Consider the following 144,179-nt stretch of genomic DNA (forward strand, 5'->3'; position numbering starts at 1 on the left):
TAACATCTCCGTTTTCCCCATCTCCGGTAACATCTCCATTTACCCCATCTCCGGTAACATCTCCGTTTACCCCATATCCGGTAACAATAACATCTCCGTTTTCCCCATCTCCGGTAACAATAACATCTCCGTTTTCCCCATCTCCGGTAACATCTCCGTTTACCCCATCTCCGGTAACATCTCCGTTTACCCCATCTCCGGTAACATCTCCGTTTTCCCCATCTCCGGTAACAATAACATCTCCGTTTACCCCATCTCCGGTAACATCTCCGTTTACCCCATCTCCGGTAACATCTCCGTTTACCCCATCTCCGGTAACATCTCCGTTTACCCCATATCCGGTAACATCTCCGTTTTCCCCATCTCCGGTAACATCTCCGTTTACCCCATCTCCGGTAACATCTCCGTTTACCCCATCTCCGGTAACATCTCCGTTTACCCCATCTCCGGTAACAATAACATCTCCGTTTATCCCATCTCCGGTAACATCTCCGTTTTCCCCATCTCCGGTAATATCTCCGTTTACCCCATCTCCGGTAACAATAACATCTCCGTTTATCCCATCTCCGGTAACAATAACATCTCCGTTTATCCCATCTCCGGTAACATCTCCGTTTACCCCATCTCCGGTAACATCTCCGTTTACCCCATCTCCGGTAACAATAACATCTCCGTTTATCCCATCTCCGGTAACATCTCCGTTTTCCCCATCTCCGGTAACATCTCCGTTTTCCCCATCTCCGGTAACAATAACATCTCAGTTTACCCCATCTCCGGTAACATCTCCGTTTTCCCCATCTCCGGTAACAATAACATCTCCGTTTATCCCATCTCCGGTAACAATAACATCTCAGCTTACCCCATCTCCGGTAACATCTCCGTTTTCCCCATCTCCGGTAACATCTCCGTTTTCCCCATCTCCGGTAACAATAACATCTCCGTTTATCCCATCTCCGGTAACATCTCCGTTTACCCCATCTCCGGTAACATCTCCGTTTACCCCATCTCCGGTAACATCTCCGTTTACCCCATCTCCGGTAACATCTCCGTTTACCCCATCTCCGGTAACATCTCCGTTTACCCCATCTCCGGTAACATCTCCGTTTACCCCATCTCCGGTAACATCTCCGTTTACCCCATATCCGGTAACATCTCCGTTTTCCCCATCTCCGGTAACATCTCAGTTTACCCCATCTCCGGGAACATCTCAGTTTACCCCATCTCCGGTAACATCTCCGTTTTCCCCATCTCCGGTAACAATAACATCTCCGTTTTCCCCATCTCCGGTAACATCTCCGTTTACCCCATCTCCGGTAACATCTCCGTTTACCCCATATCCGGTAACAATAACATCTCCGTTTTCCCCATCTCCGGTAACAATAACATCTCCGTTTTCCCCATCTCCAGTAACATCTCCGTTTACCCCATCTCAGGTAACATCTCCGTTTACCCCATCTCTGGTAACATCTCCGTTTTCCCCATCTCCGGTAACAATAACATCTCCGTTTACCCCATCTCCGGTAACATCTCCGTTTACCCCATCTCCGGTAACATCTCCGTTTACCCCATCTCCGGTAACATCTCCGTTTACCCCATATCCGGTAACATCTCCGTTTTCCCCATCTCCGGTAACATCTCAGTTTACCCCATCTCCGGGAACATCTCAGTTTACCCCATCTCCGGTAACATCTCCGTTTACCCCATCTCCGGTAACATCTCCGTTTACCCCATCTCCGGTAACATCTCCGTTTACCCCATCTCCGGTAACATCTCCGTTTACCCCATCTCCGGTAACATCTCCGTTTACCCCATCTCCGGTAACATCTCCGGTTACCCCATCTCCGGTAACATCTCCGTTTACCCCATCTCCGGGAACATCTCAGTTTACCCCATCTCCGGGAACATCTCAGTTTACCCCATCTCCGGTAACATCTCCGTTTACCCCATCTCCGGTAACATCTCCGTTTACCCCATCTCCGGTAACATCTCCGTTTACCCCATCTCCGGTAACATCTCCGTTTTCCCTATCGACGGTAACATATCCGTTTACCCCATCTCTGGTAACATCTCCGTTTACCCCATCTCTGGTAACATCTCCGTTTACCATCTGCGGTAACATCTCCGTTTACCCCATCTCCGGGAACATCTCAGTTTTCCCCATCTCCGGTAACATCTCCGTTTTCCCCATCTCCGGTAACATCTCCGTTTTCCCCATCTCCGGTAACATCTCCGTTTTCCCCATCTCCGGTAATATCTCCGTTTACCCCATCTCCGGTAACATCTCCCTTTAGCCCATCTCCGGTAACATCTCCGTTTACCCCATCTCCGGTAACATCTCCGTTTACCCCATCTCCAGTAACATCTCCGTTTACCCCATCTCCGGTAACATCTCCGTTTACCCCATCTCCAGTAACATCTCCGTTTACCCCATCTCTGGTAACATCTCCGTTTACCCCATCTCCAGTAACATCTCCGTTTACCCCATCTCCGGTAACATCTCAGTTTACCCCATCTCCAGTAACATCTCCGTTTACCCCATCTCCGTTTACCCCATCTCCGGTAACATCTCCGTTTTCCCTATCGACGGTAACAATAACATCTCCGTTTACCCCATCTCCGGTAACATCTCCGTTTACCCCATCTCCGGTAACATCTCCGTTTACCCCATCTCCGGTAACATCTCCGTTTACCCCAGCTGCGGTAACATCTCCGTTTACCCCATCTCCGGGAACATCTCAGTTTTCCCCATCTCCGGTAACATCTCCGTTTTCCCCATCTCCGGTAACAATAACATCTCAGTTTACCCCATCTCCGGTAACATCTCCGTTTACCCCATCTCCGGTAACATCTCCGTTTTCCCCATCTCCGGTAACATCTCCGTTTACCCCATCTCCGGGAACATCTCTGTTTTCCCCATCTCCGGTAACATCTCTGTTTTCCCCATCTCCGGTAACATCTCCGTTTTCCCCATCTCCAGTAACATCTCAGTTTTCCCCATCTCCAGTAACATCTCTGTTTTCCCCATCTCCGGTAACATCTCTGTTTTCCCCATCTCCGGTAACATCTCCGTTTTCCCCATCTCCAGTAACATCTCCGTTTACCCCATCTCCGGTAACATCTCCGTTTTCCCCATCTCCGGTAACATCTCCGTTTACCCATCTCCGGGAACATCTCTGTTTACCCCATCTCCGGGAACATCTCTGTTTTCCCCATCTCGGGTAACATCTCCGTTTTCCCCCATCTCCAGTAACATCTCCGTTTTCCCCATCTCCGGCAACATCTCCGTTTTCCCCATCTCCAGTAACATCTCTGTTTACCCCATCTCCGGTAACATCTCCGTTTTCCCCATCTCCGGTAACATCTCCGTTTACCCCATCTCCAGGAACATCTCCGTTTTCCCCATCTCCGGTAACATCTCCGTTTTCCCCATCTCCAGTAACATCTCTGTTTACCCCATCTCCGGTAACATCTCCGTTTTCCCCATCTCCGGTAACATCTCCGTTTTCCCCATCTCCGGTAACATCTCCGTTTACCCCATCTCCGAGAACATCTCTGTTTTCCCCATCTCCGGTAACATCTCCGTTTTCCCCATCTCCGGTAACATCTCTGTTTTCCCCATCTCCGGTAACATCTCCGTTTTCCCCATCTCCAGTAACATCTCTGTTTTCCCCATCTCCGGTAACATCTCCGTTTACCCCATCTCCGGGAACATCTCAGTTTTCCCCATCTCCGGTAACATCTCCGTTTTCCCCATCTCCGGAAACATCTCAGTTTACCCCATCTCCGGTAACATCTCCGTTTTCCCCATCTCCGGTAACAATAACATCTCCGTTTACCCCATCTCCGGTAACATCTCCGTTTTCCCCATCTCCGGTAACATCTCCGTTTTCCCCATCTCCGGTAACAATAACATCTCCGTTTACCCCATCTCCGGTAACATCTCCGTTTACCCCATCTCCAGTAACATCTCAGTTTTCCCCATCTCCGGTAACATCTCCGTTTTCCTCATCTCCGGTAACATCTCCGTTTACCCCATCTCCGGTAACATCTCCGTTTTCCCCATCTCCGGTAACATCTCCGTTTTCCCCATCTCCGGTAACATCTCCGTTTTCCCCATTTCCGGTAACATCTCCGTTTTCGTCATCTCCGGTAACATCTCCGTTTACCCCATCTCCGGTAACATCTCCGTTTTCCCCATCTCCGGTAACATCTCCGTTTTCCCCATCTCCGGTAACATCTCCGTTGTCCTCATCTCCGGTAACATCTCCGTTTTCCCCATCTCCGGTAACATCTCCGTTTTCCTCATCTCCGGTAACATCTCCGTTTTCCCCATCTCCAGTAACATCTCCGTTTTCCCCATCTCCGGTAACAATAACATCTCCGTTTACCCCATCTCCGGTAATATCTCCGTTTTCCCCATCTCCGGTAACATCTCCGTTTACCCCATCTCCGGTAACATATCCGTTTTCCCCATCTCCGGTAACATCTCCGTTTACCCCATCTCCGGTAACATCTCCGTTTACCCCATCTCCGGTAACATCTCCGTTTTCCCCATCTCCGGTAACATCTCCGGTTTCCTCATCTCCGGTAACATCTCCGTTTTCCCCATCTCCGGTAACATCTCCGTTTTCCCCATCTCCGGTAACAATAACATCTCCGTTTTCCCCATCTCCGGTAACATCTCCGTTTACCCCATCTCCGGTAACATCTCCGTTTACCCCATATCCGGTAACAATAACATCTCCGTTTTCCCCATCTCCGGTAACAATAACATCTCCGTTTTCCCCATCTCCGGTAACATCTCCGTTTACCCCATCTCCGGTAACATCTCCGTTTACCCCATCTCCGGTAACATCTCCGTTTTCCCCATGTCCGGTAACAATAACATCTCCGTTTACCCCATCTCCGGTAACATCTCCGTTTACCCCATCTCCGGTAACATCTCCGTTTACCCCATCTCCGGTAACATCTCCGTTTACCCCATATCCGGTAACATCTCCGTTTTCCCCATCTCCGGTAACATCTCCGTTTACCCCATCTCCGGTAACATCTCCGTTTACCCCATCTCCGGTAACATCTCCGTTTACCCCATCTCCGGTAACAATAACATCTCCGTTTATCCCATCTCCGGTAACATCTCCGTTTTCCCCATCTCCGGTAATATCTCCGTTTACCCCATCTCCGGTAACAATAACATCTCCGTTTATCCCATCTCCGGTAACAATAACATCTCCGTTTATCCCATCTCCGGTAACATCTCCGTTTACCCCATCTCCGGTAACATCTCCGTTTACCCCATCTCCGGTAACAATAACATCTCCGTTTATCCCATCTCCGGTAACATCTCCGTTTTCCCCATCTCCGGTAACATCTCCGTTTTCCCCATCTCCGGTAACAATAACATCTCAGTTTACCCCATCTCCGGTAACATCTCCGTTTTCCCCATCTCCGGTAACAATAACATCTCCGTTTATCCCATCTCCGGTAACAATAACATCTCAGCTTACCCCATCTCCGGTAACATCTCCGTTTTCCCCATCTCCGGTAACATCTCCGTTTTCCCCATCTCCGGTAACAATAACATCTCCGTTTATCCCATCTCCGGTAACATCTCCGTTTACCCCATCTCCGGTAACATCTCCGTTTACCCCATCTCCGGTAACATCTCCGTTTACCCCATCTCCGGTAACATCTCCGTTTACCCCATCTCCGGTAACATCTCCGTTTACCCCATCTCCGGTAACATCTCCGTTTACCCCATCTCCGGTAACATCTCCGTTTACCCCATCTCCGGTAACATCTGCGTTTACCCCATCTCCGGTAACATCTCCGTTTACCCCATCTCCGGTAACATCTCCGTTTACCCCATCTCCGGTAACATCTCCGTTTACCCCATCTCCGGTAACATCTCCGTTTACCCCATCTCCGGTAACATCTCCGTTTACCCCATCTCCGGTAACATCTCCGTTTACCCCATCTCCGGTAACATCTGCGTTTATCCCATCTCCGGTAACATCTCCGTTTACCCCATCTCCGGTAACATCTCCGTTTACCCCATCTCCGGTAACATCTGCGTTTATCCCATCTCCGGTAACATCTGCGTTTATCCCATCTCCGGTAACATCTCCGTTTATCCCATCTCCGGTAACATCTCCGTTTATCCCATCTCCGGTAACATCTCCGTTTATCCCATCTCCGGTAACATCTCCGTTTACCCCATCTCCGGTAACATCTCCGTTTACCCCATCTCCGTTTACCCCATCTCCGGTAACATCTCCGTTTATCCCATCTCCGGTAACATATCCGTTTATCCCATCTCCGGTAATATCTCCGTTTACCCCATCTCCGGTAACATCTCCGTTTACCCCATCTCCGGTAACATCTCCGTTTACCCCATCTCCGGTAACATCTGCGTTTACCCCATCTCCGGTAACATCTGCGTTTATCCCATCTCCGGTAACATCTCCGTTTATCCCATCTCCGGTAACATCTCCGTTTATCCCATCTCCGGTAACATCTCCGTTTACCCCATCTCTGGTAACATCTCCGTTTACCCCATCTCCGGTAACATCTCCGTTTACCCCATCTCCGGTAACATCTCCGTTTACCCCATCTCCGGTAACATCTCCGTTTATCCCATCTCCGGTAACATCTCCGTTTATCCCATCTCCGGTAACATCTCCGTTTATCCCATCTCCGGTAACATCTCCGTTTATCCCATCTCCGGTAACATCTCCGTTTATCCCATCTCCGGTAACATCTCCGTTTATCCCATCTCCGGTAACATCTCCGTTTATCCCATCTCCGGTAACATCTCCGTTTACTCCAAAACCGGTGAAATCTTTATTTCTATTTTGGGACAATCGGTGCGTGATTAACTGGCCATGTTGCAGTAGTTGGTTGTAGACTCGTCATGTCCTCCGCATTTCCTCGAGCTCATGTGCGCGATTTGATGGCCATGTTGGAGTAACTGGTGGTAGCGCCTTCATAATTTCCTTAACTCATTATCGATGTTTTTCCCATGTAGTTTTACCGTTCGTGGGAAAGTCACTCGGCCTTTGTTTAGGGTTAGTAACACTTTGATTTCTTACAACCTTAATATTTCATTTTTGAGGTTTAAGGTGAGGTTAAACGTGTCTGGAAGTAGCACGTATTTGAAATCTGTAGAAAAGGAAGGAAGGAAGGAAGGAAGGAAGGAAGGAAGGAAGGAAGGAAGGAAGGAAGGAAGGAAGGAAGGAAGGAAGGAAGGAAGGAAGGAAGGAAGGAAGGAAGGAAGGAAGGAAGGAAAGAAAGAAAGAAAGAAAGAGAGAAGGAAAGAAGGAAAGAAGGAAAGAAAGATAGACCGTTCACCATGAGCACAACTTTAATCTGAGCTCCGAGTTCCCGCACGGCGGTTTAGAAACTGAGTTTTGCTCCCTGCTTACTTGTGTAGGCCGCGGGGATGTCCCCATGGCGGAGGCTTTAAGGCCCGAGATTCGGACGCCAACGACGTTGGCCGGTCAAACGAGCCAAGGCGGACAGCAGCCAGGACCGGCGGGCCAAGCCTGTCCGCAGACGGGTCAGGCTGGACAGCCGCCGGGACAGAGTCAGAGTGGCCAAGAGGCCTCACCCGGACTCCCCTTCTATCTCGTAAGAGAGCCAGGTTGGTTACACTTACAGATCCTTATTCTGATTATGCTGTTTTAAAAGGAAACCCAAAGGGAACTTTAACTTGTATGAGCAGCAATCTCAATCTGGCAGCATGTTATCGGACAACATGGTATCGGACAGCATGGTATCGGACAGCATGGTATCGGACAGCATGGTATCGGGCAGCATGGCATCTGGCAGCATGGTATCGGGCAGCATGGTATCTGGTAGCATGGTATCGGGCAGCATGGTATCTGGCAGCATGGTATCTGGCAGCATGGTATCTGGCAGCATGGTATCGGGCAGCATGGTATCGGGCAGCATGGTATCGGGCAGCATGGTATCTGGCAGCATGGTATCTGGCAGCATGGTATCGGACAGCATGGTATCGGGCAGCATGGTATCTGGTAGCATGGTATCGGGCAGCATGGTATCTGGCAGCATGGTATCTGGCAGCATGGTATCTGGCAGCATGGTATCGGGCAGCATGGTATCGGGCAGCATGGTATCGGGCAGCATGGTATCTGGCAGCATGGTATCTGGCAGCATGGTATCGGACAGCATGGTATCTGGCAGCATGGTATCGGGCAGCATGGTATCTGGCAGCATGGTATCTGGCAGCATGGTATCTGGCAGCATGGTATCTGGCAGCATGGTATCGGGCAGCATGGTATCGGGCAGCGTGGTATCTGGCAGCGTGGTATCGGGCAGCGTGGTATCGGGCAGCGTGGTATCTGGCAGCGTGGTATCGGGCAGCGTGGTATCGGGCAGCGTGGTATCGGGCAGCATGGTATCGGGCAGCATGGTATCGGGCAGCGTGGTATCTGGCAGCGTGGTATCGGGCAGCGTGGTATCTGGCAGCGTGGTATCGGGCAGCGTGGTATCGGGCAGCGTGGTATCGGGCAGCGTGGTATCTGGCAGCGTGGTATCTGGCAGCGTGGTATCTGGCAGCGTGGTATCGGGCAGCGTGGTATCGGGCAGCGTGGTATCGGGCAGCGTGGTATCTGGCAGCGTGGTATCGGGCAGCATGGTATCGGGCAGCATGGTATCGGGCAGCATGGTATCGGGCAGCATGGTATCTGGCAGCATGGTATCTGGCAGCATGGTATCGGGCAGCATGGTATCTGGCAGCGTGGTATCGGGCAGCGTGGTATCGGGCAGCGTGGTATCGGGCAGCGTGGTATCTGGCAGCGTGGTATCTGGCAGCGTGGTATCGGGCAGCGTGGTATCGGGCAGCATGGTACTGGGCAGCTGGAATGAAGTTTACACACTCCCATTTGATTTGAGCTGTTTAGCTTGTGTTAGAATCCCAACCCAGCTATAAACTGCCGTCCTGGTGTTTTGCAGGCATCGATGGTGTAGTGTACCGGTCATCAGATGGACGTTAAACCTGGCATCCCATCTGCTGGCATTAGTTGGTGGACGATAAAGATCCCACGGTGTCTTTACCGAAGGGTAGGCGAGCTATCGCCGGCATCCTGAACAAATTGCAAATTCGATGCAAAACGACATTTACTGCCTTCCACAAAAGCACCATGGTGTTCAAAAGCACCATGGTGTACAAAAGCTATTTGAATATGGCTAAAGGGGTCTGAATCCCCAAATGACAAATTCTTGCCCTGGTTGAATTCTGGGAAGGCAATGGCAAACCCCCCAGCTCCAACAGACCCGCCCAGCATAACTTTTGCCATGGAACTGCTTTGGTAGTGCCAGCTCTCTATGAAGATTATCATACATTATTATTGTTGATGATGACAGTATGATTCCAGTTATTACCCTCGCCAGAGGAGAGGGTATTGCATTTGAGTCAGTTTGTTTGTCTGTTTGTTTGTCCCAACAGAATAAATATGATTTTCTCTGCAACTGTTGGTCCGATTGAATGAACTAGGGCATGCCCGTACTATATATAAGCTAGGACGTGCCCGTACGTGGGTGCCCGTTCCTTGCCAAAAAAAAAAAAAAAAAAAAATTTGTGTAGGGGTGTGTGTGTGTAAACATCCTAGGGCGTGCCTGTACGTGGGTGCAAAAAAACATGCGTGCAAACAACAACAACAAAAAAAAACTTTGAAACCACGTGGCAGTAACGACCACAGAACCCCCCCCTCTATTTACATGAATGGTTTGGTCCATTCGCAACGACCACAGAACCCCCCCCTCTATTTACATGAAATGGTTTGGTCCATTCGCAACGCCAAAGCGAACGGCGAACGGCTAAATCGCCATAGCTCGGTAACTACTTGTCCGATTAATTTCAAACCTTGAAAAGGCACATCCTCGGGTCCCCAGCAATATACCTGGCAAGTTTCAAGTATATCGGACCGGTAGTTGTCGAGAAACAGCGGTCACAGACAAACATACACACATACACACATACACACATACACACATACACACATACACACATACACACAGAGATTAATGGAATTATAGATAGATGAATGATCGTTTTAAGGCCATTTCCCCCCGCTCGAGCGAGGGTTCGCCTTGCGGGCCCCATGACAATCATGGTTCCCTGTTTGAGGCAATGTTTTTATGGCCGGATGCCCTTCCTGACGCCAACCCTTTGTCGCCTCTTAGGACGATAAGATGCGCAGGGATTTGTTATGGTCTCCGGACAAAAGATGGGTCTCCGGGGAAAACGGACCAAAGTACCTATTCTAAATCGGGGAACACACCGGAAGCAGTCGTTGGTCCGATTGACAGGAAATTTTCACCAGAGGTGCAACTCCACTGTGGAATTTTTGATGATAATTATGACGTCATAGGTCACGTGGTACGGGCGCCATATTGGAAAAACCGAAAAACTTTGCACCTCTATCGACGAAAGTGCTGCAAACAAAACAACAACATGCATTTTAAGGCCATTTTCCCTGCAAGAGCGGGGGTTAGCCTTGCAGTCCCCATGACGATCTTCTCCATTTTGCCCTATTTTCTGCATCTCCCCTTGTTAACCCCCTTGCCCGCATTTCTTCTTCGACCATCTTTAGCCAAGTCTTTCTCGGTCTTCCCCGTCCTCTACTTCCTTCTACATTCATTTCCATCACTCTTCTCAACCAGTCACTTTCATCCTTCCTCAACACATGACCAAACCATCTCAACCTGTTCCTCTTCACAGCATCCATCACAGGCTCTATTCCCACCATTTTTCGCAATTCATCATTTGTCTTCCTCTCTCTCAACGATACTCCACACATCCACCGAACCATTCGCAATTCCACCCTTTCCAGCCTTCGTTGCTGCTCTACGTTCATTACCCATGTCTCGCTCCCATAAATCACAACACTTCTCACACATGCAGCATACACCTTTCCCTTCAGCTTCAACAACACTCCCCTTCTCGTCAGCACGCCACTCAGTTCCTGAAACTTCTTCCGTGCACATCTCACTCCAGCAACTGTTGCCGAGTCTGATCCACCTTCTCCATTCAGCATGTCTCCTAGGTAACAAAATGTTTTCACACCTTCCAGTTTCATGCCGTCTCCAAGATCCAACTCAACATTTCCTCCATCTGCAGCTCCCTCGGTGCACACCTTACACTTGAATGTAGCTGTCACACTGGTTAAAGACCCTCTCAAACCACTACATTTTTGATGAACCCACTCAGCGCACATTGTACATTGAATGGAATTCACTCCGACACCCTTCCTGCACACAGCACATGGCCACTTCCCAGTTCTTTCCACCTCACCACATGCTTTATTTACCACTTGCTCGTTTTTCCGATATTCACCTTCAGACCTTTTGTCTCCATACATTCCTTCCACTTGTTCATCTTCTCCTTCAGTCCATCCATACTTTCTGCAATCAACACCAGATCATCTGCATACAACAACTCCCACGGTAAACCCTCCTTTACGTTCCGAGCCAGCACCTCCATCACAGCTACAAATAGTAGTGGACTTAGTACCGACCCCTGATACACTCCCACCTTCACCTCAAACTCACCACTGTTCCCGTCCTTCGTCCTTACAGCTGTGCGCGCTCTTTTGTACATTGCCATTACTACTCTGATCAACCATTCCTCCACTCCTAACTTCCTCAATGCCCATGTCACTACTTCATGTGGAACCCTATCGAATGCTTTCTCCAGATCAACAAACCCAAGAAACAACTTCTTCCTCTTCTCCATGTACTTCTCCTGCAACTGCTTCACAATAAAAAGTGCGTCTGTTGTTCCTCTTCCTGGCATAAATCCAAACTGCATTTCGTCAATCTTCACTTTCTTCCTTATCCTCCTCTTCAACACCCTTTCCAATACCTTCATTCCATGCTCCAATAACTTTATCGCTCGATACGAGCCACAGTCCAGAGGGTCACCTTTCCCCTTGTATAGAGGGACAAGGGTACTCAGTTCCCAATCCACTGGAATGTGGCCCTTTCACCACCAGATTGCAGATCTCTGTCATTCTCTTCACACCCCAATTTCCCACTGCCTACAGCATATCTCCCACAACTCCCGTCGACCCTCCCACTTTTCTACTCTTCATTGCTTTTATCGCTTCCTCAACTTCCTTCTCGGTTATCTTCTCTGCCGGTCCTAAAACTGGGTTACTCTTGTTACGGGGTCCCCCCCCTTACCTCTGGTCTCGGTGGACCTCCGGACCCTGAGAGGGTCCCCGGCAGAAAGATGTTTTATCCTTGGTTGAAACCCAGCAAGTAATGTCCCTCAATGGCACCAGCAAATGAAACCGTCGAATCAATGATGCAACCACACCAGGTTATAAACAAACCATAATATTGTTACGGGTCGCGGACAAGATGTTATTTTGAGCGAGCGGTGGTGTATTACCGCGACCTAACAGTTCCCCCGATTCTTCCCCAACTCACCCGATTCACCCCAAACTTTGGCCGTATCGCACCGCAGCTGCCCAATCTGGAAAACTCTAAAACGACCGAATGCAAAGAGGAAAAGGAATAAGACGAGAAGACGGACAGAAGAGTAATTGGATTTATTATTTACACATATAAGTAGGAAGCAAGCAGTCACGTTTATTTACAACACATAAGACGCAGGTGACACAGTGCAATCTTTAGCTTATACAGACTTAATTACCTACCCAGGACAGAACAAACGAAGACGACTCACACGGGGAATGATGACAGGAATTGGCTGGAAGGAGAGGAAAGTCCACTGGGTCCGGCAGCACGACCCACACGTTGGGCAGCCGCCGTTTCTTCGCGGCCCTGCTCCGAACTGCCGTCCAGGTCCCTAAGCGGTTGGCGAGCGTTGTTGCTGCTGCTGCTGTAGACGCTGCCGCTCGCGAGCAAGGTGACGAATAGCAGGCTTGGTGCTTCCTTGAATGATCTCTGCTTGTTGGACCTCACAACTCTGCTCTTTCTTGGACCCTCTCTCTTCTCAGCTCATCTGCCTTGGACCTCCTCTCGTCTCAACGGCTTGGACTCCCTCTCGTCTGCCTGTAAAAGCTCATCTGCCTTGGACCTCCTCTCGTCTCAACGGCTTGGACTCCCTCTCGTCTGCCTGTAAAAGCTCATCTGCCTTGGACCTCCTCTCGTCTCAACGGCTTGGACTCCCTCTCGTCTGCCTGTAAAAGCTCATCTGCCTTGGACACGCCCTGCCGTGGGTTATATAGGCCCCGCCCCTCAACCTTTGCGAACCTCCCCGATAGCTCTTCCTCCGCCCTCCCTAGCCAAACCCCTGGCTCATGGTTGGTCGAGTGGGGCTGGCTCACTCCTCCCCTCTATGACGAGGTGGAGACACGCCTTTCTTCTCCGACCCTGCCTCGTGGTCAATGGCGGTTATTGGAGGGGAGGTAATTGGCAATCGACGAAAAGGGGGAATGGAGGTTTTGGGAATGGGAATGAAGGGAATCTATCTCTTTCACTGGTGCAATGGAGTATTTCAATTAATGGGAGACACAGCCTTACCCTAAAACACAGAATAAGATATAACTATTGAACAGGGGTATTCTATGATTGGCTGTGGTGTGAATGCTTTATGGACTAATTATGGGATGCCCTTTGACCTTTACACAGCTCCGGAGGCAGGAGGCGCAGAATAAACAATAATAATAATTCACACAATCAAAAAAATATACAGTCCTCATATCCGCAACACTGCACCCTCCTCCTCTTAGGCACGTCCCGGGCCTACAACTTTTATTTAGTGTGACACGTAGGTGTAGTTCCCTCTACTTTTAACCTGACCCTGAGTGCGACAGTTTTAAAACATAAATAAATGTGTCCCGCTGCTCCATTGCACCCTGCCTAACAGACTTACGCCCACAGTTAACCGAATTGCGGAATGGTCTTCAAACTATACACTGACGGTGGGGAGCATTATTTACAATGACGCTATTTTTATTTACAAAACGAACCCAGGACCTGTAATTGTTCTTTCTGGGGGGGAGACAGTCTGCTCTGCATCAATGCACCATGAAAGCACCCAAAAACGCACCAATACACCCCCAAGCACCAATCGGTGCAGTCACCACAGTTCATCAGTGTTCAATAATAAAAATAACCAAACAACCCCTAACCCTGCAGGTGATCTCTTGCTCTTCGGCTCCCTCTGCTGGCTATTATCATTTCTTCCAGTTGTTGTCATTCCTTTGCTTTGCTTACTGGCGGCCTATTTGTATTAAAACTTGCACCCAATGTGTCCATTTTTATTTTCTTTATTTATGGCCCACAGGGCCGACTACGTGTGGTTCACCTGTGGGGCATCGGTGCCCTGTGGCCAAGGTCCGCCAGCAAGATTTCGGGCCCTCATGGCCGGTTCCAGCAGAGGGGCCATGCCCCAACCCATGGGGTCCATAAGTGGTGCTCGGCCACAGACATGTGGTCCATAATGTGGTGCATCGATGCAGACAGCTGGTTCTGAGAGTTCCGGGCGCACAATGGCCGACTCACGCACGCTCCCCTCGGCGCCCAATGGCGCACAGGTCATGTGGGAGACAAAAGGGGGACAAGAGAAATGAGCGAGGGGTAAGGTCACAAGGGTACACGTCAATAAGGCAATGCAAGGCGAAATGCGTACGGAGAGCGAAGTGAGAAAGCTCGTCCCTACCGTACGTCACCCCCCTGTCACCTACACTACCCTTGCCCTTACCCCATATGTACAAAATCTACACATTTACAAATTCGTCGCTAATGTCTCGTCTCCCCATATTTCTCCAATACCAAATTCGTCACCACAATCCCTCTAACCAAAATTTGCCATCACCCAATTCATCATCAATCCTCATAAGGAGGAAGAGATGGAACAACAAAGCACAATGTCACACCCACGTCATGATGCGTCTCACAATCCAAACATTTGCACAGTAAAAAAATAATCAAAACATGGCATGGTGTGGAGTACCTGTCACCTCAGGTGAGTGGATGCAGATGGTGCGAGGAGATCCTTCTTCCTAACTATCCTCTAAATGACTTTAACACACTTTACACTACCCGGGGTCTTTCCCTGCCAATCCATTGGCCAACTTACACTATGGGTTCTAAAAACCAATTCCCATTGACCAAACTGTGGTGCTTCTCAATTTGGGGTCTCACTCCCCCGATTCATCTCCCGGTGCCCTTGCACCATTTCTGGGCTGTGATGTGTAGCTCTCCCAGCAGGTCTACCCACCTGCACACCTCCACCACTGCAGTTGCCTCCCGAGCTTACCTGCTCCTCACCCTAACCTATCTAACTGGGGAAGCCCCCGCCTGGCTCTGTCACCCCTTGGTGCCCTCTGGGACTGGGCTACCCGGGTCCGTCCTCCGGATCCTCGGGCCCCATCCACAACAACTACCGGCTCCCAGAGCCCACCTGCGGCCTCACCTGGCCGACATCCTCACAGTGGTGGAGTGCCCAAACCAACTACACACACTAACAGGCTACACGCCCAGCCATTTCCACTACACTAATGCACCCATCCAATCACCATTCTTCCACCCGCACCACAGATGCCAATATCCAACCACAATTTACCTATACCCTCTACCTAACACTTACACTACCCGCCCCGGGTATTCGTGATGGGGGTCCACTCTTCCCCCATTCACACCTTCGCACCATCCACTCCACTCCATTGTTTCCACCATGCTCACTCCACGACCATCCATTCCAATACTCCATTTATTCCACACTACCATTCTCCATACCTGTTGTTGCACACCTGTGCACTCACACCTGGTGCCACCTGCACCCTCCTCCTCTTCCTGGACCATTGGGTCAGCACAATACACAATCACCTTCACTCACTCATACACTGCTCCACACACCTGTTCAGTTGCACACCTGTGCAATCACACCTGTTCAATCCTCAACCACACGGCATCATCTGAACTACCTGTTACCCTCTAGAACTTGCGCTTCCCCGTCGCCCCTTTAAACTACTGCGCTCCCTCGTCATTATCATCCAACTACCCTCTCTACGTCCCCAGCTACCTGTTCACTGTAGCTACCTAACCTTAACGTTACCTAATGTCATCTTCTAGGTCCCTACACACAATATCCTAACCCACCCGGGCTAGTTTTCACTGCCATCAACCCCATAATCTAGTGCTCCTTTGCCCCCCCGCTGTGAGGGATGGCAAGGTTGCCATCCCACCACATCGGGGAGGTCCCACTATAAATTTTGCACACCTAATCCAACAAATCAAAAATTTGCCAATCATCTGCCAATCACTGTACCATTACCAATCATCACTCTGCCAAGCCTTTGCCAATCATTAAATTATGCCTTTTTCTAATTTTGGGTCCAAAACACTAACCTCATCACCCGTCTACTTATTAGATCCTCTCGGTGCGCCAATTCACTTCTAAAGCTCGGCTTCATACAGCCGAGCAATGAATGCGGGTTCTTTGGTGCCGGCGGCTGGATGCGTCCGACACTCGGTGCAGGGAAGGAGCTTTACCCGTGCCGAGATCCCACGCACCACCTCGGCGCGGAGCCATCCAATTGCCCGATCTCGACCTGCCGGAACGTCTCAATAAAAAGTGGTCGCCATGACGACCCTTCCTATCGGGCTGCCCGCTTCGTCTAGTGGAGCACGGACGCGGCCGTTCCAAGCGAGGCCCAGCGTGGATCGCGTACGGCGGTCCTTTCGAACCCGCCGTGGCTCGGATCCCCGCTGGTTCTCGCGGCACGCGAAGCCCGGCACGCACCGAGGGCCCGATTCGGCTATAAGTCGCTCTAACCGCTAACCCGGTTACCGTCGATGCCTCACCTGCATGCTTACACGCATACGCTACCCCTTTCTTGCTCATACCTCCAGCTGTTCCCATGCTCCTCGTACCTTTCCTTACACACCTCGGTACACTCATTCCGCTCACAGACTTGGTCACACACCTGACCACCGAACACCTTGGCACACATTCGTCGCTCGCACACCTCACCAACACACCTCTTCGTGCCCCCTTCTCGGTCACCTCCTCTGTGACTATCACAGGTGTGCTCTCACTCGCACACCCAACCACGTGCCTCACGACCAACTCAAGTGTGCATTCCCACACACGCTCTACCATTCCAGGTGTGCATCCTTCCATTCCAGGTGTACATCCTCGCTCACCTGTCACAACCAACTCACGCTCCGTGTCACTCTCACTACTTTCACCTCCACTCTCGGTCGCGCACTCACCCTTACTCTCGACAGCGCACTCTTTCCTCATGCACCTGTCCGTTACACACCTTTCTCGCGCACACTTGCGCACACTCTCCCGTTACACCCTCTGTAACACTCACCACAGGCGTGCATTCCCCCTTACTCTTGACAGCGCACTCTTTCCCCATGCACCTGTCCGTTACACACCTTTCTCGCGCATCCTCTTGCGCACACTCTTTCGTTACTTCCTCCGTAACACTTACCACACCGCGCTTCCATGTACCCCCTCGCACACGCGCTTCGACCAACTCACTCTTGACGGCACACTCACTCCTCGGCGTGCACTTTTTCCTCACACACCCCATGGTCGGACATTCTCGCACCCCTCTTTTTTCGCACACCAGACCTGTCGCACACTTCACCAACGGCCTTTCACGAACACCCGGATCCAAACCAATCCCCAAGCCGACTGAAGCTTTCCTCACATCATATACATTGCCGAATATTTCGCCACTCACCTTGGCACCTCGTCTCCGCACCTCTTTTGCCACCTGCAAACTCTTTATTTGGTTAGTGAGCAGCACATCATGAGTTGAGCACCGACCTTGTACATATTCCATCACCTCCTCCCGTATTTCTCTCTTAGTTTCTGTCCGTCTCTTCTTAATTTCACTCACCTCTTCTTCCACTTCCTCTAATTTTTGCTTCACCTCTTTTATTTCCCGGTGCGTCTCCTCAAGTTCGTCCTCTAAGGCTACCGTGACCGTCTCTATGTGCATCCTCACCTGCCGGTCCTTCGTCTCCATTACCTCATTGTCAGTCCCTCACGTACCATCTGACATTGCCTCTGTGTCGCTATTAAGTCATTTTAAATTTTTTTTGTGTCGCCTTTAACCCTCCTAGTACCGCAGTGTTCTTTTGTACCTGCTCCACTAGTTCTTTTTGTCCCTCCGTCAGCTGTTCTACTCCCTTCGTCAGACCCTCTATTCCCCCCTGTAACCTAGCCGTATTATTCCTCACCTCTTTCTCGATACGCTTTTCACCTCGCTTTACCTCCTCGCGTACCCCCGAGACCTCCTCACTTACACCTCGTCGTATCTCCTCTTTAATCTCCTCCATCTGGTTCCCCATCTGTTCGATTTCCCGGGCAGATTGTTCCCCTATTTCCCGCAATTTGTCCTCCATCCTATTTTCTAACCCCATTAACCCATTTTTCACCTCTTTTATCCCGTTGTCTAACCCCTCAAAATTATTGTCTAACTTCTCACCGGTACCCCTCGCTTCGTCCCTCATTACCCCCATTTGGCCCTCTAATCGCTCTCCCATTTCTCTTCGCTCTCGGGTGGACTTATCATTTTGGGCATCCATTTTTGCCATCATTTGAATCATAAAGACTCGCATGTACTCTGGCATTTCTGGCTCGGCTGCCGCGACCACATGCGCAGCGCAACTTGGTGCTGCTACGGTCACGGGCGCGGCAAAATTTGGTGCCGCTACAACCACGTGCGTGAGGACGCTATTTTGTGCGTCTGATACACCCTCAACCACATCGCCAATGTTCTCCTCCTCTCCTTCCTCCACATACATTTCCCCGAGGTCCTGGGTCGATTCCACCCCGTCTATCTCTAGCTCACCCACCGGCATCCGATCGCCTTGACCAGCCATGGCGCGATTTCAAAATTCGGGTTTTATTTCTTTAAAACACAATTTTTCAGCAGCTCGTAATTTTGAGCGCGTTAAGCGCGCTTCGGGCCTCGTATCCCACTCCTCGACACCAATTGTTACGGGTCGCGGACAAGATGTTATTTTGACCGAGCGGTGGTGTATTACCGCGACCAAACAGTTCCCCCGATTCTTCCCCAACTCACCCGATTCACCCCAAACTTTGGCCGTATCGCACCGCAGCTGCCCAATCTGGAAAACTCTAAAACGACCGAATGCAAAGAGGAAAAGGAATAAGACGAGAAGACGGACAGAAGAGTAATTGGATTTATTATTTACACATATAAGTAGGAAGCAAGCAGTCACGTTTATTTACAACACATAAGACGCAGGTGACACAGTGCAATCTTTAGCTTATACAGACTTAATTACCTACCCAGGACAGAACAAACGAAGACGACTCACACGGGGAATGATGACAGGAATTGGCTGGAAGGAGAGGAAAGTCCACTGGGTCCGGCAGCACGACCCGCACGTTGGGCAGCCGCCGTTCCTTCGCGGCCCTGCTCCGAACTGCCGTCCAGGTCCCTAAGCGGTTGGCGAGCGTTGTTGCTGCTGCTGCCGTAGACGCTGCCGCTCGCGAGCAAGGTGACGAATAGCAGGCTTGGTGCTTCCTTGAATGATCTCTGCTTGTTGGACCTCACAACTCTGCTCTTTCTTGGACCCTCTCTCTTCTCAGCTCATCTGCCTTGGACCTCCTCTCGTCTCAACGGCTTGGACTCCCTCTCGTCTGCCTGTAAAAGCTCATCTGCCTTGGACCTCCTCTCGTCTCAACGGCTTGGACTCCCTCTCGTCTGCCTGTAAAAGCTCATCTGCCTTGGACCTCCTCTCGTCTCAACGGCTTGGACTCCCTCTCGTCTGCCTGTAAAAGCTCATCTGCCTTGGACCTCCTCTCGTCTCAACGGCTTGGACTCCCTCTCGTCTGCCTGTAAAAGCTCATCTGCCTTGGACACGCCCTGCCGTGGGTTATGTAGGCCCCGCCCCTCAACCTTTGCGAACCTCCCCGATAGCTCTTCCTCCGCCCTCCCTAGACAAACCCCTGGCTCATGGTTGGTCGAGTGGGGCTGGCTCACTCCTCCCCTCTATGACGAGGTGGAGACACGCCTTTCTTCTCCGACCCTGCCTCGTGGTCAATGGCGGTTATTGGAGGGGAGGTAATTGCCAATCGACGAAAAGGGGGAATGGAGGTTTTGGGAATGGGAATGAAGGGAATCTATCTCTTTCACTGGTGCAATGGAGTATTTCAATTAATGGGAGACACAGCCTTACCCTAAAACACAGAATAAGATATAACTATTGAACAGGGGTATTCTATGATTGGCTGTGGTGTGGATGCTTTATGGACTAATTATGGGATGCCCTTTGACCTTTACACAGCTCCGGAGGCAGGAGGCGCAGAATAAACAATAATAATAATCCGCACAATCAAAAAAATATACAGTCCTCATATCCGCAACAATCTATCTATAATTCCAGTAATCTCTGTCTGTACGTTTGTCTGTGACCGCTGTTTCTCGACAACCACGGGTCCGATATACTTTTAACTTGCCAGGTATATTGCTGGGGACCCGAGGATGTGCCTTTTCAAGGTTTCATATTAATCGGACAATTACTTACCGAGCTATGTCCAAAAAACGATTCAACCAATCAGAGAGCAGCGAACGATCGCGTGTGCCGAACGTGGCGGGCACACTCTGCCTCGGATGGCACATTTGAGAGCGTATTCATTTATTTCACGTTTGCAAACTATGTTGGTGTTAAACTATGTTTTACAACTAATAAAAACGAATTTGCGATTCATTCGCTTTCCTGCGCGTTTGTGCACGCGATGGCGATTTCTTTACCAAACTCCGGAAGCCGTTCGCTTTGGACCAAACCATTGCATGTAAATAGAGGGGGGGATTGTCACCACTCGCAAGCCGTTCGCTTTGGACCAAACCATTTCATGTAAATAGAGGGGGGGGGGATATAATTTTAGATATAGATATAGTACGGGCATGCCCTAGTATATTATAAATCACACACCAAGAATCACCGCCCAATTAGTACAGCACTTCACAATATAGTTCCTATCTACAGGTGGCGCCACCTTACCGAGCCCCTTATCCCCCAAACTCACGGCCCGTGCGCCAATGTCTCTGGACTCCTCCAAGGCGACGTCGATTCGCTCCAGCGAGCGTGGAATCAATTTCTGATTCCAATCTGGGGAAGCGGAGTCGATCGAACCAACCCGCAGGCCACGTGGTCCAATCTCCAGCACGATGGCGGTAGAATGGGAAACCTCCCCCAAAGACGATTTCGGGTACGTCCCCGGTTGCGGTTCAATCCGCGAGTCTCCTCAATAACCCTCCCACAGCCACTGGCTTGTACAGCCGTACCCGGCAGCCCGCCGGAGGGTAACGCCTGGTCGATTCGCCGCAAAAACCCGGTGACTGCCGGTGATGCGCGTGGCGAAGATGGCGGTCGGCTTTCTCTTGCACCTGGGTTGGGAGGTGAGGTTACTCGGCAACCTCAACGGGGATACCTGACTACGCAGGCGCCGCAGCAATTGGGCGATCTCCTATCGCGCGGACTTCTTTTCAAAGAGGCAAAGTTCCCTTGTCCTGCACGTTCGACTCTCGGTCTGGAGCTGCAATCAGAACACGTCTCCTCACGATCCCCCCCGCTTGTCCTCCTCCTCTCCCTATCTCTTCCGGGTCACGATCCGATTTCCGGCCACCTTTTAACCACAATAAGCATGATCAACCTCCGCATCATCAATAAGCAAGAAGCATCAACCCTGATAACAAGAACCACCATTATTAGGGCCGGTATCCGTAACACTCTATGTTGCCATCCCATTCATTCTCTGCATTCAACAGTATTTCCATATATCTTTTCCATCTTCCTTTAGTTCCATCTGGGTCGACAACGATTTGTCCCACTTCATCCTTCAAGCAACTCACCCCCATCAGTCATCACATCACACCTCTCTTTCGCTATCTGCTTTGCAATCCTGAATACCGCTCTCTGACCCTCTTCCAAATCCAAGCGTTCTCCGAACATTTTCCTCCATGCCTCCTGCGTCTTTGGTACCTCTTTCTTTGCAGCCTTCTTGGCTGCCTTATAACTTTCATGCTCTGCCTTTTCTGCCCCCATACCCTTCGCCTTCTGCCACTCCTTGAACTTCTTCCTCTTCTTGTCAATCTTCTTTCCAACTTCATCATCCCACCACCATGTTTCCGAGTGCCTCGGTGGTCCTTTTGTCCATCCACATACCTCACCAACGGCTCCCAACAGACTATCTTTCATTGACATCCAACCACTTTCAAGCTTAACCACATCATCCTCTACCATACTCAGCCTCTCTTTTAATGCCTCCTTCACTGTCACCTCTTTCAACCTCCACACCTTCATTCTCGGTTGGTACTTCACCCGCCGAGCTCTCCTCGCACCTTTCACCCTTATGTCGCAGACAACCAAGTGGTGCTGTGAAACAGCCTCCTCCCCCGGGATCACCTTTGTGTCCCGGAGGTGCCCCCTATCTCGCCTACGCACCAGCAGGTCGTCAACGGTTGTCGTCGACCCACCTGACGTGTATGTAACAAGCTTATTATCCTCTTTCTGGAACTGAGTATTACAAATCAACAAATCAGCTCCATCAGCAAACTCCAAAATCCTTTCACCTTCTCCATTTCTCACACCATATCCGTAACCCCCATGAACTTCCTCAAAACCATCCATACTCCTTCCCACATGTCCATTTAGGTCTACTCCTACCACAACAACTTCCTCATCTTTCACGTTTTCCATCAGCTTCTCGATTGCACACCAGAACTTGTCCTTCTCTTCATCGCTCCGACCAAACTGCGGAGCATATCCCGAGATGACGTTCACCAAGAGCTTTCCAATCATCATTTTCACCATCAACCTTTCACTCACACTAGTCACACTCACCGCACTGTCTACAAACTCCTCAGAAAACAGGACACCACACCATTCATGCCTTCTGGGCACCCTTGCCACACAAACTTGTATTTCTGTCCCTGCCTACTCTTCACCATTCTCACACCACTTCCCTTCCATCTCGTCTCCTGCACACAACATATGTCCACTCTTCTTCTGACCAATACTTCCACCACTTCTGCTGATCTCCCTGCCATTGTCCTTGCATTCTATGTCCCAAACCTCAGAAACCGATCTTCACGGGAAAGAGTGAAGGTGAGCAGAGAGCCGAGATTTCGGCAGTTTAACCATCAGAGGGATGCTGGCAGATCTTGTGCGACCTGTAGGAATATTTGGGGGACAGAGCACAGAGAGAGCTGGGGGTGCAAGGCCGGAGAGGAGTCGGTAGAAGACAGAAAGACCACCTACCTGCCTGCGGTGAGTGAGTGAAAGGCCCTCAGAGATAGCTTCATCGCGGGAGATTCCAATAATTCTGAAAGCTTTGGTTTCAACAGCGTGAAGCCGAGCTAGGTGTGAGGCAGGAGCACCGGCCCATAGGGGAGAACAGTATTCCATTAAGCTGCGGATGAAAGCCTTGTATGTGGTGAGGAGCTCAGGTGTGCCGAGGAAGGACTTCGCACGACGGAGGATGCCCAGTCGGCGACTGGCTTTGGAGGCCAGCTTGGAAATGTGGTTTTCCCAAGAAAGATCATGGCAGATAGTGAGACCCAAAAGCTTGAGCGACAGAACTTCTTGGAGAGGATTGTTGAGAAAGTAGATGGGAGGGTTGTCCAGTCGATCTTTTCGGAGAGACATAGTAAGAGTGTGAGATTTGTCAGGATTGAAAGACATGTTCCACTTGTTTGACCAGTCTGTGATTTTGTCCAAGTCTTCAGAGAGTGAGGAGGCTGCAGACTGCCGATCTGAGGGAAGAGGAATGGAGTGGCAGAGAGTGGAGTCATCAGCAAAGAGATAGAGAGGATTTTCAAGAGAGTCAGAGAGATCATTGATGAAGACCAGAAAAAGCACGGGGCCCAGAACACTGCCTTGGGGAACTCCAGCCTGAACAGGAAGAGGAGATGAGAGAAACCCATTCAGGGCCACACGTTGACGACGACTAGAGAGGAAGTCCACCAGCCATGCGTGGAGATTTCCATGGATACCAAAGGAGGAGAGTTTGGTGAGCAGAGCGGGGTGCCAGACCGTGTCAACCGTGCCAGACCTCTGCACAACCGCAGAGCGGGGTGCCGGATTAGCTGTTAATGTCTTTCAATCCTGACATGGTGTTTATGTCTTTCAATCCTGACAAATCTCACACTCTTACTATGTCTCTCCGAAAAGATCGACTGGACAACCCTCCCATCTACTTTCTCAACAATCCTCTCCAAGAAGTTCTGTCGCTCAAGATTTTGGGTCTCACTATCTGCCATGATCTTTCTTGGGAAAACCACATTTCCAAGCTGGCCTCCAAAGCCAGTCGCCGACTGGGCATCCTCCGTCGTGCGAAGTCCTTCCTCGGCACACCTGAGCTCCTCACCACATACAAGGCTTTCATCCGCAGCTCAATGGAATACTGTTCTCCCCTATGGGCCGGTGCTCCTGCCTCACACCTAGCTCGGCTTCACGCTGTTGAAACCAAAGCTTTCAGAATTATTGGAATCTCCCGCGATGAAGCTATCTCTGAGGGCCTTTCACTCACTCACCGCAGGCAGGTAGGTGGTCTTTCTGTCTTCTACCGACTCCTCTCCGGCCTTGCACCCCCAGCTCTCTCTGTGCTCTGTCCCCCAAATATTCCTACAGGTCGCACAAGATCTGCCAGCAACCCTCTGATGGTTAAACTGCCGAAATCTCGGCTCTCTGCTCACCTTCACTCTTTCATTCCTCTTTTCTCCCGCCTCTGGAACAAACTCCCTCACTCCCTTCAATCCCACTCCTCCCTCCAGGTCTTTAAAACAGCTGTTCACCACCATCTCTTATCTTCCCCCATCCAAAACCTTGATCTTTTCTACCCCCGCTAATTCACCCCAGATCCACCTTGTTTGAAATTCCAACTTCTTTCCTGGAAGTCCTGGCAGTGTCCATATGTTTTATACCTCTCCCACCGCCCCCTTCCCACGCCCCCCCCCCCAAGCCCTCGCCCTCTCTCAGATCTCTCGATGTCTCCATGTCTCTCGGTCACTGCTCTCAAATGTTGTGTTTGTGTCCTTCCCCCTCTCTCCCCATCTTGTCTACCGCTCCCTATGTTATATGTTTTATGTGTCGGTTTGTCTTTCTGTGTGATTAATGTTCGCTCTTTCACGAGCCTCGACCTTGTATACAAAAAAAAAAAAAAAAAAAAAAAAAAAAAAAAAAAAAAAAAAAAAAAAAAATGGGTTTTTTCAAACCTGGGGTACATTGTCCAGGATCAGGTGAAGACAAATGTGTACGATTAGACTCGTACCTGTAAGGATTAGACAGTAATTGCATGAAATATGACTCAAACAAACAATTTTCTGTGGTCTCTTTTGATCCTCTTTATATTTCATATCGATATTTAAGTTCACTGGAAACGATGCCTTGCCAATTTTTGGGTTCCGAGACCATATAGGTGCAAAGATATGACCTTACCAAGCTGTGCCAATTGTCAGGTTCCTTGGTCATATTGGTCCCAAGATGTGACCTTGCCAAGTCATGCCAGTTGTCTGGTTTCTAGGCTGCATGGATCCTGAGATGACCTTGCCAAGTTTGACTTCGCTGATGTCGACATCATCAAAGATCCATAACTCTTCTCCGCCTTTAGAAGTTTCTAACGTGATGTCACAAGGTCACCTACCTTTGTTTATCCACCATCTTGTAGATCAAACTTGGCCAGCACACACAATTTATTACTGGTCAGTATGTATAGCAATAACAGGCCTTGTATGATAGTGTTTATGTGTATAAAAACCAACCCTGAGAGCATGCTTGCAAAGCCTCGGTAGTGTAATGGCTAGTGTGCCAGCTCTGCCTCTGGGAGGTTGGCAGTTCGAACTCCGGCCGAGTCATACCAAACACTAAAATGTTTCATGCTGCTGGCTCTAAGCATTTAAAATGATTGAACACAGACAAACAACCATAGTTTGGCAAAACGATCAGAGTGTTTGATGGGCCTGAAGTCCTCTCCCTGCATTGAAGTTCTTGTACTAAGGGAACATGTATTATTAGGTTTACTCTCCATGAAATGGAGAGAAACCTATTATTACTGCTAGAGTTTTTCTTATTATTAGGTTTACTCTCCATAAATGGAGAGTAACCTATTATTACTGCTAGAGTTTTTCTTATTATTAGGTTTACTCTCCATGAAATGGAGAGTAACCTATTATTACTGCTAGAGTTTTTCTTATTATTATTATTATTCTTCCACCCTATTTTGCACCTCCGAAAACTTCATAATTAAGTTTCTCAGCAACCGCTGGTCGGATTGACAGGAAATTTTCATCAAATGATCGGCTAGGCTCGTAGAATTTTTTAATGCTAATGATGACGTCATAGGTCACGTGGTATGGGCGCCATCTTGTAAAACACCTTCAACTTTGCCCCTCTGTATCTCCGAAACGGCTCAATGGAAAAATTTGAGGAATGGCTCATTCTAAAGAACTCTGCAATGGGAACAAAAAACATGTGTATTGAGTATATCAAAAATGCTAACGTTAAGAGGTTAGAATTCGTCAAACACAGTTTTTCTCCCCCGAAAAAGAGATTTTTCCCCCAGATGCTTTGTTAAAAAAAACTCAGAATGCGAAAATTTTCGAAGTCATACGTCACATGGTTCGGCCGCCATCTTGTTTTCCGTGAAAAAACACAAAAAAACCCTTTTTCTCCGCAACGGCTGAACGGATCAAGCCCAAACTTGGCATGCGTATTCGGATACCCATGACAAACAAAAAAGTCAGCGAGCACGACGTCATCCGACACGTGGTTTCAGAGTTATGACGTTTTCAAATCTCAAACTATAAATGGAATCGCCTCCATAATTTGTGGAGGTATCGAGTGGAAACTTTACACAAATGTTCCCCATGGGGGGATGTTTAATCGTTACTTGAGACGTTTTTTTAAGTCACATGGTTTGGCCGCAATAAATAATGGAAGTTAAATTTTAAAAAGCTTGTAACTCTTGAACCACTGCATGGATCGACTTGAATTTTTAATACAATGTAGCTCTCATCGGGTGGAACAAGTGTGCAAAATTTCAAGAGGATTGGATGTACGGTCGCGAAGCTAAAGTCTTTATTGTTGAAAGAAGAACAAACACACATTTTGTCCTCCCAGGCCACATCTCCCAGTGCTTTTGCCATTTTCAGTTTTAATTTCCTTTAAAAAACATTTTCTCTGCAATAATAGGGCCGATTGAGATAAAAATTTTCACCATAGGAGGTACTCGGTCTGTAGAATATTTTAATGGTAATTATGACGTCGCAGGTCACGTGGTTCGGCCGCCATCTTGTTTTTCGTGAAAACACGAAAACCCCTTTTTCTCTGCAACGGCTGAACAGATCGAGGCCAAACTTTGCAAGCAGAATCGCATGCCCCTGACGAACAAAAAAGTCAGCGAGAGCCACATCATCCGACACATGGTTTCAGAGTTATGACGTTTTTAAGCATGAACCTTTAAAACCTAGCTCCTCCCTCATTTTTTATCCAATCGAGGAGAAAATTCACAGGTCTGTTCAGCATGTCAGTCTACTAAAATGTCATTTTAGAATTTGCGATAGGTCACGTGGTTTGGCAGATATCGTTAATTAAACGATTTTTTTTATTTAAATGGATATCTCTTGAATCGCTTTCTTGATCGACGTGAAACTTCATACTCTAGTAGAAGTCATGAATAGTAACAAGTGTGCAAAATTTCAAGATGATTGGATGTACCGTCTCGAAGCTATAAGTCTTTATTGTTGAAAGAAGAAGAAACACACCATTTTGTCCTTCCAGGCCACGTTTCCCAGTGCTATTGCCATTTTCAGTTTTAATTTCCTTTAAAAAACATTTTCTCTGCAATAATAGGGCCGATTGAGATAAAAATTTTCACCATAGGAGGGACTCGGTCTGTAGAATATTTTAATGGTAATTATGACGTCGCAGGTCACGTGCTTCGGCCGCCATCTTGTTTTTCGTGAAAACACGAAAACCCCTTTTTCTCTGCAACGGCTGAACAGATCGAGGCCAATCTTTGCAGGCAGAATCGCATGCCCATGACGAACAAAAAAGTAAGCGAGGGCGACGTCATCCGACACATGGTTTCAGAGTTATGACGGTTTAAAGCATGAACCTTTAAAACGTAGCTCCTCCCTCATTTTTGATCCAATCGAGGAGAAACTTCACAGGTCTGTTCAGCATGTCAGTCTACTAAAATGTCATTTTAGAATTTGCGATAGGTCACGTGGTTTGGCAGATATCGTTAATTAAACGATTTTTTTAAAAAAAATGGATATCTCTTGAATCGCTTTATTGATCGACGTGAAACTTCATACTGTAGTAGAAGTCATGAAGAGTAACAAGTGTGCAAAATTTCAAGATGATTGGATGTACGGTCGCGAAGCTATGTCTTTATTGTTGAAAGAAGAAGAAACACACCCTTTTGTCTTTCCAGAACGTGCTCACGATAACGCGATCTCCTGCGGTCATTTGAACCGCAAAAAAAATTATAATTGCAGATTTGTCAATAGATGAGGCATATTAACAAACAAATGAAACAGATTTGCTCAAATTCTGACTATTTTTAACTCGATCGTATTTCACCGAAAGTAAGCCCATCAAGGCGCGTACGTAATACACGAAAATACAGTGGCCCATTTGCGCATATGCAAACATCCATCCACATATTACGTAAGGTGCTGTGCGAGAAGGAAATGGCTGTCATGGTCGTAATTGGTCTTGAAATTTGCGCAAATAAATGCCCTACACGATGCCGTTTATTTCGTCACAATCCATCCAGCCGATCTAAAGTTATATGAAGAAATGCATTTACGTCGTGACGTCATCACGCGATTTTCGAATTCAGACGTCTTTTCGGAAATTAAATAAAGATATAAATCGAAATGAATCATGTCCGCGATCTGCGCATGCGCGGTTTTCTCAGTCGCTTTTCAGTGGCATCGCAGTGCAACCCATCTGCGCATGCGCCAGCTATTGCAAAATTGGGTCGCCACGGCAAAATCCAAGATGGCCGCCACCATGTATGTCTGAACCTTGCAACCTGCATATCTTGAAAAATAAGCGAAGTAGCAACTTCTAATTTGGTGTGTGGGTGTATCTAGGCACAAGGAAGAACGCTATCGAAAATTGGGTCGCCACGTCAAAATCCAAGATGGCCGCCACCATATATATGTCTGACCTTGCAACCTGCTTATCTTGAAAAATAAGCGTGTGTGTGTGTAGGGGGGATGTGTGTGTGTGGGGGGGTGGAGGGATGTGTGTGTGTGTTTGTGTGTAGGTGGGGGGGGGGGGGGGGTTGGTTGTGTGTGTGTGTTTGGGGGTAGGGGTGTGGGTGGGGTTAGGGGGGATGTGTGCGTGTGTGTGTGTGTGTGTGTGTGTGCATGTGTGTGTGTGTAGGGGGGATGTGTGTGTGTGTGTGGGGGGGGGAGGGATGTGTGTGTGTGGGGGGGGGGAGGGATGTGTGTGTGTGTGTGTGTGTAGGTGGGGGGGGGGGGGTTGGTGTGTGTGTGTGTTTAGAGGGGTGTGCGTATGGGGGGAGGGGTGTGGTGGGGGTAGGGGGGATGTGTGCGTGTGTTAGGGGTGGGGGGATTTGTGTGTGCATGTGTGTGTGCGTGTGTGTGTGTTGGGGTGGGGGACGGTGTAGAGATGTGTGCGTGTGTTTGTGTGTGTGTGTGTGTGTGTGTATGTGGGGGAGGGGGTGGGGTGGAAGGGGATGTGCGTTTGTGTGGATATGTGTGGGTGTGTGGAGGGAGGGGTGTGGGGGTGTTTGTGTGTGGGTGTGTGTGTGGATATGTGTGTTTGTGTTTGTGTGTGGATGTGTGTGTGTGTGTGTGTGTGTGTGTGTGTGTGTGTGTGTGTGTGTGTGTGTGTGTGTGTGTGTGTGTGTGTGTGTGTGTGTGTGTGTTGGGGGTGGGGTGTGTGTGCACGTGGGGGGAGGGGTGTGCGCATGTTTGTGTGCGTGTGTGTGTGTGTGTGGATATGTGTGTGTGTGTGTGTGTGTGTTTGGAGGGGGTGTGGGTGTGTGTGTGGGAGGGGGTAGGGGGGATGTGTGTGTGTGTGTGTGTGTGTGTGTGTGTGTGTGTGTGTGTGTGTGTGTGTGTGTGTGTGTGTGTGTGTGTGTGTGTGTGTGTGTGTGTGTGTGTGTCGGGGTTGTATCCAAGGGGGTTGTGTCAAAGCATGTCCAATGAAAGTGGGGTTGTATCACAAGTGGGGTTGTATCAAAAGTGGGGTTGTATCAACAGTGGGGTTGCATCAAAAGTGGGTGCGAGTAAACCGGTCATCACTGCCAGCAGTTTTAAAGTGGCAGTTCTAGTTATTATTATTCTTCCACCCTATTTTGCACCTCCGAAAACTTCATAATTAAGTTTCTCAGCAACCGCTGGTCGGATTGACAGGTAATTTTCATCAAATGATCGGCTAGGCTCGTAGAATTTTTTAATGCTAATGATGACGTCATAGGTCACGTGGTATGGGCGCCATCTTGTAAAACACCTTCAACTTTGCCCCTCTGTATCTCCGAAACGGCTCAATGGAAAAATTAGAGGAATGGCTCATTCTAAAGAACTCTGCAATGGGAACAAAAAACATGTGTATTGAGTATATCAAAAATGCTAACGTTAAGAGGTTAGAATTCGTCAAACACAGTTTTTCTCCCCCGAAAAAGAGATTTTTCCCCCAGATGCTTAGTTAAAAAAAACTCAGAATGCGAAAATTTTCGAAGTCATACGTCACATGGTTCGGCCGCCATCTTGTTTTCCGTGAAAAAACACAAAAAACCCTTTTTCTCCGCAACGGCTGAACGGATCGAGCCCAAACTTGGCATGCGTATTCGCATACCCATGGCGAACAAAAAAGTCAGCGAGCACGATGTCATCCGACACGTGGTTTCAGAGTTATGACGTTTTAAAATCTCAAACTAGAAATGGAATCACCTCCATAATTTGTGGAGGTATCGAGTGGAAACTTTACACAAATGTTCCTCATGGGGGGATGTTTAATCGTTACTTGAGACGTTTTTTTAAGTCACATGGTTTGGCCGCAATAAATAATGGAAGTTAAATTTTATAAAAGCTTGTAACTCTTGAACCACTGCATGGATCGACTTGAATTTTTAATGCCATGTAGCTCTCATCAGGTGGAACAAGTGTACAAAATTTCAAGATGATTGGATGTACGGTCGCGAAGCTAAAGTCTTTATTGTTGAAAGAAGAAGAAACACACCATTTTGTCCTCCCAGGCCACGACATCATCTGACATCAGTGCGTTTGCCATTTTCAGTTTTAATTTCCTTTAAAAAACATTTTCTCTGCAATAATAGGGCCGATTGAGATAAGATTTTCACCATAGGAGGGACTCGGTCTGTAGAATGTTTTTAATGGTAATTATGACGTCGCAGGTCACGTGCTTCGGCCGCCATCTTGTTTTTCGTGAAAACACGAAAACCCCTTTTTCTCTGCAACGGCTGAACAGATCGAGGCCAATCTTTGCACGCAGAATCGCATGCCCATGACGAACAAAAAAGTCAGCGAGGGCGACGTCATCCGACACATGGTTTCAGAGTTATGACGGTTTAAAGCATGAACATTTAAAACGTAGCTCCTCCCTCATTTTTGGTCCAATCGAGGAGAAACTTCACAGGTCTGTTCAGCATGTCAGTCTACTAAAATGTCATTTTAGAATTTGCGATAGGTCACGTGTTTGGCAGATATCGTTAATTAAACGATTTTTAAAAAAAAAATGGATATCTCTTGAATCGCTTTATTGATCGACGTGAAACTTCATACTGTAGTAGAAGTCATGACGAGTAACAAGTGTGCAAAATCTCAAGATGATTGGATATACGGTCTGGAAACTAGAAGTTGTTATTGCCTGAAGAAGCAGAACCACAACACTTTTTTTTGACCAGGCCATGTGACATAACCACCTCACGAGCTAAGGGTAGCTCGAAATTAAATTGTCTTCGGATTTGGCAGTCGCTAGAGGGTGTTAACATTCGAATGCAACAAATCTGGGCAAATTCTGATGAATTTTCGTAAAACTACACGATATTGTCATTTACATTGGAAAATAACATTGTAAAACTCTCCGCCGCCTCAGCTTATTTCTCGCTCTGAAGTTCATCCTGTCTTCAATTTTAAGGAGAAAGAGAGGTATCTGCAAGCAATGGTGACCTTTATTTTGTGGAAATCCGATTTAAAATGACGAAGTTATCCAAAATCTAACATTTTAAAATGGGTAGCATTTCCAAAGTGAATCTTCCACAGGTAAAATATCCACACGTGCAGGCAGACCTTGCCGCGTCAATTTGGCTCCGATTTCAATCGGATTTCGATTGTCGTATTGCCTCGGATGAGTTAACAAAATACCACAACAAATTTGGTGACAATCATGAAAAATTTGACCAAGTACGATCGACGGGATACTTCGTTCTACGCTGACATACGGCACGGGCCACGGATGACGTCATGCAACGGCAGGACGTTCTTCCACGGGTGGCAGATATAGTTAATTAAACGAAAATATTTTTTAAAATGGATGGGGTGGGGGGGATGTGTGTGTGTTTGTGTGTATGGATGGTGCGTGTGTGTGGATGTCTGTGTGTGTGTGTGTGGGTTGGGGGGGGGGTATGTGTGTATGTGGGGGGGGGGAGGGGTTGGAGTGTGCGTGTGGAGGAGGGGGGTTGGATATGTGTGTGTGTGTGTGTTTGTGGGTTGGGGGGGGGGGGGGATATGTGTGTGTGGAGGGGTTGGGGTGTGCATGTGGAGGAGGGGGGGATGGATATGTGTGTGTGTGTGTGTGTGTATGTGTGGAGGGGTGTGTGTGTGTGTGTGTGTTGGGAGTGGGGTGGGGAGATGTGTGCGTGTGTTTGTGTGTGTGTGTGTGGATGTGTGGATGTGCGTGTGTGTATGTGTGTGTGGGTGTGAGGGGGCGGGTGGATATGTGTGTGTGTGGAGGGGTGTATTGTGTGGAGGGGTGTTCGTGTGGGGGGAGGGGTGGGGGGATGTGTGCATGTGTTTGTGTGTGTGTTAGGGGTGGGGGATATGTGTGTGTGTGTGTTGGGGTGGGGGGGATGTGTGCATGTGTGTGTGTTAGGGGGTGGGGGGATATATGTGTGTGTGTGTGTGTGTGTGTGTGTGTGTGTGTGTGTGTGTGTGTGTGTGTGTGTGTGTGTGTGTGTGTGTGTGTGTGTGTGTGTGTGTTGGGGGTTGGGAGGACGTGTGCATGTGTTTATGTGTGTGTATGTGTGTGTATGTGGGGTGGGGGGTAGGGGGAATGTGTGTGTGTGTGGGGATGTGTGTGTGTGTGGGGATGTGTGTGTGGGGGGGGGGGCATGGGGGTGTGTGTCGGGGGATGTGTGTGTGGGATGTGTCTTGGGGTTGGGGGAAGGGGGATGCGCGCTTGTCTGGATATGTGTGTGTGTGTGGGGGGAGGGGTGTGCGCGTGTTTGTGTGTGTGTGGATGTGTGTGTGTGTGTGTGTGTGTGTGTGTGTGTGTGTGTGTGTGTGTATTTTGGTGTATGTTTGTGGGGGTGGAGGGATGTGTGTGTGTAGGTGGGGGTAGGGGGGATGTGTGTGTGTGTTGTGTGTGTGTGTAGGGGGGATGTGTGTGTGCGCATGGGGGGGAGGGGTGTGCGCGTGTTTGTGTGTGTGTGTGTGTGTGTGTGGGTGTGTGTCGGGGTTGTATCCAAGGGGGTTGTGTCAAAGCATGTCCAATGAAAGTGGGGTTGTATCACAAGTGGGGTTGTATCAAAAGTGGGGTTGTATCAACAGTGGGGTTGCATCAAAAGTGGGTGCGAGTAAACCGGTCATCACTGCCAGCAGTTTTAAAGTGGCAGTTCTAGTTATTATTATTCTTCCACCCTATTTTGCACCTCCGAAAACTTCATAATTAAGTTTCTCAGCAACCGCTGGTCGGATTGACAGGAAATTTTCATCAAATGATCGGCTAGGCTCGTAGAATTTTTTAATGCTAATGATGACGTCATAGGTCACGTGGTATGGGCGCCATCTTGTAAAACACCTTCAACTTTGCCCCTCTGTATCTCCGAAACGGCTCAATGGAAAAATTTGAGGAATGGCTCATTCTAAAGAACTCTGCAATGGGAACAAAAAACATGTGTATTGAGTATATCAAAAATGCTAACGTTAAGAGGTTAGAATTCGTCAAACACAGTTTTTCTCCCCCGAAAATGAGATTTTTTCCCCAGATGCTCAGTTAAAAAAAACTCAGAATGCGAAAATTTTCGAAGTCATACGTCACATGGTTCGGCCGCCATCTTGTTTTCCGTGAAAAAACACAAAAAACCCTTTTTCTCCGCAACGGCTGAACGGATCGAGCCCAAACTTGGCATGCATATTCGGATACCCATGACGAACAAAAAAGGCAGCGAGCACGACGTCATCCGACACGTGGTTTCAGAGTTATGAGTTATGACGTTTTAAAATTTCAAACTAGAAATGGAATCACCTCCATAATTTGTGGGGATATCGAGTGGAAACTTTACACAAATGTTCCACATGGGGGGATGTTTCATCGTTACTTGAGACGTTTTGATAAGTCACATGGTTTGGCCGCAATAAATAATGGAAGTTAAATTTTAAAAAGCTTGTAACTCTTGAACCACTGCATGGATCGACTTGAATTTTTAATACAATGTAGTTCTCATCGGGTGGAACAATTGTGCAAAATTTCAAGATGATTGGATGTACGGTCGCGAAGCTAAAGTCTTTATTGTTGAAAGAAGAAGAAACACACCATTTTGTCCTCCCAGGCCACATCTCCCAGTGCTTTTGCCATTTTCAGTTTTAATTTCCTTTAAAAAACATTTTCTCTGCAATAATAGGGCCGATTGAGATAAAATTTTCACCATAGGAGGGACTCGGTCTGTAGAATATTTTAATGGTAAATATGACGTCGTAGGTCACGTGGTTCGGCCGCCATCTTGTTTTTCATGAAAATACGAAAATCCCTTTTTCTCTGCAACGGCTGAACAGATCGAGGCCAAACTTTGAGCACGACATCATCCGACACATGGTTTCAGAGTTATGACGTTTTTAAGCATGAACCTTTAAAACCTAGCTCCTCCCTCATTTTTGATCCAATCGAGGAGAAAATTCACAGATCTGTTCAGCATGTCAGTCTACTAAAATGTCATTTTAGAATTTGCGATAGGTCACGTGGTTTGGCAGATATCGTTAATTAAACGAATTTTTTTTTTTAATGGATATCTCTTGAATCGCTTTATTGATCGACGTGAAACTTCAAACTGTAGTAGAAGTCATGAAGAGTAACAAGTGTGCAAAATTTCAAGATGATTGGATGTACGGTCGCGAAGCTATGTCTTTATTGTTGAAAGAAGAAGAAACACACCCTTTTGTCTTTCCAGAACGTGCTCACGATAACGCGATCTCCTGCGGTCATTTGAACCGCAAAAAAAATTATAATTGCAGATTTGTCAATAGATGAGGCATATTAACAAACAAATGAAACAGATTTGCTCAAATTCTGACTATTTTTAACTCGATCGTATTTCACCGAAAGTAAGCCCATCAAGGCGCGTACGTAATACACGAAAATACAGTGGCCCATTTGCGCATATGCAAACATCCATCCACATATTACGTAAGGTGCTGTGCGAGAAGGAAATGGCTGTCATGGTCGTAATTGGTCTTGAAATTTGCGCAAATAAATGCCCTACACGATGCCGTTTATTTAGTCACAATCCATCCAGCCGATCTGAAGTTATATGAAGAAATGCATTTACGTCGTGACGTCATCATGCGATTTTCGAATGCAGACGTCTTTTCGGAAATTAAATAAAGATAGAAATCGAAATGAATCATGCCCGCGATCTGCGCATGCGCGGTTTTCTCAGTCGCTTTTCAGTGGCATCGCAGTGCAACCCATCTGCGCATGCGCCAGCTATTGAAAATTGGGTCGCCACGGCAAAATCCAAGATGGCCGCCACCATGTATGTCTGAACCTTGCAACCTGCATATCTTGAAAAATAAGCGACGTAGCAACTTCTAATTTGGTGTGTGGGTGTATCTAGGCACAAGGAAGAACGCTATCGAAAATTGGGTCGCCACGTCAAAATCCAAGATGGCCGCCACCATATATATGTCTGACCTTGCAACCTGCATATCTTGAAAAATAAGCGATGTAGCAACTTCTAATTTGGTATGTGGGTGTATCTAGGCACAAGGAAGAACGCTATCGAAAATTGGGTCGCCACGTCAAAATCCAAGATGGCCGCCACCATATATATGTCTGACCTTGCAACCTACATATCTTGAAAAATAAGCGTGTGTGTGTGTAGGGGGGTTGTGTGTGTGTGTGGGGGTGGAGGGATGTGTGTGTGTGTGTGTAGGTGGGGGGGGGGGCGGGGGTTGGTTGTGTGTGTGTGTTTAGGGGGAGGGGTGTGGGTGGGGGAAGGGGGGATGTGTGTGTGTGTGTGTGTGTGTGTGTGTGTGTGTGTGTGTGTGGATATGTGTGTGTGTTGGGGGTGGGGTGTGTGTGTGTGTGTAGGGGGGATGTGTGTGTGTGTGGGGGTGGAGGGATGTGTGTGTGTAGGTGGGGGGGGGGGGGGGCTTGGTGTGTGTGTGTGTGTGTGTGTGTGTTGTGTGTGTGTGTGTGTGTGTGTGTGTGTGTGTGTGTGTAGGGGGGATGTGTGTGTGTGTGTGGGGGGAGGGATGTGTGTGTGTGTGTGGGGGGAGGGATGTGTGTGTGTGTGGGGGGGGGGAGGGATGTGTGTGTGTGTGTGTTTGGAGGGGTGTGCGTGTGGGGGGAGGGGTGTGGGTGTGTGTGTGGGAGGGGGTAGGGGGGATGTGTGTGTGCGTGTGTGTGTGTGTGTGTGTGTGTGTGTGTGTGTGTGTGTGTGTGTGTGTGTGTGTGTGTGTGTGTGTGTGTGTGTGTGTGTGTCGGGGTTGTATCCAAGGGGGTTGTGTCAAAGCATGTCCAATGAAAGTGGGGTTGTATCACAAGTGGGGTTGTATCAAAAGTGGGGTTGTATCAACAGTGGGGTTGCATCAAAAGTGGGTGCGAGTAAACCGGTCATCACTGCCAGCAGTTTTAAAGTGGCAGTTCTAGTTACATTTATTACTACAAGGAGATGTGCGTGAGCGCGTTGTTGGTTATCTCCATATGCGGGTTGCAGAAGGTGGAACGGAGTCCTTCCTGGAAGCAAGTCTCGAAGTATTCACTTCAGTTTCAGTAAGGGATCATCATTCATGGACCAAGTTGTGAGGTTTTGTTGTTCTCAAAGTTTTGTTCCAAGGGCTCCTTTGAGGATCGTCACTGAGCCCTGGACAGCTTCCATCTAGAGTTTGTTTGTTGTCATATTTCCAGGGATGTTTTTTAAGATCTCTGTGAGATTCTTTTTTGTCATTTCCATTTCTCCAATAATCACTCAGAGGCAGATTTAGAGGGGGGCGCAAGCGGCGTGTGCCCCCCCTTATTTTGATTTTAGAAAGTGCCGTTTTTACCCAGCTGCCTAAGCCTACCGACAACAGTTTCAGACACATTGAAACGCGTGGCTTCAGATGGGGGGAGGAATTTGTTCCCAAACGTAACTCGGGTGCTGAGTATTCTGCTGTACACGGCTGCAACAAGTGCTACAGTTGAGAGCGAATTCTGCCCTCCGTTACGTCAAGACGGACTATCAGAGCATGATGTCGGAGGATCGCTTTAACGCCCTCGTCCTTGTCCTGCCTGCTTGTCATCGTGATATCCGACTTGACTACAACAAAATCATTGACGCATACACCAATAGATATCCACGGAGGATGCTCTTCGTAAATCCACTCTGTGAAAAGTAAAATAAAACTGGACAGTTGCGACAAGGGCGCATTTGATTTGATGAATCGGTGGTGATTTTAAAACTGGTCCGATTGTATTGTTCCATGGGCAGAGGATTTCAGTGACTGTGGATTAATTATTTCCATAATGTGATGCTCTGGATAATCATTCATAAATACTCATGACTGAGCACGTCTGCTAAATAAATATTTCTGTTTTATCACCTACACAAGTACTTTTTCTGTCTGACTGTGTATGTTTTCCGTCTAATTTCGAATCCCGTTTTTCAAAATCAATCCCCAAAATCAAAAGATACGGGGATAAAATGCCTAAAATTGAGGCATGAATATTTCTCCACAGATTGCAGGAAAACGCATCTAGAGCAGTATAATTTTCAAATTTTCCTGGGAGAGGACCCCCAGACCCCCCGCTACAGGCTTCGGGGCATCAACCCTCGCATTAGAGCTTCGCCCTCATCAATTGCCCCCCCCCCCCCCTTATTGGAAATCCTAGACCCACCCCTGTCACTTGTACAATTGCAGCGCTCTTCAGCTTCCAAGATGTTTTAACTTCATTTTTGAGGTCCAGGTATTTGGTTATTTTCTTGATTTCTGCGTTATTTGGGCCAAAGTCGCCGAGTACTGATATCTCAATCAGCAATGCTGTCTTTTCCTTTTTGTATCTGAGTACTATATCGTGTTGCAAAAAAACATACTATATCTTGTTTTAATGCTCGATGGGATCATTAGGTTGTACATGAGCATGACGTCCTTACTTTCAGTGATTGATTGTGGTTCATATTTCCATGAGTTTTCTGGAACTGGCATATTGAGACTTTTGCAGATGTGCTCCATGATGTTTACACTACATACGAGATGGTTACTCCACATACTTTGTTTACTCTACATACTTTGCCTTTGGGTAGTACAGCTGCTCTGACATTTGCTTATTTTACATCCTAATAGGAGATGGCTCGTACTTTCTGTTTCTGTCTTGCAGAATCTACACTTGTCCGTCTGGCTCAGTCCCGCCATTTAAAAAAATCCATTGGTGTAGTGTCCTTGGTCTTGGGCATTTATTTTATGATTCGTTCTCCATCCCAGTTGAGCTGATCTCTTCTTAGACATTCCAAAGAGACTTTTGTCGACTCCCAATCTGTCCAACTTTTTTTTTTATACCTTCCTGCTCTTTTATTGTTTTCCCAGTTGTCGGTGGATATCTGTTGATATTCCATTTTAGATTTTTCTTTTGTCTTTTGTTGCAATTGTTGGGGCTGTATTTGTTGTTTCGGTTTGTTGTGTGACATCTTTCGTTCACACCTGTCTTTTCTGGAAGTGGTAGAAATTTTTTGCTAGGTGGGTTCGGGATACCTTCTCTGGTTTGTTTTCTTCATCTTTGCTTACAAACTGGATTCAGTAGTCTGTTGTATTTTTCACATACTCGGCCAATCCCACAGTTGTCATTCTGTGTACTTTGTTGAGCTCCATCAGGCTGCTACCTTTTTCTTGTCTCGGCAGGTGCATTCTCGGGATGTATTTGTTTTTGTAAAACATTTTGTGGATGGTGAAGAGTTTCCCTGTTTTGATGTCCAGTTTATTGATTTCTGATTGGGGCCAGTTTATTTTTCCACAGCTGTATTGGAATACTGGTATTTTGAGCTGGTTAATGGCTTTGATTTTGTTTCTTGGGGAGAGGTATGTTTTCAGTAGGGCTGTCAACCGATCCGAGACCGGGACGAAATCCCGGCGGTTTCGGCTTTCGAGACGGTCTCGGAACGGTCCCGAGATAAATTGACTGACGCAATTTCTCGGTAAAAAAATCCCGGTTAAAATTCCAACTTCTTGCAGATATTTTCCATAATAGAGGCATTTATTGAGCCTTGCTTTCATTACTCTGCTTCTGCACAAGCATCATTTTTCGCAAGTGCAGCTGAACTGACACAAACGATGATAGATAAAGTAAACTCACTGTTCCAGGATTTTCCCCTCGTCAACAAACAATGCACTGCAAACGAATCCGAATTCCGAATCCGGATCTTCACCAACATCTAATCATGTCGTCCTTGTCACACATGCTGCATCTCCACAAAATTTCGTCCGAATCTGTCCACAACGTTTTGAGATATTGTGTTCACAAACAAATGGACAAACAGACAGGAGGAATTCAGGTAACGCAGTCGGGTTGATCAAAGCATGGGCTTGGATAACTTGGGTGCCTTATCAGTCGACAATTGTTAAAACACGTGAACATTCGATGAAAGGCGTTATTTAGCGTTATTAGTTTCAATTTCTGGAATAAGGGGTCGGTATATTCGATCCGTCCACCGAACGGCTATCAACGGGTTGAACAAAAAATTGTACATTCCGATTTGAGTTGAGGCACGCAACGCTGCGTCATTATAGCCCGCTTAACGGAACTATTTAAAAAAAAGTAACATGCACATGTGCGCAGCAGCAGGACGCGGCAACTATTGAACTATCATGAATATCGAACGGTCGTACGTGTACGCGCGCGAGCTACGAGAACGCTTGACATGCCCGATCACAACTCACAAAATGATAATGAAACTCCAACCAGGACTCGAATATGCCTGGGCAGAAACATTTTCTCCCTCTCTCTGACATTCCGAGCAAGAAATTACACGACAATACAAACTGTAATGAGATAACCCGGTCCCATCGGTGGCCAATCATCTGCATGTAGGCGGTGTATTTTATTTCATCCCGGTAAATGGAAGCTAAGTCGGAATTTAAGTACTCAACATCAGAAATGAAATTTTTTCATTGTTGTTTATATATTGTAATGAAATTCCATTATTTTTGAAGCCTTTTTTTTTTTTTTTAAATGTATTGCTTTGTCAGGAACCGAGCCGACCCGAGATCCCGTTATGAAAATAGAAAATTTATCGAGACGGTTACGAGACGGGATTTTGAATCTAGCTAACAGCACTAGTTTTCAGGATCAGCCTCGTTCTACGCAGGTATTCTTTGGTAATTGTTTTGCACATTGTTTGTGACATATTTGGTGGCCCTCTTCTACTCCAAGGTATTTTTATGATGCTTCGTTGTCTGGCTCCTGTATTGTTGTATTTGTGTCAATTTTTGTGTTGTCTGTTTTTGTTGGTCTACCTTGTATGAATGTGCATTTGGCACACTTATCCAGGCCAAAATTCCTTTTGAAGGTCGGTGGAGTACTGTTTCACTAATTCGAGTTGTTCTGCCAAATTTTTGTCAATTGGTACAAAGAGTTTTTAATTATTGATGTACAGTAGATGGGTCACCTTTCTTGTCTCTTTAGACGTTCTTCTATTGGTTGTTAGGGTGTATCCATGTCCTTGCTCATTAATAAGGTTGCACAGTGGGGCCAGGGCCAGGCAAAACAGGAGGGGTGAAAGGCTGTCTCCCTGGAAGATTCCTCGACGTCACTCCTGGTATTTCGATATTTCCTTCCGAATGCTGGAATATCAATGTGGTATTTCTAAGCTCCATCACTTTCTCTATCAGTTTGATTATTTGGGGGTTGATCTTGTACAATTGCATGCATTTTATCATCCATGAATGTGGGATATTCAAAAGCTTTTTTCTAGTCCATCCATGCTGTGGATAATTTTGGTCCTCTTGTATTGCAATTTTTGAGTATGGCCTTGCTTAGTAGGAGGTGGTCTATTGTTCCATAGTATCCTCTTACATCCCTTCTCTTCTGCCTCTAGGCCTCCTCCTTGTATTCAGTGATGGTATATCTATATCATCTCTGTGATGATTCCTGTCAGGAGTTTGTATGTTGTTGGCAGACAGGTTATTGGTCCATACTTGAGGTAGTTGGGCCTCTTCAGACTTTTGGATGAGGAAGGTGTGACCTACTGTGAGCCACTCATCCAAGGGCCTCTCCCTTTGGATAAGTTTGTTGAATGCTCAAGCGTAGTGATTGTGGAGAGCATCTGGTTGCTTTAAGCACAAGTTTTGAATTCCATCTGGGCCTGCGCCTGGGCTTTTAAAGTTTGGTATTTTTGCTAATTGTTTTATTTTTTTTGTCTTCATTAAATATCACTGGAGGCATTTCCTTTAGGTGTTGTACTTTTACTTTTTTCCCTCCAATTTTTGAACCAATCAGCTTCTTTGTGCATTTTTGGGTGTTCATGCATTCCTTTTCAGAAATTTTGAAGTTGATCTTTCTCGGGCATGGCGTGGGGGGAAGGAAAGGAGGGGAGGATTTGACATGTTTTGCTTTATTCCCTAGTTCACGGTAGAATATTTTTGAGTTATTTTCAAATGTGTAGTTCTGTTTTCTGCCTTTGTTGACTTCTTCATAATTTTTATCTTTCTTGTGATCATCTCTTTTTTTTGAGTTTGCTTTCAGCAACCATTACCTCAAGGTCTATTTTCAATTTTCTATTTTCTATTTAATTTTTTTGAATTCTCCTCATTAGCTTTGGACTTTAATTTCTCCTTGTAAATTGCTGTTTTTTGTCCTGTTTCTTTTCTCAGTTGCTCCCTTTGTGCATCTAGCCTCTGTTTCCATGGTGGTGCCTGGTCTCTGTATGAGCTGGGTTTTTTTTTTGTTTTTTTTGTATACAAGATCGAGGCTCGTGAAAGGGCTAACATTAATCACACAAAAAGTCAAACCGACACATAAAACACAAAATAAGGGGAGCGGTAGACAAGATGGGGAGAGAGGGGGAAGGACACAAACACAACATTTGAGAGCAGGGACATTGAGATAAATGTGGGAGGGGGAGGGCTTGGGGGGGGAGGTGGGAGAGGTATAAAACACATCAACACTGCAAGGACTTCCAGGAAAGAAGTTGGAATTTCCAAAAAAAAGAAGTGTATCTGGGGTGAATTAGTGGGGGTAGAAAAGATCAAGGTTTTGGATGGGGAATGATTCGAGATGGTGGTGAACAGCTGTTTTAAAGACCTGGAGGGAGGAGTGGGATTGAAGGGAGTGGGGGAGTTTGTTCCAGAGGTGGGAGAAAAGGGGAATGAAAGAGTGAAGGTGAGCAGAGAGCCTAGATTTTGGCAGTTTAACCATAAGAGGGTTGCTGGCAGATCTTGTGCGACCTGTAGGAATATTAGGGGGCCAGAGCACAGAGAGAGCTGGAGGAGCAAGGCCGGAGAGGAGTCGGTAGAAGACAGAAAGACCACCAACCTGCCTGCGGTGAGTGAGTGAAAGGCCCTCGGAGTTAGCTTCATCGCAGGAGATTCCAATGATTCTGAAAGCTTTGGTTTCAACAACATGAAGCCGAGCTAGGTGAGAGGCAGGAGCACCAGCTCAGAGGGGGGAACAGGATTCCATCCCGCTTCCGGTCCGGTATGAAGAGGACGCAGGCGTCACATGCTCGCCGCTTCTTCGACCGGGCCACTGTCAGTTGCTTGCTTTTTTGGTGGTCGTGCGGATTTTTTGGCCACTGAGTCTGCCCTCTGCATAGCCCCAGCTCTGCTCCCTGCTTCGCCTGCCCGGCTCCTTCGCCTGCTCGCTGTTTCCTCGGGCACGCTCTCGTGGGTTGTGACCATCGCAGCGGTTTGGTGGCGGTTTCCCGCCGTGATCTAGATTTGTAGCGGCGGCGGTCGATTGCCACTGCATTTGCCGCTTTGCTGTGATCAACCTTGGCCTCGTGATCGTCTCTTTGCTCCTGCCTGCCCTCTGCTTGCTCCCGGCTCTGCTCCTGGCTTCACCTACCTGGCTCCTTCGTTTCCTCGGGCCCGCATCCGTGGGTTGGGACCATTGTTTCACCTCCTCAACCTTGGCCTCATCTCGTCTCTCCGCTCCTGCCTGACATGGCTCTGCGGTACTCCGCCGCAAGGCTCCTTCTGCTCAATACCCGCTCCACCCCATCATGCATCTCTGCCATCAAATCAAATCGACTCCTCCGACGACCCAGGTACATTCACCGTGGCTCCGGTCGTAAGTTTGTATATTTGCAATCAGGTCACTCCATCCCCGTCCTCTGGTCGGCTCAGCGCACTCTCACTCTTCGTCCCAGCGCACCTGGTCACAGCAACGCAGCAACGCACACACAATGCACATCCTGCCTACGAACCCTGGCTAAATCACCTGAATTCATCCCCTGCTGTTCAAAACAACATCAAGCTCACCCTGTTCAACACCTGGTCCCTCAACAACAAATGCCTCATCCTGAACGAATACATCCTGGATAACAAACTGGACTTTCTCTGTCTCACCGAAACCTGGCAACAACCTCTGGACTACTACACACTCAACCTCACCACACCCAATGGATATTCCTACGTCAATAAACCACGCTCGGGGGGCCGAGGTGGTGGAATTGCCGTTATCCACCGTCAAGACATCAGGACCAGCCTCATCCCCATCGCCTCATCCTCATCATTTGAACACCTGGCTTTTAAAACTCTCTGGTCGCACGCAGTCAGTCATGGCTGTCGCCTACCGCCCTCCCAAACCACACCCATCATTCCTGTCTGACTTCTCCTACTTTCTGACCCAGCTATGTTCCCTCTCCCCCTCAATCCTCCTCCTCGGTGATTTCAATATCCACATGGACTCCACTGACTCCACAATAACCACTGACTTCACTGATTTACTCACCTGCTTTAACCTCACTCAACATGTCGACTTTCCTACCCATATCCGTGGTCACATTTTGGACCTTGTCTGCTCCACTGGATTAATCTTGCACCATCTCTCTGGCTCCGACCTCACCCTCTCTGACCACTTAGCCATCACTATGACCATCAACATCCCCACCCCAGCACCAAGGCATTATCGCACTATCAACTTCCGTAAGCTAAACGCTCTTTCACCTACCTCATTCTCATCCACCCTCTCTGACAAAATGTCCACTTCTCCCTTCGTTGACCTCCACACCCCTTCTGACCTCACTGACTACTACAACCACACTCTCTCCTCCTGCCTTGACCAGCTTGCGCCTGTAAAAACCAAAACAGTTTCTTTCACCCATTCTGCTCCCTGGTTTACCCCTGAACTCTGCCTGATGAAAACTCGTGCTCGCCAACTTGAAAGACTCCGCAATAAAACAGGTCTCACAGTTCACTCCCAAGCCTACAAGGACCACCGACAACACTACAAAGATGCCCTCTCCCGTGCCCGCTCCGCCTACTACTCTCAAATTATCCACTCTGGCTCCGGAAACCCAAAAGCACTCTTCTCGACAATAAACAAACTCCTCCGCCCCCTGAACACCACCACCCAGTCATTCACAGTAGACAACTGCATCTCCTTCCTCTCTTTCTTCCAACGCAAAATTGACAACATCTACAACAGCTTGACCACCGCCGCACCCGCTCCCCCTCCAACCACCTGCCCCCCCTTGTCCTGCCATCCCCTGTCTCGGTTCTCCCCAATCTCCCCTACTGACCTCTCTGAACTCCTCATAGGAATGAAAACTGCCACCTGCACTCTTGACCCCATCCCCTCCAGCTTTGTCAAGGCCTCCCTCCCTGCTCTCTCTCCACTTATCATTGCAACAATAAACTCCTCCCTGTCTACAGGCATCGTCCCACCTTCCCTCAAAATTGCTGCTGTTACCCCCATTCTAAAAAGACCTGGACTAAACCCTGACACCCTAAACAACTTCAGACCCATCTCCAACCTACCCTTTCTGTCAAAAGTTTTGGAACGCACTGTAGCCACTCAACTCAAACATCACCTCTCTGCCAATAACCTGTATGAAGCATTCCAATCCAGATTCCGCTCCAACCACAGTACTGAAACTGCTCTCCTCAAAATCACCAACGACCTTCTCCTCTCCTCTGATGCTGGCAACCTCAACATTCTCGTCCTCCTCGACCTCAGCGCTGCCTTTGACACCATCGATCACACCATCCTCCTCACCCGACTTGAATCCACCTTTAACGTGACCGGCACTGCCCTCTCTTGGATTAAATCATACCTCTCTGACAGACGCCAGTTCATCTCCATCAATAACTGCAAATCCCCCACTGCTCCCCTCCCCCAAGGTGTCCCCCAAGGTTCAGTTCTTGGCCCCCTCCTCTTCATCCTTTACCTGTCCCCCCTCGGTCACTTAATCCGCCGTCATGGTCTCCAATTCCACTGCTTCGCCGATGACATCCAGCTTTTCATCTCCACCAAGTCCGTCTCCACCGACACCCACTCTATCCTGACAAACTGCATCACTGAAATAAAATCCTGGGTTCAAATCAACTTCCTCAAGCTTAACTGTGATAAATCTGAAATAATCATCATTGGCCCAAAAACGCTCACAAAATCCACCCATAACTTTGCCCTCAACATCGACGGTATCCCAGTATCCACCTCCCCTCACATCCGGAATCTTGGCATCATCTTTGACCAAACCCTCTCCTTCGACAAATACACTAAACAGATCACAAAGTCAGCCTGCTTTCACCTGAAAAACATTGCCCGTCTCCGCTCATCCCTCTCCTCCACGGCTGCAGAAACCCTCATCCACGCCTTCATCACCTCCCGTCTGGACTACTGCAATAGCCTCCTCTATGGTTCACCCTCAAAAATCACCAATAAACTCCAATACATTCAGAACTCCGCTGCCCGTCTACTCACCCATTCCCGGATCCGTGACCACATCACCCCCGTCCTTTACAAGCTTCACTGGCTCCCCATCCCCCAGAGAATCCAGAACAAAATCCTCCTCTTGACATACAAAGCCCTCCATAACCTGGCCCCATCCTACCTGGCTGACCTCCTCTTCAGACACACTCCCACCCGCAACCTTCACTCTGCTGGTACCAACCTCCTGACCCCCCCCCCCCCCCCATGCAGACCAAATTCAGATCCTGGGGGGACAGGGCCTTCTCCATCGCTGCTCCCACCCTCTGGAACTCACTACCTCACACCATCAGAGACTCCTCCTCACTCACCACATTCAAAACATCACTAAAGACCCACCTGTTCAACACTGCATTCAACATTCAACCCACAGCATTTAACCCCTGACTATCTCTTCTCCTTCTCCCTCCTTTTGCTTTAAATATTTCCCGATTGATTCTTGTCTTTTTGCAATTGTTGTTTTCATGTATTGTTATGCATTATGTTTTCCACTCTGTCAAAGCGCCTTTGGGCTTCTGAAAAGCGCTATACAAAATAAATGAATTATGATTATTGTTATTATCAATTGAGCTGCGGATGAAACCCTGGTTTGCTCTTTGTGTGTGTGTGTGTGTGTGTGTGTGTGTGTGTGTGTGTGTGTGTGTGTGTGTGTGTGTGTGTGTGTGTGTGTGTGTGTGTGTGTGTGCGCGCGTACAGTCACGTGAAAAAGTAAGTACACCCCATGTAAAGTTTTGACTTTTTCAACATATTTCAACATACAGCTATTTTTTTTTTTTTTTTTTTTTTTTTTTTTTTTTTTTTTTTTTTTTTGTATACAAGATCGAGGCTCGTGAAAGAGCGAAAATTAATCACACAGAAAGACAAACAGACACATAAAACAAATAACATCGGGAGCGGTAGACAAGATGGGGAGAGAGGGGGAAGGACACAAACACAACATTTGAGAGCAGGGACCGAGAGACATGGAGACATCGAGAGATCTGTGGGAGGGAGAGGGCTTTGGGGGGGAGGCATGTGAAGGGGGGAGGCATGTGAAGGGGGGGAGGCATGTGAAGGGGGGGGGGGGGTGGGAGAGGTATAAACATATGGACACTGCCAGGATTTCCAGGAAATAAGTTGGAATTTCAAACAAGGTGGATCTGGGGTGAATTAGTGGGGGTAGAAAAGATCAAGGTTATGGATGGGGGAAGATAAGAGATGGTGGTGAACAGCTGTTTTAAAGACCTGGAGGGAGGAGAGGGATTGAAGGGAGTGTGGGAGTTTGTTCCACAGGCGGGAGAAAAGAGGAACGAAAGAGTGAAGGTGAGCAGAGAGCCGAGATTTCGGCAGTTTAACCATCAGAGGGTTGCTGGCAGATCTTGTGCGACCTGTAGGAATATTTGGGGGACAGAGCACGGAGAGAGCTGGGGGAGCAAGGCCGGAGAGGAGTCGGTAGAAGACAGAAAGACCACCTACCTGCCTGCGGTGAGTGAGTGAAAGGCCCTCAGTTGATCTTCATTTCAACAATATTGATAGATAAAGGTGATATAATATAACAAATATCATGAAACATTTACATTTTGTAGTCCATTGTATAATTTAAATAAACATAAATGCAAATTTCACATGTGGAAAAAGTAGGTACACCCTTGGCTCGAATAGGTGGTATTGCCCCCTTTGGCAGAAACAACCTCAAGTAGGGGTTTCTTATAACTGTCTACCAGTCTCTGACATCGACTGGGAGAAATTTTTGCCCACTCCTCCATGCAGAATTCTTTCAGCTGTGCGATGTTTGAGGGGTTTCTTGCATGCACAGCTCGTTTCAAATCCCCCCACATCTCAATGGGATTTCGATCCGGGCTTTGACTTGGCCATTCCAGAACCCTCCATTTCTTTCTTTTGAGCCATTGCTTGGTGGATTTACTGGTACTAGGGCATGCCCGTACTATATATATGCCCGTACTATATATCTATCTAAAATTATATCCCCCCCCTCTATTTACATGAAATGGTTTGGTCCATTCGCAACGCCAAAGCGAACGGCGAACGGCTTGAGATGTGGGGGGATTTGACTCGTCGTCAAAATGCTTTATTTATGCTTTATTCATAAATATGAATATGCTTTATTCAAAAGAGTTCCTGTTGTCGTAGATGAATATTAATGGTACTGTTGGAAACCTAATAATTTATGTACTTGGAACAAAAATTTGTGTCTGTATAGTTATAAAAATGCCTGTATTCTTTCTGGAATGGAAGACGAAGCAGGATGTGGCACTTGAATGTTGTGAATCCAACAGTATGCCAGCAGGAACCATTTGGAATAAAGCATGATGGACATGGAAGCAGCCCCCAAAATTATATATATACAAGTACACATACATTCAAAGTACACCGCCCCATACCAAATAATTAAATATGCTGCAGCGCGGGAGGCGCCCCGGCAATACCGCAGTGCAGCTTATTGAGGCTGCATTTGGAGGGAGAGGTGTGCACTAATTGATTGATTAATTGTATAATTAAAATCAATAAAAGATTATCACAAAATATTTTCATAATCAATTGGCTAATCGCATAACTAAACCACTAGTGCTTCATCCGAAGATGTATCTTTTAGAAATTTAATTAAATAAGTCATTTATAAAAAATTAAATAATTAATTGATTACTCAATAAATAATTAATCGATTAATCAATAAATAATTAATAGATGAAATGATTAATCAATAAATCAAAAATATCCTTGATAGCCACATCACTTGGTCACTCATGTCCAAATATTATCTTCCCAGCTCAAAAGGTGCCTGAGAAATTGGCCAAATGAGAAAGAAAATAAATAAATGATTAATAATGAAAAGAAATAAATAATAATCATAAAAAAATTAAATTATTAATTAATTTGGTCAGAGAACACATAAACTACCACGATTTCATCAGAATCTGTAACTTAAAAATTTTTTTTTTTTTTGTCATTAATCGAATAATTAAATAATTCATCGATTAATTGATTAATTAATAAATCAAAAATAGCCTTTGCAGGCAAATCACCTGGTCATTGGCATGTCCAAATATCAGCTTCCTAACTCAAAAGGTGCCTGAGTTAATGGTCAGAAGAGAAAGGAAATTTGATTAATTAAATAAGTACTTAATTAATCGCTAATAATTAAATAACTCCTCAATTTATTGATTAATCAAAAAACAAAAAATACTGTTTTTGACAAAGGACTTGCTCACTATTGTGCCGAAATTTCAGCTTCCTAGCTCAAAGGATGGCTGAGATATCGTCCGGACAACCAAGAAACAAACAAACAAACAAACAAACAAACAAACAAGAAAGCAAGAAAACAAACAACCAGAGTGAAAACTGAGTACTCTCTTTCAGCGTGCGTCACTGCCGAGCCCCCTTCGGTGCCCAGCAATGACGATTTGCAATGCCTGGAGATGGCATAGGAAAGGAGCGGTGTACAATATGTAGTAATACTTTTTAAAGCAATATAAAAATACTTGCTATCCCCCTATGTAACATACGCGGCCGAGTGTTTTTGAATCATGTTTATTCTTGTATTTCCTGTAAACACAATTAACAATCTCGTTCTTTTCAGATACAGCACTTGATGAGTATAATGATCAAATTTTGGAGAGCTGCAGTCTGTAATAACTTTTTGTTACCCCAATAACTTGAGAACTGGTGAAGGGAATAAGACAAACTTGGTACAAGTATATACAGGGTGGTCCAGAAACCCTGGGCACATTTTGAAGAATGATACCTGCAACAAACCATTAGGTTTTTTATTGTTTGTTGGTGCAAAACAAAGCATGATTGCTCGTAAATGGATGTGACTGCTTCAACACGCACAGGCATCACGTGATACGCAACAGGATGAGGTGCATCACGTGATATGGATCGGGGTGAGCTTTGCTCACTGTGCTGCACACGTTTGTCTTTGCATTAGTTCATTTCATTGTGAATTTGACGCCTTAATATGACGTAGGATATCGTGAGACAGAAAATTCACACTGTACGCTTGTATTCTGTATGGAAATTCGGCTGAAGTTCACAGACAACTTGTCAAAGAATGTGGCACCGACGCAATTGACAAAAGAACCATCGGCAGAATAAACAAGCAGTTTGATGAAACCTCCAGCATTCTTCCAAAACAGGTAGCTGTTCGCACTAAGGAAAGCAGAGCGGTCATTCAACAACTCGACAGTAACACACCATTTTGAACTCTCGTTTATCAAATGTTGTCATGGGGCCCGCAAGGCTAACCCCCATTCTAGCAGGGAAAATGGCCTTAAAATGCCTGTTGTTGTTTATCAAACATCAGCAACATAAGCCGATCATTGATTCGAAGAATACTAAAAGACCTTCATGCGAAACCATACATACTAGCGGGGGGCCGTGCATGGGTAATTTTTTCTTTTCATTTCAAATTGATGCAAAAGTTTCGTTTTCAGTACCAATTTGAAGGTAAGGGCCCAGAGAACAATTTTGGTTCGAGTGTCAAGCACTCGGATAAAAAAATGGGGCTTCTGGGGACGTAGGGGGTTCCTGACCCCCCACCACCCTATGCGAAATATGGAAACTGTTATAACTTTTGATTGGATGATCCGATCTGAACATATGAGTTATGTATGGATTCAGGATCAGGAGTAGCAACTTGTATTTCAAGCATATTGCCCATAGAAGCAATAAATTTTGACTGTATCGGCGCATAGCCACAAAAAAAGATCAAGGGTCATAAACCCGGTAAGCTGAAACATGTTTTTTAAAAATAAACTGTACAATTATACTGGACAATTTAAAATAAACTGGACAATTATACTTGGGCCCAATGATATCGTGACATTTTTATTTATCTTTTAACTGTGCTACGATATGGTGGTGAGTAACTGCTTAGACAATTGTTTGAATAACTCCTTGAACAATAGTTTTAATAAGAAATTGGCTAACAAATCGACCATATATACATGTCAGTATTGAAAATTCTTCTGGTCCAGCTACTTCTCGCATTTGCACTTGCACAGACGTGTGCACTTCAACTTTGTCCTCATGCACTTGCACAGAGCGCAGGTACTTGTGCAAGAGCACTTCACATCCGGGTGGAATACATCCTTGGCGAGGGGCATCGAGGTCCAAATGGGAAGCAACTTGCCGTCCTCTTCCTTACACCCATGATTAGTGGGGTTGTTGACAGGCATCATGGACCTTTGGGCTGTTGTTCAGATGCTCGCTTGGAAGACACTCCTTCTGAGATGTTGATCCAAAGCATCACTCGTTGGAGGAATTCTCTCCACATCCCTAGTCTTCTGTGAGAACACCCTCATTCGAACGAGGTCAATGTCATTGTCCTCGTTTGACTCATTGGAGTGCAGCCTACAGACAAAGTTCATTGCCACTTCTTTCAGCCTTGGCGATGTTTGGAATGGAGTGTCGACGATAGTTGCAAATTCCTCCATGAGGGATGGCACTTCATGCATAAACTTGCAGCAGTATTGCTTACCCTTAAACTTGAAGGAAGACGTGCTGTCTGATCCAGTGGAAGAGGGCCGTCGACTTGGTACAAGAGTTGAGGGACCCTTCGGATGACAACGCAGGTGGGTACCGGGAAGATTCGTGACGAAAAAAATCCTCCAAATCCCCCCTCCCCCCCAAAATTTTTTTGTGATATGGGTACTTGACACTCGCCCCAAAATTGTTATATAGGCCCTTACCTTCAAATTGGTACTGAAAACGAAACTTTTGCATTAATTTGAAATGACTGAGTGTCCGGGCACCCCACTATACCAGATTAATTCACCAACTATCTGAGGATGATTTTGACAGGCTCATTGAGGCATGTGAAACATTGCTTGGGTTAATGGATGAATGAATGAATGATCGTTTTAAGGCCATTTTTCCCCGCTAGAGCAGGGGTTAGCCTTGCGGGCCCCATGACAATCATGGTTCCCTGTTTTGAGGCAATGTTTTTATGGCTGTTTTTATGGCGTGGTTCATGCATGATGGTGCGCCTGCTCATTACAAGTGGATTGGCCGTCATGGTCTGATTTAATGGCCACATTAGTCTTGTGATTTAACAACACTCTGTGATTTCTTCATTTGGGGTTTCCTCAAACACAAAGTGTATGCGAGGAATCCTACGACCCTTAGAGACTTGAAACAATTCATCCGTAATGAGACTGCTGCCTTAATGACTGAAACATGCAGAACTGTGTGTCAGTGCAGTTTGAACATTTGAACTGATTTGTTTCATGTATATTAGACTGATTAGACTGATTCAACTGTTTAACGAGTAATAATGTTTTGTTTTGCACCAAAGAACAATAATAAACTTAGTTGTTTGTTGCAGGTATCATTCTTCAAAATGTGCCCAGGGTTTCTGGACCACTCTGTTATAATGATGTAAAGATAAACGGATTAGATTATGGGGTCAAGAGGTCAAAGGCAGAGATCCCGTTGGGTAACAATTAAGTTGCCATGGTAATTTGTGAACCATTGATGAGATTTTGACCAAACTTGGTATAAGTATATATTATGATGAACAGATGAACTGATTAGATTTTGGCATCAAGAGGTCAAAGGTCAGAGGTCATGTCAGGTAAACATGTTGAAATTGAGGTTGGTTTTGAACCAAACCAAGTACGTGTATCATGATACATATGCGGTACAGATTATATATTGAGGTCAAATGGTCTTGGGAGTTTAGGTCTAGGTTACAGTAAGCAGATTTGATGTGGGTGGGGCATATCTGTCAAATAATGTCTTGTTTTCTTGTATAACTCAATTATAATATTTGTACGTAGTGATATCCGATGCCCAATGAAGCTGTCCTATACTGTCTTTTGGTGCTGTTTTCCTACAACGCTCACTCCTCTGGAACACATCCTGAGTGTTATAAGAAGTTTTGTAATTAATTGTGCATTTGTATTTATGTCTGTGTGTGCACAGCGAGCCCAGAACTGAGTGGGAGTACAAACCTCATATCGCATTACAACCTGGATGGAGCTTACAGCAAGTTTTGTGGGAAGAAAGTGAAGGAAAAACTCAGTCATTTTCTTCCTGATCTGCCAGGTGATTGCATACATGGGCCTCAGAGTGGCTTTCAAAAGCCATTTCTATTGCACTTTCATTGGACATTCAGAGTTGTTGGATTAATTTGGGCCAAGGCTGTGTTCATCATTATTTCTGTTGTGTTCAGATTGATTAATTGAGGCCCGATCTGTAAACCAGAGAGATTATTAAGGTATCCTTTTGCATAGAATGTCTAAGCTTGTGGAGGAGCTAGAACATAGAATGGATGAGGACCTAACATAATAAACATTAGAAAGAGAGGGGGAACTCACCAACAGAAGGGATAAGAGATAAAATAGAGGGGGAAGTGGAGAAATAAGCGATGTGTGGAAGAATACGGGGTAGGGGAGGACACAGAGGATGGATAAGATGGCTACAGCCATAGATTCTCAGGCAGGCAAAAATGGAAATTTGGAGGGAGGTGGGCTTGGGTAATTGGGGGGGGGGGGGAGGGGGGAGGGAGGTTGGATTGGGGATGATCTGAGATGGTGGTGAACAGCTCTCGAGAAGACCTGGAGGGAAGAATGACATTGAAGAGAATGTGGAAGTTCGTTCCACATGCGGGAAAAAGAGGAACGAATGAGTGGAGGTGAGCAGTGATTCGGATTTTTGGAGTTTCACCAGAAGGGGGTTGTTGGTGGACTGCATGCTTCCTACAGAAACCTGGAGGGTTGAGGGGGGAGTGGGGGACAAAGCACAGAAAGAGCAGAGAGTGCAAGACCAGAAAGGAGGTTGTAGATGACAGAGAGACCACCGACCTGTCTGTTATGTGAAAGTGATAGGCCAATATTACTTCGAATCCAACTAAATGTTCGTTTATTACCCTCGACAGAGGAGAGTGTATTGCATTTGAGTCCATTTGTCTGTCTGTCTGTCTGTATTTGTCCGCACAGAATAAATTATTTTCTCTGCAACCGTTGGTCTGATTGACAGGAAATTTTCACCATAGGTGCAACTCCACCTGTATAAGTTTTGTAATGATAATTATGATGTCATAGGTCACGTGGTATGGGCGCCATCTTGAAAAAACCGAAAATTTTGTACCTCGATATCTCTGAAAGTGCTGAATCGAAAAAATTGAGACATGGCTCATTGTAAAGAACTCTCCATGGGAAATAAAATGTTAATGATGTCAATTCGACAAGTACAAAACTTCATCCGATCAAGATGAAATTTCTTGAGCGTCATGAAGGCATAAATTGGTGGGGGAAAAAAAAGAAGATATCGGTCACGTGGTGTGGCCGCCATCTTGGAAAACCCGAATAAATTTGCATCTCTATCTCTGAAAGTGCTGCATAGAAAAAAATTGAGACATGGCACATTGTAAAGAACTCTCCATGTAGAATAACATATGTTCATGATGATGTCATAGGTGCCTCGTTATGACATTATGTTATCTTAAATGTCGTTATCCGAAATCTTAATCTTTAACCTCGTTATCTCGTTATGACGTCTTAATTCGACAAGTACAAAACTTCAACCGATCAAGATGAAATTTCTTGAGCATAATCTCGGGATAAATTGGTGGAGAAAAAAATAAATGATGATGTCATCGGTCACGTAGTTCGGCCGCCATATTTGTTTTGACACAAAAGCCTTAAAAACCACTGAAAACACGTCCTGTTGAGGGTCTGCAATCTCTGCTCTTTCTAGTTTTGTTTTGTAACATTGATGTCATAATTAAACTTGTAAATAAATAATTTGTCGGACACTGACCTTGGCTGATATCAGTATAATTAATGTATGAATTGCAAGGTCTTTGATACACAAAGTATATGGGATTTTAATCTGGGTTCAGTTCTGATGGGAATGCTAAACAGGCTCTCTCTCCTCTTCCCTTCTCTTCCCTCACTCATTACGTAGGAATGATTGACAATCCGGCATCACATGATGGTAGTGGATTGCGGTTATTACTGGAGAAACCGCCTGTTGTTACAAAAGAATTTCACCCTTTAACCGGTTCAATGCTCACTGGGTTCCGTCTCCACGCTGGTCCGGTGAGAAACTTTACTCTGCACTCGAGTTTGTGTTTTTCCAGCCAATTTGTGTTTGGATCTGCCAGTTGGCTCTCACAACCTTTGACTTCTCTGGCTTACCACCTGGAGTTTGCCCGCAAGTCCTAACTATGCTACTTACTGTAACATATTCACTATGTACTTTTTAATTGCCGGTTCTTCTGGCTTTTTTGTTTGGGTTTCCCTTCCCAGTTATGCCTTGCACCGCTTTCATTGGGCCTGAAATGATGCATGCTGGTGGCAGTGTTCCGGTCTACGAGAAGAGCTCCTTTTCTCGTAGCTCCACTCTGCCCTGTCCCTCCCTCATCCGTACGCAATATTTTTTGGGATTCACGGCCCTGTCTGTAGCGATGTCTTTCTTCATGCATTGTTTGTTATCCTCCTTACTGTGATTGCTTTGTATGAGGCCCTTTCAGCTAACTTGTATTCCCTCCTCACCTCCAACCCCTTCCCTCTTTTCTTCATCCATGGTGGCTTTAACTGCTGCCCTTCCATCTTTTTTGGTGTTGGTCCTTAAAACACCACCCATGGTATTGCAGCCAAATCCTTTTGTGACCCCCTGAGGTTTGACCTAATCTAATCTCTTGGATTTCCAACTGACAATTTCCTCCATTGGCTTCTACTCTCTTAGACTTGATCATGTTTAAGTTCCACTCTAAACTTTTTCTCTTCCCCAGCTCTCCCTGGCTTTTCTCAGATCATGTCCTCTTGAAATTGACTTCATGGTGGTCTTGAAGAAACCAACAAGGCACTGCCATGCGTGGCAGTTTAATTGGGTAGATTTTTCCGGCCTGTGCTCTGCCCTCTATTCCTCGAATTGGTCTCGATCAGTTGATACCTTCATGCTTCCCACTACCTGACCCAACATTCCGTATGTGGTATAATGATACGTGTGGTGAGGCAACTGTGAGAAAGCAGCTTGCCTTTCCTTATGGAAAGCAAACCCCACCGATGGGTCACTGTGGTTTCTCCATAAAGCTCACAATCATTGATTTGATTCTCGGATGTGCAAAGGCCGGTATCAGGCACTCCTGATGTCCAAACTCATAGCTTTGCACAATCAACAAAAAAACTTATTGCAAGACCTTTATTCATCTGCTCTGTCTATACTCCACAAGGTCATAACAGACTCTGGAGTAATGTTTACATCGTCTGCTCTGAGTTTGGGAGATTGGTGGTTCAAGCCCCGACCGGGTCATCCCAAAGACTTTCAAAGTGGTACATGCTGCTTCCTTGTTTGCTCGCAGCATTTAAAAAGGATGGAGCACGGGCAATCAACTATAGCTTGTCATTACACAGGCCTCATGAGCTTAATGGCCTCTTATGTTGAAATTCCTTGTAATGGAACTCGTATTTATTTCTTTAACTCGTATTAAGAGGTCCGCTTCCGGTCTTGCCGGCGAGGTTTTCGTTTATTCGCAGCTGTGCACACTCTCCATCGAAATCGAAGTTAAGTAATTGTTCCCATTTGTATTTTCGTTATAACTGTATTTATTTTATGGTGTTGTACGTATCGTGTGTCCCGAGGAAGATTTTCGGTGCAAATCTTTCGTACCTGTATAGAAAATCGTGTTAAATCGTGCCGTGTCTTTTGAGGCCTTGTACAGTGTACAACCTTGAGGCTTCGTTTTCCTCTCAGCGGTCCGTCTTTTGTGCTCCAATAACTTTCGTTCTCTGCTTTTCCCAGTCTTTTCACCCCATAGCCTACTTCCTTGTTTAAAATCAACTAAAAAAAAAAAAAAAAAAAAAAACATTTCCTTCTCTGTTCTTATTCTTTGTTCTCATTCGTTTATTCGTTCTTATTCGTTCGTTCGTTCTTCGAACGACGTTCACTGTTATTACTGTTACTGTAATAACAGTTATTACTGTTCACTGTTAACGTTCACTGTTGTTAACCTTATAATGTTTACACTTTCCCCTCAAGTTCTGTATTCCGTCATATATTATAACACCTTTTTCTTCTTCTTCTTTAAAAGGTTGCTTTCGACTTGCTCACCAAATCTATCCATCCCAAAAAAAAATTCCATATCTTTCAGTGCCTCTTTTCTACATTCCCTAAACTCTCCTGCACTCCATCCTCCCTCCAGCGTCCTAAAACGTATTTTTGACTCGAAGGTCACAAGAAACTCATTTTGCAATAAATGTTCGTTTCCCATTAATCGTACACTTTCAAAAATCCAATCTCACCCCTCCCCTCCAAATCTTCCCCATAACCCCTCCCATCGAAATCTTCCCCATCACCCCTCCCCTCCAAATCTTCCCCCTTGCCACTCCCCTCCTAAATCCTCCCCATCACCCATCCCTTTCAAATCTCCCCCCTTTCCCCTTCTCTCCTAAACTCCCCCCACACCCCTCCCCTCCAAGACTCCCCCTCGCCCCTCCCCTCCTTGACTCCCCCCTCACCCCTCCCCTCCAAATCTCCCCCATATCCCATCCCTTTCAAATCCCTCCCCTTGTCCCTTCCCTCCTAAACTCCCCCCTCGCCCCTCCCCTTCAAATCTCCCCACCCTCATTTCTTCTCAATTTCCCCCCTCTCACTCCCCCTCCTCAAAGCGTCCTCCCCACTTCTTCCCTCTTCCAACTCTCACCTCCATCTCCCCCAACCTTCTGCCTCGCTCTTCCCCCTCCTCAAATAACACCTCATTGTGCACTTTAGCCTGGTTTTGGGCGAGTGGCTAGGGTGCCAGGTTAGGATCCGAGGATCCTGGGTTCGAATCCCGGTCGATCGCTGAATTAACGCCAGGGGGGTTGACTCAGCCTGTCATCCTTCCGAGGTCGGCAAATTGAGTACCAGTTCACTGGTAATTCCCTGCTTGTCGTAAAAGGCGACAAAAAGGGTTGGCGGCAGGAAGGGCATCCGGCCGTAAAACATTGCTTCAAAAAAGGGGACCAAAAAACAACAACAACCACGGTCCCCGAAAAAGGCCAACCCCCGCTTTGCGGGGAAAGGTGGTTCTAAAAGGTGGTTGTGCCTCACCCAATCACCATCAAACCTTTTGTCCGCCCCATCCTTCCCTTTCTCCGAGCTATTCTGAAATCTCTGACACACCTTCAACAGCTCTCCCTACCTCTTCCACATCTTACCCTACCCCTCCACCCCCCTGTTCTGTATCCGATGCTCCCCCTTCCTCTTCATTAACGGTATGGACCTCAAACATCCGGAGCCTTCGTTCAACCTCAACTGATCTCTCCATACAGGTTGCTTCTGTCAAACCAGACGTGATCTGCTTAACAGAAACTTTCCTCCTTCATGATGTCTCTGATTCCTTAGTATCTCTCCCGGGTTACTCCCTCCTCCGGTATGATAGACCTGAGCCTCGTCCTGGAGGTGGGGTTGCTATCTTTATCAAAAACTCTCTTCCTCACTCGCCCTGCACTGCACTCCCTCCACCTCACCCCCAGGAATACCTCTGGCTACGGCTTCCCCTTCGCTCCCACCTCTTGTTCATATGTGTGTTGTACCGTCCACCAAACAGTGATGACTCCATCTACATCAAGCTGTCTGATAATATGGACCAACTTCTGTCTACTCATCCTAACTCTCTCTTCCTCATATGTGGTGATTTCAATTGTCGCCATGCCAGTTGGCTGGGTGTGGGCTCCTCTCTCACCAGCCATGGCTCCTCAGCAAAGGACTTCTGCGACTCACTGGGACTGACACAATCTGTCAATTTCCCGACCCGGATCTCAGTCAACGGAGCATCTTCTCTTCTGGACTTGGTTATGACTAACTTCCCTGAAAATGTCTGCTGCTCTTCTTCTGCTCCAATCGGCTCATCTGATCATGTGCTTGTTAAAGTTGGCATCTCCCTGACCATTCTCAGGGAGCCTCCTCAGCGTCGACGAGTCTGGCATTTCACTCAGGCCAACTGGCATGGTCTTCAAGCAGCCATCAATCATCTGGACTGGTCTCCCATCTCGACCACCTCTGACATCAACTCATCCTGGGAATTCTTCCAAAGTAAATTGCTCTCTCTCATGCACAGATTTATCCCATCTCGTCTTCAGTTGTCATACCCTTCCTCCCATCCATGGTACACGGAATCTTGTGGTGAGGCTGTTGCCCAGAAACAACTTGCCTTCGTCTCCTGGAAAGCAAATCCAACAGAAGGAAATCTCATTTCCTTTCACAAAGCCCGAAACAAGTGTGTGTCCACCCTCAGGAGAGCCAGGAAACAATATCTCTCCATTCTCAAGACCAAACTTTCTTATCTGTCTCCCTCTTCCAAATCCTGGTGGCGTCTGGTCAAATCTGTTTCTGGTGTTTGTTCCCCCTCCATTTCCTCCCTTACCTCAAACGGCTACACAGCTGACTCCGCACGTGAAAAAGCTGAATGCCTCAACTCTGTGTTTGCCTCTAAATCTTGTGTCCCAAACCCATCCCTCTCTGTACCCACCGTACCCAGTCGTACCCAGCTACTCCTGGACTCCGTGTCCTTTCCTCCTGACAAGGTGGAAAAGTTTCTGTCAACCCTCGACTCTGATTCTGCAACTGGACCTGACGGCATCAGCCCACGGGTCCTAAAATCCTGTTCTTCCGCTCTTTCACTCCCTCTCTCTGTTCTCTTCACCCTCTCTTTTGCTCAAGGTCAACTGCCATCTGCTTGGAAATCAGCCAACATCACCGCTTTGCACAAAAAAGGTGCAAAAACAGATCCTTACAACTACAGACCAATCAGCCTTTTCCCAATTATCAGCAAAGTCATGGAATCCATCATTGCTTCGGATATGAAATCTTTCCTCTTCTCCAATGGCTTGATCGCTGATCATCAATTTGGTTTCAGACCAGGTCACTCTACTCTGGACATGCTGCTTCTGCTGTCTCAACAATGGATGGAGGTCCTCAATGCCAAACAGGAAATTAGAGCTGTCTCCCTCGACATATCACGTGCCTTCGATACGGTCTGGCACCCCGCTCTGCTCACCAAACTCTCCTCTTTTGGTATCCATGGAAATCTCCATGCATGGCTGGCGGACGTCCTCTCTCGTCGTAGTCAACATGTGGCCCTGAATGTGTTTTTCTCATCTCCTCTTCCTGTTCAGGCTGGAGTTCCCCAAGGCAATGTTCTGGGCCCTGTGCTTTTTCTGGTCTTCATCAATGATCTCTCTGACTCTCTTGAAAATCCTCTCTTTCTCTTTGCTGATGACTCCACTCTCTGCCGCTCCATTCCTCATCCCTCAGATCGGCAGTCTGCAGCCTCCCCACTCTCTGCAGACCTGGACAAAATCACAGACTGGGCAAACAAGTGGAACATGTCTTTCAATCCTGACAAATCTCACACTCTTACGATGTCTCTCCGAAACGACCGACTGGACAACCCTCCCATCTACTTACTGAATAATCCTCTCCAAGAAGTTCTGTCACTCAAGCTTTTGGGTCTCACTATCTGCCATGATCTTTCCTGGGAAAACCACATTTCCAAGCTGGCCTCCAAAGCCAGTCGCCGACTGGGCATCCTCCGTCGTGCGAAGTCCTTCCTTGGCACACCTGAGCTCCTCACCACATACAAGGCTTTCATCACCACATACAAGGCTTTCATCCGCAGCTCAATGGAGTACTACTCTCCCCTCTGGGCTGGTGCTCCTGCCTCACACCTAGCTCGTCTTCACGCTGTTGAAACCAAAGCGTTCAGAATCATTGGAATCTCCCGCGATGACGCTATCTCCGAGGGCCTTTCACTTACTCACCGCAGGCAGGTTGGTGGTCTTTCCGTCTTCTACCGACTCCTCTCCGGCCTTGCTCCCCCAGCTCTCTCTGGGCTCTGTCCCCCAAATATTCCTGCAGGTCGCACAAGATCTGCCTGCTGCAACCCTCTTATGGTTAAACTGCCAAAATCAAGACTCTCTGCTCACCTTCACTCCTTCATTCCTCTTTTCTCCCGCCTCTGGAACAAACTCCCTCACTCTCTTCAACCCCACTCCTCCCTCCAGGTCTTTAAAACGGCTGTTCACCACCATCTCTTATCTTCCCCAATCCAAAACCTTGATCTTTTCTACCCCCGCTAATTTCACCCCAAATCCACTTTTTTGAGGTGACTTTTGTCTGCTTTCCTGGAAGTCCTTGGTGTCCTTGCGTTTTATACCTATCCTGCCTCCCCCCAGGCCCTCTGCCTCCCACACATCTCCTGATGTCCCTGCCCTCAAATGTTGTGTTTGTGTGCTTCCTCCCCTTCTCTCCCCATCTTGTCGACTGCTCCCACTTTTATGTGCTTTGTTTACTTGTTTGTTTGATTTGTTTGTTTGATTTGTTTGTTTGATAAATGTTAGCTCTTTCACGAGCCTCGACTCTGTATACAAAAAACAAAACAAAAAAAACGACACAATTAAACAGTATTCTCTGAGGGTTGCCTCTCCCACATCATAGAAAGTTACCAATGTCACCCCAATTCATAAAGCTTCCAAATATGTCCCTCTCAATGACAGACTGATCAGCCTTCTCCCCCCTCCCATCAAAACAATGGAGTTGATCATGAGCAAAGCAATGGAGTTAGTTGTCATGGCAGATGTTAAGAATCTTCACATTTATAAATCTCTGATCATCATTTTGGTTTCTGTCTCAGTCACTACACCCTGGACGTGTTGCTTCTTAAACGTCAACGTATTGATGCCACATTTCAAACCAGATGTCAGGGACATCAAACGGGGCTTCTCCAAATAAATCTGTTTTTGGAAACCAGCCTTGCTTTCCTAACTTTCAGTTTATAATATCCCCAAAAAACCCTCATGGAGTGGCAATTTTATTTCCTCTGCACTCACAAGCATCGGTTTTTTTGCATGACATTTTCTCACATTTCTTGCGATGCCATCTCTCAATGTCAATCCTAACATCAGTCGACACCAATCGCCTCCACTTTGTGCAAGACTGTTTCTCACTTCCCCTATTCCTCCTCTTTGCCCCTCACCCCCTTCCCCAACCACCCACCTGTGTGCCACCTTCTACCTATTGAGAGAAACACCAACTGGTCACCTACCTAGAATCGGTCTTTCAATGCAAGAAAGTTGTACATTCTCACTTTGTACAGATTCTGGAGCTCCTGGGCCACATCATCAGCTATAACCAGATCTCTAGGCTGCCATCAAAAGCCAGTCACTGCTTAAGAATTTTCTGCAGTCAATTTTTTCTTCCGATGTCCTAATCTTTTAATGGTGTACAAGGTCCTCAGCCAAAGTGTCATGGAATATGGTTTTCCTTGTGGACTGATGATACTTACTAACTTTCCCACTTTTAGGACTTTTGTCATTGGTGTCTCATTACAGAATGCTGAGTTTCGGGGACGACCACTTCTACAGTCCAAGTAAGTCAGTGGCTAGGCAGTCTTTTAATATCTTCCTATCTTCCTTCTCCTGTGCCCTTACCTTTGTGCCAAACCCCTGCCCTCTCAGGTACCAGAAACTCATTATGTTAATCCCCCACACACCTCCACTTCATGCCTACTGCCATTCTTTCATCTATATAATAATGGCGTAAGGACTCGACTTTGTTATCCCTTTTACGCCGCACCCAGTGACCCGATGCCCACGGCACTAATGGATTTACGATCTACGAACCGCGCTCTTTGTTTATCACGTACAGTCATACTCGAAAAATCTGAATTAGCCGACGTTGGGGCCCAAAAGCATCCGATTAACTGCCGATATGACGCCATCTTACGACGCCATCATATTGGCGTCTGCTGGGCGAAGGCGAAGCAAGCCGTCTGCTGATTGGACAGGCGAAGGCGAAAGCAAGCCGTCCACTGAGTGGACAATCCAGAGCATGCATTTGTGCCAGTGTCGGCGATCGTTGTTCATATATGCACTCTTCATTCTCATCTTTCTTCCTAACTCTTACTCGGACAAGCAAATCCCCTATGCCATCCATAATGGTACACTCTATCCATACACCACATCCTCCCTTCCGTGGATGTTTCACGGGTTTCGGCTAGTCTATATAATAATAGCGTAAGGACTCGACTTTGTTATCCCTTTTACGCCGCACCCAGTGACCCCATGCCCACGGCACTAATGGATTTACGATCTACGAACCACGCTCTTTGTTTATCACGTACAGCCATACTCGAAAAATCTGAATTAGCCGACGTTGGGGCCCAAAAGCATCCGATTAACTGCCGATACGACGCCATCTTATGACGCCATCGTATTGGCGTCTGCTGGGTGAAGGCGAAGCAAGCCGTCCGCTGATTGGACAGGCGAAGGCGAAAGCAAGCCGTCCACTGAGTGGACAATCCAGAGCATCTATTTGTGCCGGTGTCGGCGATCGTTGTTCATATACGCACTCTTCATTCTCATCTTTCTTCCTAACTCTTACTCGGACAAGCAAATCCCCATGCCATCCATAATGGTACACTCTATCCATACACCACATCCTCCCTTCCGTGGATGTTCCACGGGTTTCGGCTAGTTCCTATTATTTTGAATGTGGAACCATATTCCCACATCTGCTGTCTCTTGTTCTTCGCTCCAGAACTTCAAGTATGCTGCTGAGCCCCACCGCATGGTCTCTTCATTTTCTGTCTCTGAGCTTTACTGCACCCGCTGAGACCCTGTCCCCCTATCACCTCACTCTTCACCTTGCATCGTGGTGCGTCCATACGTTCTTTCTACTCCCGTTTCCCCTTTTCCTTACTTAGTCTGACCATTTGCCCGCTGTTCTGCTCTTGCGTGAACCTCATCACCTGGTATTCAAAAAATTCTCCCCATTTCCTTATCCATTAGACGATGCTTTGAAAGTGAATGGTAACAGAATGGCAGATTAAAAAGGATGAAACTAAAATAATTTTGCAGGAGAGTGTGCTCATGAAAATAGCAAGACAAATAGGATAAAAGTAACCGCAGAGAAACTGAGCTGGATTTTGGAAAGCTGGATTTTCCACAACCAGAGGTGGAAAACTTTACAAAAGAATATACAGTTGACATAACCACGTGCTCCAAGTAGGTAAATTAAAGTGCCATCCTCATCCTCAAAGGCATCGATCGGGGATGACTCGGAGCAGACATCACCTCTCGCATGCATCATGGGGTCGTCCACTGGATGTCTGTGATCGGGATGGCTGGGGTCACATCGGTCTGGCCTATGATGCAATGCGGCCAGGCCGGTCATACATTCCAACTGTCATGCTCCTCTGGCAAATCATCGGTGATCCTAGATTGGCAAAACATTCCACTACCGGTCTGCGGAGACCGTAGGAAGTGTGCCGATTTTTCAATTTGCACACTAAGGATATCTGGCAAAAGTAAAGATACATCTTTGATGACGTCTTTCAGTCGTTCAACTCACTCCCCCCACCACCCACCTCTTCTTATTTTGCCTCCTTTACAGCTCCCAGAGCAGTATCGTGCACTCCATCAGCTACCACCTCGCAAGAAAAACAAACACCGGCACAAGCACAACCGCACGACAGACACCCTCACCCAAGAGGGAAAAGGTTGTTGCATTTCGATTTTCTTGTGCACCTCTTTAAATTTGTTATCTCTACTTGCTCATGCTCAACCCCTTGCTCCCCACCACGATAATCACCCTTAATTTTCAGCTAACTACAAGGCCTTATGTCACCATTTTCCTCCTCTTTGCAGAAATTACATCTGACTCTGACCACAAGAAGAAGAAAAAGAAAAAAGATGACGACCCAGAAAGGAAAAAACGGAAAAAGGAAAAGAAGAAGAAGAAGGTGAGAGGAGATTGGCTATGACGTGAGGGTTTTGATTCGCTTTGTTCCTTTCTGCATCTCTCCAATTTGTCATTTTATAATTTGATTTGTTGTGGACATCGGGAGAGTTTGACAAATATGTCATTGAGTTGATCTCAACAAAAACAGCTGAGCCCACGTATGAACTCTTTGTATCGCCTGAACTGCCTTTCTTTCCCTGTTGGGAAAACCTTAAAACAAGAGCAAGCTCTTATTATGAGGATGGCTGTCTTCCAGAAGTTGTTGAAAATGTTTTCCCTGTGTTTTCCCTGGCCAATGCCCCAGCTGTGTCCCACTTGAACCATGCTTTAAAAAGTGTATATTGAGCAGAATCGTGAAATCTTCCGCAGAGTAAAAATTATTGTCACGTTTACAGCTCCTCACATCGCCACCACCGTTAATCAGTCGGGTGTGGAAACTCTTAAATGCCGACGCAGTCACTTCGCGAATGGCCAGCTTGTAGCCTAGATTGATCGCTAACACACCCAAGCAGCGAGTACGCGAATGTACTGAACGGATCTCAACCTCGGTAATTAATAAGGTTAATTAACCTTATTAACCTAATAACCTATTAAGGAAAATAACCTAACCTTAATAACCGAATAACCTATTAAGGAAAATAACCTAACCTTAATAACCTAACCTTATAAACCTAATAACCTATTAACCTAATAAGCCTGGTGTTTGCTTAGCGGTTAGGGTGCCGGCTTGGGATCCTAGGATCCTGGGTTTGAATCCCGATCGATCGCTGAATTAACGCCAGGGGGGTTGACTCAGCCTGTCATCCTTCCGAGGTCGGCAAATTGAGTACCAGCTTGCTGGGATGAATGATCCCGGTGTGTACCCCGGTTTAGAATAGGTACACCGTATCCCTGCGCATCGTAAGAGGCGACCAAGGGTTGGCGTCAGGAAGGGCATCCGGCCATAAAAACATTGCCTCAAACAGGGAACCATGATTGTCATGGGGCCCGCAAGGCTAACCCCCGCTCTAGCGGGGAAAATGGCCTTAAAACGATCATTCATTCATTCATTCAATTAACCCAATTGTACTGAATCAATTTGATTGGAGCGTGACAGGATGCGGAACGAAGCGTAGTGTGGTCTTTAGAAAACCAATTAAAACAGACTAGACGACATAAACGGAGAATCCCGGATAAATGAATACACTTATCAGAAGTAAGGAACAAATCTAAATCCGAAGGCACCACGCTCACAACTGTCATACACACAAACCGGACTGTGTTGTCACAACACGTATAGCCCCGAGGGTGTGGACATGGAGCTGCTCGTGTGCAGCCCGAGATCATCTTCCTCCACAGTTTGTTAGGGTTCATCTCAGCTAACACGATGAGGTGGGGGGGGGGGGGGGGTGCATCGAGTAGCCAGCGAACTCGTAGGAGGTAATGAGAGATGGAGATAGAGATATATGACTGCCCCCTCCTCCCATTTTTTTTTTTTTTTTTTTTTTTGCAGTTTCCCCGTGGCTCCCCACCCCCTACTCTGGGGGGGTTGCACTTCATCCACTCCAAGTTGGCTGCCACAGGTGGAGCCCGTTCATGGCTCCATCTGCGGTAGCCAATCGGACGCGTCACATGCATGACTGCCTGGGGGGATAGAGGCGTGTATTGTACCTGCATGCATGCTCTGGATCATTGGAGCCCAGGTTACAGGTGTGCTCCTTGAACCAGTTGCGTTGAGAGTTGGTACCATGTGGAAGTCAATCACCTCATCACCCTCCCCCACCCCCTCCCCTCTATTGATACTCACTGAATCACCCCTTTCCCTCAATCAACATTCACCAAATCAACCCTCCTCCGACCCCTTTCCTAAACACCAACCAAATTTCCACTTCTCCTCATTCTTCCACCACAACACCCCCCCCCCCCAACCATCCCCATTTATTTCCACAAACACTCGTCACGATACGGTGCATGACTTTTAATTTCAAAATGTGCCTTTAATTCTTGCATTTCCAAAGTGAACGTTTCAGTATAAATGTATAAGATATAATAATCATTATGGTCCATATAATAATGTTTGTTATTGTACCAAATATGCTAATTTTATATAATAAATGCCCTTTTTTCTGTTACAGATTTATAGAGATAGAATCTGCCAAAAATGAAACCTGTTTCACTTTGAAAGGGGACAACTTGGTGGTGCTCGCAGGGCTGGGTTTTCTGTGGCCGAAACCTCAACTTCCTAAGGTAGCAAGAGGAACAGTCTTCAAGTAACGACAGCGTGGGAAAAAATGGAAAAAAAATCTACAAGAACATCTAACAGTGGTCAGAATTGTGAATAAAAATCCCAAGACAACACTCCCAACAGCTGCAAAAGTGGCAGCAGAACTGAATAGACACATAAACCGACCAATCTCTATCAAAACAACTCATTGTGCGTTGCACAAAATGGAGTTTCATGGCGAAGCTTCCATTTGCAAACCCTTGATGAAGAAAATTAATGTGTCATCTCACAAAAAGTGGTGCATGGAATGAACACAAGGACTGGACTTTGGAACAGTGCACAAATGTAACATGGTCAGATGAGTCCTCCTTCTCTCTATTTCCAAGCAATGAAAGTCTACGTTTGGAGAGAGCCCAAGGATGCCTACCACCCTGACACCGGCAGCTAAACATGGAGTAGGCTCTGTAGTGATTCGGGCAGCAATCTCAAGTCAATCTTTATGCACGATTAGTACAATACACTGCAGAGTAACTCCAAATGACTATATGAAGCCATCCTTAGTGACCCATTGCATGATACAAACTTTGTTTCCTGAAGGAGGTGCCATTTTACAAGATGATAATGTTCCAATCCATGCTGTAAATAGTAAATCCTGGTTCGATGGACATGAGGGTGAAGTACAACCTCTTCTTTGGCCTGCTCAATCACCAGTTTTAAATATTGAGCCAATGGGGTCAATTCTCGAGAACAAGCAGATTTCCCCCATTAATGTCCCCCCCAAGGAACTTGAAGCCATTCTTGTTGAGGAATTGTGTATATCAGACGTACCACTCAATCCCACACAGGATTGATGCTGTATTGTCCGTTCAGGGAGGGAGGAAGAGGAGAGGGGGGGGGGGGGGGGGGGGAGGTGTGGTTCTTACTATGAATAAATAAAGCATACATTTTCATGGGTGTTCCCATTTTTTGTGTGTGTGTGTGTGTGTCTGTCTGTCTGTCTGTCTGTCTGTCTGTGTCTGTGTCTGTGTCTGTGTCTCTAATATATATTATATTTTTGGGGAAAATGCCAGCGGCATAGAAAAGGCTCCTCTATATGGTATGTGTCATGTGGCAAACTCTAGAAAAGAAGGGACTTTCATAACTTGTAGAAAATGCCAAAGAATAAAAAAAAGGGACATTCAAAAAATATTGTGTGCCTTGTGTTCTTGGGAGGAACCAGTTAATGCTCTGGAAAAGGTCATAAAAAGGGGCACCTATTTGATTCATACAGTTCAAAAAACTTTACTTGCTGACTGGTTTTAACCCTCTATATTGTCACGTCCTGTAGTGAAGACCTCAGGGTGACGGATGGCCGACCGAGCTTTACCTCCGGGGCGTTTACCCAAAACTGTGGCGGTGTTATCTCTATAGCATGCGAGGGAAACGGAGTTCCCTGGTCTTATTTGTACGGAAGGATGCAACAGGTGGTGGGGGGGTTATCCGATCCCCACAGACAGATAAACGTACAAGACAGACAAGACAGGCACGGCAATGAAATGCAATAAAGAATGATTTAATGAAAATAATACCAGGATAACAAAAAGTAATGTACGGTAAAATCTAATTCCTAATTGGGGCACCCCCCACCAACTCGTATACAACACAAGGGGGTGGGAGGGTGGGTGGAGCTATGTTAACGAGGTAGGTATTAAAGTTAGTTTTCCCCAGTTTGTGATTGCCTCCTGTGGTTTTCCCTGTTGTTGTCGCACCGCGGAGCGAAAGGAGGACTATGGTTTTCCCGTCCGTCCGTCCGTGCGTGCATAAGCGAAGGACCGCATTCGAATTTGGTGTGTGGGTGCAACCCACGTCAAAATCCAAGATGGCCGCCGCCATGTATGTCTGATGCCATGGATGTCTGAACCTTGTGAGCGGAATATCTTGAAAAATAAGCGAAGTACCAACTTCTAATCTGGTGTGTGGGTGCATCTAGGCACAAGGAAGAACGCTATTGAAAATTGGGTTGCCATGTCAAAATACAAGATGGCCGCCACCATGTATGTCAACCTTGTGAGCTGAATATCTTGAAAAATAAGCGAAGTACCAACTTCTAATCTGGTGTGTGGGTGCATCTAGGCACAAGGAAGAATGCTATTGAAAATTGGGTCGCCATGTCAAAATACAAGATGGCCACCACCATATATATGTCTGAACCTTGTGAGTGAAATATCTTGAAAAATAAGCGAAGTACCAACTTCTAATCTGGTGTGTGGGTGTATCTAGGCATAAGGAAGAACCCTATTGAAAATTGGTTCGCCACGTCAAAATCCAAGATGGCCACCGCCATGTATGTCTGAACCTTGTGAGCGGACTATCTTGAAAAATAAGCGAAGTACCAACTTCTAATCTGGTGTGTGGGTGTATCTCGGCATAAGGAAGAACTTTATTGAAAATTGGGTTGCCACGTCAAAATCCAAGATGGCCACCACCATGTATGTCTGAACCTTGTGAGTGAAATATCATATCATAGCGTCTTCCACTTTGACAACTCACATCACTTCCCCGACGGGGGACCTAGGCGTAATGCTTTTTACAATTGTAACCAGGCCGGCCATAACAACTCACGTTCGTCACAACAACAATAACAACAATCGTCCCCGGCAAGCAGGCAGAGCTGATCGGCAAATAAACCCCGCCCACCAACCAGTAAGGAAAAAGGCCACGCCCCCAGAGTGGTATGCGGGGCGTGGAAGAGCAAAGCCGGCAGGCCATGCCCCGAAGTTCGTCATTGGTCAAGCAAGACCATGGGGTGATTCGACGGAGCTTGGGCATTGGACAAAGTGACGTCAGAGCAGAGAAAGCTTGAGTTTGAAAGAAGCAGAATCTCTCAGTCCCTCTCTCGGTCTGGGCTTTCGTGTTGGGCGGTCACTCTTTGTCTCTGGCTAGGCGGTTCCTGGCTCGTGTGCGAGTGTGAGGAGAACTTTGCGGAGCTCATGTGGACTTTTGCGGCGTCGGAAGAGGGGGTGTTGTTGGACTGTGGTGATTTTTGGGGGAGCTGGAGCCACGTTGCGTTCGGCGGTGGAAGTGAGAAAGGCTGTTTCACTGTTTGCTTCGCGCCTGGGCATTTTCGACGCGGGGGTTCGGTGCCATTGTCGGAGCGCTTCCTTCGCGAATGGCTACACCAGCGGCGACGACGACCAACAAGCCCCTCAACACATTTTGGACCGGAGCTGAGTACTGGCCAACCAGAGAAAACAATTTATTTTATCATTCCCCTGTTGTGTATGAGTGGAGACGTCTCAATTTAAAAATTAGTTTTACCTCACCTTTCAATTTTATCACATTACATTTACTTTCATTAAATCATTATTGTGGTGCTTTCATTTGTATTGTCGTGTGTTTATTCGTTCTGGGTTTCGGGAATCTACCTGTGTGCTCCGTCCAGGTAAGCACTTTGATCCCCTCACTCCCGCGTACCGGACCAACCGCCAGTTTCGGCTACGCGCCTCGGAATTAAGGACCATTACAGCTATTCGTCATCCAGCGGCGTTAACTGCCAGGCTGACGGGACAATACCATATAAAGGGGCCTTTTCTATGCCCTTGTCATTTTCCCACAGAATGTCCCTTCTTTGCTAAAGTTTGCCACATGGGACATACACTACATGGCCAAAAGTATGCGGACACCCCTTCTAATTTGTGGATTCGGCTGTTTCAGCCACACCCATTGCTGACAGGTATATATAATCAAGCACACAGCCATGCAATCTCCAGAGACAAACATTGGCAGTAGCATGGGCCGTACTGAAAAGCTCAGTGACTTTCAACGTGGCACCGTCATAGGATGCCACCTTTCCATCGTCAGTTCGTCAAATTTCTGCCCTGTTAGAGCTCCTCTGGTCAACTGTAAGTGCTGTTATTGTGAAGTGGAAACGTCTCGGAGCAACAACAGCTCAGCCGTGAAGTGGTAGGCCACACAAGCTCACAGAACGGGACTGCCGAGTGCTGAAGCGTGAAAAAAAAACTCGTCTGTCCTTGTTTGCAACACTGACTTCTGAGTTCCAAACTGCCTCTGGAAGCAACGTCAGCACAACAACTGTTCGCCAGGAGCTTCATGAAATGGGTTTCCATGGCTGAGCAGCCGCACACAAGCCTAAGATCATGCGCAATGCCAAGCGTCGGCTGGAGTGGTGTAAAGCTTGCCGCCATTGGACTCTGGACCAGTGGAAATGCTTTCCCTGGAGTGATGAATCACGCTTCACCATCTGGCAGTCCGATGTATGAATTGGGCTTGGCGGATGCCAGGAGAACGCTACCTGCCCGAATGCATAGTGCCAACTGTAAAGTTTGGTGGAGGAGGAATAATGGTTTGGGGTTGTTTTTCATGGTTCGGCCTCGGCCCCTTTGTTCCAGTGAAGGGAAATATTAACGCTACAGCATACAATGACATTCTAGATGATTGTGTGCTTCCAACTTTGTGGCAACAGTTTGGGTAAGACCCTTTCCTGTTTCAGCATGACAATGCCCCCATGCAAAAAGCGAAGTCCATGCAGAAATGTTTTGTCGAGATCGGTGTGGAAGAACTTGACTGGTCTGCACGGAGCCCTGATCTCAACCCCATGGAACACCTTTGTGATGAATTGGAACGCTGACTGCGAGCCAGGCCTAATTGCCCAACATTAGTGCCCAACCTCACTAATGCTCTTGTGGCTGAATGGAAGCAAATCTCCGCAGCAATCTTCCACCATCTCGTGGAAAGCCTTCCCAGAAGAGTGAAGGCTATTATAGCAGCAAAGGGGGGATCAACTCAATATTAATGCCCATGATTTTGGAATGGGGTGTTCGACGAGCACATACAGGTGTGATGTTTGGGTGTCCACATACTTTTGGCCATGTAGTGTACCACATGAACCCCTAACCCATTCCTCCCGTATACCCCACAAATGAGCGCACATTTTGATATCGTTTTGAAAGCCATTAATTAGACCTATTGGCCGATGTATATTACAAGTTTCAGCTAGTTTCAATGGATAGCCTTTCAGATATGAGCGCCACACATTTTGGGCGGACGGACGGACCGACACCGTGAATTTGAGGGTTTTCTTAATAAAACTCAAGAATGCGGAAACGGGCGTAGGTGAAATTTGTAACATATTACCAACAACAACAACACCATGCATTTTAAGGCCATTTTCCCTGCTAGAGCGGGGGTTAGCCTTTGTAACATATTACCTCAATGTACACCTCAATGTACAAATTATTTACTTCTGAAATTTGCAGCCAATTTCGTCAAGTACAAGGTGAGAAACGAGTTTTCAGTCCCCATTTTAAAGTTGCATACAGAGAAACTATCCCATATAAAGGGAGGAGCGCTTTGGCTAGTCTGTCCTAGGCCGTCCTAGGCCGTCCGCTTTGGCTTTGCGAATGGACCAAACCATTTCATGTAAATAGAGGGGGGGGGATATAATTTTGTACGGGCATGCCCTAGTATATATAATTTCATGAGCTATGAATTATTGGAACATGAATGAATTATTGTTACATGTTGTGGAGATTATGGGGGAATAAAGGTGGCCATTTTGGTTCTGGCGTGCGATACGAAACTGCTTGTGGCGCGATTATGCAAATGCCTTGTGGCTTCACTCACGCAGCACGGAGATATTAAACGAAAACACGGCACGCAATTAGCCACAAGGAAAAGAAAAAGGGGAAAAACCTCTACTCTTCACCAACACAATGTATTACACTCTAACCCATTATACAAAGGGAAGGAACTAATCTGACCTTACACTACAGAAATAACTACACGAAGAAACCTGTATGGTGGTTGCCATTGCCTCTGAGCAGTTTCCTAAAACAGCAACATTACTATATACGGTCACGTGAAAAAGTAAGTACACCCCATGTAAAGTTTTGACTTTTTCAACATATTTCAACATACAGCTGTTTGATCTTCATTTCAACAATATTGATAGATAAAGGTGATATAATATAACAAATATGAAACATTTACATTTTGTAGTCCATTGTATAATTTAAATAAACATAAATGCAAATTTCGCATGTGGAAAAAGGAAGTACACCCCTACATTTATCACTACTTCAAATACCTAAAATTAGAATCAGGTGCACCAGCTCAGGTGCAAATGATTAGAACATCGTGAGAGGATCTTGGAGGCACCTGTCTTATTTAAACCTCAGACATTTAGTTTGGTTTGCTCTTTCTTGTTGAAGTGTGCGGCGTCACCATGCCTAGATCAAAAGAGCTCTCTGAGGCCTTCAGAAAGAAGGTTATAGATGCCTACGAATTTTGGGAAGGGATTTAAAAAGATCTCCAAAGAATTTGAAATCAATCATTCGACTGTCCGGAAGATCATCTACAAGTGGAGAAGATTCCAAACAACTGCCAACTTGTTCAGGCCAGGCCGCCCCAGCAAGTTCAGCCCGAGAGCAGACCGCAAGATGCTGAAAGAAGTCCCCAAAATGTCATCACGGGACCTACAGGTAGCTCTTGCCACTGTTGATGTCAAAGTGCATGAGTCTACCATTAGAAAGAGGCTGCACAAATTTGATCTACATGGGAGGTGTGCCAGGAGGAAACCTTTGCTGTCCAGAAAGAACATCAGGGCAAGACTAAAGTTTGCCAATGAACACCTAGGCAAAGACCAGCACTTCTGGAACAATGTGCTCTGGACAGATGAGTCAAAGGTAGAGCTATTTGGCCATAGTACCAGAAGACATGTTTGGTGAAAACCAAAGACAGCATTTGACCATAAGAACCTGATAACTGTAAAGCATGGTGGTGGAAATATTATGGTTTGGGGCAGCTTTGCTGCATCAGGGCCTGGGGCAGCTCACCACCATATAATCCACTATGAATTCTTCATTGTACCAGAGGGTGCTTGAGGATAATGTGAGGCCATCTGTCAGAAAGTTGAAGCTCAACCGAAGGTGGACCTTGCAACATGACAATGACCCTAAACATATCAGTAAATCCACCAAGGAATGTCTCAAAAGAAAGAAATGGAGGGTTCTGGAATGGCCAAGTTAAAGCCCGGATCGAAATCCCATTGAGATGTTGTGGGGGGATTTGAAACGAGCTGTGCATGCAAGAAACCCCTCAAACATCGCACAGCTGAAAGAATTCTGCATGGAGGAGGGCAAAAATTTCTCCCAGTCGATGTCAGAGACTGGTAGACAGTTATAAGAAACGCCTACTTGAGGTTGTTTCTGCCAAAGGGGGCAATACCACCTATTCGAGCCAAGGGTGTACTTACTTTTTCCACATGTGAAATTTGCATTTATGTTTATTTAAATTATACAATGGACTACAAAATGTAAATGTTTCATGATATTTGTTATATTTTATCACCTTTATCTTTCAATGTTGTTGAAATGAAGATCAAATAGCTGTATATTGAAATATGTTGAAAAAGTCAAAACTTTACATGGGGTGTACTTACTTTTTCACATGACTGTGTCGGGCATCAAACCATGATCCACAACGAAGATAGGGAGTAACAGGCGTTTATTGATAGACCGATGTACACAGCTGTGGAGAAGAGTCAGCATTCACTACACAAATGGACAGCATACGTCCCTGGCTCCAAGCTGACCCTCCTAAAGAAACCGGCGGACCGAGGTCCGTTTATATAGGAAAACATAATCGGAAAATCTCCGCTGAAAGTGTGCTCGAACAAAGGAAATTGGGCTAAGTTCCTCCCACCGAGATCCGTTCCTGTTGCCTCAGGGGAGTGAAGCTTCGAGTTGTTATCTCGTGGAACAGATGTTTCTTCAGAACTCAAGGACGGCCGGAGGTTGTATTTCACACGTAGGAGTTTACATTCCCGGTCACAGTTGGACCGTAAACATGTTGGAGGCCGTTTGAGAAGTAACAGGCTTTGGATTCGGCGCAGCGGAGGAACGAGCGTTCTCATTAGATTCAGATCCAGCGCAGTGAAAATCGAGCATCATCATTTAAAATACGAACCATCAAGCATTTATCATTTAAAATACAATTAACGATTATATTGGTCTACAAGCAAAAGGTTTATGTATATAAAACCCATGTATCCGACATAAAGGGATGGCCGGATGTTATAGTTCACACATTGGAGTAGCTGGCCTTTGATTAGTTTACATTCTTGGCCGTGGTTTAGATCGTAAAACATGTTCAAAGGGCTTGAATCCAGCACGTAGGAGAAAGCGAGCGTTCTCATTGGAATATAAATGATGAAGCAAGCATCTCTTATTAACTATAAAATAACGGTTATACTTAAGCCTATGACAAAAGGTTTATTCAACAATAAACTCAGTGACCGACATTAACCCTCCTCTTGTCTCGTCGAGACAACGTATCCCAAGAGACAACGTGCCACATCGGGCTTTATTCGCAAGCAAATGCATGGTGATGTGTGCGACCGCAACGGGCTTTATTGAAAGAGGATTGTGTGATGTGGGTGTCTCCCAAGGGCATGCCACGCACCCATAGCGCCCCGCCCGTGCACTTGAGAGATGTGTCATGTGCGTGTTTGGAACATGAGGGTTCAGAACATGAACGTCCATTAACATTTCAGATCCACAACGAAGGCGTCTGGTCCGAATGAGGATGTGCTCCGCAGAGGGCCCATCACCTCCCCTGCAGAACTGCCCCCCCCCCCCCACCTCGCACAAACGCAGTCCTTGCGGATCTTCGAAGTTAATCGACCATGCTCATGAGAGCTTGTACATGCTGCTGTTCTGAGGAATACATAATGTTGTCAGTATCTTGTGTCATGTGTTCCTGGTCAGGATACAGAGCATTAAAATCCAAAGTATTTGAAGTGAAGAGAGAAACTTCCTTTATGCTGGGGTCTTTCATGGACACATAATCAGCTTGTGGATCCAGAGTATCCGTGTCGGGTCCCTTGACTGCCAGACCCAGCGTCGCAATTAGATCCAGAGTTGGATCGGCTGGAGGTGTGCAGCTGAGAGCTTGTAATGCATAAGAAGCATTAGCCAGTTCGCGCAAGGGGTTTACAACAAAATCGTCACAATTAACAAATAAATCAACACAGTCTTCAGAAGCGCCGGTCACATCGGGCTCGTTCGGGTCGACGGCCTCTGTGGTCAAGACCATGGTCGTTGTCGGCGGTTTCTTCGGTTTCCATCCTGTAAAATACTTTCTCACGCAGAGGAGGACTAAAGATTTCATTAGTGCCCCCCAGATCACCACCCCGATTATCACTGCCAGTGCAGTCAATAACCACTTTACTATTGTACCTGTCCATCCTGAAAACCAATCAGTGAGCCAGCTAAATTTGTAAGAGTTCTCACGTGCAATCCGATCGACCGTTAATGCGTGGCTGGTTTTCCTTAATCTCACTATTGTGGCTGACACCCCTTCGGGGGGATCTGGTATGTATGTGCAACATTTTCCCTCTACTATCCCGCATACCCCTCCTTTCTCTGCCAGGAGCATGTCCAAGGCCACCCGATTCTGCATCACCATTGTGCGCATATGAACTACTGTGTCCAATAATACATCATGGGCCGTAGCGGTGTCGTTCGCCACCTTTTCTAGGGCCAAAGCCAACTTATCTATCCGGAAACTATCCATGACTGTGCCCGCTCCTGGGAAGAAGAAACCTAACACCTTTTCCCATATGCTTCCGTGTAGTTTAGTGGTTCCATCTTCGTTCCATACTGACCTCCTATGTCGCCTGTCCAGGGACTTTGGATCTAGCTCGTCCAGTATCTCAACGTCAGGAAGGACCGAACGAAGATAACATGTGCCACCCCAATTATTTGGTAAATAGGGGTAAGCCTTGTCGCCGCATATAAACATTGTCCCATGGGGTGGGACCAGGTGGGTGGATAAGCACTGGATTCCCTTTGTCACCCCATTAATCCTACTAACCCCCCTAGAAAATGTTATAGCCGTTATGTTCTGGTTGTGTTTTTCTTGCAGTACTATTCGTAGTGTAATCCCGGTGCTCCCCTTTCCCAGCTTCCCGGGGAGAGTGTAGGCGCATTCTGATTCCCCCATAAGCATGTGGCCGGAGCCCTGGAGGCAGACCATCCCTTTCTGCGGTTTGACCCAGACGGGGGCAGGCCTCTCGGCCACATGGGCAATCATTGACGGGCGATAATTAAACTGCCGATTGCAACTCTTACCGTTGCCAACCCCCTCTCTTTCCAGAGTGGTGACTAAACATGGGGAATCGATAGGTTGTGAGCAAAGATCATTAAGGGACAGAGGTAGCACTATCATTTGTATTCCAGTGGTGCCTGCTTGGGGAAAGTGCATGCACGACCAGCAGTGTGTCCTGTTCTGAATTGTCGCCACCTCTCTTGCTCCCTTCCAATATGTGTTTTCGCCCTTTTTTGGGGCCTTGTCCTGGGGTTGCGGCGTGAGTATGTATTCGATGCATGGTGTGTATTTGGTTTCATCACGAGCCGCGCCAGGGGTCCAGACGCTACACCGGATCTGCATAGTCATGCCTTTCTCTAGGCGTGTGCGTGTTTGTAGCTTAAAATCAGGGGTCCCCCATTTGTATCCTGGTCGGGCCAAAGTCTTGACGCTAGCTTGCCCGTCCTCCCGGTACTCGTTGTTTTCGTAGGACAACGCCAATGCGTCCAGGCCCTGCCGACAGCGCTAGCCATCTTACGCTTACCCAATCTGTGTGCAGGGCTTTCTGCTCGAAACATGGTAACGATACTTTGTCCCCATGTTACGGTGAGGTGTCGTGTTTTGTTTTCACATCTATTGTAATCGGAGCTCCCCCTAGCTGCTGTCGCTATCAATAGCATCATACCTATGATTAGGCCCATCGTTACTGTGGTTGCTGTGGTGTAGTGTCTGGTGCTTGTACAGCCAACTTACAGTGCGTGGCATGGATCCAGGAGGTCTTGCCCTCGCAAAAGACAGCAGTTGGTGTAGTCAGCAATACCTGGATTGGTCCCTTCCACCTTGGTTCCAGGGCGTTCTTGCGGGTGAAGTGCTTTACGAGCACGTAATCGCCGGCTTGGAAGTCGTGGATGGCGTGGCTTGTTGGTTCAGGCAACGCCTCTTGTACTCGGGCGTGGATGCTGCGCGCCACATTGGACAATCCTATGCAAAACGTTAAAAGCATGTCATCCATCACAGGCAAACAAGTTTGGACATGTCCATCGGGGCCGAAACAGGCAAACTCATAGGTCGTCCCATCAATATCTCGTGGGGGGAAAGACCCGTGGTGCGACCCGGGGTGGAACGGATACTCATTAACGCAAGCGGGAGTGCTTCCGGCCACTTCAAACCTGTATCTGCACAGATCTTTGCTAACTTGAGTTTCAGGGTCCCGTTAGTGCGTTCCACAAGTCCCGCTGATTGCAGGTGGTAGACGCAATGGAAGGATTGTTTCATGCCCAATGCCTTTAGGATACCCTTAATCACCTCTCCCGTGAAGTGGCCCCCTTGGTCTGACGAAATTTTCTGGGGGATGCCGAATCTGCACATGAAATTCCGCACGAGGCGCTTGGCTACTGTCGGGGCGTCTGACTTAACGCATGGATAGGCCTCGACCCATTTTGTGAACATGTCCACGATTACCAAGACATAGCGGAACGACATACTCGGTTCCATGTTTATAAAATCGAACTGGACATGACAGAAAGGCCCGATTGGTTGGGGATGGCCCGCGTTACGTGGGTGCCTCGGTGGTGCCCCCCTATTGTGTTGTTGGCAAACCACGCATGACCGGCACACATCTGATGCGATTCGCGACAGTCCCGGCGCCGCCCAAGTATAGTTTATCTGTTCCATCACCCCCCTCTGGCACACATGGCCATTTTGATGTGCCATACGTGCCAGCCAAGGCAGTAGTTCCTTGGGTGCTATTGGTTTTCCGTAAAGGATCCACATCTGGTCTGGGGCGCGTGGCCCCTCGTTTTATCCAGTCATCGTGTTCGGCTGCTGTTGCTGCGTTCTGAAGTTTTATAACGTCATCGTTTGTTGGTGTGGCGGTTGGCCCTGAGGTTGGTACGTTGGCAATCTGTGCGAGTGCCCCTTTTGCTCACGTTACCATCGGCATGTTCCGTCCTATTTGTTGGTTGGCTGCCTTTCCTGCCGCTGCGTCCGCTCTGGCGTTGCCCCGAGCAACGTCAGAGTCCGCCTTTTGCTGGCCGCGACATTTAATCACCGCGATAGCGCGGGGGAGCAAAATGCTTCGGAGTAGCCCTTCAACCAATTCGCTGTTCTTTATGACCAAACCTGCAGATGTGAGGAAGCCTCGCATCTTCCAGATTGCCCCTTTGTCGTGGACTACCCCGTGTGCGTAGGCTGAATCTGTATAAATGTTGACGGCAAGGTCTGCCGCCAAGTCACATGCTCTAGTTAGGGCGCACAGCTCCGCCTGCTGGGCAGAGAAGGTGGGTGGAAGGCGTCCGCTTTCCACTGTCTCGTTGTCGGTGCACACCGCATACCCGGATAGCAAAGAGCCATCCCATCCACGTTTAGCTGATCCGTCGACATAGTATATACGATTGGGGTTGTCGAGGGGAACGTCCTTTAGGTCCGGACGTACCGTGGAGACTTGCTGCACTACATCGACACGTGTGGGGTTCACCCTCCTCTGGGGTGGGCATCAGTGAGGCTGGATTGAGTGTAGTACAACGTTCGACGGTGACGTTGGCGGCCGTGATCAGTGCGGTTTCATATTGCATTAATCTGGTGGAAGACAAGTGTTGTGTGTTCTGCTGTAGTAACAGCGAAGTTACGCAGTGTGGCACTCGTAATGTTACCGGGTGTCCCATTACGATGTCCGCCGTCCTTTCCACCGTGTACCTAGCCGCTGCCACGGCTTGCAGGCACACCGGGAACCCTTGCTCGACCGGGTCTAGCTTTTTGCTGAAGTAGGCTATCGGTCGCTCCTTGCCCCCATGAGTCTGTCAATACGGACTGGGCAAAACACCCTACTGCATGTGTAAAGGGCGAATGGTTTCGCATAATCGGGGAGTCCTACAGTCGGTGCCGTAACCAATGCCTTTTTCAGACTCTCGAAACAGCGCATCATGTCGTCCGTCCAAACCAATTCGTTCGGTTCTTCTGTTTTGGTAGCTTCGTACAGTGGTTTAGCAAGTGGCGCATAGTCAATTATCCAAGAGTGGCAGTAACCCGTCATACCTAGGAAGCGCAACATTTGCCGTTGCGTGCATGGCCGCGGCGTTTCCATGATAGCAGTCGCCCGTCCAGCGTGCAGTTCTCGCTTCCCATGCGAAATGGCATGACCCAAGTAGGTTACTACCTTCCGTACAAATTGGAGCTTTCTCCGTCCCACCTTGTGGCCCTTGGCCGCCAAGGCCTTTAGCAGGGCAATGGAGTCCTCCTCGCAAGTTTCCTTGGAAGGGGAACAAATCAACAAATCGTCAATGTATTGCAACAACACCGATCCCCCTTTTAGTTCCACGTCCGCCAAATCGCGGTGCAACGCTCGGGAGAACAGGGTGGGGCTGTCGGAGAACCCTTGGGGTAACACCGTCCAGGTGAACTGGCACCCTCTATAGGTGAAGGCGAACAAATATTGTGACTCGGGTGCGATAGGTACGGAGAAAAAGGCAGAGCATAGATCAATAACGGTGAAATGTGTTGCGTCCGGTGGGATGGATGTCATAAGGCCTTCCGCATTTGGTACCACTGGGTGTATGCCTCGTATGACTTTATTCACTCCCCTCAGATCCTGTACGAACCTCCATTTATCTTGCATCAGTTTCTTTACTGGCAAAATTGGTGTGTTGCATTGGCTGTTAGTTTCCACAATTATTTTCTGTTTCACCAAGGATTGAATCACTGGCTCTATGCCCACATCGGCCTCGTGCCGCAATTTGTATTGTCTCACATTTGGGAGGGGCATTCCCGGTTGTACTGGTATTACCAGGGGTTTGGCATCGCGAATTCGCCCGACATCGTTGTTGTGTTGGGACCACAAGTCGGCCGGAACCTCCTTCAAAAGGTCATCGGACTCGCCCGGGCTCTTAGATACCACTCGCACAACGTGGGTGCCCTTTGGGGGCAAGTCTGCCTCTTCAAATTTTCCTTCTCTGCTCTGACTCCTAAGGGTGATCAAATACCCTTCGTTATTGGCGAGCCGCTTCACTGTCCGATGGCCTACCATATATTGGCCAACGCATGGAGTTTCTTGTAAGCGCCCCACCATCCAGCCTACACTTTCTGGCGGCCAACCTTTGGCGGTGGTGAGGGTGACATGGGCGTCCACCCCAGCGGGGTACTGGGACAACGCTCGCTGGTCCGCAGATAGGGTTACCTCGACGCCTATTCCCTCCCGTCCAATCCATATATTTGACAAACGTAAGTCAGAACGCTTACCTATCGACCCCTTTACCTTTTCTCTGTACTCGTCGTCATCGCCCCTGGCATTGTAATAAGCCGTGCAGTGGGGAGGGTTGTCCTTTATGTCTGTTGTAGTTTGATGTGATTGCAGCCAATCTTGCAGTCCGTCGCACTCGGAGCACACTGTCTAGGACGTGTGTCCAAGTGGCCAAGGCCCCTTCGTCCAGGCTCCAGCAGTAGGCGGTGGGGCCGGGGCGGGACAAGGCCCCCATTAACAGGTCGCGTTTGGATTCCGCGACGTCTACAAAAACTCCCTGCTCTGTGCATGAAATTTGGCAGCCCAAACGGCAAAGTAAATCCCGTCCCAACAAGTTTGTCGGGGCGGTGGTGGTCATTAAGAAAGCGTGTCTAGCCTCTAGCGGGCCGCACACCACTCTCACCTCCTCTGAAATAGGAAGCGCTTGGGGCAAGCCCGAAACGCCCATTATTTGAACGTCCTTATCTGTGGGGCGCAAGGATGGTAATTGCCCTTTGTTAATAGTACTGCGGGTCGCCCCTGTGTCGACCAGAAATTCCAGTTGTCCGTCCACGTCTAGTGTCAAGGTCGGCTCCTCGGTCGGTGTCATCGTCAAAAGGGGGCATTCTTTGGGCGACCCGCCGGCGTCCCATCAATAGGCTATTTGATTTCCCTGTGGCGGGTGTCCCTGGTGGAACTTTCGACAATCACGTTTCCAATGTCCCATCTGTCCGCAAAGAAAGCATGCCCCTTGCGGAATTGGTGGAGCTGTGGGTGCGGGGTGTCCGCTGTTGTTGCGCGGACCCTGTCGTTTCGGACGCCTCGTGGGCTGTTGGTTCTGCTGTCCCCATTGTGGCGGCCAATTCCCGTTCGTTCCGTTTGGGGCCCAGTAATTTGGGGGAGGCCCATGGTTTTGGGGAGGGCGTCCCTGTGGATGCCAGTTCTGGGGAGGGGGTCCCTGTATGGCCCAGTTCTGGGGAGGGGGTCCCTGTACGTTCCAAGTTTGGGGAGGGGGCCCCTGTGTGTTCCAACTTTGGGGAGGGGGCCCCTGTGTCCGCATGTCGATTTGTCCATTGTCGTTGTCGCCGACGTCGTTTTCGTTATCGCATCCCCATTCTTCATTTGGATCTACCTTGGTGTTCCGATTCTGGGCTCGCGCCTGGTCTCGATTGCTTTTCTTGGTTTGATTAAGTTGGGCCCGTTTTTCCTGGACTAACATTTGCAATATGTCTTCCTTTACATCGGCCTTTTTATCATCACCGTCGCCACATTGTTCGGCTGCTTCGACTAGTTGGTCGGTTGGGGTATTCCTCCACCCAATCATAGCCGCTTGGATGCGCTTCCTAATTGCCGGTCTCATCCCTTCTACCATAAAATTGTTCACTACAGCGCGAGGGAGGTCTTGCGCCCAGACCTGGCCCAGTCCTCCCCACTTCAACACTGCCCTCTCTACCCTTTCTCTTCAGTCTATTGCTGCTTCGCCGTGTTTCTGTTTTAGGCCATATATCTTATTCCAGTCCGGCCCTGCGGCTGGCATCAGTGCGGTGTATACCCCAGTCAGCAGTAGATCAACAAGGGCGTTCCAATCGGCAATGGTTTGAGCCGGGGTTGGTGCCGCATTTGGCCAACGTGCGTGTATTTTGGCCTGGTCCCACACCCGCGCGGGCAATATAGCTTTTCCCATATGGCAGACGTCCCGCCAATCTGCGTTTGAATTTTCTATCCACATTCGCATAAATTCAGGTATTTGACTGGGCTGATCTGCCAGTAAGACTCTCACCCGCTCTTGCATGGCCGTCAAATCTGATTCTCTCCAAGGTACCCTGACGTTAATGGGTCCCGCCGCTCTCATATCTATGGCTTTTAGGGGACACATCCCGATTGTAGGCTGTGGGTCCTCCAATTCCGTGAGCCCTACCAATGAGGGGTACAGTCCTCCTAGTCCTACCGGAGGTGCGAACCCGGGGGTGTCCGCCCCGCTAGCCCCTCGTCCCTTAAGTGGATTACCCGGGCTATGGTGAACCTGGGGGGCGGCTGGTCTAGTTCTCTGGGGGGACAGGGGCGGGGGTAGGGCAGATGGTGCCTGGGGCCTGGGGACAGGGCTCAGGTCTTGGGAGGGTGGAGGCATGGCAACTACCTCCCCTACCGTGGGGTCTTGGTCCGGACCCTGGACCAGCGGCATCAGCCGCTGATTTGCTTGCTTAACTAATTCCCTAATTGTTTTATCCTGAACTTTATCTGCTTGTTTCTTTTGTCCCTGAAGTTTCAACACTTCCCCTGCCAGGCTAGCCTGTTTTGAGGCTGCCTGTCGCTTCATTGCTTCATCCTTCCACCATCCGTATACTTTCCAATAATCGGGTGGGAAGTGTCTCCTCTCTTTCTCCAGCTTATCTAAAGCTCCATACAGTGCTTCAAATTTGTCTAGCGCGAATGATCCCTCCTCTGGCCAGGAATCACTCAAATCTTTAGTTAGCTCAGCCCAGTCCTTTTCCGGTCTTACCGCGGCATAGAAATGCCTTTTAAACATGAAAGATGCCGGGGTACCCTTGAGGGGCTCCCCCTCCTTTGTTAGTTTGTTTCCCATCTTATTGCTCTGGGCTGATCCTTCCTGGAAAGTTCTCGGTCATCGGCGCAGCCTATGGCTGCCTAACCTCATTTTTCCCCCTCTCCTTGCTAACTAACGTTACCCCGTAGCGTTAACCTTGATAGATCTATCCTTTAACGTTATCCCCTGGTGGATCAATAGACAGCCCGTTACTCCGAGGCCAAGACGGCCTTTTTACTTACAATTTGTCCGAGGTGCAGGCAGGGGCGGATGACAAAGGAGCGGACGAAACCCGCCAGAGGGAGAGAGGTTCGAATTTGGAAAAATAACCCTTTGATATAAAATGCTCACCTTAAAACAAATCAGCGTGCCGGCCGGCCACAAACGACCTCCCTCTGTCTTGCAGGGCTCGCTCCTCTGGTCTCCACTCCGCTGAAGCACCCCACTCCTGGTACCATTTAATGTCGGGCATCAAACCATGATCCACAACGAAGATAGGGAGTAACAGGCGTTTATTGATAGACCGATGTACACAGCTGTGGAGAAGAGTCAGCATTCACTACACAAATGGACAGCATACGTCCCTGGCTCCAAGCTGACCCTCCTAAAGAAACCGGCGGACCGAGGTCCGTTTATATAGGAAAACATAATCGGAAAATCTCCGCTGAAAGTGTGCTCGAACAAAGGAAATTGGGCTAAGTTCCTCCCACCGAGATCCGTTCCTGTTGCCTCAGGGGAGTGAAGCTTCGAGTTGTTATCTCGTGGAACAGATGTTTCTTCAGAACTCGAGGATGGCCGGAGGTTGTATTTCACATGTAGGAGTTTACATTCCCGGTCACAGTTTTTTTTTTTTTTTTTTTTGTAAACTGAATCGAGGCTCGTGAAAGAGCTAACATTTACTTCACAAACAAATCAACCAGACAAACAAAATATATAAAAAGAGGGAGCGGAAAACAAGATGGGGAGAGAAGGGGAAGCACACAAACACAACATTTGAGAGCAGGGAGATGTGTGGAAGGGAGAGGGCTTGGGGGGAGGAGGCGTGGGAAGGGGGGGGGGGGGTGGAAGGTGAAGTATAAAACACAAGGACACCAAGGACTTCCAGGACAGAAGTTGGTATTTCAAAAAAGTGGAATTGGGGTGAAATTAGCAGGGGTAGAAAAGATCAAGGTTTTGGATGGGGGAAGATAAGAGATGGTGGTGAACAGCTGTTTTAAAGACCTGGAGGGTAGAGTGGGATTGAAGAGAGTGAGGGAGTTTGTTCCAGAGGCGGGAGAAAAGAGGAATGAAGGAGTGAAGGTGAGCAGAGAGTCTTGATTTTGGCAGTTTGACCATAAGAGGGTTGCAGGCAGATCTTGTGCGACCTGTAGGAATATTTGCGGGACAGAGCCCAGAGAGAGCTGGGGGGGCAAGGCCAGAGAGGAGTCGGTAGAAGACGGAAAGACCACCAACCTGCCTGCAGTGAGTGAGTGAGAGGCCCTTGCAGTTAGCTTCATCGCGGGAGATTCCAATGATTCTGAATGCTTTGGTTTCAACAGCGTGAAGACGAGCTAGGTGTGAGGCAGGAGCACCAGCCCAGAGGGGAGAGCAGTATTCCATTGAGCTGCGGATGAAAGCCTTGTATGTGGTGAGGAGCTCAGGTGTGCCAAGGAAGGACTTCGCATGACGGAGGATGCCCAGTCGGCGACTGGCTTTGGAGGCCAGATTTGAAATGTGGTTTTCCCAGGAAAGATCATGGCAGATAGTGAGACCCAAAAGCTTGAGTGACAGAACTTCTTGGAGAGGATTATTCAGAAAGTGGATGGGAGGGTTGTCCAGTCGGTCTTTTCGGAGAGACATCGTAAGAGTGTGAGCTTTGTCAGGATTGAAAGACATGTTCCACTTGTTTGCCCAGTCTGTGATTTTGTCCAGGTCTGCAGAGAGTGAGGAGGCTGCAGACTGCCGATCTGAGGGATGAAGAATGGAGCGACAGAGAGTAGAGTCATCAGCAAAGAGATACAGAGGATTTTCAAGAGAGTCAGAGAGATCATTGATGAAGACCAGAAAAAGCACAGGGCCCAGAACACTGCCTTGGGGAACTCCAGCCTGAACAGGAAGAGGAGATGAGAGAAACCCATTCAGGGCCACACGTTGACTACGACCAGAGAGGAAGTCCGCCAGCCATGCATGGAGATTTCCATGGATACCAAAAGAGGAGAGTTTGGTGAGCAGAGCGGGGTGCCAGACCGTATCGAAGGCATGTGATATGTCAAGGGAGACTGCTCTAATTTCCTGTTTGGCATTGAGGACCTCCATCCATTGTTGAGAAAGCAGAAGCAGCATGTCCAGAGTAGAGTGTCCAGGTCTGAAACCAAATTGATGATCAGAGATCAAGCCATTGGAGAAGAGGAAAGATTTCATATCTGAAGCAATGATGGATTCCATGACTTTGCTGATAATTGAGAGAAGGCTGATTGGTCTGTAGTTGCTGGGATCTGTTTTTACACCTTTTTTGTGCAAAGCGGTGATGTTGGCAGATTTCCAAGCAGATGAAAGATGACCTTGAGCAAAAGAGAGGGTGAAGAGAAGAGAGAGAGGGAGTGAAAGAGCGGAAGAACAGGATTTTAGGACCCGTGGGCTGATGCCGTCAGGTCCAGTTGCAGAATCCGAGTCGAGGGTTGACAGAAACTTTTCCACCTTGTCAGGAGGAAAGGACACAGAGTCCAGGAGCAGCTGGGTACGACTGGGTACGGTGGGTACAGAGAGGGATAGGTTTGGGACACAATATTTAGAGGCAAACACAGAGTTGAGGCATTCAGCTTTTTCACGTGCGGAGTCAGCCGTGTGGCCATTTGAGGTGAGGGAGGGGATGGAGGGGGAACAAACACCAGAAACAGATTTGACCAGACGCCACCAGGATTTGGAAGACGGAGACAGATAAGAGAGTTCGGTCCTGAGAACGGAGAGATATTGTTTCCTGGCTCTCCTGAGGGTGGACACACACTTGTTTCGGGCTTTGTGAAAGGAAATGAGATTTCCTTCCATTGGATTTGCTTTCCAGGAGACGAAAGCAAGTTGTTTCTGGGCAATAGCCTCACCACAAGATTCTGTGTACCATGGACGGGAGGAAGGGTATGACAACAGAAGACGAGATGGGATAAATCTGTGCATGAGAGAGAGCAGTTTGCTTTGGAAGAATTCCCGGGAAGAATTTATGTCAGAGGCAGTAGAGATGGGAGACCAGTCCAGATGATTGATGGCTGCTTGAAGACCGTGCCAGTTGGCCTGAGTGAAATGCCAGACTCGTCGACGCTGAGGAGGCTCTCTGAGAATGGTCAGAGAGATGTCCACTTTAACAAGCACATGATCAGAAGAGCCGATTGGAGCAGAAGAAGAGCAGCAGACATTTTCAGGGAAGTTAGTCATAACCAAGTCCAGAAGAGAAGATGCTCCGTTGACTGAAATCCGGGTCGGGAAATTGACAGATTGTGTCAGTCCTAGTGAGTCACAGAAGTCCTTTGCTGAAGAGCCATGGCTGGTGAGAGAGGTACCCACACCCAGCCAACTGGCATGGTGACAGTTGAAATCACCACATATGAGGAAGAGAGAGTTGGGATGGGTAGATAGAAGGTGGTCCATATTCTCAGACAGCGAGATGTAGATGGAGTCATCACTGTTTGGTGGACGGTACAACACATGAACAAAAGGTGGGAGCGAAGGGGAAGCCGTAGCCAAAGGTATTCCTGGGGGTGAGGTGGAGAGAGGGCAGTGCAGGGCGAGTGAGGAAGATAGTTTTTCATAAAGATAGCAACCCCACCTCCAGGACGAGGCTCAGGTCTATCATACCGGAGGAGGGAGTAACCTGGGAGAGATACCAAGGAATCAGAGACATCATGAAGGAGGAAAGTTTCTGTTAAGCAGATCACGTCTGGTTTGTCAGAAGCAACCTGTATGGAGAGATCAGACAAGTTTGAGCGAAGGCCCCGGATGTTTGAGGTCCATACTGTTAAGGAAGAGGAAGGGGGAGCATCGGATACAGAACAGGGGGGGGGGGGGGGGAGCGGTAGGGTAAGGGTAAGATGTAGGGTAAGATGTGGAAGAGGAGGAAGAGGTAGGGAAAGCTGTTGAAGGTGTGTCGGAGATTACAGAATAGCTTGGAGAAAGGGAAGAATGGGGCAGACAAAAGGTTTGATGGTGATTGGGAGAGGCGCAGTGAGGTGTTATTTGACGAGGGGGAAGAGCGAGGCAGAAGGTTGAGGGAGATGAAGGTGAAAGTTGGAAGGGGGAAGAAGCGGGGAGGACGCTTTGAGGAGGAGGGGTGAGAGGGGAGTCTAGGAGGGGAGGAGCGAGGGAGAGTCTCGGAGGGGAGGGGTGTGGGGGGAGATTTGAAAGGAATGGGTGATTGGGAAGATTTGGAGGGGAGGGGCAAGGGGGAAGATTTGAAAGAGATGGGTGATGGGGATGATTTGGAGGGGAGGGGCAAGGGGGTAGATTTAGAGGGGAGGGGTGATGGGAAATGGGATTTTGGGGTGATGGGATTTTGAAAAATGTACGATTAATGGGAAACGAACATTTATTGCAAAATGAGTTTCTTGAGACATTCAAGTCAAAAATACGTTTGAGGACGCTGGAGGGAGGATGGAGTGCTGGAGAGTTTAGGGAATGAATGAAAGATGCACGATAAGAGATGGAATTTTTTTTTGGAATGAATAGATTTGGTGAGCAAGTCGAAAGCATCCTTTTATAGAAGAAGAAGAAAAAGGTGTTATAGAATATAACCGAATACAGGTCTTCAGGGGTCAGATGAGACATTTTTTAACAACATGATCACAAACAGCGTGGTCGAAGAATGAACGAACGAACAACTAAGAACGAATAAACGAATAAAAACGGAAGGAAATGTTTTTGGTTTTTTTTTTGTGTTTTTGAGATTTTAAAACAAGGAAGTATGGGATGAAAAGACCGTGAAAAACAGAGACCGGAAAGTAATTGCAGCGCGATCGGAGAACCGCTGAGACAAAAAACAAAGCCTCAAGCCAAGGTCGGACACGGTAGCCTAGTACTACACTTAGGCCTCAGAATACGCGATAAGAAATACCGACGATTCTGTACACAGGTATGAAAAACCAACGCCAAGAATACTATTAAAGACACCCCAATAGGTACATACCGAGAGAAAGATACAATATCGACCAAAACACAATTGTGAAAAGTTACTTAACTTTGAAAGCGAGCGCGCATGGAACAGCTTTGAAGAGACGAGACCTCCAATCTTGAGTGTGTCAAGTTGGACCGTAAACATGTTGGAGGCCGTTTGAGAAGTAACAGGCTTTGGATTCGGCCCAGCAGAGGAACGAGCGTTCTCATTAGATTCAGATCCAGCACAGTGAAAATCAAGCATTATCATTTAAAATACGAACCATCAAGCATTTATCATTTAAAATACAATTAATGATTATATTGGTCTACAAGCAAAAGGTTTATGTGTATAAAACCCATGTGTCCGACATAAAGGGATGGCCGGAGGTTATAGTTCACACATTGGAGTAGCTGGCCTTTGATTAGTTTACATTCCTGGCCGAGGTTTAGATCGTAAAACATGTTCAAAGGGCTTGAATCCAGCACGTAGGAGAAAGCGAGCGTTCTCATTGGAATATAAATGATGAAGCAAGCATCTCTTATTAACTACAAAATAACGGTTATACTTAAGCCGATGACAAAAGGTTTATACAACAATAAACTCAGTGACCGACATATTACACTTGTATACATCAAAAGAATACATATTTGACAGAAAACTGTTTTCGCGCAAATCCAATCTTGTATGCCAAAAATACGCAGTTTTGACATTAAAGTGCACGTTTCTTTAGTTGCAAGTCACCCTTCTAGTGCGGAAACGTGTGTGCTTCATTAGATAGGGTGTATTACACTTGTATACATCAAAATAATACATATTTGACAGAAAACTGTTTTCGCGCAAATCCAATCTTGTATGCCAAAAATACGCAGTTTTGACATAAAAGTGCACGTTTCTTTGGTTGCAAGTCACCCTTCTAGTGCGGAAACGTGTGTGCTTCATTAGATAGGGTGTATTACACTTGTATACATCAAAATAATACATATTTGACAGAAAACTGTTTTTGCGCAAATCCAATCTTGTATGCCAAAATACGCAGTTTTGACATAAAAGTGCACGTTTCTTTGGTTGCAAGTCACCCTTTTAGTGCGGAAACGTGTGTGCTTCATTAGATAGGGTGTATTACACTTGTATACATCAAAATAATACATATTTGACAGAAAACTGTTTTCGCGCAAATCCAATCTTGTATGCCAAAATACGCAGTTTTGACATAAAAGTGCACGTTTCTTTGGTTGCAAGTCACCCTTCTAGTGCGGAAACGTGTGTGCTTCATTAGATAGGGTGTATTACACTTGTATACATCAAAATAATACATATTTGACAGAAAACTGTTTTCGCGCAAATCCAATCTTGTATGCCAAAATACGCAGTTTTGACATAAAAGTGCACGTTTCTTTGGTTGCAAGTCACCCTTCCAGTGCGGAAACGTGTGTGCTTCATTAGATAGGGTGTATTACACTTGTATACATCAAAATAATACACATACTGAAACGCAAAAGAAACCTACCACTTGTTTGAAATGTAATAAAATTGTAACAGTTGAAAATAAAACAAACCAACAATTGCTAATTGAAACATTGGCATTTTATTGATGACATGTCAAGTTTTTGACCAAGATACACCATCTCATCAGTTTGTTCTACAGTACAGAACAGCACAGGGTGCAATGTCAGTCCCCTTTCAATAGCGTGTGTGGCCACCATTGTTTTGGATACAGGTAGTGCATCGTCGGCATATACTGCCTACCAGTCTTTGGATGGATTGCTGCTGGATTCTGTCCCACTCAGTCCTCAATGTCTGAAGCAGCTCTGCCCGTGTCCTGGCCCTGCCAACGACGCGTCTCCCAAGCTCATCCCACAGGTGCTCTATGGGATTCAGGTCAGGGGAGAGCGCAGGCCACTGCATGGTGTTGATGTTCTCGCCTTGGAGAAATGCAGTGGTAAAGCGAGCAGCATGGGGACGAGCGTTGTCATGCTGAAAGGTTCTCAGTTCTGGGTGGTCTAGCAGGAATGGCAGCAGATGAGGTCGCAGGATGTTATCCACATACCGCTGGGCGTTAAGATTCCCATCCACAACCACCAGTGGCATCCTGTACCGGCCTGATATGGCGGCCCACACCATCACACTTGGGCCACCCCACCTGTTGGCTTGACGCACGCAACAATCGGCATATCGCTCACCAGTTCTTCTCCAGACACGCTCACGCCCATCAGGACTGTCCACACAGAACCTTGACTCATCGCTGAAAGCGACCTCGTTCCACTGCGCCAAGGTCCACCGCTGATACTGCTGGCACCATCTCTGTTGGTTGCGGCGATGGGCAGCCGTCATCACGGGGCCTCTGTATGGTCTTCTGGCAGTCAGACCATAGTCATGCAGTCGTCTTCGTGCAGTATCATTGGAGATCCGTGGGTTTGCACGCCCCGGAGTTTCTGCCGCAGTGCGGGATGCTGGACGGAATCGATCCCGCAGGTGACTTCGGACCATCTGCCTGTCCTGCCTTGCAGTGGTGACTCTTGGCCTCCCTGATCGAGATCTGTCATCTGCAGAGTTGCGGAGGGTGTCTCTGTCCACCAGGGCCGATATCGTCTGGTGTGAACAGCCAAGCCGACGTGCCACCTCACGGTAGCTCAGTCCGCCTTGCAGCATGCCCAGGGCACGCTGCCGTTGATCCCTTGACAATCGTGGCATGTTGATTGAAATGCCCATTTTGCACTGGCCTTTTTAAAGCCAATATCAAGACATCACGTGCAGCTCATTAAAATCATCCCGTACCCCTTGGCTAAGCACTGACAGTCAAAACGGCTGTTCAACAGCTGTGCTATGAAGTGACCATTGAAGGTTCAAGTGACCATCCGTGACCATTTTGTCTGACAGTGAGGACACTATTGTCCACAAATAAGTTCACACATTTACTACACGCAGTGTTATTGTTGATATTTAAAGGTTTCAATGGTGGTAAGTGTCTTTTGCGTTTCAGTATATTTGACAGAAAACTGTTTTCGCGCAAATCCAATCTTGTATGCCAAAAATACGCAGTTTTTACATAAAAGTGCACGTTCTTTGGTTGCAAGTCACCCTTCTGGTGTGGAAACGTGTGTGCTTCATTAGATAGGGTGTATTACACTTGTACACATCAAAATAATACATATTTGACAGAAAACTGTTTTCGTGCAAATCCAATCTTGTGTGCCAAAAATACGCAGTTTTGACATAAAAGTGCACGTTTCTTTGGTTGCAAGTCACCCTTCTAGTGCGGAAACGTGTGTGCTTCATTAGATAGGGTGTATTACACTTGTATACATCAAAAGAATACATATTTGACAGAAAACTGTTTTCGTGCAAATCCAATCTTGTGTGCCAAAAATACGCAGTTTTGACATAAAAGTGCACGTTTCTTTGGTTTCAAGTCACCCTTCTAGTGCGGAAACGTGTGTGCTTCATTAGATAGGGTGTATTACACTTGTATACATCAAAATAATACATATTTGACAGAAAACTGTTTTGTGCAAATCCAATCTTGTATGCCAAAAATACGCAGTTTTGACATAAAAGTGCACGTTTCATTGGTCTGAACCCAGGTGTCATGTGGCTTTTGCCCACTACGCGGCCATTATAAGAACTCGGTCATTCAGCGCTATGATCATACCTGAGATATTAACTGTATGCTATGCTGGTGCATAACTAGCTGGTGCGTACCGCCACTTTGTTACGGCTTGCTTTCTTGTGCTCATCTGTAAACTCATTAATTGTTCAGATGTATGCTGATTATTGATATGATGTTCGCTGGTTCTCTTTAGAGGTATTAGTCAGGTTCACTATGTTTTTTCGTTCAAAATTTTGGTACATTAGCAAAACTATACATTTTTGGAATATTCAGAGCATGAGGAATCCAAAAATTAATGTTTACATTTGCATAGACGCCTTTGCGAAAATGACACTCAGGACAGTGATGAAGATCTGTAAAAGCATATTCCTGAACGGTATAGACCTCGTAGATCCTGTGTATAGGACTTATAGTTCAATCTGATACGACCTATAACTTCCTATAACAACCTATAACTTCAAAGGACTTGCAATATCATGTATTATGTAATACAGTTATATCACAAATATAAAGACAATGGTTTTCAATTACCTTTGTTTGTTGCTTTTCTATAATCCTGAGCACTATTTTGAGGCCTTTATTGGATTCCTTGACCCAGAAAACATAGGATTAGCATATTTAATTAAGTCTCTAGGTTGACTAGAAGCCGAGATCGCGCAAAATATGTATTTTATGGTGGCCATTTTGAAAATCCAAAATGGCGGCCATGCAGGTGTCTGTGCAAATGCCAACATTGATTTTCAGATTCTCCATGCTCTGAAGATTCCAAAAATGTACAGGTTTGCTAATCCCAAAATTTTGAAAGAAATTATATTTGTTAACATAGTGAACCTGACTGACTATCTTCTTCACTGTCCTGAGTGTCATTTTCGCGAAGGTGTCTACGCAAATGTAAACATTAATTTTTGGATTCCTCATGCTCTGAATATTCCAAAAATGTATAATTTTGCTAATCTACCAAAATTTTGAACGAAATTATATTTGTTAACATAGTGAACCTGACTACATCAGATCCTCGTAAAAATTGGCCGTATCCGCCACATAAGACCATGTAATGTCCAGGTAGGTATATGCCACGTAAGAGCCACATGCCACGTAAGAGCCACGTGCCACGTATGGGCCACGTACTGCCACGTCGTGCCACGTGTGAGCCATGTGTCCCATAAGAGACACGTAAAAGTGTTGCGTTAAAAATCCTATAAAAAGGGGGTCCCCAGCCCCTTCCAGTCATTCAGCATCTTGACCTTCAAGAAAGCAACATCACCATGAGAGTACCAATAAGACAGAGACTGCAGATTGCTGTGCTCAGATATCGGCATGCCCTGTACAATGCTGCTGCTGGACTGGTCCTGCAGGAGATGCAGGCAAGAGAGATCCAGAGGAAAGCCAAGAAGAAGAGACTTTGGGTGAGGAGGTGGATCTCCACGAGACAGGAGATGGGTGTCTATGACACCTTGATGAAGGAGCTAGAAGATGAGAGTGCCAAGGAGTTCCAGTCCTTTGCAAGGGTGTCACCTGACCTGTACCATGAGATAGTCAGAAGAGTTGGGCCAAGGATCCAGAAACAAGACACATTCTTCAGGAAAGCCCTGTCACCTGGTCTCAAGGTGGCCATCACCCTGAGGTTACTTGGCACTGGTATATCCTACCACAGCCTGGCCCACGAGTTCAGATATCCTCACAACACCATCAGCCTGATCGTCTCTGAGACTTGTGAGGCCATCATTGCAGAGTACATGGAAGAGGTGATCAAATGTCCCAAGACACCAGAGGAGTGGAACGAAGTGGCACAAGGCTTTTCAGAGAGATGGAACTTCCACAACGTTTGTGGGGCACTAGATGGCAAGCATGTGGCAGTGAAGTGTCCACCAGGATCTGGCTCTGTCTACTTCAACTACAAGAAGTTCTACTCTATAGTCCTGATGGCTCTTGTGGACTCTCAGTACAGGTTCCTTTTCGTGGATGTGGGAGCACAAGGAAGCACTTCAAATGGATGAGTTTTCAGAGGCACAGAACTTTATGAAGCCCTAGAAGGTGGATATGCAGGACTGCCAGAACCAGAACCACTGCCAGGAGATGACAAGCCCATGCCCTTCAGCCTGATTGGAGACGATTCCTCTGTGTCCCCTCCTAGGGGTGGGGGTGGGGTAACACTCTGCCCTGGAGGTGGGGTAACACTCCTGCCTTTCTGAGATCCCCTGCCCCTCTGAGATCCCCTACCTCTGTTGCCACCTCCTCTGCTGCTGCTTCCTCTAGCACCTCTCACAATGATGACAATGTTGAGAAAGAGCTTCAAAAATTGTTGAGAATTGCTTCAAAAAGCTCCACAACTTGTGAACACTGTGAAAGTGTCGCGAAAACTGACCGCGCAGGATGAGACCCGCATTTATATGCAGCCGGTTCAAAACACGTGGCGCTACGGGGTTCTACGTGGCTCTACAGGGTGGTCAAATGGCTCTACGAGGCTCTACGAGGCAACTTCTTGGCCAAGACGTGGTGAGCACGTGGCGATCACGTGGTTCTGTCACCGGATCGCTCCTTATATGGCAATCACGTGGCGCTACGGGGTTCTACGTGGCCAATACAGGGCCAATACGTGGCAATATGTGGCGATTACGTGGCTCTACGTGGCAATATGTGGTGATTACGTGGCTCTACGTGGCAATAGGGGGTCCCCCATAATTGCCACGTAGTGCCACATAGTGCCACGTATTAGGTGGCCCACACGGGGGTAGCATGGTGGCCGTGAAGTAGGCGCCACGGCAGTGGACAAGGCTGACTTTACATGGTAAAATTTTGAACTTTTTGAAATTCCCGCTCTACTTTGCATTAGGTGCCACGTAGACCCCATGACTGCCACGTGGATGCCGTAACTGCCACGGGATAGCCACATCCCACCCCGTATCAAAAAAATGGTCCTACGTGGCGCCTATGGCTAGGCTTTACCGGATAGTGTGACCCCGGCATTACATTGTCGAGTTTTAGTTTTTTACAATATTTATCGAGTTCTATATTTGATGTTGTATTCTTTCCAAATTGTTTAAACCACTCCTCCATTTTATTTATGAGAAAGATATAATCCATTACCCCTTTTAGTTAGTTTTACACCTGCCTGTGCGATAGAAGAATGCATATATCCAACTAACGATCTCGCTTTATCAGGTAGGCTTTCAGGTTTTTCAGCAAAATCTACAATTACACCATTTCCACTAATTACACCACTTCCACTGATTTGTTTTTCCAACTCCTTTTGTCTTTCCAATTATTTTTGAGCTTTTAGTTGAGCTTTCTTTTCATTAGCAGTTTTTACTGCTGCTGAAATACCACCCATCAAAGCTCCCGCTGTACTTAAACCGGCAAATAGAGGAATTAGAAATTGAAGAAATCCTCCGGTTGTTTCCTTTATTTAATATTTCTTCAACATTGGTTTTGTCATTTTAAAACTAAGTGAACTGGTACTATTTAGATTTTCCACCTGCACTTTTGTGAGCAAAACACTAATTCTTATATCACCTTTTCTTTGAATTGTACGAACGTTAATCGTACAAGGTTTTTGATTTTGAATACAAGACGATAGTTTATCATGATTTGTTTGATTAACATATACATCAATTGATACTTTACTCATTGTACACCGCTCCTTTCCTATGCCATCTCCAGGCATTGCAAATCGTCATTGCTGGGCACCGAAGGGGGCTCGGCAGTGACGCACGCTGAAAGAGAGTACTCAGTTTTCACTCTGGTTGTTTGTTTTCTTGCTTTCTTGTTTTCTTGCTTTCTTGTTTGTTTGTTTGTTTCTTGGTTGTCCGGACGATATCTCAGCCATCCTTTGAGCTAGGAAGCTGAAATTTCGGCACAATAGTGAACAAGTCCTTTGTCAAAAACAGTATTTTTTGTTTTTTGATTAATCAATAAATTGAGGAGTTATTTAATTATTAGCGATTCATTAAGTACTTATTTAATTAATCAAATTTCCTTTCTCTTCTGACCATTAACTCAGGCACCTTTTGAGTTAGGAAGCTGATATTTGGACATGCCAATGACCAGGTGATTTGCCTGCAAAGGCTATTTTTGATTGATTAATTAATAAATTAATCGATTAATGCCAAAAAATTTTTTTTTTTTAAAGTTACAGATTCTGATGAAATAGTGGTAGTTTATGTGTTCTCTGACCAAATTGATTAATAATTTAATTTTTTAATGATTATTATTTATTTATTTTCATTATTAATCATTTATTTATTTTCTTTCTCATTTGGCCAATATCTCAGGCACCTTTTGAGCTGGGAAGCTAATATTTGGACATGAGTGACCAAGTGATGTGGCTATCAAGGATATTTTTGATTTATTGATTAATCATTTCATCTATTAATTATTTATTGATTAATCGATTAATTATTTATTGAGTAATCAATTAATTATTTAATTTTTTATAAATGACTTATTTAATTAAATTTCTAAAAGATACATCTTCGGATGAAGCACTAGTGGTTTAGTTATGCGATTAGCCAATTGATTATGAAAATATTTTGTGATAATCTTTTATTGATTTTAATTATACAATTAATCAATCAATTAGTGTACACCTCTCCCTCACAATGCAGCCTCAATGAGCTGCACTGCGGTATTGCCGGGCTCCGGAGGCGCCCCGGCAATGCCGCGCTGCAGCATATTTAATTATTTGGCATGGGGCGGTGTACTTTGAATGTATTTGTACTTGTTTTTATATATTTTGAGAAAAATTTTCTAGTTATATGAGAAAAAAAATCAACAATACCCCATAAACATACAAATTTTCAATTATTACGAAAATAAGTTTTCTATTTATTACTTATGTGATATTAATCATAACACCATTATCCGTATTAATCTGTAGTTGTGTTTCTTCCAAGAGCAAACAATACGCGTCAACTTCTTCATTCTCTCCTCTTTCAATGTATAGAGAAGTATCCACTCTATTGGACTTTATAGTTTCCTTTTGAGCGCTCAAGTCAATCGCGTAGATTGTATATAGACTTTTAAATGCTACCATGTCCAAAATGGGATCCTTATTACCGTTGCTTTCACACACCTTTTGGTAGGACTTGGTTGCTTCAGCATAATCATGTTGTTCCCAATTAATTTCCAATCTATCTCGTGCGTAAAATGTTCCATCTAGAGAAACCCGAAGTTGTTTTACCTTAGCATTATCACTCAACGCATTATTCTTATCAGTAGCAGTATCTCCATCTGGTTACTTAAAACTGAGCCACAGGTATTGAGGCTTTCCTTCCAAAACATCTAAATTCCAAGTGTAGGTAGTGTGTTCCAATTTAACATGTTGACATCTTTTTTTAAGGTACGATACATTTAGCGGGGTCTTTGAGTTAAGTCTTCTATTCAACAACTCTTCCGTTTTAAGATTAAGGGTATATTCATTAACATACCAACACATGTGATTAATAACAAATTTATTGTTAGTGCCGAAAGAATTCGCAGCTCCAAAAAGCAATCTATTTTCATTATCATTCCTTTGCAGTTGAAATCTAATTTTAAGCCTGTACAGAACTTTATCATAATCACAAAATCAAAATATACCTTTAAGGGGTACTGCTATGGTAAAACTATTCTCAGCTTTTGTATCATCGTTATACATTGCCTTCCTTCGTCTATAACCATGGTCATCGTCTTTTCCAGTTGACATATCAGGAATTAAAACCCTCAACGGACCCCTTACCCATTCCATCACTAAACGAATGTAGTGTATATTTCATCATTTCAGATGTAGCATAGACATAATCAACTGCTTCCACTTCTTGCATTCCAATATTCAAACGAATACTATCAAACATTTTACAGAAGAAATAATTTACGAGTGTACCATTTGTGTTATTCGCAGCCTTAGTGAATTTAAATTTGCACTTCAAGAAACTATCGGCTAGATTCAAGTAAGTTTGTTGATTATTTATCTCAAAACTTTTTGTTCCATTCGTATTCCAATCTGTTCCCGTTATAGCATTTACCTTAAAATAATCTTCTTTTCTCGTAGAGTTGGAAATGATAATCGTATCATCCAAATCATAAATACTGTCAATTGCTTCCATACCTTTTTATATAACAATAAAAAAATATAATAAATAAATTTATTATATTTAAGAATAATAATATAAATATTTAAAACTTTTGAAAACCCAACCTAAGTAATTTTATTATTTTTTCTAGTTCTTGTGGAGTTGGTGAAGTTTTACCTTTTTTAATTTCTTTGATTGCTTGTAATTTACGAGACTCCTTCTGAGCGTCTTTTATACTCTTTACAGCACCTGCTACATTCCCCACGGCAGAAGCGGTTGGACCAATTAGGTCTTTATGTTTAAGAATAGTTAAACCAATACGCATTAGAGTATCAATTATCCCATCTCCTTTGTTTCTAAATTGATGTCCTACTCCTGGTTGTCTCTAAGGCTTATAGTATCCTTTCCGAAGAAACATACCTTCACCGTTATAGTACAGTGAAAGGTACATACCTTCCCCAATCCCATCTCCAGCTGTTTTAACAGCATCTTTCATATCTTTCGTAATGATTTTATATTTTCTCAACTCGTGTTTTCTCACAGCAACCATTGTGTTTTTATTTACTAAAATAAAAACTTTAAAAAAACATTTTAACTTTCAATTTTACAATTTTGCCGTTTTGATTTTTTGTTCTAATCGAGAATAATTAGTATCCGTCCAAAACAATTTTTCAAAACATAATTTATCCTCCATTGAAAATTTAAACAGAATAAAAAATTCTACGCTCGACGTTAACATAACCTCCCCCTTTTCCTGAGTAAATATAAGACCTATTTTTCCAAACGCTAAATCCTGGAAAGTTTTGTTTTTATATTGATCACTCGTGTTAAAACTACACTCCAAAAAAAACAGTTGGATGTTCATTTACTATTAGTTTTATACTCTTTATTTCATTAATCGGTTTTTATTTATTAAAAACTTCACGTAGTTCAATTCTGATGGATATAATTTCATCATTGAAAGAAATCATACGATAATCTTGATCGGTTATCCGAAAATTTACTTTATTGATGGTTTTTCCTGAGACGCGTAAATAGATGGGATTATTTGGTTCTATTTGAATTTATAACCTATTGGGGTCGAGTAAGCGGCGAATGAAAATATTGTATTTGTTTTCACTCCGTCGTTATAAGCACCATCAATCAAATCACAGTTAATCAATACCGAATTTATACCTGAGGATATGTCAAAGACATTATCGCTGAAAAATATCTCATTCGTTTCAATCTTTTTTGGGGAGAAACCTAATATCTCTCTGAATGAATTATCAATTGTGAAATCAACTTTATAATTATTTTTAAGCCAAACAGTTGATTTCGAAGAAGTATGTGTTTGACTATCTATTTCAATATATTTTGGTTCACCACCTTTTTCTTTCATAAGACGATTAATTTCAGAAGATATTCGAGAAATCTCATAAGCTCTGGGTGAAAGTTCTATAGGTTTATATCCATTCCCTAGATTATAACTAAGCTTGTTATTTTTTTCTGTGATATTAAATAATGTATTATAAGTTTCTATAGACATTAACGCCGCTTCATATTCTTTTATGGGATCACGTTGTAATGGGTATCGGAATGAAGCCGTGTGATCACTCTTTCTAAAATCAAAAGTAAGTGGTATACTTCTCATTTTATTTAACATGAGATAAAATATCTTTGTATTGACATTTATTAATTATTTTCCTATTCAACAACTGATCTAGAATGGCTGATGCTTCATTAAAACAATTGTTGTTTCCCACCTCCTTACTACCCAACAACAGTAATAGTCTATTAACTAATTGTGATGAGTCATTTGGAAGAAAACTAACGCCGGAGCCTGAACTTGTTCCAAGCCGACTAATATGTTTTTCCTTCTCATTCTTACTATATTTAACCTCAAGATACTCCCCATAATCAAGCACGTTTAGCAACTCAATATACTCTCTATCTTCCTCATTTTTCATATTCAGCGGGTCATTAAAATATTTTGAACCACTGAGCCACTGTCTCCGTTTGTGAGAAGAAACATTAATCTGGGGGTTAATTTAACATTTGGGTGAACAAAACACAAAAACATCAACTCATCATTATACTGTATACCAATACCTCCTCGTTAACAAGATAAAACTTTGCTTGTTCTTCTGTTGCAATGAGACCCGCTTTGGTTTTTGATCCCACTAAATATTCATTGTTTTGAAGAGCTCCCACAACATAACCAGAAAGGTTATTTTTTCCTCCCAAGACGTTGGAATGATTCTTCACCATCAGATTTTGATGCTTCTATACTTTCAAGTTCTTGCTCTGTCATTTGACTAAAATCTTTTAACATTTGAAGTTTTTTGGGGGTATATTCCAGCGTAGGATTTTGAAATGAAACTGCTTTTTGTTCGGAAGATTTTAAAAGAGGTTTAAAAAACTTCTCTTGTTTTCTTTCAAATAATTCTTCACTTGATATTTTCTGTCTCCGTTTCTTCTTTATCTCTTCCTGTTGTTTAACAACTTTTGAAACTAATTGATTATATTCCTTAAATTTTCTTGCTTGTTCTTTGGCGTTCATTTTATTTATACAAAAAATTATTGGTTATTATATCATCTTCTTTAACAACAATATATTTATATTTTTCAACCGTATGTTTCATAACACCCTCAAATTCCTTTTTACTATATAATGTAGAACAATTATCCTTCCAAAAATTATTTATTTTTGTTGAATTTAGTTTGAATAAAATAAAAGTATTAGCATTATTTCTTATTGAGCGATGAGGGAGTTGAAAGTATGATTGGCTGAGATAAATACAATTACAAGAAGAATGTCGCCCCCTTGTATAGTACCTGTCCATAACCGTTTGGTTTCTCTCATTAACACAATCATCAAAGATAACGAGGTTCTTTTTTGTTTCATCTAAATCTTGGGGTAAAGGTATATCACCCGTATTATCACTGAGAATACAAGTTATGGTTGTGGGTGATGCGGGTTTTGATTTCTTTTTTACTTTTTGTTGATTATCACAAAATAGTTGTATTATATCTTCAATGTTAGGCTTATTTAGTTCATGTTGAAGTTTAAATAAACAGATTATATCTTATTTTTGAAGGCCCACATTAAAACCTTGTGATAGCAGTTGATACTCTGGTTGAAAACTTGATTTTGTGAAAATTATTAAATTTTCATAATCTAAAACGTTTGGAGTAAGGAGCATCTTTAAAAGCAAACAGGTTTTCCCACATCCACTTGAACCAACTATTAGACATCTTAATGAATTTGGGAGATTCGTATGATTATTAAATTTTATCTTACTTTCCCAAACGGGTAAAAAAATCAAAATCATTCATTTTATATATGTTTAAAAAAAAAAGTTTAATCTTCAGTCTGTGTGTTATCCCTATTATAATTGTGTATACATATTATAATTGACTCAACCAAACGTTTGAGTGAGTGTAATATATCTTGAAATAATTTGAAAATGGGTTCATCCATTTTATATACTCCAACAAAAATAAAAATTGGTTTTTATTTTCATATTATATTTTATTACATATTATTGTAAAAGAAGTATAACATATATGTTATATTTCTATAATTTTAACTACAACTTACCCACAACCTATTGTATAAATTTAATTATATATTTTTCATATTATTTATCTATGCAACGTCGCCGGTACTATCATCGTTAAACATACACGTCGCTGCTGCTCCCATAATTTTATTTTGAGGTGTAAGATTGCCAATATGAATCATTAGCCTGTTTGTTTTCCCAAATAGTTATTGGACAACAACATCATTTACTTTCAATTGAATGGATGGGCCCGCACCACCGATAAAAACATTTGATATCTCAATAGCGCAAACAACTTTACATTTTGCACCCATCAATTTGTCTGGTTTGATACGATGATCTTCGATGCACGATTCTTCGATGATTTTGTTATCGTAAAACGAAGTTAGAATTTCAGGAGGTTTGCCCTCTTCCCTACACTTTTCGTATTTGATTAAAAGTTTGGGATACATTGTTGGTGGGATGGCCTCAATAGGAATTTCTCCATCATGTTTCCGATAAAATATATTAAGTCCATTAACAAAGCATCTAAACTTGTTCTTTTCCTTTTTCATCTTTTCAATTACACCCTCTCTCATCAGATGTGTTTTAACGGTGTTAAGAATTTCTTCAAACAATTCGATTGTTTTTGCTTCCTCCGTCGTCATCGGCATTTGTGAATTATGCATAACAAGAGGTAACGAATATGATTCAACTCTACAGTCCTTAGCATTATTTTCATTCGCTTTAATACTCCACGACAACAACGTTGGTGTTTCGATAAACAGTTTTCTAATACCACTTTGTGCGTGAGTATAGTCGTAATTATATTTAATCATAATATGGTGATAAATTAATTCCATTGTTGTTGTAATACTTTGGTTCTTCAAAGATAATATTCTTAATATCAAAATCAAAATAAGTCAATGCCATATATATATTTTATTATAGTTCTCACCCTTTAAGTTAAAATAAAAAAAATGTTTTTTAAATTAATTGTTATAATTCTAAAATTATTTTTTAGAAAAATTTTTTGGAAATTTTTGGATTTTTTTACTTAAAGGAATAATTTCTAATATATAAGGGGTGGGGGTTCCTATATAGCAACTGATTGCATTGCCCATGGCGTATGCCGGGGGTTTTGCGTACCCACTGTGGGAATTCACATTCACAAACATTCACAAACATTCACAAATATTCACAAATGATCACAAACGTGCAATATGTTGTTCTCAAAATATTTTTAAAACCACATCGTTAAAAAATTGGTTTTTATAATTATTTAATTATTTTAGAAAAAATTGGAAATTTGTGAAAATCATGAAATCGTAAAAATGACAAATCGTGAAATCAGGAAAATGGGAAATTTAGAAAAAGACAAATATTTGATGAATTAAACATTTTTGTTAGGCTCCGCCCAGTTTGAAAAATTGCCAGGGGGAGACACACGGATCTGCTCTGCCCCAGGATCAGCATTTTCTATCTACTTATATACATATTGTTATGTCGGGTGGGGTAGCAATATGTAGAGCCAGATAGATCTGAATAGGTAACATGCTTCGTCTGTCGCGGTAAGGAATCTGCCCTGTAATTTTCATGTGGAGGCGTTTTGTCAGGTAAGAGTATACTTGTGAACATACCAGTATGTTCATGTGTTAAGTAGTTAGGGATTAAAGAATAATGCCCCTGTGTGTCACACCTGGTAGCCAAACCTTTGTCCCTTTTGGGAATAAACATGTAGACACGTAGTTAAGCCCTTTATTGCAACATTAAATAATTACCTTCCCTCACATGACTTTGGAAGACGAACAGGCAAGGGGTGGGGGAGGGGGGGCGGCTCGGTGCGCCGCCGCATGGACCGTGGCCAGCTGCACCTACGAGCTATGATCACGCTACACGCACGTGCTATGCCCACGCTACACACTACGTGCTATCACCAGGCTACGGTCCTGTGATTGGTCAGTGCGCTAGTTGCGAACCTCCAGCCAATGAGTGCAAGAGGCGCAAAGCTGGAAGGTTCGGTGGAAGTCGCTGGTTGGTAGCGCGCCAAGGCTGACGTCACCAGCAAAGTTATTTAAGGGCGCGCCGAACAACATTTTTGTCTGGCAGCTCTGGCACTTGTGGAGATCCAGTAGTTCGGAGTTGTTGCACATCCAGCTCTGGCCCTTGCACTCTCTGGCTGTCTCGACATGCTCGAAGCTCTTGTCTTCTTCTTGGTCTTGGGAGGCAGTGGTGGTCGTTGGCTCACCATCTGCGTGGTGCTTGGAGCGGTGCTGGTGCGGGAGTGAGGCTCGGTGCTGTGAGCGGGCGGGACCTCGTGCGCAGCGGAGGGGGCGTTGGCTCGGGCCTGGCGAGGCGGGCGAGGCGGACGGAGGATTCTCCCACACCGGAGTTTGGAGCTGCGTGTTACGGACAAGACGACAAGACCAGATAAGGCCATTACCCATTTACACGAACATAACGACAAGGGTCCTTTTCATTAATTTGCATTCCCTCGTCTGTCTCCGAAGTCTGTGTGTGGGGACGTCCCGATTAGGACATTTTATTATCGGCGCGTGCTTTTCCTGTCCTTGCCTTTTACTCTAATAAACCCTTGTATTATTTTCCATTCCCTGTTAAACCTGTGCCTGGTTGAATTAATTTCCCTGCAGGATCGAAGCTGCCGTGTGTTGGCTGAAGGTAAGCGCTTGCGCAGCCTTCCATTTTCCTTCTTCCTCCCGCGCGACCATAGCAAAATCCGTATTGGCCGTCGCCTCAATTAAAGCCGTTTTTGGTCCATCCGTGAGCCTCTGGTATTAACTGGAGGCTACGCACGACATTTCCCATGTCATTCCTCAATTCATTTCTTAATCCCATATTCCCCATTTGGACGATTGCCTGTAGCTGCGCCATGAGGCCCTGCATGTCAAAGCCCGCTGGTAGAGCGGGCTCGGCTACCACACCCACGTGCGAGGCGCCATTTGGTGCTGCTGCAACCTCGTGCGCGGCGCAATTTGGTGCTGCTGCAACCTCGTGCGCGAGGGCGCCATCTTGTGCGCCTGAACCCTCTGCTACCACATCCTCATTGCTCTCCTCCTCTCTCTCCCCCATATACATTTCCCTGGGGTCCTGGGTCGACTCTACCCCCCCCCCTTCTAACTCGCCCACCGGCATCCGGTCGCCTTGATCATCCATGGCACGATTTAAATTTAGATGTGTTAAATAAAATTTTGGCCACTCGTAATTTTGAGTGCGCTAAGCGCACTTCAGGTCCGAATCTCGCTCCCGACACCAATTGTTACGGATCTCAACGTCGGCCCCTTTTTCCCTTAACAAGGGGGGATTAATCCCCTTGTCTGCGACTGACCGACGTGAGTCCTGAAGCTGCCCAGCTCCCTCCAGAGAGGCAGGTGAGCAACCTCGTTCGAGACCGCGGACAAGATGTTATTTGCCGAGCAGATTAGCAGCCGCGGCTCGAACCATTAACAAAAACTAGACCCGATTCTTATTCGTTGGCCAAATCGTGCCACAGGTATTCAATGGGGAAATCACAAAGACGATCGGACGAGGAAGAAGAAGAAGACAAAAGTAGGAAATAACAGGGATTTATTACTAATATTTACAAGACCAAAGAAACCAAGGAAGAAGGAAGAATACGAAAATAATTTACAGAAGAGGAAGGAGACACAGTGCAATACGAGCTTACCTAAACAGTCTTACTTATTCCCAGGAACAACATAAAGGACAGACGACAATCAGACTTACACGGGGAATGAAGCAGAAATGAATGGCAGGAGGTGGATGGCTGGACGGACGAGAAGGTGGGATCACAGGGCGGGAAGGATGCGGGCCCGGTTGGTGTGATGGCGCGGCTCGAGGTGAGCAGCCGCCGACCCTCCTCAATCGGTTTCGCACGGCGGCGTTCCTTCGTAGCCGAAGCCGAAACCGCTGTCAAAGCTCAAAGCTGTGGTGGTCAAAGCTGCGGTGGATTCAAAGCTCATCGGAGGTCCCTCGCTCATGTGTGGTTCATCTGCCGCATCTCCCGCATCTCCCACATCTGACTCTGCAGTCCTTCCCCACCCCCTTTTATGAGGCGCGTCGCGATCAAGCCGCCGGCCTGTTGGAAACACCCATCGGTGAGCTCGCCTCGGCCTTGATTGGTCGCGAGGGCTCACCGATCCCGCCCCTTGAGGAGGCGTTGGCAAAGCCACGCCTTGTTCCTGGCGCTTTGCTGACTCCTCCCACCTTCTGCTCCGAGATGACCTCGTGTTCAATGGAGTCTTGGGGTGAAGAAAACCGCCCAAAGCCGTAGTGGCGAGCACCGCAGAAAACCGCCCAATGTTACTGGCACTTTGAAGAGGCCATGGGGGTGTCGGAGGGATCTATCTTATGTCATTTGGTGCAATGCAGAGTCAACTAGTGGGAAACAGAGCCTTAAACTACATAGAATAAGAAATAACTATTTAGAAGGGTATATGGTAGCCTACGTGCTTGTACATGGACTAGCTAAGGGGACGACCTTTGACCTTTACAATTAACGGAGGTATTTACAAGGATCACTAGAGGGGCATATTTACAAACAGGATTCTCAAATCCGCAACACTGCACCCTCATCCTCCAGGCATGTCCCGGGCCTATAAAACTTTAACTTAGTGTGACACATAGGTGTAGTTCCCTCTACAATTAACCTGACCCTGAGTGCGACAGTTTTAAAACACAAATAAGTATGTCCCTCTGCTGCATTGCACCCGACCTAACAGATTCACACCCACCGGATAACCGGATAACCGGGGGGGGGGGGGGGGGGGGAGACAGCCTGCGCTGCATTGACGCACCAGCACCAATAAAGAGCACCATAAAGCACCAGTCAGTGCAGTCACCACAGTTCAAAAAAACAAAACCCTGTTGGTGGTCATACTCTTCGGCTCCCTCTGCTGGCCGTTGTTCTTCCTGATGTTGTCAACTTCATCTTCTTGGTTGCAGCCTATTTTTTTATTTTTTTATTTTTTTTGTATACTGAATCGAGGCTCGTGAAAGAGATAAATTTGGTGGATATAAAACAAAAAAGCACAGAACGTGTCCATTCTTATTTATGGCCCACAGGGGCCGACTATGGGTGGTTCACCTGTGGGCTTGGTGCCACCTCACCGGGTCCGCAAGCAAGATCTTGGGCCATCGTGGCCGGTCCCAGCAGAGGGGCCATGCCCCAACCCGTGGGGTCCATGAGTGGTGCTCAGCCACAGACATGTGGTCCATAAGTGGTGCGTGGATGCAGGCAGCTGGTTGCAAGGATTCGGGCACACCGACGCGGCCCCCCCCCAGCACGCTCCCCTCACTGCCCAGAGAGCACGATCCATGGGTCGGGGAAGGAAGACAGAGAAGACAGGTGAGTGAGGGGTAAGGTCACAAGGGTACACATCAATGAAGGCAATGCAGAGTGAGGTGCGTCTGGAGACTGAGCGGAGAAAAGCTCGTCCCTACCGTACGTCACCCCCCCTGTTACCTCCTTTACCCTTGCCCTTACCCATATTTACAACAATTTACAATTCGTCTCTACCGTCACGTCTTCCCCATATTTCCCCTATACCAAATTCGTCACAATCCCATTTAATTTTATCCCGTCACATAATTTTATCCCGTCCAAATCCCGGGATTTAACCTCGTCACAATCCCGTCACAATCCCATAATTGTCTAAATTTGCCATCACCAATTTTTTTTTTTCTTTTTTCGTATACTGCATCAAGGCTCGTGAAAGAGCTAACATTTATTTCACAAACAAATCAACCAGACAAACAAAATATATAAAAAGAGGGAGCGGAAGACAAGATGGGGAGAGAAGGGGAAGCACACAAACACAACATTTGAGAGCAGGGAGATGTGTGGAAGGGAGAGGGCTTGGGGGGAGGAGGCGTGGGAAGGGGGGGGGGGGGAGAGGTATAAAACACAAGGGGACCGAAATTAGCGGGGGTAGAAAAGATCAAGGTTTTGGATGGGGGAGGATAAGAGATGGTGGTGAACAGCTGTTTTAAAGACCTGGAGGGTGGAGTGGGATTGAAGAGAGTGAGGGAGTTTGTTCCAGAAGCGGGAGAAAAGAGGAATGAAGGAGTGAAGGTGAGCAGAAAGTCTTGATTTTGGCAGTTTAACCATAAGAGGGTTGCAGGCAGATCTTGTGCGACCTGTAGGAATATTTGGGGGACAGAGCCCAGAGAGAGCTGGGGGGGCAAGGCCAGAGAGGAGTCGGTAGAAGACATAAAGACCACCAACCTGCCTGCAGTGAGTGAGTGAAAGGCCCTTGGAGTTAGCTTCATCGCGGGAGATTCCAATGATTCTGAACGCTTTGGTTTCAACAGCGTGAAGAGGAGCTAGGTGTGAGGCAGGAGCACCAGACCAGAGGGGAGAGCAGTATTCCATAGAGCTGCGGATGAAAGCCTTGTATGTGGTGAGGAGCTCAGGTGTGCCAAGGAAGGACTTCGCACGACTGAGGATGCCCAGTCGGCGACTGGCTTTGGAGGCCAGATTTGAAATGTGGTTTTCCCAGGAAAGATCATGGCAAATAGTGAGACCCAAAAGCTTGAGTGACAGAACCTCTTGGAGAGGATTTTTCAGAAAGTGGATGGGAGGGTTGTCCAGTCGGTCTTTTCGGAGAGACATCGTAAGAGTGTGAGATTTATCAGGATTGAAAGACATGTTCCATTTGTTTGCCCAGTCTGTGATTTTGTCCAGGTCTGCAGAGAGTGAGGAGGCTGCAGACTGCCGATCTGAGGGATGAGGAATGGAGCGACAGAGAGTAGAGTCGTCAGCAAAGAGATAGAGAGGATTTTCAAGAGAGTCAGAGAGATAAATGATGAAGACCAGAAAAAGCACAGGGCCCAGAACACTACCTTGGGGAACTCCAGCCTGAACAGGAAGAGGAGATGAGAGAAACCCATTCAGGGCCACACGTTGACTACGACCAGAGAGGAAGTCCGCCAGCCATGCGTGGAGATTTCCATGGATACCAAAGGAGGAGAGTTTGGTGAGCAGAGCAGGGTGCCAGACCGTATCGAAGGCACGTGAAATGTCAAGGGAGACAGCTATAATTTCCTGTTTGGCGTTGAGGACCTCCATCCATTGTTGAGAAAGCAGAAGCAGCATGTCCAGAGTAGAGTGACCAGGTCTGAAACCGAATTGATAATCAGAGATCAAGCCATTGGAGAAGAGGAAAGATTTCATATCTGAAGCATTGATGGATTCCATGACTTTGCTGATAATTGGGAGAAGGCTGATTGGTCTGTAGTTGCTAGGATCTGTTTTTGCACCTTTTTTGTGCAAAGCGGTGATGTTGGCTGATTTCCAAGCAGATGGCAGATGACCTTGAGCAAAAGAGAGGGTGAAGAGAACAGAAAGAGTGAGTGAAAGAGCGGAAGAACATGATTTTAGGACCCATGGGCTGATGCCGTCAGGACCAGTTGCAGAATCAGAGTTGAGGGTTGACAGAAACTTTTCCACCTTGTCAGGAGGAAAGTACACAGAGTCCAGGAGCAGCTGGGTACGACTGGGTATGGTGGGTACAGAGAGGGATGGGGTTGGGACACAAGATTTAGAGGCAAACACAGAGTTGAGGCATTCAGCTTTTTCATGTGCGGAGTCAGCCGTTAAGCCGTTTGAGGTGAGGGAGGGGATGGAGGGGGAACAAACACCAGAAACATTTGACCAGATGCCACCAGGATTTGGAAGAGGGAGACAGATAAGAGCGTTCGGTCTTGAGAACGGTGAGATATTGTTTCCTGGCTCTCCTGAGGATGGACACACACTTGTTTCGGGCTTTGTGAAAGGAAATGAGATTTCCTTCCGTTGGATTTGCTTTCCAGGAGACGAAAGCAAGTTGTTTCAGGGCAACAGCCTCACCACAAGATTCCGTGTACCATGGACGGGAGGAAGGGTATGACAACTGAAGACGAGATGGGATAAATCTGTGCATGAGAGAGACCAATTTACTTTGAAAGAATTCCCAGGATGAGTTGATGTCAGAGGCGGTAGAGATGGGAGACCAGTCCAGATGATTGATGGCTGCTTGAAGACCGTGCCAGTTGGCCTGAGTGAAATGCCAGACTCGCCGACGCTGAGGAGGCTCTCTGAGAATGGTCAGAGAGATGTCCACTTTGACAAGCTGTTACATATTTATGTGAAGGTATGTGGATTACCATTCAGGTCTTTGCTTATCCGTGTGTAGTATATTAAGGGTTGTTGTGATTGGAGGGTCAGGAGCCCTTCTGAACAAGTGGCCGGAAACGGAAGTGACCAAAACGGAAGGAAAAAGACACGAGGAGAAAAGGACGATTATTCTTCTTCCTCGCCCCGCTCCGACCAAAGGTGGGATCGACCTTGCGCTGCGTGGAAAAGCGGCGTTCCGAAGCCTGTCTGGCGAGAGGAATCACCGGGACGTGTACCTGCCCGGTGGAGACGTCAAGTTGACGTGGGGCCGTGCATCGACCCCGCGTCTGGCATCGTTCGTGGACCGTCTAAACAGACGCGTGCGGGTCGCACGTTGGGGCCTAACGTGCCTTGCAAGCGGCGTGGGGTTTGGCTTGCTCTACCGTACCCGCTTCGCGTGGCCACGAGGGGCTGCAGCCACGGTGCCTGGTACGATACCTGCCCGGTGGAGAAACGTCCACCCGGGGTTCGTTCAACCGCCCGAGTGCGGAGACGCCGACCAGTATCTTGGTCAGGAGGGGCCCAGAGACATTGTGAGGAGCAGAGACCGAAAGGGGGTTGTGAGTACTCACCGGGACACACATATATAAGATGGCCATCTTACTCATAGGGAAGTGTTTGTGAATTGGGAATTGTTGATGGTTGTGTATTGTTGATTGCTCGGGGAAAATCTCCGTGGTTGTGTCATTGAAATTGTATGGTATCATTACCATTGGAAATATATCCTTGAACATCAGTTGTCTCCTGGGTGAAATTCATATGGATTGCGTGGCGAAAGCGCATATATAATACAGCTTGCTGGCGGAGTTCCTCTCACGGTCCGGGGGTCACCGAGACCAGGTATTCACCGAGGGGACCACGTAACAGAATTGGGGGCTCGTCCAAATTACGATTTGCGGTTTCGCAATTGGGTCTACACCCGGGATTTAAAATTGTATAAAATAATAAAATAATAATTTTTTTTATTAATTAAAATTAATTAATTAATTATTAATTGGTACATTTTTTTTTGAGAAATTGGGGTAAAGTCTTGGGTGAAGGTTAACAGGTGTTAACGATAGGCACCATGGCGTTTGTGGCACAGAACTTTGGGGTAACCCCGAGTGAGGCACAGTTCCGAGCGTTGCTAAAGTCGGACCTCTTGAAATTGGCCAAACATTTTAACTTGGAGGTCCGAACTAATTTGAGGAAGGCAGAGTTGCAGGCCACGGTGATACAATCTATGGTGGGATTAGGAACATGGGACGAGTTAGCCTGGGAGTGGCTACCCGAAGAACCAGAAGACGTTGAGCTCCGGAAACTGGAGTTGCAATTACGGAGCCAGGAACGGATCAAAGAAGAAGAAAGGAAAGCAGAAAAGGAAAGAGCAGAAGAAGAAAGGAAAGCAGAAAAGGAAAGAGCAGAAGAAGAAAGGAAAGCAGAAAAGGAAAGAGCAGAAGAAGAAAGGAAAGCAGAAAAGGAAAGAGCAGAAGAGGAAAGGAAAGCAGAAGAGAGGAGAGAAGAGAAGCAAGCAGAGGAAAGGAGAGTGGAACGAGAACTCCAGGAAAGGTTAGAAGGGAGAAAAGCGGAGGAGAGGAGAGCTGCAAGGGACCTCGAAGCAGAGGAGAGAAAAGCGGAAAGGGAATTAAAGGAACGTGACATGGAGCTTCAGCAGGAAATCAAATTCAAGGAGCTGGAGTTAATGAGAGAACGGGGAGAGGCACCACCCTTGCTGACGGGGTCGACACCTAACCAGAAAACCTGGGATGTGGGCAGACATGTGAGGCTGGTTCCACCGTTCAGTGAAAAAGAAGTCGCAAAATTTTTCCCACACTTTGAGAAAGTGGCTCGACAATTAAACTGGCCGGAGGAGGCCTGGACCATAATCGTGCAAAGTGTGCTGGTGGGGAAAGCTCAGGAAATTTATTCGGCGCTACCAATGGACCAATGTGCAGATTATGAGGTACTGAAGAAGCACATCCTCAAGGCCTATGAGTTGGTTCCGGAAGCTTACAGGCAAAAATTCAGGAATGCCAGGAAGAGGGAGAGTGAGACCCATGTGGAGTTTGCCAGAGTGAAAGAAAACATGTTTGATCGGTGGTGTGAGTCAAAAGGAGTCGGGAAAGACTTCGAGACATTGCGGGACTTGATCCTGGTGGAGGAATTCCAGCAGTGTGTCCACGAGGACATCAAAGTGTACCTGCAGGAAAAGAAAGTACCAAAGTTGTGGGACGCAGCCACCATGGCAGATGATTATGCCTTAACCCAACGAATAGGGGTCCACGAACCTAACTCCTCGCCTAGATCTCCGCAGGGGAGGTGGGGAACAGCAGGTGCGGAGAACGACCATACATGGCGGCGGCCTCGAGATGATTATGGGGACAACTATGATACCCCACCTGTTCGAAATCGGAGGGATGCGGGCCCAAGACAAACTTATAGTTCGGGGGGCCCGAGGCAGACCACGAGTTTTTCCTCCGGGCCTACTTGCGCTTTTTGCAAGAAACCTGGACACTTGATGTCCAGTTGTTACCGCATGAAAAGCGAAGACCCAGAGCGGAGTCCGACTACTACGACTCCAAACGCAATGGCCATTGTGAGAAATCGCCATCAAAAGGGTTACCAACCATTTATTTCAGAGGGGTTTGTGTCACGGGATGGAGCCTCGACTAACCGGAAACCAGTTAGGATATTGAGGGACACAGGGGCACATCAATCTTTAATGCTTGAAGGCATTTTGCCATGGTCCGAGGAGACGGCAACGGGGGATAGTGTTCGTCTACAGGGGATCGGGGGCGGTGTTAGTGCGCCCCTTCATGTCATCCATTTGGAGTCCGATTTGGTGTCAGGACCGGTCACCGTCGGTTTACAAGCCACGCTTCCTGTAGAGGGTGTATCTGTGGTTATCGGGAATGATTTGGCCGGGGGTCAAGTTTATGGTAACCTGAGGGTTGGTAAAGAGCCCAGCAGGGAAATTAACGCCACACCAGCTCGGGATGGCGACAAAAGTGCCAAGTTATTTGTAGGGGGACTGAACTTCAAAACAGAGGAAGAAGTTCTGACCTCTGTCTTCAACAGATATGGGCCGCTGGTGGAAGTGCGGTTGGTAAGAGACTGGGAAACGCAACAGTCAAGAGGGTTCGGCTTTGTCACGTTTGCCAGCACAAAAGACGCCAGAGAGGCAGAGAAGAATTGGAATGGCAAGGATTTGGAGGGTCGGACCATAACAGTAGGGAAGGCATTTCGTAGGCGTCGAGAGGTCTACAGGAGAGGACAACTGGGCGGTAGTTTTGGTGGTGGCCGCAATCAATATTATTATGGAGGTTCCCTGAGTTACGGCCGCTCCCGAAGGAAGGATTGGCAAAGTAGTGGCCGAGAAGGAGACCGCTATTCATGGGACTACAGGGACAAGTGGTCCCACCCTAAGTATTAGGGAAGTTCTGAGAAGTTGAAGCACTGAATGCGGCGGCGCCGCCGAGCCAAGATTCCTACACGGATTAACCGTGAACGCCGTTCCTAAAGGCGTCCAGGTAGTGAACTTTCATGCACGGACTAACCGTGAACTCCACGTTCCTCAAGGCGCCCATGTAGAGAACTTTCCTGCACGGACTAACCGTGAACTCCACGTTCCTAAAGGCATCCATGTAGTGAATACTCGGCTTGGCCTCCCGGAAAAAGTGCTATCGAGTGGCGTAACTTTGGATCTTTGATCAACCCCTTAACCTTCATTCACAAGAAACGGACGGTCAAAGTCAGAGGGTCATGAGATGGAGTTTGATTTGGCAGGGACAATGTCGTTGGGTGCTTAGTCCAGAGGGAGTAATCTGGAGGGGTTGTGGTGAAATTTTGGTTGCTTTATTTTTTAAGTGATAACTGTGCCCGGGGGGAACTGATAATGTGGGGGGGTTGAGTTATCTGGTTTGTTTCTCCAAATTGGCCGGCAAAGAAAGTTTTCGCTGGGTTCAAACTTTCTTTCTTGAAGGGGGGGAGTGTTACATATTTATGTGAAGGTATGTGGATTACCATTCAGGTCTTTGCTTATCCGTGTGTAGTATATTAAGGGTTGTTGTGATTGGAGGGTCAGGAGCCCTTCTGAACAAGTGGCCGGAAACGGAAGTGACCAAAACGTAAGGAAAAAGACACGAGGAGAAAAGGACGATTTATTCTTCTTCCTCGCCCCGCTCCGACCAAAGGTGGGATCGACCTTGCGCTGCGTGGAAAAGCGGCGTTCCGAAGCCTGTCTGGCGAGAGGAATCACCGGGACGTGTACCTGCCCGGTGGAGACGTCAAGTTGACGTGGGGCCGTGCATCGACCCCGCGTCTGGCATCGTTCGCGGACCGTCTAAACAGACGCGTGCGGGTCGCACGTTGGGGCCTAACGCGCCTTGCAAGCGGCGTGGGGTTTGGCTTGCTCTACCGTACCCGCTTCGCGTGGCCACGAGGGGCTGCAGCCACGGTGCCTGGTACGATACCTGCCCGGTGGAGAAATGTCCACCCGGGGTTCGTTCAACCGCCCGAGTGCGGAGACGCCGACCAGTATCTTGGTCAGGAGGGGCCCAGAGACATTGTGAGGAGCAGAGACCGAAAGGGGGTTGTGAGTACTCACCGGGACACACATATATAAGATGGCCATCTTACTCATAGGGAAGTGTTTGTGAATTGGGAATTGTTGATGGTTGTGTATTGTTGATTGCTCGGGGAAAATCTCCGTGGTTGTGTCATTGAAATTGTATGGTATCATTACCATTGGAAATATATCCTTGAACATCAGTTGTCTCCTGGGTGAAATTCATATGGATTGCGTGGCGAAAGCGCATATATAATACAGCTTGCTGGCGGAGTTCCTCTCACGGTCCGGGGGTCACCGAGACCAGGTATTCACCGAGGGGACCACGTAACACAAGCACATGATCAGATGAGCCGATTGGAGCAGAAGAAGAGCAGCAGACATTTTCAGGGAAGTTAGTCATAACCAAGTCCAGAAGAGAAGATGCTCCGTTGACTGAGATCCGAGTCGGGAAGTTGACAGATTGTGTCAGTCCCAGTGAGTCGCAGAAGTCCTTTGCTGAAGAGCCATGGCTGGTGAGAGAGGTACCCACACCCAGCCAACTGGCATGGTGACAATTGAAATCACCACATATGAGGAAGAGAGAGTTGGGATGGGTAGATAGAAGTTGGTCCATATTATCAGACAGCGAGATGTAGATGGAGTCATCACTGTTTGGTGGACGGTACAACACACATATGAACAAAAGGTGGGAGCGAAGGGGAAGCCGTAGCCAAAGGTATTCCTGGGGGTGAGGTGGAGAGAGGGCAGTGGAGGGCAGTGGAGGGCGAGTGAGGAAGAGAGTTTTTTTATAAAGATAGCAACCCCACCTCCAGGACGTGGCTCAGGTCTGTCATACCGGAGGAGGGAGTAACCTGGGAGAGATACCAAGGCGTCAGAGACATCATGAAGGAGGAAAGTTTCTGTTAAGCAGATCACATCTGGTTTGTCAGAAGCAACCTGTATGGAGAGATCAGTCAAGTTTGAGCGAAGGCCCCGGAAGTTAGAGGTCCATACCGTTAATGAAGAGGAAGGGGGAGCATCGGATACAGAACAGGGGGGGGGGAGGGGTAGGGTAAGATGTGGAAGAGGAGGAAGAGGTAGGGAGAGCTGTTGAAGGTGTGTCAGAGATTTCAGAGATTTCAGAATAGCTTGGAGAAAGGGAAGAATGGCGCGGACAAAAGGTTTGATGGAGATTGGGTGAGGCACAGTGAGGTGTTATTTGAGGAGGGGGAAGAGCGAGGCAGACGGTTGGGGGAGATGAAGGTGAAAGTTGGAAGGGGGAAGAAGCAGGGAGGATGCTTTGAGGAAGAGGGGTGAGAGGGGAGTCTACGAGGGGAGGAGCGAGGGAGAGTCTCGGAGGGGAGGGGTGTGGGGGGAGTTTAGGAGGGAAGGGGCAAGGGGGGAGATTTGAAAGGGATGGGTGATGGGGAGGATTTGGAGGGGAGGGGTGATGGGGAAGTTTTGGAGGGGAGGGGGGATGGGGAAGTTTTGGAGGGAAGGGGGGATGGGGAAGATTTGGAGGGGAGGGGTGAGATTGGATTTTGAAAAGTGTACGATTCATGGGAAAGGAACATTTTTTGCAAAATGAGTTTGAGACCTTCGAGTCAAAAATACGTTTGAGGACGCTGAAGGAAGGGTGGAGTTCTGGAGAGTTTCGGGAATGTAGAAAAGAGGAACTGTAAGAGATGGTATTATTATTATTTTTTTTTGAATGAATAGATTTGGTGAGCAAGATGAAAGCATCCTTTTGTAGGAGAAAAAGAAAAAGGTGTTATAATATGTGAGAGAAAATAGTTGTTCAGGGGAGAGATTAAACATTTCTAACCACGTGATCGCGTGATCGCGAACAACGTGAACGAAGAACGAACGAACAAATAAGAACAACAAATAAACGAATAAGAAGACCTGAGAAGGAAAAAAAATTTTGGGTTTTTTTTTCTTTTGAGTAGAGATATAAAACAAGGAGGTATGGGGTGAACGATTGGGACGAAACAGAGAACGAAAATAATTGCAGCGCAGAACCGCTGAGAGAAAAACAAAACCACAAGGTCGGAGACGGTACGGTAGCCTAAGCCTACGAGTACTAGGCCTCAGAATACTTGATACGCATTAACCGACGATTGTGAATACATGTACAAAAAATTAGCACCGAAAATTTTCCTAAAGACACGCAATAGGTACACACACCGAAAGATAGATACAGTCTCGACAAAAACACAATTGTGAAAGATTAGTTAGCTTCGAAAGCGTGAGCGCATGGAACAGCTTCGAAAAGACGTGACCTCGCCGTGATCTCGTGATATCTCAATTCATCATCAATCCTCATAAGGAGGGAGAGATGGAACATCAGCACAATGTCACACCTACGTCATGATGCGTCTCACAATCCAAACATTTGCACAAAAAAAAATAACCAAAACATGGCATGGTGTGGAGTTTTGTCACCTCAGGTGAGTGGATGTAGATGATGCGAGGAGATTCTTAATCCTAACTATCCTCTAAATGACTTTAATACACTTTACACTACCCGGGGTCTTTCTCTGCAAATCCATTGGCCAACTTACTCTATTCGGTTTTAAGAACCAATTCCCATTGACCAAACTGTGGTGCTTCATCAATTTGGGGTCGCACTCCCCCGATTTAACTCCCTGTGCCTTTGCACAATTTCAGGACTGGGTCGTGTGGCTCTCCCAGCAGGTCTACCCACCTGCACACCTCCACCACTGCAGTTGCCTCCGAGCTTACCTGCTCCTTACCCTAACCTATCTACCTGGGGAAGGCCCTCTGGCGCTCTCCCCACTCGGTGCCCTCTCTGGCACTGGGCTACCCGGGTCCGTCCTCTGGATCCTCGGGCCCCATCCACAACTCTCCCGGCTCCCAGAGCCCACCTGTGGCCTCACCTGGCCGACATCCTCACAGTGGCGGAGTGCCAATTGAACTACACACACTAACAGGCCACACGCCCAGCCATTTCCATGTCACTAATGCACTCATCCAAACACCATTCTTCCACACGCACCACAGATGCCAATATCCAACCACAATTTACCTATACCCTCTCCCTAACTCTTAAACTACCCTCCCCGGGTATTCGTGATGGGGTCCATCCTCCTCATACACACCTTCGCACCATCCACTCCACTCCACAGTTTCCACCATACTCACTCCACACCATCCATTCCATACTCCATGTATTCCATACTCCATGTATTCCACACACCTGTTCATTTGCACACCTGTGCAATCACACCTGGTGCCACCTGCACACTCCTTCCTCCCAGGCTTCTTCAATCATTCAATACAATGCACAACCACAATTATTCCTCATGCACTGCTCCATACACTTCTGATTCTCAAACACACGGCATCATCTGCTCTACCTGGTTTCCCTCTAACTTGGTGCTCCCCGTCTTCCCTTTAAACTAAGCACATCCCACGTCGTTATCATCCATTCTAACCTCTCTATGTCCCCGACTACCTGTCCAATGTCGCTACTTACCTCTACCGTTACCTATGGTCATCTCTAGGTCCCTATACATTATCCTAACCCTCCCTCGGCGAGCTTACACTGCCATAAACCCCATAAAACTATAGCTCATGTGACCCCATTAATAGGGTGGTGCTCAAAATAATTTAAAAAATATATTTACTGGGACATGGCTTTAAGTTGTTCCTTTTGTTCCAAAATGAAAAGACACCAAATATGAAAGCAATCTGATTTTATTTAGGGGTGCCACATCAGCCTTCAAACTAAAGGTGTCTACAAAACTTTTCTATATATGGATCGAAAGCAAAACCAGAAGTTTGTTTTATGAAAATCCACCCTCCACTCACTTTCTTTGTATTCTAGCAAACACAAGTTACAATAGCTGCACAAATAGCACTATATTGCTATGAAAACTCAAATTCAATGATAACAATCCAAATGTTCAGTTCATAAAATGAAGAGACACCATATCACATAATATTAAAAAACCCAAATATAATGAGAAATGTAACTCCTATTTCTGGGCCTGTTTCACCACTGTTGCCTTCTTGGCATCGGGGTACATCTTCCTGTGAGCAGCAACAACTTGGAGCAGAGCTTGCTTTTGCTCTTCATCCTTTGTAAGGAGCTTATTGTAGTCTTGTATCAATGCGACACCCCTTTCTGCCCTGTCCTTCACCACGACTAAGCCACTGGTGGCTTTCTTTGCTTCCTGAAAGCTGGTTTCTTGCTCCCATGAACCAGGATCCTTATCCATCCAATCAGTTGGGGTCCCTAGGATGCTGAAGAAATGCTTGGTGTGTTTTGTTATGAGGCCAGCGATTGACAGGGCGGTTCCTCGTTTGATAGCTGGTCTCTTTGGAGAGGGGTTTTCACCGTCATTTTTCAATGCTTCAATCATATTGATCTTGCTTTCTTTGTCAATTCTGGTGTCAAAGAATGCAAATGCCACTAGTACTGGGCTCATGTACCACGTGTGGTGGCCAAGTGCCTTCAAGGCTGCCTGAGCCATCTTCTGATTGATTTGTTCAAACTTTTCCAACTTCTTGAAGAGGTTAATGTCATTCAGGGGAGCCTCAATAGCTTGTGGAGCCCGAAACCAAGCCTGTACATACACAAGGCAGACAAAAATGTTGAAGGCTCGGAGTTCTCTCACCTCTCGAAGTGTCAAGTGGAACTCTGACCGAAACATGAACACCTGAAGTGAATATAGTGCTTTTGCCATCCATCTGGCTCTGTGCATTGCTCCTGGAGCCATGATCCGGATTCCACGAGGTGGGATTCCTCCCATGTAGATGACAGTCAGTTCTAGGAGTTCACGATAATCATCTCGTGGCTGCTGATCTTTCAAACACACAAGAACGTTTTTGCTTCCAACACAGTGTCTACAGATCCCATTGAAGCCTTCCTCTCTGAGAATTGATCGTGAAGAAACTTCCTGTCCTCGGGGTTGGTGATTATGGCCTCCGAATCTGCATGCCTAAGATCAAACGTCTTCTCCAAGGAGGCCTTGAAGGATGCTTCCTTTTTCTCTTGGGTCGCACCACCCCGCTTTGCACATTTTTGGAGGCTCCTCCATTCTTCATATAGCCTCTCCAAACGATGGATGCAGTGCTGCTTCGTCGTTGTAGGTAGGTGAGCTTTTTCCCAGAACTTCACAACCTCTTCAATGGTGAGGGTTGCACTCTCCCGGGCAGTGCGATTCTCCTTCTTCAGGTGATGGAAAAACAGGACAAGAGATTGATGCACAGTCGGGAGCTTGGCACCTTTGATGGCATCTCCAGAAGTGGACCCAATGAGATACACATTATCCTGAGCCCGAGTTTTCAATGAAACACTGGTACTAGCACATGCCATATCTGCAAAATAAGCAAGAATGTGGGTAAAATCCTGTTAATTCTTACTCCACAGGGTCACTCTCTACAAAAGAGCCACAGTCAATAAGTTAGGCCTACATATTACACACTAAAAAAGCGTACCCCTGACCCCGGGAACCTGTACAAAACATGCATGAAAATTGCCCAGATAGTGATCATAGGAAGTCTCAAAACTGTATGTATAATATATTGTATATATATAATGTATAATGTGTATTTATGTATATTTATTATTTAATGTATATTTACTATATATTTATTTTTAATATTATATTTAATGTATATATATAATTATGTATTTATTTTGTGTATATACAGCCCAAAAAATGGGAATTCCTATTTTTGCATGGGGGAAAATTCATCACGGATGTGGCACCCCTAAATATTATTGGATTCCATTCAAATTTGGTGTGGTTTCCTTTGACACCAAAAGGAACAAAAATAGACCATGTCCCAGAGAAAATCTGCATTTTGATTTTTTGAAGCCCACCCTACCCATTAATGATGTGAGGGATGGCAGAGTTGCCATCCCACCACATCGGGCATTTCCCACTATCACCCCCCAGTCCTCTGACACTACGAGCTCCCTTCGCAAGAGGTACTGGGTCCTGCCTCGGCATCTAGAGCCGAGGCGATCCACGAGGGCGCCTGCTCGCTGGCATAAGGTCTTATCCGGTCGGCATGGACGATCCGAGGGAGGGCCCGTGGCCCCATTTTGATCTTTACGACCACGTCACAGACTTGAGACAGGACGACTCCCGGGCCTTGCCAGGTGGAGGTGAGTTTTGGGCACCTACCCTTCCGCCTCCGGGGATTAAAGAACCAAATCTTCATCCCCGGAGCGTACTGGCTCCCCTGGCTCCGGTGGTCGTACCTGCGCTTCATCTTGGCCCCCGCCAGATGGAGCTGGCGGCGGGTGAAGGCATGGACCCTCTCCATGCCTTCCTCCAGGTGATGTGCGTAACCCTCCCTCGGCGGGATATCTGTGGTGTCTGGCACGGGACCGCATAGCAAGTCGGCGGGAGCCCGCAACTCCCGCCCATACATAAGCAACGCTGGACTGCATGGGGTTGCCCCGTGCTGGCTGGTTCGGTAGGCCATCAACAAGTACGGGAGATGTTCGTCCCAGTCATCCTGACGGGTGGTGGTGAACAAGGCTAGTTGTCGGACCAATGTTCGATTGAACCGTTCCACCATCCCGTCAGATGGTGGCTGCAAGGGTGTGTTCCGTGTTTTCCGAATTGACAGGAGTCTGCACACATCTTTTAGCAATTGACTTTCCAAATTTCGACCCTGGTCGGTGTGCAGCTCCTGTGGAATCCCGTGCCGACATACAAATCCTTCCACGAAGGCCTGCGCTACAACCCCGGCTTCTTGGTTGGGGAGGGCGTAGGCCTCCAGCCACTTGGTGAAATAGTCCATTACAACAAGGATGTACTTATTACCTTGGCGGGTGCGGGGCAGGGGTCCTAGAATATCCATAGCCACCCGCTCAAGGGGGGCCCCCACCTGGTGTAATTGAAGGGGGGCCCTCATCCTCCGTGCTGGTCCCTTTTTGGCAGAACAGGCGTCGCATCTCCGACACCAGTCCTGTATGTCGCGCCCCATATTAACCCAATAGAACCTCCGGCGGACCCGAGATGTAGTCTTTGTCCTGCCCAAATGGCCGCCGGAGCGGGTACCATGCACCTGTTGTAATATGACGTTCTTAAATTTGTCAGGGACTATCACCAGCCAGGAAGTTCTCTCAGAGGGAACCTCCACCCACTTGCGATATAAGATGTTATCCTTCAATTCCAGGGTCTGCCACTGTGCCCAATACGCCTTGGTTTGCACCCCAAGGGGGGTGACCTCTTCCCCTTTGGTCTTTGCCCCAATTTGACCCATTTGAACACCGGTCCCAGGACGGGATCCTCCTGCTGGGCCGTGCTCAATGCCAAATTTCCAAATTCTTCATCCGCGGTTAGTGGCAAAATTGGCCCTCTCACCCGGGTTGCCCGGACGACGAGAATCGGGGCAGAATCGCCCAATTGCTCCCTTTCCTCATGTCTCGCACAAAATTTGCAGTTTTCCCCCAGACAAGGATGCCGAGAGAGCGCGTCTGCATTACCATGGGCCTTCCCGGCCCTATGGGTCACATTGAAATCGTACTGCTGCACTTTTCCAACCACCTTGCAATTTGGCCCTCCGGTTCCTTGAACCGAAGGAGCCATTGCAAGGAGGAATGGTCAGTTCGAACCGAAAATTTACGCCCGTACAGGTACGGGTGGAAATGGTTCATGGCAGCCAGCATAGCCAATAGTTCCTTGCGGGTTACGCAATAATTTCGCTCGGGCCTACTTAAGGCCCGACTATAATAACCAATCACTCTCTCCACGCCCTCCTGTGTCTGAGACAAAACTGCGCCCAATCCTTCCTGGCTCGCATCCGTGTCCAGGGTAAATGTCCCGTCACTAGTGGGGTAAGCTAGAAGGGGTGCGGATGTCAAACACCCCTTCAATTTTAGGAAGGCCTCTTGGCACTCCCTTGTCCAATTAAATCACGTCCCCTTCTCCGTAAGCCGGTGGAGGGGACGGGCCAACTCCGGAAATTTCGCCACAAAGCGCCAGTAGTAGGAGCAGAGTCCCAAAAATCCCCGCACCTCCTTGGTGGTACGTGGTGCGGGCCACTCCTCTACCGCTGTAATTTTGCCTGGGTCTGTTTTTACCCCCTCACGGCCGATAACGTGACCTAGATAGGCCACCTCTCTTGCAAACAAGGTGCACTTACTCGGGCTCAGCTTCAACCCTGCCTGTCTGAGGCACCCGAACACCTGGTCCAAATTAGCTAGAGCCTGGGGGAATGTTTTGGCATGTACTAGGACGTCATCCAGGTATACCAGGCATGATTGCCATGGCATGCCGCGTAGTACATGTTCCATTAATCGCTCAAAGAGGGCGGGGGCGTTACACAAACCAAACGGCATCACAGTGAACTGATACAGCCCCTTACCTGTGGAAAATGCCGTTTTCTCCTTCCCTTTCCTATCCATCTCCACCTGCCAATACCCACTCTTGAGGTCTCAAGTTGTAAACCAATTTGAGCCCACAACGGCATCGAGGGTGTCATCAATTCTTGGCAGGGGATATGAGTCTTTGAGTGTCACGTTGTTTAGCTGACGATAGTCCACGCAGAACCGCGTGGGCCCATCTTTCTTTTTAACCAGCACAACAGGTGACATCCAGGGACTTCCCGAGGGCTCGATGACACCTGCATCGAGCATCTTTTCAACCTGCTCGTCAGCTTCCGCCCTCTTGCTCCAAGGGAGCCGTTGGCGTTGGGCGGGCTGACGAATAGGCCGGGCCTCACTGGTGTGGATCTGATGTTTCACCAGGCCCGTACGTCCAATATCCTCGGGCTCGGGGGATAAGGAGAAGAGATCCAAATGGGGTCCAATCAGTTTGTGTAAGGCCTCCCTCTGGGTACCTCCCAACTCTACACTACTACGATTTACCATCTCACAAATGGGATCGGGCCAATTCATACTATTTATTGAAGGCTCCCCCTGGGGCCGGCTTGGCTGGACGTTCTCGCCCCTCACTGACGCGACTTCTCTAACTGGGGTGCAGCCAGCTACCTTCGTGCCCCTCACTATAGTGCGTGGTTCTGTGCTAATATTAATTACTCGGACGGCCACCGCCGGCCCGTCCGTTTTTACAAGGGTGCGGCCCACGATTAAACCAGGTATGGATTGCGCTGCCACCGGTTCGACCAGGCCGCAGGACTCCTGCCATGTCGGGCGAGCTGACCGTCGGGCCGGCACTATGGCCTCGGCCCCCGGAGGGATGGTCACGGCCTCAGGAGCCTCCAGCTCCACCCTCTCGGCCGTGCTCACCCCCTCCAATCACTCCCCACGTGGAGAGCAGGCGATCGCATGATTTGCGAGTCGGGATAGCGAGCGGCAGATCTATCGATCGTGCATAGATCGACTGGCCCAGGGGAAATAGATTGTTTCAAGCTTGGGAAGTGTAACGAACTCAAGCAGACTCCATCGTGCCGGAAGCGGAAAGCGCGTTTATTGACGCGGTGATGATTCACTCGTGTCTGACGAATAAGCGCGTCCGATAAACCACAACAACAATGCAAATACAAGTCAGAATAATACGTTACATCCTCCTTTCTTTCAAGGAAGCCACTTTAAAGGAAACCAGCAAAGCAAATAACTCTATAAAGTAAAACTTACACTGAATTAATTAACAAACAGCATCACATTCAGATCACGTGAATCAATTGATTTAAATTTAAAGATCCAGACGTCTGGGAGGGTTAACCGCTCTGCCGCTCCTTGTGATGAACTTGGTATTTCTGGGAGATGCAGTGGCTCGAGGCGATGACACTGTTGGGAGACTTTGGGATTCAGATGCTTGCTCACTTGGACTTGGGGACTTGCAGCAGTTCCCCACTGGGGTGTCCTGTTGAGTGGTGGGATCAGGGAAGTCCCTCATGTCCTGGGAAGAGTAAAAGCGAGAGAGTGGCTGACTTCCCACCGGGCCAACATTGGCTGAATGAGGCACTCTGCGGAGATGGAGCCTGTTACGCCGGTACACATTGTTTGGGGTCCTCAGCAAATATGACCGGGCGCTGTTGTGGCGCGCCTCAACTACAGCCGGAATCCAATGACTGGCCTCCGGGTTTGGCAACATCCTAACACTGTCTCCCGGCTGGAGCGGTGGCAAATCTGACATAGATGGCTTGTCATGATAGTATTTTTGTTTCTCCTTCTGTGTGTCAAGGCGTGATCTCACAAGGTGATGGTCATACCGTGCAGGCATGAGAAGAGTGCGGTTGCAAGGCAGTGTGTTTCTGGGGCGTCTTCCCATTAGGAGCTGAGCCGGGGACAAGTTTATTCCTTCAAGTGGAGTGGTGCGGTAGTCTAGCAGGGCTAAGTACTTATCTGCTGACTTCTTCCAGAGCCTTTTCACTGTCTGGATCGCTCTTTCTGCCTCTCCATTGGCACGTTGGTGCTTGGGGGACACAATGTCGTGAGTTATGCCATATTCTTTGCAAAACTGAGAAAATTCCTCTGACGTGTACTGACTTCCGGAATCGCTTCGCAGCTTCTCTGGAATACCATGTCGACAAAACTGCTGCTTGAGAGCTTCGATTACAGAGCGAGCTGTAATGTCCTTGAGGCAATCCACCTCCACAAACTTGGAGTAATAATCGACCGTGAGCAAATACTGCTTTGATTCGAAGTCAAAAACGTCGCTTCCAACTTCGATGAATGGAAGATCAGGCGTGTAAGTCGGCAAGAGAGGCTCCCGTTGCTGAGCGCTTTGATACTCTGCACACTTGCAACAATTCCGTACAGTTTCTTCGATGTCAGAGTTCATTGAGGGCCAATACATGACCTCGCGAGCACGCTGCTTACACTTGTTCACTCCGAGGTGCGATTCATGAATCAAGCTCAGCATTCTGGGTCTGAGGCTTGGCGGGATGACAAGGCGCATGCCTTTGTAGACAACACTGTCTGAGACTGCCAATTGCGTTCTGGAGTCAAAGTACGGACGGACCTGTGCTGGGACTTCCTTTCGGGAGTCAGGCCATCCACTTGCAATGACACCGCAGAGAAGGCTCATTTGACTCAGAGTAGCTTCCTGGATTTCGAGGTATTTCCCACTCGTGATCGCAAGGAACTGGAACATGTTCACAGGCTCAAGGTCTTTCCCAGCTTCTGAGTCGGTGTCCGGTAGAGGTGCACGGGACAATGTGTCGGGGAGCACCATCTCAGAACCACGGCAGTAGTTAACCTCCAAGTCATACCGTTGAAGCTTGAGCAACATACGCTGTAAACGCATGGGAGAAGATAGGAGAGGCTTCTTGAAGATTTCCTCAAGGGGTTTATGGTCATTATATACCACTACTGATTTTCCAAAGATATAGTAGTGAAATGCTTCTGTTGCATGGACGATTGAGAGCATTTCCTTCTCAATCATAGCGTAGCGACACTCAGTATCGGTCATACTGCGTGATGTGAACGCTATAGGGTTGCCATTCTGGAGCAAACAGGCTCCTACAGCGTTTTGGCTGGCATCGGCTTGTATTTCAACTGGCTGACTTACATCGTAGTACTGAAGGACCGGGGCCGAAATACATGCTTGCTTCAGCTTCTTGAAGGACAGCTCCTGAGCTGACTGCCAGGAGAACTCCACGTCCGCCTTGCAGAGATCACGGAGAGGCTTGCTTGTGTCACTTAGGTTGGGGATAAACTTCCCTAAATACTGAACGAATCCAAGGAAACGCTTGACGCCTTGTTTGTCTGTTGGACGTGGCATTTTCTCAACTGCCTTCGTCTTGAATGGATCTGGTAGCACTCCTTCTGCAGTAAGCAGGTGGCCTACATAAGGGACTGAGGTTCGCCGGATGAGGCATTTTCGGAAGTTTAGTTGCAGGTTATAACTTGTAGCTCGTTGCATAACTCGCTTCAGTACACAGTCGTGGTGGGTGATGTCACGACCAGCAACTAAAATGTCATCCATTACCGCTGTTGCCCATTCTATCCCTTCTAGCATCTGGTCCATGATTCGCTGGAATATCTCCGGCGAGCACCTCAATCCATAAGGGAGACGCAGCCAGCGGTATCTCCCTACAGGTGTATTGAACGTGGTCAAGAATGAAGAAGGCTCGTCAAGGCGAATTTGCATGAACCCACTGCGGGCGTCAAGCACAGAAAATACTTTGGCTCCAGGGATTTGAGCTAAAACTTCCTGAACAGTTCTCATTGGGTAGTGCTCACGTTTTATGCACTTGTTTAAGTCTTTGGGGTCTATACAGATGCGGACTTTGCCGTTGCGAAGAGCTACTACCATGGAACTCACCCACTCAGTCGGTCGTTCTACCTTCGCGATGTGACCTTCGGTGACCATCTCTTGTAGCTTGTCAACTATTTGCTCTCTCAATGCTGCAGGCTGTCTGCGAGGAGCGTGAACTACTCCCTGTGACCCTTCTACAAGCTTGATCCGATAAGTTCCGGGAAGAGTTCCAGTTGTCTTGGCAACTTCTGGAAACTCAGAGATTACTGCTTCCTGAGACACATTGACTAGAGGCTGAACAAGAGACAACTTATCGAGCTTGACAATGAGGCCTAGGGCTTCCGAGGTAGCGCCTGACATTACATTCTCCTGATCGAGGTCAATGACCTCAAAACTGGCTCTAACGGTCTTGTTTTTGTGAGAGAGAGGGAGTGTCACGGTACCGACAGGATGGATAGTATGGTTCGAGTATGTTTTAAGAACTTTATGCGACGATTGTAGATCGCCTGCGAGGTGCTGGACTAACTGGTAGTCGTTGAGTGTTAGTGTGTTGCACCTTGCACCCGTGTCAATCCGGAACCGAGTCGGCTGACCCAGCAACGTGACGGTCTGTGCCCACTTGTCATGAGTAGCCGTATTGATGCTTGGTTGTAGAGCGGAGATCCTTAAAATTTCAGATTCCTTGACGAGTTCTTGAGGAAGATCTACATGATCTAGACTGGTCTCCTCATCAAGGGACTTTAGGTCGCGCAGTCTCTTCCGACATGCCGCAAACCAGTGACCAGGCTTCTTGCAGTAGGAGCAGCTAGAATTAATTGCTGGACACTTGGCTTGCCTGTGCACTGACTGGCCACATTTGCTGCAGGGACCGTCATTCCGAAACCGATTCTCAGCTTTGAACAGCTCGGTGGCTTGTGTATGCCTATCAGGCTTGCTCTTACAACGTTGAGTCTGGTGCTGAGTTCGTTCGTTTTCAGATCTGAGGGCTGAGATGAGAGCATCTTCATCTCGGACTATTCTCATATGTTTCTGCGAGAGCTCTAGCTGTTGGCCAATTTCTATAGCTTTAGCTAGTGAGAGCTCCTCACCCCTATCGAGTAATTTCTCTTGGACCCTCTTATCATGGCTGCCATCAATGATGCAATCGACGATTATGTCGTCTGGGTCTTGGTAATCGCAATCCATGAGAATTATCCTCAGATCTTTTATGAAATGATCAAAAGACTCACCACTCCGCTGGCGCCTTTGTTTCAGTCGGTGTCTGGCAACTCTTTTGTTCTTTCTGGGCTGCACATAGTTCTGGAATTTGTTCAGCACTTCCTGCGGGTCGTCTTTCTCTCCTTCCTCCCAAGATAGAGTTTGGTAGATTTGACGACCTTGTTCGCCGATCCACGTTCCGAGCCATCCTGCTTGACGAGGCTTCGTTATGTCTGCGAGCGGCCCTGACAAGACAAAACTGACGTGATTTCTGAACCGGCAAAACTCCTGGTAGAGATCCAGACTCTCCCAGTCGATCGAGGGATGATCAAAGTTCGGAGATGCCATATTTATGGAGACGAATGGCGGCTTATGGCGTGAATATCAACGAACTTCTGACACCATGTAACGAACTCAAGCAGACTCCATCGTGCCGGAAGCGGAAAGCGCGTTTATTGACGCGGTGATGATTCACTCGTGTCTGACGAATAAGCGCGTCCGATAAACCACAACAATGCAAATACAAGTCAGAATAATACGTTACAGGAAGTGTGTGCCGTGTGACTATACGTAAGCTCGTTGTACATGCAAATTGTGACTGTGTGTGAGCTCGCGGGGAATCACGGAATGCGTTTGATAAAGGGCTGCGAATCAGTTATAAATGTATCTTTAAATCGGAAATCAATCGAGCGGACGGAGCGGCAAATAATTTCCGTGCGATAAAATTGAAGTTCAGAGTACCATGATTGTGAATTATCAAGTTTGGGGATCGAAGATCGGAGCGACTAGTGACCAACCAGCGGTCGGGAAAATGATGCAACGAGCCGAACAATGGCTGCACCTTCGTGGGCAGCCAAAATTAAGGGCTCAGAGTGGAGATGCCGCACGCGGAGGAGCCGTGCAAGCTGGCATTGTGCCCGTGGTGGTGAGCATGGAGAATGCCGGCGAGAGCTCGCCCACTGTTCGATGAATTGGCTGGGACATTCGAGAGGAGCAGATTGGCACATTGGGGGAAACACGCATGCACAGGTGTGCGAAAGGCAACGCTGCACTCGGTCTGGGGTGCGGAGGATATGGAAGTGAATGTGACTGGAGGAGAAGGACGGTGCTGTCATGGTCGGATGGGACTGGCCTCATCCTGTGATGCGAAATGTGTCGTCATAGACCATGCGGCGAGCGTCGGATCCTTGCTGGCCTCGTGCTCCCTCGCTGACGCATGGGGCTCAGCGGGTACATGAGATTCAGATCGACCAAGACAAGAGTGCGTAGGGGGAGGTTGTTGAATTGTAAATTGTATTGATTGATATAATTGGATTGTGTTACGGGTCACGGGAAGGGTGTCGGATATTGCTTCAATAATAGAAAAGAATAATAATAATGATAATAATAATAAAAAATTCGTTAAATAATAGAATTGGGCGACTTGATGCAAAGTTTAAAGAGAATATTGATTTCTGCAATTTGTTGTTGTTGTTGTTGTTTTGTTGGTTGTTCCGGGGGACCCAGGAAAATAAACAGACTTCCGGTGTGGACCGGAAGGCCGAACATTAAGAGTCCTGCTTATGTTACAGTTACAGTATGCTGTGAATTTAATCCTGCGCCCTATACGGAGCGCTAAGTACAGTGTGCAGGGAGACGCAAGGACACGTGGTGCGGTTAATGACGTGTACGGTTATGTTATGGGTACGTATTACATCTCGGAGATGCCGAGTTTTAATGCACCTGATAATGGCTTTATGGTTGCGAATAAGTGTCATGCGCGCTGTGAAGATTGTGGTGACCATGCAATGGTGTGGTTGTGAATGGGAGAACCGTGTTTCTATGCGGCAGGATGTGCTTTGTAGAGTAGGCCTGCTTGTGAAAGAACATGGCTTGGAGCTGGAGGGGGTGTGCCCAGGTGCATTGTGGGATATCAACTTGCTGATTATGGAGGCTTGCTTTGCAGCCTTGTGTAATGAGAAGGATGCAAATTCACAATGAGGGCTGTCAAAGATGCAAGGGAGTTATGGCCATCTGTGATTTGAGTGGCTGCGTTATTTTGGCAAAACAAGCAAATTTTTTGCAAATTTTTTTTGGCAAGGCACGATTTGAGAAGGGAGATGTGTGGGTCTAACGTCCATCCAAAGGATGTAGCACACATTGTGAAGTTGCACATTGCTTGACAAGACATGGAATTTGGAAATGACGATGTCATGTCACGTGGGCTGCTGATTTCTGCATGAGGTTGGCAGAATTTGCCCTTTGTTGGCAAACGATTTTTGTTTGCATTTCATTTAATGAATGAGCTGGCAGGGAGACTGTGGGTGAGACTGCGCCAGTCTGGAGAGGTGGTGTCCTTTGGAGGTGAGTTGGAGGTGAGAAGATGAGAAGAAGTTCGAGTCTGATTGGGTTCTGGGGCTTGTGGTTCGCTTCTGTTGTCTGTCTGTCTGTCTGTGAATGGAAACTCAGAGGGTTGGGGCCGGACTTGAGCAGAACGCAGATGGAAATGTGAGTGGCACCTTGTGTCATTGTCAGAATGACAATGTTTATGAATTTGTGAAATAAGGAGGGGTAAGGATGAGTCTGGAAGAAGATCCGGTGGTGTGAGTAGTGGATGGAATTTGACCTTAAAGGGTGGTGGTGGTGCTAATTGCGCCGGGCAGTTGTGTTATGGTGTTGTGGTGTGCAATGTCATTGTGGAGAACACCGGGTGGCGAATGTGGAAATGTTAATCGGCCAGGATATTGCGGATCTCTGTTTTATGTTATGGCCTGGTTGTTGGCAATGACGTCATTAGGGCTGTGATTGTGGCGTCGCGGTTTCAATGGGGACGGCGCTTGGTCTGTTCTGTTTTTTTTGCGGTTTGGAGGCATTGTGGTTGCTGGGTAATAACAAAAGGGACATTGTTGGTGGTTGGCAGCTAGTGGTGGTGCGTCCGACAACCGGTAGGCGTGCTGGGTAAATGTTCACCACCTGAATGATAACGTGTTGCCTTTATGTGCAAAACTAATGAAAACTGTAAAAAAAAGTGTCCATTTGCAGGTGGCTTGGTTCTGATTGGGGGGCTTCGGGAGGAGGGACCGCCTCCAACCAAGGTGAGCTGGTCTACCAAGTGGTCACCACTGCCAGGTACTGTCGACCGCATACTGCGGTCGGTGGGATATGGAGGTAAAACCACCTGATACATGCATCACATTGTCAACAGAATGCAGCTGCACCCACACTGAGTCTTGACAGTAATACATATTAGAACAATTTTTTTTTTTTTGCAATGAAATAAATAAATTAAAAAAAGAAGGTGATTGGACACAGGATAGTGTTTTTTGGACGGGCTTTTGGCTGGGAATGTGGCACGTGTGTCGCAGGGACAGACGATTGGAGTTGGATGTGAGAATTATTTAATTGATTCTTCACAATTGAGTGATGTGGCCACAATTTCAACTAGTGCCTTTCTAGGTCATAGTAAATATTGGGATATTGATATTTCGTGATAAAAAGATATTGGGAAAAATATATTGGGATTCATAGTAGATATTGGGCAACTCTGGAGGATTGAAGTGGAGAGACCCAGGATTGGATTTAATTACAATTTTTGGAACGACTCATTTTCCGATTGGTGAGAAACGCCATGGATCCCTACACAATGTGGGACAGCCAGAGGCTGAAACAGGTGCAGGGAACAGGTGCATGATATGCTAAAAGTGGGACCCGGGCAGAGGCCGTGTGGATTGGAATGGATTGGAGTGATGTGTGTGGTGGCGACCACCGACTGGTGCCTGCTTAGTCGGGCTAGACATTTTGAAATACACAAGATATTTTGCTTTGTGAAATTGTAATTTGGGGTCCAGATGTAATTTTTTTGGTAGCTTTGGTAGCTTTGGCAGCAGGAGCCCATGTGTAAATTGGGCTAGGTTGTATTGTGCACAAGATTTGCAGAATTTACCCTTGATGACAAACTATTTGGCATGTTGGAGTATTAGTGTCGAGCTGTGATCAAAACGCTTGACCTCTGATTGAAATCTCAAAATGTTCAAATGAGATTTTGAACATTGGGGGTGGAACACGAATCTCAAAGAGGATGCGGACAGGTGCTTCAGGTGACGGATCGACAAGCAGAAGACAGTCTGGATCCAATGGGCATCTGTGGTAGCTGTACCTTTTGTAGTGGCTGAAGGAGAGAGAAAATTGGTTTGTTTAAAATAATCGTTGGAATAATGTTTTTTATTAGATGCTTGAAAAATTCTAATTGTGGTTGTTGTCCGAAGTTTTTTTGTTTTTCAGCAACGGGGATGCTACAAATGGCAGGTGGGTATCCTCAGAGACGCAACACCAATAGGCTGCTCAGGGAACACCTGCACTCGCCCAGGGTGCCAAACAACCCCAGCACACCATGTTGTACACCACCAGCACACAGATGCTGCTGCTAGTCATGATAGAAACACCGCTGGTACAGAGCGAAGCACTAACTTGCACCATCCTAACAAACAGAGATAGATTTATTTGATAACTGGAAGGGGATTTGATAACTTCGAAATATACTCAAACCACACCCCCGGCAAGAGGCTCGAGTGAGAAACGATGAAAACACATAATGGAAAGTGACAAGAGAAGTGGCAACAATTCAGAACAAGATTCAGTGCTGGTCATGCATGAAATTTAGATTTCGATTTAGATTCAAGATTCAAGGCCTCTAAATTCAATTTAGATTCAAGGCCTCTAAATTTGGATTTGGGATTGGTAGCGATTTAGGATGGATCGCAAGATTGGTTCAAAGGATGGACAGACACGATTGTTAAATGGTTGTTGACCGCACTTGCGATGGTAATTGGGGTAGTAATTTGGGGGTGGGGGGGGGGGGGCACTAATGAAAGCCTTTGTGCTTATGTGTGTAAAGAAATACTTTTCAGGATGGACGTTGAAGAAAGCGCTGGTGAAGACTATGGTTCTTTCCGTTGATCCGAACGAGTACATGGACGACGTGTCGTTATATAGCGATGATTGCTCTTCCCCAAACCTCTCCCAATTAGTATCGGCTAATTCCCCACCTATGTTTTCCCTTGTCCCAAATGAATGTGATTTTGAGGAATATGACAATTATGATTTAAATAAAATGAAATCCCATGTGGGTAGCTTTAGTAGCAGGACCTGTTTGTTCCTGTTTCTCTATATGTTTTGCGATGTCTAATCTCAATGCCAGCCTAATCCCCGGTGACCTAGCTTCGGGTCTGACTGTCCTTGGAGAGCCATTACAATTACAACATGGACGACCATGACGTGGAGATGCAGAGAAGGAAGAGGCCGGCCACGAGGGGCTGATTGGTGACAATCTCCCACCGCTAAATTAAGCATGGCAGGTGTAGCTTTGTCCCGGTTTTCCTAAATCTTGCGTACTCAGTCCAACGATTGAGGTTGTCGAAGGCAAGATTCCTACGCCGGGCCAAGGGTGAGCTGGAGATTTCCTCTGGCGCTCATGAGCGTACAGAGGCGGGACTACAGGGTACAAAGAAATGCCTACATGCTGACATTAAAATAGTCTCTGATACATTGTCTCAATAGAGCCAAGAGGAGGGTGTTGTGGGGCATTGTGCCATTACATGATGGCAATTTGCTTTAGTAGTTAGTTTCACTTTGTATTGAAAACGAAATAATTATCCAGGATCAGCTGAGAACAGCTCTTCTCTGATTAAAGTCTGTAGCCAGGGCTTTGATTAGCAATTCGGGCCGATAGGATAGGGGATAAAAGCCTGGAGCCTGGTCTCATTTGTAATTCAGGCCGTTAAGGACAAGATGAGCGATCCAAATCCTTTATTCCTTTGAAACTGCCTTTGTCTCACTGGGAAATAATCTGATTCAGGTTTTGTATTTAAACTCAACTCATGGCATGGTGGAGTCAGATGTTTGGGGATTCTGAAGGTTTCCTGAGTCCTTCTCTTTCCTGAGCATCTCTGCGATCGTGTACTTTGTATATTAATAAATTTTGTTACTCTTCTTCTTCATCGTGGTGGACATTGGTTTCATTCACTAACACCAGTACAACAAAAGGGGTAGTACGACTCTGCTTATTATGCCTTAAGCATATTCATCCGGACAAGGAGTAAGGACAGCACTTGTGAAGGAATGTACTTCAACCACACACCCTTCTCTTTCCTTACTTGTCTCATCCACCTTTCCATCCATGCATACATCCCTCTCTCTTTTCTGTAATTTTAGGTGTTAATCTATTTTTTTCCAATAATCACTGGCAAATTGTTCCACATATCCATTGAATAGGTTTGTCTCAATGTTATTTGTGTCATTCCCATATACGTACATTAATTTTGCCATTGCTAACTGTTACGGGGTCCCCCCCCTAACCTCTGGTCTCGGTGGACCTCCGAACCCCGAGAGGGTCCCCGGCAGAAGACGTTTTATCCTTGGTTGAAACCCAGCAAGTAATGTCCCTCAATGGAACCAGCAAATGAAACAGTCGAATCAATGACGCAACCACACCAGGTTATAAACAAACCATAATATATTATAAATCACACACCAAGAATCATGACCCAATCAGTACAGCACTTCACAATATAGTTCCTATCTACAGGTGGCGCCACCTTACCGAGCCCCTTAACCCCCAAACTCACGGCCCATGCCCCAATGTCTCTGGACTCCTCCAAGGCGACGTCGGTTCGCTCCAGCGATCGTGGAATCAATTTCCGATTCCAATCTGGGGAAGCGGAGTCGATCGAACCAACCCGCAGGCCACGTGGTCCAATCTCCAGCACGATGGCGGTAGAATGGGAAATCTCCCCAAAGACGATTTCTGGTACGTACCCAGTGGCGGTTCAATCCGCGAGTCTCCTCAATAACCCTCCCAAGCCACTGACTTGTACAGCCGTCCCCAGCAGCCCGCCGGAGAGTAACGCCTGGTCGACGCGCCGCAAAAACCCGGTCACTGCCGGTGATGCGCGTGGCGAAGATGGCGGTCGGCTTTCTCTTGCACCTGGGTTGGGAGGTGAGGATACTCGGCAACCTCAACGAGGATACCCGACTACACAGGCGCCGCAGCAATTCGGCGATCTATCGCGCGGACTTCTTTTCAAAGAGGCAAAGTTCCCTTGTCCTGCACGTTCGACTGCTCGGTCTGGAGCTGCAATCAGAACACGTCTCCTCACGACCTTCCCCGCTTCTCCTCCTCCTCTCCCTTCTCTCTTCCGGGTCACGATCCGATTTCCGGCAACCTTTTACCCGGAGCGCTTTTAACCCTTTTAACCACAATAAGCATTATCAACATCCGCATCATCAATAAGCAGGAAGCATCAACCCTGATAACAAGAACCACCATTATTAGGGCCGGTAAACGTAACACTTCCCCCCCTCAAGAAAGAAAGTTTGAACATAGGGAAAACTTTTGTTGTAGGCAAAATTCTTTACACAAACGAAAGTAAGCTCACCCCCAGATCATCAAGTCCTGTGAGCAACAACAATCCATAGTTCCCAAAAATAAAGCAACAATATTCGACACAACCCACAGAGATTTCCAAAGTTAATTCCCTCTGGACAAAGCATCAGCTACGACATTGTCCCTGCCCTTTACGTGCTCAATTTCCCAGTTGAACTCTCTTGACTGTTGCGTTTCCCTGTCTTTTACCAATCGCACTTCCACAAGTGGCCCATATCTGTTGAAGACAGAGGTCAGAACTTCTTCCTCTGTTTTGAAGTTCAGTCCCCTGACAAATAACTTGGTACTTTTGTCGCCATCCCGAGCTGGTGTGGTGTTATTTCCCTGCTGGGCTCTTTACCAACCCTTGGGTTACCATAAACTTGACCCCCGGCCAAATCATTCCCGATAACCACAGATACTCCCTCTACAGGAAGCATGGCTTGTAAACCGACGGTGACCGGTCCTGACACAAAATCAGACTCTAAATGGATGACATGAAGTGGAGCACTAACACAGCCACCAATCCCCTGTAAACGAACACTATCCCCCGTTGCCGTCTCCTCGGACCATGGCAAGATGCCTTCAAGCATTAAAGATTGATGTGCTCCTGTGTCCTTCAATATCCTAACCGGTCTCCGGTTAGTCGAGGCTCCATCCAGTGACACAAACCCCTCGGAAATAAATGGTCGGTAACCCTTTTGAGGGCGATTTCTCACAATGGCCATCGCATTTGCCATACTAGTCGAACTCCGCTCCTGATTTTCCTCTCCCAGAGCATGACAGTTGGACCTCCAGTGTCCAGGTTTATGGCAAAAAGTGCAAGTCGGCCCGGAGGAGAACCTCGTGGTCTGCCAAGGCACGGGGGCGGCGGTCTGCCTCGAGTCCCCCGGACGATAGGTCTGTCTTGGAACCGCAGTCTTCTGATTTCTAGAAGTCGAGGTGTCAAAGTGGACCTCCTTTTCATCCCGAGGCCGCCCCCATGGATTCTCATTCTCCGCCCCTGATGTACCATAGCTCCCCTGGCTAGGCCTGGGCGAGAAGTTTGGTTTGTGGAACCCCATCCTGTGTGTTAAGGCATAGTCATCTGCCATGGTGGCTGCCTCATACAACTTTGGTACTTTCCTTTCCTCCAGATGAACTTTAATGTCCTCGTGGACACTGTTGAAATTCCTCCACCAGGATCAATTGTCGCAATAGTTCGAAGTCTTTCCCCACTCCTTTTGAATCACACCACCTATCAAACATGGTTTCCTTCACTCTGGCAAATTCCACATGGGTCTCACTCTCCCTCCTCCTGGCATTCTGGAATTTTTGCCGGTAAGCTTCCGGGACCAATTCATAAGCTTTGAGAATGTGTTTCTTCAATACCTCATAATCTGCACATTGGTCAATCGGTAAAGCCGAATAAATCTCTTGAGCTTTACCCACCAGAACACTTTGCACTAGTATGGACCAGTACTCCTCAGGCCAGTTTAACTGTCGAGCCACTTTCTCAAAGTGTGGAAAAAACTTGGCTACCTCCTTTTCATTGAAGGGTGGGACCAGCCTCACATGTCTGCCAACATCCCAGGTGTTCTGACTAGGTGTCGAACCAGTCAGCAGGGATGGTACCTCTCCCTGTTCTCTCATTAACTCCAGCTCCTTGACTTTAATTTCCTGCTGACGCGCCAATTCACGGTCCTTTAACTCCCTTTCGGCTCTTCTCTTCTCTGCTTCGAATTCTCTTGCCGCTCTCCTTTCCTCTGTTTTTTTTTTTTGTCTTCTAACCTTTCCTGGAGTTCTCTTTCCACTCTCCTTTCTTCTGTTTTCTTCTCTTCTAACCTTTCCTGGAGTTCTCTTTCCTGTTCTTTTAACCTTTCCTGGAGTTCTCTTTCCACTCTCCTTTTCTCTGCTTGTTTCTCTTCTCTTCTCTCTTCTGCTTTCCTTTCCTCTGCTTTTAACCTCTCCTGGAGTTCTCTTTCCTGTTCTGCTCTTTCCTTTTCTGCTTTCCTTTCCTCTGCTTTTTCCCTTTCCTGGCTCTGTAATTGCATCTCCAGTTTCCAGAGCTCCACATTTTCTTGTTCTTCTGGTAACCAATCCCAGGCTACCTCTTCCCATGTTCCTAATCCCACCATAGATTGTATCACCATTGTCTGCAAATCTGCCTTCTTCATATTAGTTCGGACCTCCATGTTAAAATGTTTGGCCAATTTCAAGAAGTCAGATTTTACTAACGCTCTGAACTGTGCTTCACGAGGGGTCACTGTAAATTTCCCTGCATCAAACTCCATGGTGACTACTGTTAACACCTGTTAACCTTCACAGAAAAATTAAAAAAAATTATTAATAAATTAATTATTAAAATTTAATTATTAAAAATTAATACTTTTTTCTTTTTTTACTTGGGTAATTCTGGGAATGTTAGGGAATTCTTTCCCGGACTAAATTTAGGAATTTTCAGATCCCGGACGCAGACCCAATTGCGAGCCCACGAATATCAATTGGACGAGCCCCCAATTTCTGTTACGGGCCCCCCCCCCCCCTTACCTCTGGTTTCGGTGGACCTCCGAACCCCGAGAGGGTCCCCGGCAGAAAGATGTTTTATCCTTGGTTGAAACCCAGCAAGTAATGTTCCTCAATGGAACCAGCAAATGAAACAGTCAAATCAATGATGCAACCACACCAGGTTATAAACAAACCATAATATATTATAAATCATACACCAAGAATCACGACCCAATCAGTACAGCACTTCACAATATAGTTCCTATCTACAGGTGGCGCCATCTTACCGAGCCCCTTAACCCCCAAACTCACGGCCCATGCTCCAATGTCTCTGGACTCCAAGGCGACGTCGATTTGCTCCAGCGATCGTGGAATCAATTTCCGATTCCAATCTGGGGAAGTGGAGTCGATCGAACCAACCCGCAGGCCACGTGGTCCAATCTCCAGCACGATGGCTGTAGAATGGGAAACCTCCACAAAGATGATTTCGGGTACGTACCCGGTGGCGGTTCAATCCGCGAGTCTCCTCAATAACCCTCCCACAGCCACTGACTTGTACAGCCGTCCCCGGCAGCCCGCCGGAGAGTAACGCCTGGTCGACGCGCCGCAAAAACCCGGTCACTGCCGGTGATGCACGTGGCGAAGATGGCGGTTGGCTTTCTCTTGCACCTGGGTTGGGAGGTGAGGATACCCGACTACGCAGGTGCCGCAGCAATTCGGCGATCTCCTATCGCGCGGACCTCTTTTCAGAGGCAAAGTTCCCTTGTCCTGCACGTTCGACTGCTCGGTCTGGAGCTGCAATCAGAACACGTCTCCTCACGATCTTCCCCGCTTCTCCTCCTCCTCATACTCTCTCTCTCTCTCTCTCTCTTCCGGGTCACGATCCGATTTCTGGCCACCTTTTACCCGGAGCGCTTTTAGCCCTTTTAACCACAATAAGCATTATCAACATCCGCATCATCAATAAGCAAGAAGCATCAACCCTGATAACAAGAACCACCATTATTAGGGCCGGGATCCGTAACATAACAAAAACAATAGCTATCATTGCTGTCAGGGTTAAGCTGTGTCTTGTCCTTTAAAAATGTTTTAAAATTAATTCCTAATAGGTGTACGCTGTACCTTGTCCTACTCATCTTCCGTCGTAGGTTATACCTGTGAACGCTGCCATCATGCTAACACTGCACCAATAGCTGGTAGCTGCTTTCGTGATATTGAAGATTTTCTAATTCCTACTACTAAACTCCAACAAAGAAAACTCCAACTTGTTTCTCACACAAGGTTTATTAAAGCTGTAAAGGGTTGTTACATAAACGTACTAATTCAAGATATTGACTAACTAATGAACTAACTAAACTTAACGAAGCATCGTTCTGCCGGTCATGGCAAAGCTTCACAGTCTTCTTCTGTTGCGCAGATCCCCCAGTTCCTTGGCCAGCGATCTATATAGCAAAGGCCTCTTTCCTTATACTAGGGCATGCCCGTACTATATATATATCTAAAATTATATCCCCCCCCCTATTTACATGAAATGGTTTGGTCCAAAGCGAACGGCTTGCGAGTGGTGACAATCCCCCCCCTCTATTTACATGCAATGGTTCGGTCCAAAGCGAACGGCTTCCGGAGTTTGGTAAAGAAATCGCCATCGCGTACACAAACGCGCAGGAAAGCGAATGAATCGCAAATTCGTTTTTATTAGTTGTAAAACATAATGCCCAATTATTCAATTAGCGCCAACGTATTTTGGCTTTTTGCAATTTAATCGCAAGGAAAAGTAGAAAGAGAAGAGGGAAAAAAAGAAAAGCCTTGCCTTGCTGCAAACAACAACAACATGGAAGGCTGCACTGTCCGGAAGTTGGCATATCGCAGTTACGATTATTTTAGTGTTAATGGCCAATTATTCAATTAGCGCCAACGTATTTTGGCTGTTTGCAATTTAATCGCAAGGAAAAGTAGAAAGAGAAGAGGGAAAAAAAGAAAAGCCTTGCATTAACGCATTAACGCTTGCATTGCATTAACGGTTCGGCACACGTGATAGCTCGCTGCTCTCTGATTGGTTGAAGCGTTTTTTGGACATAGCTCGGTAGGTACTTGTCCGATTAATTTCAAACCTTGAAAAGGCACATCCTCGGGTCCCCAGCAATATACCTGGCAAGTTTCAAGTATATCGGACCCGTGGTTGTCGAGAAACAGCGGTCACAGACAAACACACAGACACACAGACACACAGACACACAGACACACAGACAGACACACAGAGATTGCTGGAATTATAGATAGATGAGCATGGATTTCCAGAATTCCGCACAGGGCCTTTTGGCCCAGATAGCAAGACACTTGCAAAACTCTGGTTTCTATCTTGAAAAGTCCTAAGAGCTTTGGACAGCCGTTATCATTTAAAAATAGCAAACACTCCATTATCTTATCTCCATAGGTCATTCCTTTATGACCTGTCCGGGATAGGAATGCACTTAGCTTTTTCCCTCCAGGTTTCATTTTTTACAGAGTTACACAGAAAAACACATTCTGGAAAAGAAGAATATGAGAACATATATATGAGAACATAATATATATTTGTATGCTTCCACAATCCCTCATTTTTTCTTTTTGTTTATATTAATAATTAATCTAAACATCAACCTATTTAATATTCGAACCATAAATTTGGTAATCCAATTTCCCCATACATAAGGCATACACCGTCATTCTGGAAGAATATGATCACAAAACATTTCTCTTTCCATATTGATAATGCAATTCACTTCATTTTCATAAAGCATACAACACTTCACCTTTACCAAAACACAATAATTTCAGTTCACCTTTTAAAATAAAAAAGCATCTGCAACATTCGGCAATACGTTTTGCTTCGACACAAATGTTGACTTTTTTGTTGAAAAGAAGGGGCTGATCACTCGTGTTTGAAATTCAAGTATGAAACATTTTCTTCTGATGTCTTCATGGCACCTACACTATTTTGTGTAGGATTTTCTGCTGTTGTGATAGCTGGGCGGAGTCACAAACTGACCCTGCTCTGCATGTAACATTCTTCCCACTCTTGCTGTGAGCCATAGTAGATTTGAACTAGGCCTTCATCCAGTTGTCGTCGACTTGCCTCCTCACTCATCATGAGTATGGAGCAAGTGTTAATGTGATGTTGATTGGCCAGCAAGATGTGGAACAGGGATGCCAGATGCATCCACAATGATGTTGGGACCATGGTGTTCAAGTCATCCATGGTCCATATCAGGAGCAACCAGCAGAATCGTGCACAGCTGTTGTGGAGGAAAAGGCACAGCCATTCGCTTGCAACTCCATGCTGGCTCGCCGGAAGTTGGTGAAGTAATAACACACGTCACCGCATCCCGTGGAAGTTGCAGGTAAAATGTCATCGTCCTGCAATTGCTGACGTGATGAATGTTTGAGGCATTCGAACAAAAGTAAGTGATCGCCCTTCTTCCATATGTTTCAGTGTGATCCATGCAAATGGTGTTACATATTTATGTGAATGTATGTGAATTACTATTCCGGGCTTTGCTTATCAATGTGTAGTCGATTAAAGGTTGTTGTGATTAAAGGGTCAGGAGCCCTTCTGAGAAAAAGGAGACCGGAAACAGAAGAAGAAAAGACACGAGGTCCTGGAGACGCGACGATTCTTCATCTTCCTCGCCGAGCTCGGACGCGAGGGGTGTCGATTGAGCAACGTAAGAGAATCGGCGTTTCAAAGCCCGTCTGGCGAGAGGAGTTACTGGGACGTGTAACTACCCTTTGACACGTCAAGTCACTGTGGGTTCGTGCACGAAACCAAGCGGCTGGCACAGTTCGCCTCGCCGTCTACATGGCCGCGTACGGGTCGCACCTGGGGCCGCGCGCGCTGGGCAAGCCACGTGTTGCTTTGCCTGCTTAACATTATCCGCTTTGCTTGGCCAGGAGGTGTGCGCTGCAGCCATTGTTCCCGGTACGGGACGTGCCCGGTGAAAGCACGTCAGGAAGGGTCCGTTCAACCGCCCACATACGGAGACATTGTGAGAGACATTGACCACGGAGGGAGTCGGGAGTGGGGCTCACGTGAGGAATGTATAAGATGGCCATCTTAGAGTTAATGTAGATGAGTTTACATCTTTGTCCTATTGATTGCTGATTGTTGATGGTTGATGGCTCGGGGAATATATTGTTGCGAATATGAGGACTGTATATTTTTTTGATTGTGTGCTTTATTATTATTATTATTGTTTATTCTGCGCCCCCTGCCTCCGGAGCTGTGTAAAGGTCAAAGGGCATCCCATAATTAGTCCACAAGCATACACGTCAGCCAATAATAGAATACCCCTGTTCGATAGTTATATCTTATTCTGTGTTTTAGGGTAAGGCTGTGTCTCCCATTAATTGAAGTACTCCATTGCACCAGTGAAAGAGATAGATTCCCTTCATTCCCATTCCCAAAACCTCCATTCCCCCTTTTCGTCGTTTGGCAATTACCTCCCCTCCAATAACCGCCATTGACCACGAGGCAGGGTTGGAGAAGAAAGGCGTGTCTCCACCTCGTCATAGAGGGGAGGAGTGAGCCAGGCCCACTCGACCAACCATGAGCCAGGGGTTTGGCTAGAGAGGGCGGAGGAAGAGCGATCGGGGAGGTTCGCAAAGGTTGAGGGGCGGGGCCTATATAACCCACAGCGCGACGCTCCCCAAGCAGTCGAGCTTTGAAGAAGAAAGAGAGGCGCTGAGAGGAGGGAATGAGCAGGCGTGACCGCAGCTAAAATCCGCAGCGCGACGCTCCCAAAAGAGAAGCTGAGACAAGCTTTGAGAGATGAGCTTTTACCGGCAGACAAAAGGGAGCCCAAGCCGTTGAGAAGAGAGAGGGTCCAAGAAGCAGAGCTGAGTTGTGTGGTTTTGGTCGTCAGTGGTTGCGTTGTGGTGGTCAGTGGTTGCGTTGAGTTGTCGGTGGTGAGGAGCGATTGGACCAAGAGAACATAGAGAGCATCCAAGGAGAGGACATCCCAGAAAGCACAAAGCCTGTTGTAATCCTGGAAGAGCAGCGGCGGCCACAGCAGCAACAACACCCAACCGCCGCTTGGGGCCTGGACGGCGGTTTTGAGCAGGGCCGCGAAGGAACGGCGGCTGCTAAACGCGCCGATCGTGCTGCACAATACAGCTCCAAGCCATCCTCTCCTTCCAGCCAATTCCTGTCATCATTCCCCGTGTGAGTCTGTCCTTTGTTTGTTCTGTCCCTGGGTTAACTAAGACTGCAGGTAAGCTAGCGTTGCACTGTGTACCTAATCTCGTCTGTAAATAAACGTGACTGCTTTCTTTTTGCTTATGTGTAAATAATAAATCCCATTACTCTTCTGTCCGTCTTCTCGTCTTATTCCTTTTCCTCTTTGCATTCGGTCGTTTTAGAGTTTTCCAGATTGGGCAGCTGCGGTGCGATACGGCCAAAGTTGGGGTGAATCGGGTGAGTTGGGGAAGAATCGGGGGAACTGTTAGTGTTAGGTCGCGGTAATACACCACCGCTCGGTCAATATAACATCTTAACCGCGATCAGTAACAATTGGTGTCTGGGAGTGAGATACGGACCCGAAGCGCGCTTAACGCGCTCAAAATTACAAGCTGCTGGAAATTTGTGTTGTTTTACAAAAACCCGAATTTTGAAATCGCGCCATGGCTGGTCAAGGCGATCGGATGCCGGTGGGTGAGCTAGAGGAGGGGTTAGGGGTAACCCAAGATCAAATGGAGGGGAGCAATGAGGAGGCGGTTGAGGGAGTATCAGACGCACAAGATGGCGTCCTCGCGCACGTGGTTGTTGCGGCACCAAATTTAGCCGCGCCCATG

The 144,179-nt window shown here is 46.7% G+C and overlaps 2 protein-coding genes and 1 long non-coding RNA gene across 4 annotated transcripts; all 3 read left to right on the forward strand.

Annotated features, from left to right (window-relative positions):
* The first annotated feature begins 7,025 nt into the window (after positions 1–7,025).
* On the forward strand, positions 7,026–68,448 carry MED19 (mediator complex subunit 19). Of its 2 annotated transcripts, XM_078776387.1 has the most exons (7): positions 7,124–7,642; positions 53,260–53,382; positions 55,246–55,379; positions 62,655–62,692; positions 64,717–64,822; positions 64,971–65,065; positions 67,179–68,447. In XM_078776387.1, exons 1-7 carry the CDS (start codon positions 7,450–7,452, stop codon positions 67,315–67,317), a joined length of 828 nt encoding a protein of 275 aa, XP_078632513.1. In that variant the 5' UTR covers positions 7,124–7,449; the 3' UTR covers positions 67,318–68,447. The 2 variants fall into 2 exon arrangements, with proteins under 2 accessions (XP_078632514.1, XP_078632513.1); XM_078776388.1 differs by lacking the exon at positions 62,655–62,692 and having other exon boundaries at positions 7,026–7,642; positions 67,179–68,448.
* Positions 7,246–9,492, forward strand: LOC137418773 (uncharacterized). Its single transcript, XM_078776385.1, has 2 exons — positions 7,246–8,029; positions 8,191–9,492. Exons 1-2 carry the CDS (start codon positions 7,742–7,744, stop codon positions 8,887–8,889), a joined length of 987 nt encoding a protein of 328 aa, XP_078632511.1. The 5' UTR covers positions 7,246–7,741; the 3' UTR covers positions 8,890–9,492.
* Positions 68,449–129,738: 61,290 nt separating the features above from the next.
* Positions 129,739–134,437, forward strand: LOC144891804 (uncharacterized). Its single transcript, XR_013623184.1, has 2 exons — positions 129,739–130,147; positions 131,486–134,437. It is a non-coding gene; the product is annotated as an uncharacterized LOC144891804 (long non-coding RNA).
* The last annotated feature ends 9,742 nt before the right edge of the window (positions 134,438–144,179 follow it).

Source organism: Myxine glutinosa, chromosome 4 (genome assembly GCF_964187855.1).
Source record: "Myxine glutinosa chromosome 4, kmMyxGlut1.1, whole genome shotgun sequence".
NCBI lineage: Eukaryota > Metazoa > Chordata > Myxini > Myxiniformes > Myxinidae > Myxine > Myxine glutinosa.

What these genes read in the sequence shown, in the direction of transcription:
- MED19 (XM_078776387.1), top strand. Translation starts at nt 7,450, where the DNA reads ATGGCGGAGGCTTTAAGGCCCGAGATTCGGACGCCAACGACGTTGGCC. An exon ending in TCCGTCTCCACGCTGGTCCG is followed by an intron (nt 55,380 to 62,654) that starts GTGAGAAACTTT and finishes GTCTCATTACAG; the next exon opens with AATGCTGAGTTTCGGGGACG. An exon ending in CCTCACCCAAGAGGGAAAAG is followed by an intron (nt 64,823 to 64,970) that starts GTTGTTGCATTT and finishes TCCTCTTTGCAG; the next exon opens with AAATTACATCTGACTCTGAC.
- LOC137418773 (XM_078776385.1), top strand. Translation starts at nt 7,742, where the DNA reads ATGTTATCGGACAACATGGTATCGGACAGCATGGTATCGGACAGCATG. An exon ending in GCATGGTATCGGGCAGCATG is followed by an intron (nt 8,030 to 8,190) that starts GTATCTGGTAGC and finishes GGTATCGGACAG; the next exon opens with CATGGTATCTGGCAGCATGG.